Genomic DNA, 144179 nt, shown 5'->3' on the forward strand with positions numbered 1-144179 from the left:
TACTTAGGATTAGAGATTGTACTAGGAGCTGAAATTGTGTTTTTTCAAAGAATTTTCAGACTTGTCTAAGGTTTCTCATAACTGCGAAAGATTTCTGTATTGTTTTGTTAATTTGTGGTTGCATGGTGCAGCCTCTGTCAATAGTAATACCTAGAAGTTTTAGGGTGGTTTGCAAAGGGTAGTTGATAGAGTTGATTTCTAAGTTGGTTAAGGTTGAGATTTTGTTATTTTCTAGGAGGATGAATTTAGTTTTGTATGGGTTGAATTTCAGTTTGTGGTCTTCCATCCAAGTTGTAACTGTAGCTAGAGTTCTGTGTAGTGTGTCTGACATTAAGAGCATTGGTTGGTCGAAAGGAATGAGGATGGTGATGTCATCAGCATAGCTATAAGAGGATAGGCCTTGTTTGTTCAGGTAAACGCCAAGAGAGGCGGTATATAGGTTGAAGAGAGTAGGGGACAGTGGGGACCCTTGTGGAATGCCGCATGGGTTGGACCAAGGTTTGGATTTTTCTTTGTCTGATTTTACTTTGTATGTTCTAGATTTTAAGAAACCTTCAAACCATGAGTATACTTTATCTGAGATGCCTATTGAGTCCAAGATTTGCAGTAGGATGTTATGGTCTACCAGGTCAAATGCCACCGTCAGGTCCAACTGTATGAGCAGCATTTTTTTTCCAATGCTGAGGTGTTGTCTTGCTGTGTCGATAAGTGAGCCTAGTAGTGTCTCTGTGCTGAAGTTAGTTCTGAAGCCGGATTGCGTGGGATGGAGTAAGTTATGGTCCTCGAGATAGTTGGTGAGGAATTTGGCTACTAATCCTTCTGTTAGTTTGATATATAGAGGTATTGAGGCTATTAGTCTGTAGATGGATGAGAGGTCTGTTTTTCCTTTTGGGTATTTTAAGATTGGGGTGATGATGATTTCGCTGAGGTCATTCGGGAAAATGCCATCTGTGAGCATGATTTGTATCCAGTGTAGGAGTAAGGTACGGAACTTAGTGCTCGCTGATGACAGGAGATATGGCGGGCAGTGGTTGAGTTCACATGATGCTTGGCTGTACTTATTGTAGAGTTTGTTGAATTTGGTCCAATGTATCTTAGGGAATTGGGACCAAGATCTGTCTGCAGCACAAGATTCATTTTCTGTGGGAAGTATTGTGACTTTGAGTAGGTGGGTTGGGTTACTAATGAGAGTAACTCTGGTGTTTGTAATTTTATTCTTGAAGTGTTCAGCTAGGAGGGAGGCTGAAGGGGAGGAGTTATTGTTAGTGGTCAAATAGGGTATGGTGTTAGATCTTTTAATATTTGGAATAGTTTTTTGGTGTCTTGGGTTTTTTTTTTATTTTTTTTCTCTGATTGTAACATTTTCGCTGATTGTCCAGCCCTTCTTCGTTGTAAACCGCCTCAAACTACTATGGCTTTGGCTGTATATAAGAAATAAAATTATTATTATTATTATTATTATATAATTGCAGTGCTGAAATAATTTTGAGAGTGTAGTTTGGTAGTAATGAAGAGACACCACCATTTTACATCAAACAGACTGGTCACATTGTGGCAGAAGCAGAGTCCATCTTGTTGGGCAAAGAAGGTGGTAAAAGCATGATGACATGCTTATCATGACTTCTACACTTTCATCCATATTCCACTGCTTGAGCCTAGACCTCAAAAGCTCAGCATTGAACTTGGTGAGGCCAAGATCTCTTTTTTTACCACATTGGCAAGTGCAGTGTGCCTGTGTTATTGTTTGCCATGTGGCAATACCCTACCGTGCTTTAGTAAAAGGGTCCCTACATTTACTCAGCATAGAATCAATCTGGAATGTTCTGCTTAAAGGGTAAATTTCAGAATATAAATGATCTGGGCACAAAAGCAAAGTTTGAGGGGAATGCTAGCTATTTTCTATGCTTTTGTGGCATAGGCAATTAAGAAAGAATACTTATTACCCAGAGGCAAAAAAAATAAAAATAAAATGCTGTTATCAATGTGAGTTTTCTTTGCTTTTCTATACTGTTAAACATAAATTACAATGTTGGAAAACTTAGATCCAAGATGGCGGCAGATTAGTGCAACACTCCTGTACTAGGTCGGAGCATTCCGATTTTTCTGAAAAATAATGTCTCATACCAACAGAAAGGGAATGGTGCAGTCAGAACCTTGGCGACCAGCACTTCCCTACCTGCTCAGTGGTCTACATGGCGTTTTCTTGCACTTCGTCTCCACTGTTGCCCAGAGCCCAGTCTGCTGTCTCATCGGCGGGAGGAGCCACCAAAGAGCTGGACTTTGAAACATCTCTATCGCCTCCAGGTTCTGTTCCCCCGCTGCTTCCAGCCCCAGCCACGGTACTGCTGGGAGTTCCAGACAAGGAACACTCGATCTGGGAAACCCCAATCCAAGAAGCAACTGCTGCGAGTTCTAGAGAGGAGCATGAAGAGCTGGGAGGAGTAGTGCAAACTAATCCCCAGCTACAGAAACCTGTGGCAATAACTGTGGAGAGCATTTGGGACTGCTGGGCATGATGGACCTCTGGTCTGACCCAGCAGAGGCAAATTCTTATGTTCTTATGTTCTTAAGACACTGAACACTACAGTTTCAAGATCTTCTACCCAGATTGTATCGCTTGTAAGTACAGTTGAGAACCTGGGGAGAAAATTGGATGGGACAAAAATGGAATTTTCCTCTGAACTAAAAAAAGTCTCAGACAAAACAGATAAATTTGAAGAGTTAAAATCCAGTATGGTGAAGGAAAGGATTGTTCTTGATAGGAAGATTGACCAGATTGAAAATTTCAATTGTAGATTTAACATAAGCATTTAAAATTTTCCTAAATCCTTGGTGATGACTCCCATTGATTTGCTTAAAAAATACTTGATTGAAGTGTTAGGATTTTCTTCTGATAATATTCCGCCGGTAAATCGTATCTATTATCTACCTGTTAAAAAAAGCAATGGAACCTGAACCAGGGACTTTACAAGCAAATATTCTTGATCCTTTAAATATTACGAATATACTGGATTCAACTTGTACCGAAAATACTGATAGAGCAACCCTATTAGTATATTTCATATTTGAACAGGATGCTAATTCTATTTGTAGAATGTTCTTTAGAAAATCTCAATTACCATTTTATGGGGAAAAAAAGTCTGGATATTTCCGGACATTACAAGACGAACTCAAGAAAGAAGGAAGTTATTTCTTGCCATGAGACCTGAGGTGGTTTCTATTGGTGCCTCATTTTTGTTCAAATATTCTTGTAAATGTATGATAAAATACTTGGGTATTAAATATATGTTTTTCTCCCCAGATCAACTAAGGTTATTCATTGATATGAAGAAATTGATATGAAGGTTATTCATTGATATGAAGAAATGTTTAGTGTAATTTAACAGTTTATATAGAAAGTGGGATAATTGTTAAGCCATTCTTCATAGTTGTTTTCTTTTAATATTCTCTTTAATTTCACTTGGATCCTCCGACCTATGTTATGATTGAGGTCTAAGGAAGTTAGTAAATTTTTTCTTTTTTCTGCAAAATTCTATTTTTAATGATTTCTTCTGTATTACCTAAACAAGTATGTACTCGCTTATAATTTTAAAATACCAATAAATAAAAATAAATAAAAAATTACAATGGTGGATAGATTGGAGTTTGTGTGTCTATAGGCTCCTTTTACACGCGCGCTAGCCAAAAATCTACCTGCTCATAGGGAGCCCTATATTTAGGCATCTGAAAGCTGCCTATTGTAAGTGGTGTCTATTCTACAAAAGAAAGCAAAATACTAGTTTCATATTCAATCCCAGATTATGTACTTCAATTTCAAATACTCAGAAATTCTCCTCAAACATATGAACCATATTACTCTTCCCTCTAACTCTAAAGTTAAAGTTAAAAGAATATATATCAGATCCTCAGAGGTAGGAAGATCTTCACCTGAAATGCTGGTGACAATATGTAATTTAATCTCTTTTTTTTTTTTGCCTTGTTATATGTTAAAACAGAAGCACTGAATATTCAGATACTGCAATCACAGTGGTGGCCCTATACATGTGGAGGGGCATAATAATAATAAAAAAATCTAAGTCCTTTTTTGGCCTAAGGCCGTAAATGCTTAAAGTAGCAGCAGGGAAAATATCCATTCTTAAAAAAACATCCAAAATGAGGGGTTTTTTTGAGAATGGCCTACCTGTACGTTCAGTAGTTTAATCACCCAGACCACCACTACTTCTAAACAAACCTAAAAATAGCCCAAGTTCCAAACGCCCAAAACAAGACCTAAAAGCTGGATTCTGTAACCAGCGTCTGTCTAAAACAACACCGGTTATAGAATCACCCACCCCCCACAACGATTGTGGCAGGAGAGATGGCTCATCTCCCCTCCCGTGATCGAGATCTCCCCCCTTAACTTCTGGGAACAGCGGCAAGAGAGATGCCCAATCTTTCCTGCCATGGTTCACGGTAGTTTGGGGGTATGGTAATTGCGGAAGGAGAGATACCCACTCTCTTCTGCCGTGATCACGATCTACCCCCCACCCCCAAACCCCGACACAATACCGGCAGGAAGGAGCCCAACCCTTCCTGCCAAGACACGAAACCCACAACCCCATCACCCCCTTAAAATACAGGCAGGAGGGATCCCAGGCCCTCCTGCTCACTGCAACCTCCCCACCCCTTAAAATATGGGAAAAAAGGATACCAAGCCCTCCTGCCCACTGCGACCTCCCCACCCCCCTATAATATGGGCAAGAGGGAGCCCAGACCCTCCTTCCTATGATTCATGCCCCCGTTACTGCCCCCTGAACCCCAATCCCCCCAAATTCCGGATCACCCCCCCAAACCTCAGCAGGAGAGATTGGGCATCTCTCCTTCTGTGGTTCGCAGATTTTGGGGGATCGCAATCACGGCAGGGGAGATGAGCCATCTCTCCTGCCATGATCATTGTGGTGGGGTGGGCAGATTGCAGGGGCTGCTGAACTGATTGCAGCAGCCGCAATCAGCTCAGTGGCCCCTATTTAGAATTTATACCTGTTTTGACTTAGTCTAATTCAAAACGTATAAGTTCCAACTAGGCAACCTGTAAAACCTTTTGGTTATACTTGCTGTATGACTAAGTCTAGTAGGCCCACCTTCTACCCTTTCCCCTCCTCTAAAAATGCCTCTTTCCACTCTAGGCATTTAGAAGCAGGGTAAAGGCCTAAGCTGGTTTTAGATAAAGCCAGCTTTGATTATCGGCACTGGACAATCAAAAAGGCCACTTTTTGAACATTTTATTTTTTTTTATTATGGGCCCCTTAACCTAAAATGAGTAATCTATTAGGAACGTGACTGAATATTTTAATTTCCCATCCTACTCTTTTTCAGCCCTCTTGAGGATGATGAAGATACAGCTGGCTTTAAATATTGGATGGACTGTATACAAGTTGGAATGTAACTGTTGAACTTACAAATTTCTGACATAATGCAAGAATGTGTTTTTATTTTTGCTTTCCTTTAACATTTAGAGAAGTATAAGTCAATTTAATTTTTTGTGATATACTTCCTGTTATTCCTGTCAGGTCTCAATAGAATAATGTAACACTTGGGGATAAAGATACACCCCAGTATTCCAGAACCAGAAGCCAGAATAGCAAATATCTCCACTGCTACCATATACTTGCCCCTGGTGCTCAAATATGTTGGAATGAAAGATATCCAGACACTGCAGAACACCAGCATGCTGAAGGTGATATGTTTGGCCTCATTGAAACTGTCAGGTAGATTTCTTGCTAGAAAAGCTACAATGAAGCTGATACCAGCCAGAAATCCAAGGTAACAAAGAACACAGTAAAATGCAACTGCTGACCCTTCATTACATTCAATTAATATTGTTCCAATTTCTGATTGAATATTATGATGTGGGAATGGAGGAGCGGTACCCAACCAGACAAAGCATATGAAGACTTGAAGAAGGGAACAGGAAAGGACTATAGAGTATGAAACCCTGGAACCCATCCATTTCCGGAGCTTGCTTCCAGGCTTGGTGGTCTGGAAAGCCATGACCACAGTGATTGTTTTAGCCAGGACAGAGGAGAGAGAGATGGAGAAAGTTATTCCAAAGGCAGTCTGTCGGAGAAAGCAGGTTACTTTCTCAGGATGGCCTATGAATATCAATGAGCAGAGAAAACAAAGGATGAGGGAGACTAAAAGAATATAGCTTAGATTCCTGTTATTGGATCTCACAATGGGAGTGTCTCGATACTTAATGAAGATTCCCAGAATGACAGCAGTGATGAGAAAAAAGAAAAGACTAATAAATATAAAAACTATTCCTAAAGGTTCTTCATGGGATAGAAAGCTTATCATTTTTGGGATGCAGACATCTCTTTTTTCATTGGGCCATTGGTCCTCTGGGCATCTCATACAGTTGTCCATATCTGAGAAGAAAGAATATTCTATTAGTATTTCTTTTTTTATTAAACAATTTATAACATGCCTAAACCTAGGTGGGTTCCAAAATATACACATATTTTAAAGTACATAAAATACACAATTATATATATAACATTTTCACCAACATAATCAGCAAAGAAAAACCTTATACATTTTCTGTTGCATATTAAAAATCCATATCTACTATTTATATACCATAAAAACTCTTCTATCCACTTAGATAAGAAAGCTTTCATAAATACTATAAATGGGTTTTTATTAATATCTTATCTGTTGAAACCCACTAGTTATCTACAAATGTCCAAGTAATTTTTCCATTTCATTGGTTCCCCATCCATTTCTGAATACAATTCAAACTCCTCTTACTGACTTACAAATGCACCACTCTGCAACCCCTCAGATTTCTACAAATAATAAATTATTACTTATGACTGGCGTTGCCATTCAACAAATTACATATAATTGGAAAAATTGGCGTAGATTAAATTATAATTTCTGCTGGAATTCCTTATGTCATGTTTATAAAATGGAGAGATTTATTGCAATACAGCGGGGGGTTTTCAGGAAATTTCAAGATGTGTGGAAGCCATTTACAAGTATTGTACTGATTATATGACATTTTATTTTTTTTTCCCCTTAAATTTACAAGTTCAATTATGAGGGGGGAGGGGAGGGTAAATTCATTGTTACATATTGTATAAGATATTGATTATATGATAAGAGAGGTTGGGAAGGGTAGGAGATAAGAGCATATCATTTGTACCATTGATGATTATTAAGTGTTATATTTATTGTTAATTAGCTGATACCCCGGCGTTGCACGGATATTTAATTATAGCAATAACACTGTAAATGGAATCAAATAAAGATACTTTATAGTGGTGAATGAAATTATTTTTTAACAGCTTTATAAAAAGTACAATATTCAAATTATAATGTGAAATATTTGACAAAATGAATACAATACAACTAACACAAAACTTGATTATAAACAACATTTTTAGTTTCACCTCCAGGAGCAAGAACATATAAATTCTTGGGTGAACCACCCTTGATCAAGCAACATAGAGTTGTCCATGGGAAAAACAGGGGGATCTTAAATCCACTCCAGAGTATGTAATAGTCTGTCCCTGTGATTTGCTGATTGTGATAGAGAATGCAAGTCTCACTGGAATTTGCAATCTCGTAAACTGAAAAGGAAGATCTGTTGGAATAAGTGGCATCCAAAAGTTTCAGTATTGATTTAAACAACTCAATATGTGGAAACTCAGGTCGAAAAGAAACTCCATGCAGTTTGTTCCCGGTTCAGAATGGAACCTGTGTTCCTAGTTCAGGATATGTGAGTACTCATGTAATGTAATAACATTATGAACTGGGGTGCATGAAGGAAACAGTTACAAACACAGTTAGAATATACAAACTCTATATGTATGGTGTCCGTGGTAGAATAGAAACGATGTCCCTAGTGGTTATAGTGTCATAGAAAGTGTTTTATAGTTGGAATTACGGTGAGAATGGCAGCTTTTTACATCCTTTCCATTGACATGAATGGGTGAAATCTGATTTTCTGTTTGTAGCTCTGCCCACATGTGCAGGTGGGCCGTGAGACCCCCAGAACATATCACCCCAGGTAGTGAGGGATCTGCATACCAAGTTGCGTTAAAATCGGTCAAGCCGTTTTTGAATTACTGAGAGAATTGCAGCTTTTTACATTTTTTTCCATTGACATGAATGGGTGAAATCTGATGTTCTGTTTGTAGATCCGCCCATGTGTGCAGGTGGGCCGCGAGACCCCCAGAACATATCACCCCAGGTAGTGAGGGATCTGCATACCAAGTTTCGTTCAAATCGGTCAAGCCGTTTTTGAATTACTGTGAGAATGGCAGCTTTTTACATTTTTTCCATTGACATGAATGGGTGAAATCTGATTTTCTGTTTGTAGCTCCGCCCACGTGTGCAGGTAGGCCGCGAGACCCCCAGAACATATCACCCCAGGTAGTGAGGGATCTGCATTCCAAATTTCATTCAAATCGGTCAAGCCGTTTTTGAATTACTGTGAGAATGGCAGCTTTTTACATTTTTTCCATTGACATGAATGGGTGAAAAGTGATTTTCTGTTTGTAGCTCCGCCCACGTGTGCAGGTGGGCCACGAGACCCCCAGAACATATCACCCCAGGTAGTGAGGGATATGCATACCAAGTTTTGTTCAAATCGGTCAAGCCGTTTTTGAATTACTGTGAGAATGACAGCTTTTTACATTTTCTCCATTGACATGAATGGGTGAAATCTGATTTTCTGTTTGTAGCTCCGCCCACGTGTGCAGGTGGGCCGCGAGACCCCCAGAACATATCACCCCAGGTAGTGAGGGATCTGCATACCAAGTTTCATTCAAATCGGTCAAGCCGTTTTTGAATTACTGTGAGAATGGCAGCTTTTTACATTTTTTCCATTGACATGAATGGGTGAAAAGTGATTTTCTGTTTGTAGCTCCGCCCACGTGTGCAGGTGGGCCACGAGACCCCCAGAACATATCACCCCAGGTAGTGAGGGATATGCATACCAAGTTTTGTTCAAATCGGTCAAGCCGTTTTTGAATTACTGTGAGAATGACAGCTTTTTACATTTTCTCCATTGACATGAATGGGTGAAATCTGATTTTCTGTTTGTAGCTCCGCCCACGTGTGCAGGTGGGCCGCGAGACCCCCAGAACATATCATCCCAGGTAGTGAGGGATCTGCATACCAAGTTTCGTTCAAATCGGTCAAGCCGTTTTTGCGTGATCGCGGCACATACACACACACACACACATACATACATACATACATACACACATACATACCTCCGATTTTATATATATAGATTTGTTTGGATATATTGTTACACTTATTGTAAATTTGAAAATGAATAAAGAATTTTTTTAAAAAAGGAAAGTCCCTCGTAACCATACTTTTCCCCTCCACTTCCAACTCCAGACTCAGTCCTTTCTATCTTGCTGCACTCTATGCATGGAGCAAACTGCCCAGTTTTTTTTGAGGCAACTTTTAACCCCTAACTCTTACCCACTTAAAAAAATACCCATGTCCTTTCTTTTATTCTCTCTGCAAGTAAATCTCCTACACTTATATGTCCAAACTAGATTGTAAGCTCTTTGGAGCATGGAGCATCTATTATATGTCAAATGTAGAGCACTATGTATGTCTTTCAGTGCTTTATAAATTTATTCATTTATTTTAAACATTTCTAATCCGCCTATCAACTAGGTGGATTACAATTTCACGTACATAATATAAAGGACATACTTTAAAAAATGTACAAATTCCAACATCTATGCACTATTGAGAATCATGTAAAATATCAGTGTCCCAGATCAATTTGGGTCATTTTGAGAAAACTACCAATATTACATTACATGACATTATATTGGTGTCTTTTATTCCACCAATACCTTCCATTTCTAGATGGATTACCATAAGAGGAGATTCTGATCATATCCAGAAGATTACAAGATAGCTATTTAGTTGGAACGTTTAGGCTCTGGAGAGAGATTGAGGTAACTGGTTATATCATGAGCTTGTCTTAATAAATTTCCTAGAAATTTCCTAAATAACATACCCCCTTTTTTAATAAGGTGTGCTGGCCGATTTAGCTTGCATAAACTGATTTAATGCATGCCCATTATATTCTATGGACGGGTTAGCATTTATCGCATGCTAAATCAGTTTGTGTGCACTAAATCAGTTTGCACATGCTAAATTGATCAGCACACTTTAGTAAAAGAGGGGGATAGTTTTGATTTCTCTCCTGAAGGTTTTGTAGTTTGGTTCCGAGGTCAGCGAATTGGCGAGGTGGTTGTCTTCTTACTTGTAAAAGGCTTTAACAAACAGATGGATTTTTACCAATTTTTTAAGGACCCAAATTCAGAACACGACCTCAATGAGCCCTTCGTTGCATTCCAAAGCATCGTCCCAGCCACCGAGTTCACTGCTCTCCAGGTCTTTCTTTAGTGCACATCGTGAATTTGTTTGAGGGATGGTCTCATTGCTGTTTGTGAGCATAGCTCATGTTTTGGCACATATCTTCTCAGTGCCTCAACCAGGTACCTTGTTGCTTCCCTGTAGAGTACATGATGTATTATCAGTGGCGTACATAGGGGGGGGCGGGGGGGGGGGGGCGGGGGGGGCGGGCCGCCCCGGGTACCAGCCCTGAGGGGGTGTTCCCGGCCTTGCCGCTCAGTCCCCCCCCACGCCCGAAGGACCGCTCGCCCCACTGACCTTCCAGCACACCTATGAAGCAGCCCGCAGCAGGATCGCGACGTCAGCAATCCCTCAGCTGCTTGGGCGCTGCTTCCTGCGCCGCGGTCCCGTCCCTCCTCTGACGTCAGAGGAGGGGGCGGGACCGCGGCGCAGGAAGCAGCGCCCAAGCAGCTGAGGGATTGCTGACGTCGCGATCCTGCTGCGGGCTGCTTCATAGGTGTGCTGGAAGGTCAGTGGGGCGAGCGGTCCTTCGGGCATGGGGGGGGGCAGTAGCTTAAGGTAGCCGGGCGCAGGAAGCAGCTCCTAAGCAGCGCAAAGATAGCTGACGTCGCGATCCTGCTGCGGCTGCTTCATAGGTAGTGCGGGGAGGCCAGGGGGGCGAATGGTCCTTCGGGGTGGGTCGGGGCATCAGGCCTTCAGGGTGGGGCGGGCGGGCGGGCAGGCAGACTTTCAAGGGGGAGGGGGGTGACAGGCAGGCAGGCAGGCCTTCAAGGGGGGGTGCAGGTCTTCGGGGGGGGGGGTGCAGACCTTCAAGGGGGTGCAGGCCTTCAAGGGGGGGACAGGCAGGCAGGCCTTCAAGGGGGGGACAGGCCTACAAGGGGGGGGGGACAGGCCTACAAGGGGGTGCAGGCCTACAAGGGGGGGGGACAGGCCTTCAAGGGGGGACAGGCCTTCAGGGGGGGTGCATGCCTTCAGGGGGGGTGCCGACCTTCAAGGGGGTGCAGGCCTTCAAGGGGGGGACAGGCAGGCAGGCCTTCAAGTGGGGGGACAGGCCTTCGGGGGGGTGCAGGCCTTCGGGGGGGGGGTGCAGACCTTCAAGGGGGTGCAGGCCTTCAAGGGGGGGACAGGCAGGCAGGCCTTCAAGGGGGGGACAGGCCTACAAGGGGGTGGGACAGGCCTTCAAGGGGGTGCAGGCCTTTGGGGGGGTGCCAACCTTCAAGGGGGGGTGCAGGCCTTCAAGGGGGGGGACAGGCCTTCAAGGGGGGACAAGCAGGCAGGCCTTCAAGGGGGGGACAGGCCTTTAAGGGGGTGGGACAGGCCTTCAAGGGGGTGCAGGCCTTTGGGGGGGTGCCAACCTTCAAGGGGGGGACAGGCCTTCAAGGGGGGACAAGCAGGCAGGCCTTCAAGGGGGGGTCAGGCCTTCAAGGGGGGGACAGGCCTACAAGGGGGTGGGACAGGCAGACCTTTAAGGGGGGACAGGCCTACAAGGGGGTGGGACAGGCAGACCTTTAAGGGGGGATAGGCCTTCAAGGGGGGACAAGCAGGCAGGCCTTCAAGGGGGGGTCAGGCCTTCAAGGGGGGGGGACAGGCCTTCGGGGGTGCAGGCCTTCGGGGTGGGTGCAGGCCTTCGGGGTGGGTGCAGGCATTCGGGGTGGGTGCAGGCCTTCGGGATGGGTGCAGGCCTTCAGGGGGGGACAGACCTTCGGGTGGGGGGTACAATCCTTCGGGGAGGGTGCAGGCCTTCAGGGGTGGGGTTTAGGCGTTCAGAGGGGGACAGACCTTCGGGTGGGAGGTAAAGTCCTTCGGGGGGTGCAGGTCTTCAGGGGGGGGGGGTGGCCCTTCTGAGGGGGGACAGACCTTCGGGGGGGGGGGGTCCTGGTGTAAAAGTACACAGAGGGAGAGAGGGAAGGGGGGGTTCAAAGATACGTGCATATGCCAGACTTTGGGGGTTAGAAATAATGGGTCTAAAAACAGAGGAGTGGGAGAGAGATGGTGCATAATGGGATTTAGGGAGGGAAGGAACAGAAAGGGAGAGAACTTGGAAACAGGGGATGGTGTGGAGGGGGGATAGAGATACTGGATAGGAGGATAGTTGGGAACAGAAAGGGAGAGATGGTGGATCCTGGGGTGGTGGGGAGTTGAGAAAAGGTGAATCTGTGGATGGAGACAAAAAAAAAGGAAAGATGCCAGATCTCCGGGAGAGGGAAGGGAAACGGAAGGGGAGAACAGAGATGGCAGACGGATGGTTAGCACGGAGAAAGGAGACCCTGGCAAGCAAGACAACAAGAGCCTGGGACCAACAAGATTTGAATATTGATCAGAGAACAAAAGGTAGAAAAAATAATTTTATTTTCTGTTTTGTGATTACAATATGTTAGATTTGAAAAGTGTACATGAGACAGCTTGAAATGGGAACTTTTCTATTTTTGTGAATGGCAAGGCTGAGTTCAGTTAAAATATATGCTTTATAAGAAAATATAATAATGTGTTTTATAAAGTTTATAAGCATTGCTGGCATACTCGGTGAGGTGTTCCTAGTGTTGGTGGTGGTGGTAGCATGTCAGTGTGTTGAGAGGAAGAGGTAGTCTGGGAAATTCTGCTGAGCAAACTCTGGGCCCATTTCCACCCCCAGTTAGTCCACTCCACTCAACTGGTTCACACACTGAGTGGGTCTTTGGGTGTTATTTCTGGGTAGTTGTTTTAGAATCTCTTCCAGTGGTTTGTCAGTATCTCCTTCTGGTCCAAGGAAGGAAACTTTGTCAACCTTAGCATTGACCTTCAGAATATGTTTGTAACAGCGCTGCTTGTGTGGCATTAGGCTATGTAGTGATCGAAAGAAAAAAACAGACCTTTGCACATTTTTGCACTATATGGTGGGTGTATGAGGAGATTCATTTCCTGCACAGTTAAGTCCATGTGAAGTTACCTTGTGCTGTATTTGACATCTAGCAAGGTCTCTGTTTGGAAGGAAAGATCTAAGCTTAAAAATGAAGTGGCCAGAAGTTATGTTAAAAGTAGATAGCGTAGCTGGTTTTAAGAAAGGTTTGGACAAATTCCTGGAGGAAAAGTCCATTGTCTGTTATTAAGACATGGGGGAAGCGTCTGCTTGCCCTGGATTGGTGCACTCAGCAGCAACAAATACTAGTTTTGGCTGGCTCTTTCCCCGCATTTCTCCTCTCTTCCCCACGATTTAATATCCAGTTCAGGCAGTAAGTAAATGCATCGGCAGGGGGGGTCTGGTAAGTCTTGGGGGCTGGGGATGGAAGGTGAGAATCAGTTCTGTAGGCTATCAGAAATTTGCTTAATTATCTACTCACACAGAAAAGCAGTAAAGTCAATAGGTTCTCTGAGTGGGAACAACCTGTTTGATCTTGCACTCTTGTGATTGACCAATTGTTTATCACTGTTTAATTTATCACATTGATTAATTTGAGCACACCTGAGGTGTCCTATGATGGTGTGCACTGCAGGCAGAGGAGCCTTATTGTGTAAAGCACTGGAGAATTCTCTCCTCTCGCTTACCTCTCACGCTGAGGACACCCTGCTTCAGTATAATCATTTATATGATTTATCTTATAAACATTATTACGTGGTCTTTTCCTCAAGTGCTGAGACATCAGGTTGTTCCCACTTGGAGAACCTATTGACTTTTACTGCTTTTCTGTGTGGCTTTAACATTTTTGCTATTCAGTATACCTAAACTATTATTCAGTAGAAAAAATATGGTTTGTTCAATCAAATCCTGTGTGGACATTGGACTTCTATGAGTGAATGTTCTGCTTGATTGAACAAACTAAATTTTTTCTACTGAATAATAGTCTAGGTACAATGAAAGTAAATAGCAAAAATGTTTGAGTAGATAATTAAGGAAATCTTTTTCATATTGCTTGCTTATGGACTGGGAAAAAAGACTGTTCAAGCAAATGTCTCCAGAACTGCTTTAATGGAAAAATGTGATTTTTTTTTTTTAAGTACTTTGTGAAATTTATTGTTGTTGTGAAATTTATTGTTATACTTTGTTTAAACTTAAAAAGCGGTGTCATTAACAGTGAATCTAATCGAAAAATCGATTCAACAGGGTGAATCGAATCGAATGAAATATTTTTCTCTGAATCGGGCAGCACTATTGGCTACCATGAGAATGGGCTACTGGGCATGATGGACCATTGGTGTGACCCAGTTAGGCTATTCTTATGTTATGTTCTCATCTGTAGGGGCCTTTGTTTTCACTTCTTATTTTAATGTATTTTTTTCCTGGGAACTTATCAGTGTTTTTTTATAATGGGAACAAAAATGGAAGAGAATTAATGTGTGTGGAATGGGGGGGTAACTAATTTCTTCAGCTAAATAATTCAATCCACTTCAAACAGACATAGGAGAACTCACGCACCATTCACACACCCTCCAACCAAAAACGTCAAAAGAAAAAAACTGTTCGACAACCTCCTAGCCATTCGAGCTGCAACACTTGACCCCCAACTCTACAACCTATTGACCTCGACCACAAACTACAAAACCTTAAAAAAAGAAATAAAAACCCTTTTATTCAAAAAACACATAAAACCAAACTAACATAATCAGAACTGTCCCAAGCATCACCTGCAACTACTCCATATGTACTTCTGATGTCATGACAATTCCGACATAATTTATGTTATGTTATGTTTGGAATAATGGTTACATAAATGAGGTTCAATAAAAGAAAATTTTCACTGCCTGTTTCTATTCTGACCATTTATTCCATTTCATGGTTATTGCAAAAAAAAAAAAAAAAAAAAATTTTTCCATGAGGGGGGGGGGGGGTGTCAAAAAATGATGGGCCCCGGGTGCCACATACCCTAGGTACGCCACTGTGTATTATAGTCAAAATTTTGTACTCAATACGGTACTCCATGGGCAACCAATGTAATTGCTTCAGCACTGGAGATATAGGCTCATAGAACCTACCACAGAAATAGCTCTAGCCCTAGTATCTGCATATCAATCTGCATTAGGCTTGGCTAAATATTGCTTTTAAATTTAAAAATATTTTTCTCTCAGCTAAGTTATGGGAGCTTCATGTTTTTTGTAAAGCTTTAATACACATTCATAAGGTTATTTTATAATAAATCATATATATGTGAAGAACAGGTAGGCTCCTTTTTTGGATGTATTTTTTAATTTATTTTGTTTGTTTAAAAGATTAGATATACTGTTAAATCATGGTCATAGTGATTTACAATGCAATTAAATACAAATCATTGGGATTTGGCCAACTGGAATCTTAGGCCAATCCCAGTGCATCGCAGAATGTACTGGGAGATGACCCTAACTTTCCAGTTGGCCCAGGTGCCTAAGGCCGGGAAGGGACAGGGCCGCTATTCCTTTGAAAGCGGGTCTACTGACTGGCCAACTAAACAGGTTAGGGGGTATGGGTGGGGTCCTTGTTGGGGTGGGAGGATCTAGGTGGAGTTAGTGGGGGTCCAGGTAGGGATAATATTTTGGGGTTCCAGGAGTTGGGATGAACTTTCGGAGAGGGGCAAACTTTTTTGGGGGTAGGGGGGTGTTGGCAGGATGGACTGGGCATCTCTCCTGTCTCCAATCATTGGGGGGGGTTCACAGGGTATCAGCAGGAAAGATTGGGCATCCCTCCTGCTGGAGAACATTGGGCTGGGTTCGGAGGTACTGGGCAGGAGGGACTGGGCATTCCTCCTTCCACAATCTTTTGGGGGTGCTGGCAGGAGAGATAGGGCATCCCTCCTGACATGATCATTCAGGGATTAGGTATCCCTCCTGCCAGTAGTCTTTGCAGGGGATGAGGACGGGTTGCCACTAAACTTATCATGGCAGGGAGATCCCTTACAACAATAAGCTCAGCAGCAACCCGATTCTCTAACTGGCACCTGAAACATGGATGTCAGTTAGAGAATAGGGTTCTTAGGCAAGCTTAGGCACAATTCTCAATAAGACATTTGTGTGCGATTATCAAAAGTGTCCTATACAGAATTCGAGCCTGAGTGATCCGTGTTCTTATGATGTCATTATTGGGATTCCTCTTTTTATTGGTTGGAATTGAAAGAGGGGGTGTATGGGAGATTTTAAAAGGTTGACACTCGCCTCCTAATCACCATTTTGCACTTGCTGTGATTGTAGAACAGGAATTATTCCCTTGCTGCAGCAGAAGGGAAACAGGGAGAAAGATCTGCTCCTAGAGAACTGTTATTAAATTAAGCTAGTCCATCAGAAGATTCTCAACTTGTTTGTGTTCTCTCTTATTCAAATATGGCTGGTCAATTAACGACTAAAATTAAATAAACATTGGCATGTGACAACTATATTCTTGTTTTACTGAATTTCCAACTTTTGCCTATTAAGAGGGGAAGAATTGGGGATGAAAGGTTGGTAAAACTAGAGGTGAGCAAAGAGGATGTCCTCAGACAGATAGACAGACTAAAGAGCGACAAATCACCAGGCCCGGACGGCATCCACCCAAGGGTACTAAAAGAACTGAGAAACGAAATAGCAGAGACACTTCGCCAAATATGTAACCTCTCCCTAAAAACAGGGGAGATCCCAGAGGACTGGAAAATAGCAAATGTCACGCCCATCTTTAAGAAGGGATCAAGGGGTAACCCGGGAAACTACAGGCCTGTGAGCTTGACCTCGGTTCCAGGGAAGATGATGGAAGCAATGGTAAAGGACACAATATGCGAATACATAGAAAACCATGGACAACTGAAGGCGAGCCAACATGGCTTCTGCAAGGGAAGGTCATGCCTCACGAACTTGCTGTACTTCTTTGAGGGAATAAACAGCCAGATGGATAAGGGGGAATCCATAGACATCATTTACCTTGACTTCCAAAAAGCCTTCGACAAGGTACCTCATGAACGGCTACTTAAAAAGCTGTGGTACCACGGGGTGCAAGGGGATATCTACCGATGGATCAAACACTGGTTGGCTGGCAGGAAGCAGAGGGTTGGAGTAAAAGGCCAATACTCTGACTGGCAATGGGTCACGAGCGGAGTTCCACAGGGGTCAGTGCTGGGACCTCTACTGTTCAACATATTTATTAATGATCTGGAGGCAGGGACAAAATGTGAGGTTATCAAATTTGCTGATGACACCAAACTCTGCAGCAGGGTTAGAAACACGGAAGACTGTGAAGACCTGCAAAGGGACCTAACGAAACTGGAAGACTGGGCAAAAAAGTGGCAAATGAGTTTTAACGTAGAAAAATGCAAGGTCATGCATGTAGGGAAAAAGAACCCGATGTTCAGCTACAAAATGGGGGGAACACTGCTAGGGGTGAGTAACCTTGAAAGGGACCTGGGGGTGATGGTCGACACATCACTGAAACCATCGGCGCAATGTGCGACAGCCTCAAAGAAAGCAAACAGAATGCTGGGCATCATCAAAAAAGGTATTACAACCAGGACGAAGGAAGTCATCATGCCGCTGTATCGCGCAATGGTGCGCCCGCACCTGGAGTACTGTGTTCAATACTGGTCACCGTACCTCAAGAAGGACATGGCGATACTCGAGGGAGTGCAGAGGAGGGCGACTAAACTAATAAATGGTATGGAAAATTTTTCATACGCTGACAGGTTAAAAATGCTGGGGCTGTTCTCCCTGGAGAAGAGGAGACTTAGAGGGGACATGATAGAAACCTTCAAAATCCTTAAGGGCATAGAGAAAGTGAATAAGGACAGATTTTTCAAACTGTGGGGAGCCACAAGCACTAGGGGTCACTCAGAGAAACTGAAAGGGGACAGGTTTAAAACAAATGCTAGGAAGTTCTTTTTTACCCAGAGGGTGGTGGACACATGGAACGCGCTTCCAGAGAATGTGATAGGCCAGAACTCTGTACAGGGGTTCAAGGAGGGTTTGGATAGGTTCCTGGAGGATAAGGAGATAGAGGGGTACAGATATAACTAGAGGTAGTTTATAGAAATAGGCAGAAACCACTTCACAGGTCACGGACCTGATGGGCCGCCGCGGGAGCGGACCGCTGGGCGAGATGGACCTCGGTCTGACCCAGTGGAGGCAACTTCTTATGTTCTTATGTTCTTAATTGGCTGGACAAAGGTCATCTTGTGGCAGATTTAAAGTGGAGCATTACTTATCAAGTAGTGCTAGGTTTCTTTAGAACTTTGATTTTTTTTTCAGTCAACTGGGGCTGATGAACAGCATTTATAAAAAGATAAGTAAATTCAATGTTTTTCCTTTTTGATGTGATGAACTGGTATTTCCTGCTTGCATGTACAGATATTATCTGGCCTTGAAGGTGAATTATGAGTGATATAATGTGGAGTTTTATCCTGACCTGAGATTTTTTTATGGTCTCCATTTCTTACATGCCACTTACTATAGGGTGTGTCTATTATCTGAGAGTTTTTTTTTCCTCCGCTATTATTTACTCTACCAGATTAGATGTCTCTGCACCTAAGTTTAGAGGCTGGTGAGGTGCATTTTATTATTTTCTTGGCCAGGAGCATCAGCCCACTAAGCTGCTAAGAAGTTCTTGGGCAACCATTGGAGACAATATACTGGGTTGAATGGTCTACTGGTCTTTTTTCAGTATAAATTTTATCATGTTTTTATAAATTTTAAAGAGCAGGCACCACTCTGAATAACCTGCCAGCATGAGCATCTCATGTGTTACCAATCACTCACCAGTCTGATTGGAAATTTCTCCATCTGGACAGGGAATACAGTCATAGCAGCAGACGGGCTTTCCTTCAATGGGCAATTTCCTGTGTCCAGGAGAACAACTCTGACTGCATCTGGATTGTGGAGGTGTCTAAGGATTGAGGGAAAAACATCTTCAAATGATAGTGACCTTTGAGTTTAAAAATGCAACATTTCTTTTCTGACCACTTATAGACCAAGTCAAACCTTTTCTTCAGATATCACAAACTACCCCCTAGGATGTTTGTTTGCAGAAGGATTTTTCTATCTTTCTAATGTAACTATTTTTCATCAACTGGTCATTTATTTCTAGAACACCTAAATTATATAAAGTTATTTGCTATTTTTGAAACTATTTTCTAGATATATTTTGATGGTGGTTATCTGCAGTGTGTCCAAACTTGAAGGGAAGTGTTGGAGGCATAGTTTGGGTGAGGTAAGGGTGGGCTTATGATTTTGATATTTTTCTACAATAATCAAACATTTTAATAATAATAATAACAATTTATATACCACCATAGCCGTGAAGTTCTATACGGTTTACAATGATTAGAAATGTTACAGATTGAATAGAATAAACAAAGTACAGACTTAGTGATTGATAGTTCTAGAGATCGTTTGTTGAGGACTAAGATTGTATAGGTCGGTTTCCTAAGTATTTCAGGAACAGATGTGTTTTTAGGTGTTTCCTGAATTCCCTATAGGTAGTAGGCACAAGTAATTGTTCTAGGTCTTTACCCCATAGTGCTGCTTGATGTGAGAAAAGATATTGGTGATGACTTTTAAATTTACAACCTCTAACTGGTGGGGAAACAAAGTTTGGGTAAGAGCTTCGCTTGTGTCTGTTGGCTGTGAAAGAGAAAAGGTCTGTTATATATTTAGGGGCTAAGCCATAAAGTACCTTGAAGCAAAAACAACCAAACTTGAATTTCACACGTGCTTCCTTCGGCAACCAATATAGAAGTCAGTAGGAAGGTGTTACGTGATCAAACTTCTTCAGTCCACAAAGAAGTCTAACCACTGCATTTTGTACTAATTGCAATCGCCGCATATTCTTCTGGGGGAGTGCCAAGTAGGTGATGTTACAATAATCGAGTTGACTCAGTATAAGGGATTGTACCAGAATTCAAAATGATGAGACATCAAAGTAAGCTCTGATGGACCAAAGCTTCCAGAGGGTGAGAAAGACTTTTCTAATCAAAGGAGTCTACCTGGTCTTTCATGGTCAGGCTCTGGTCCAGTGTTACTCCCAATATCTTCATAGTGGGTTGAATGGGATAATTAAGGTTATTTATGCACATTGATGCTTAGTGTCATGTGGGTGTGGCGATGCTATGAAAAATTTTGTTTTCTCTGAGTTTAGTTTTAGTCTGAATTCCGTCATTTTCTAATCAAAGGAGTCTACCTGGTCTTTCATGGTCAGGCTCTGGTCCAGTGTTACTCCCAATATCTTCATAGTGGGTTGAATGGGATAATTAAGGTTATTTATGCACATTGATGCTTAGTGTCATGTGGGTGTGGCGATGCTATGAAAAATTTTGTTTTCTCTGAGTTTAGTTTTAGTCTGAATTCCGTCATCCATTGCTCCATCCGGTTTAGAACCTCTGTTGCTTTGGGGGCTACTTCTGAGACAGAGTTGGTGAATGGGATAATTATCGTGAAGTCATCAGCGTAGCTAAATAGTTTTATCCCCAGCTGGGACAGTTGTGCATCCAATGAGGACATGTAACCATTGAAGAGCAAAGGGGATAGTGATGATCCCTGTGGCACGCCAGATGGATTGCTCCATGTGTTAGAGAGATTGTGATTAAAACGGACTTGGTAGGTATGTGATATAAGGAAGACTTGAAACCAGTTCAGTACCTCTCCTCTGATTCCAATTGCGTCTAGGCATTGTAACAGTTTTCCATGGTCCACTAAGTCGAAGGCAGAGTTCATGTCAAATTTCATGATTAGGGCGTTGAGGCCCTTACTGAACAAGTAACGCAAGTTGTCCAGAATGGCCGCAATTACTGTCTCAGTGCTAAACAGAGGCCTAAAACCAGATTGAGTTTCATGCAGAAAAGAGAATTGGTTGAAATATTCCATTAGTTGGGTGTGTACCAATCCTACCATGATTTTTTTTTTTTTTAGTTCAAACATTTTTATTGAGTTTTTGAGGGTTACAGAAATGAATAACGAGAAAGTAAGCAAAATTCAGGGTGTACATCACATCAAAATACTGACATGCAGTGCTATAGAAGAGAGTAATATAATAATGAACACATACTTGTAACAGTGGAAATCACTTCCATATTCATAGCTAGAAGTCATGTCAAAGATAGGCAATATGCAAATAGCCAGTAAAACAGGTCAATAAAGCTACAGAAATACGAAAGGTTATTCATCACAGTAATTAATGAGAGGCTTCCAGATAGTAAAAAATCTAGACAATGTGTTTGATCTTTCTGCAAATACACGTTCATATTTGCATGTAAGGCACAGGGCATTCCACCACATGTGAAAGTCAGCTCTAGAGAGATCCTTCCAGCAATATAGCATAGATTGAAGCGCTAAAGATATCATTATCGTAAGTAAATGAGACACATCTTTATGTACAGGATCCGAGAGAGCTTGTGCCATTACAATAATAATAGGGAATGACAAAATATCAGTGAACCTCAATATATCACAAATAGTTGACCATAATTTGCTCCAAAATTACTGCACAAGTGGGCAAGAGAAAAGCAGGTGTTCCAATGTACCCATTGCCTGATTGCATGATCAACAAAGAGAGGACATATTAGGATCTATTTTGTTGGACAGAACAGGAGTCCACACTGCTCTATGAAGAACAAAGAAAATGGATTGCAGTAGTGAGGCAGAACGAATGGATTGGAAAAAAGTCATCCACAGACTTGTCCAGTCTATAGCATCTGAAGGGAGATTGAGGTCATTGTTCCATTTCACTTCTAATTCCAGTGGCTCAGTAAATGTAGCCTTCTGCATCATTTTGTACCACATAGAATCTTTGGTGTTCTCTATAGGCAAGGAACGTAGCAGTAAATGTAAACCAGGTTCAGCAGACCTACTGAGGACATTAGGCAATGTGTGGGTTACACAATGAGATAGTTGAAGCCATCTAAAATATTGGGAACTAGTCAAGCCCCAAGTATCCAATAAATCAAAAAAGGAGATCCAATCCTCTTTGTGTAGGAGATCCCGCACCAGCCAAATACCACTGTTTTGCCATTCACGCCATGTCACTCGAGCATCTGAAATTTTGAGCCTGTCATTATTCCAAAGAGGGATCAAGGAGGAGTCAGCCCAACCAGTCGAGAAGTCTATGGCGTCAACAGCTGATTTATAAGCTAGGAGTATTTTATCCATCCTTTCTGATTTAGAGAGTGTAATACCAGCCAGGAACTGAAATCACTGTTTCCCATATAATTCACGCTCAAGAAAGAGCCAGGCAGGGATGTCATGATTTTCACCATCATAGTATCCTGCAGACATTGTCTCAGGAGGAAGGCATGATGATATTGCAGAAAACAAGGGAAATTCACTCCTCCCGAACTACGAGGTGCCTTCAATTTGGTCAGTGCGATATGGGCTTGCTTGTTTTTCCATAAGAATTTTGTGAGCAGAGAATCAACTTGTTTGTAGAAGGAAGGAGGCAAGTGAAAGGTTAACATGGATAATATGTAATTTATCTTGGGGGTTAGCATCAACTTAATAGTTTCAAGTCTTCCCCACCACGTTAAAGATAAAGGGGACCATTTAGAGATCGAAGTCTTTATGATGTTTAGCAGATGTTCTACATTAAGATGAATAGTATCTTCAATGGTAGGTCCAAATAGAACCCCCAGATATTTCATGGAGGTAGTTACCATTTCACTCCGTGTGTAGTTATTTCTGTTTCAGCCGCAGGACAGTTAAGAGGCTTCACCTCCATTTTACACGTATTCAATTTGTACCCAGACACCTCCACATAAGAATCAATGACAGAAAGGAGGTAAGGGAATGATGCTGGTGTGATGTACATCAAAATGTCATCAGCATACGTCGACAGTTTAATTTCTTGGTTGTTGAGGCTAAAGCCAGAGATATTAGAATCAGATCTAATTTGTAGGATTAGGGGTTCCAGCGCAAGATTAAAAAGTAAAGGCAATAATGGGCAACCCTACCTAGTTCCCCTAGTAGGCCGAAAAAATGAAGATAGCGTGCCATTTATAAATGTTCTGGTAGTAGGCATAGAATAGAGAACCTTAATTTTAGTGATGAAAGCATCCGAAAAACCATACCATTGCAATGCATAGAATAGAAAGGGCCATTCTATTCGGTCGAAGGCTTTCTCAGCATCAAGCCCAACCGCTAGCAATTCCTGATCAAGTCTATGCGCCTGTGCAATGACATGGGAAAACGTTCGGGTGTTGTCACTGGAAAAGCGACCGTTTATAAAGCCACATTGATCCGGGGAGATAAGCTTGGTAATGACAGACTGCAACCGGTTGGATAATAGTTTAGCAAAATTTTTGCATCCACATTTATTAAAGATAACAGTCTGTAGTTAGCAATATAGCGTGTATCTTTACCTGGTTTTGGTAGAACAATAATAGTAGCTTCAGTGAAAGAGCCAGATACTTCCCCAGATTCAATGAGATATTCAAGAAATGGCAAGTAAAATGGAATTAGGACATCTTCGAACTCCTTGTAAAACTCCACCGTCAGCCCGTCTGGTCCCGGTGATTTTTTAAGAGCCATAGAATGTATAACCAAGGATATCTCAGCAGGTGTGATCGGTTCATCCAAGATGGCATTATCTTCCTCCTCCAAGCGAGGATGTGGGATATCATCTAGAAAAGCTGGTATCAGATGCGGAGAGCAAAGTTTAGAAGTGTATAGTTTTCTGTAGAATTCCATAAATGCTTGGGAAATGGCAGATGTCTCTGTGAGTTCTTCATCAGTATCTAATTTGATGGAAGTAATGTGAGATTTTTTCCTCACGTCTCTTATGGAAGTTGGCCAGGATATGACCACATTTATTATTCTCCGCAAAGTAGGATGCAGATTGTTGGAATATTGCATGTGAAGCTTTGTTGCTCAAAATAGAATTGTAGTGAAAGCGGGCTCTATTCAGGTGGAGTAATAAGTTTATATCAGAAGGTGTTTGTTGATGTTGAGTCTCAATCCATCTGATTTCTTCCTCTATGCGCTGTTGATCTTCTTTCAATTTCTTATGTTTATTAGCTGTATAAATGATGATGATTCCTCTAATAAATGCCTTAAATGCGTCCCAGCAACATGTCCAAGATGTTTGTTCAGGCGAATTAAATAGAAAATACTCTTGAATCTGAGATCTAAGGAAATCACAAAAGAATTTATCTTGTAATAAAGCATTGTTAAAACGCCATTGTCTTGGTATCATGGTAGGAGCCTTGCTTTTGATCCATAGAGTGATAGCTGCATGATCCGAAACAGCTATCGGCAAGATGTCCGTTTCCATATCGGAGGTACACAGGGAATCACTGCTAAGAAAAAAGTCGATACGAGAATATGATGAATGTGGAGGAGAGTAGAAAGTAAATGCCTTCTCTTCATTATGAGTGTGTCTCCAGATATCAAGTAACTTGCCATTAAGTTTCAAGTTTTCAAGTTTATTTAAATTTAATGGTTCGCTTAAAAATTCTAAGCGAATAACATTACAATAAATATAGGGGTAAAAACAGTTAAGATCATTTTTGTGAATTAAAAAACATATTCGTGACCACTTAACAAAACAGACACTACTGGGATGGGTGGGAAAAACATGAGGGATAAAAAGTTACAATATTGTTGTGTCCTCATATATAGGCGAAGAGAATTAGATGGGGTAGGATGGGACATTGAGGTTGGGGTACCTGAAGGTAGAAAGTTTTCGAAGCTTATGATATTTTTATTTGATGAAAGATGATTCCTATTTAAGGGTTAAAGGAAACTTTAAACAGGAATGTTTTTAGATTAGTTTTGAATAAAGTGAGATCTTTAATATTTCTAATGTATAAAGGAAGAGAATTCCAGATAAGTGGGGCTTTGACTGAAAAAATATCGTGTCGCCTAGTTCCTATTATTTTCAATGATGGAACCATAAGTAACTCCTGACTATTAGACCGGAGAGAGCGATTTGAGCAGTGGGGAATTAATAAGCGGTTAATAAACTGAGGTTCGTTTGTTGTAGTTGTCTTAAAGACTAATAAAGCTATTTTATATATTATTCTCTGGTTAATGGGTAGCCAATGAGATTTCATCAGATATGGAGTCACGTGATCGTATTTCTTTCCATGATGTATTAATTTTATGGCGGTGTTTTGAATTATTTGTAAACGTCTTTGTTCCTTGTTTGTTATGTTTAATAATAGGGAATTACAGTAATCTAATTTGGATATTATGAGTGAGTGGACTAAAATATTTACTGATTTTGGCTCTAAGTACTTGGACATTGAACGGATTAGACGCAAGCAGTAGAAACAGTTTTTAACTGTGTTATTAATATGTTCTTGGTAAGAAAATTTACTATCGATGATTACGCCTAAAATCTTAAGTGAAGTTGCTAATTCAATTGGTGTGTTGTTGATCGAAAAAGGGATTGATAGTTTTAGGTCTTGTTTTGAAGGAAAAAATAGAGCCCTTGTCTTGGATACATTAAGTGCAAGTTTATTTTGTACTAGCCAACTTTTAATTTGTTCTAATTTTTGATTAATTTGAATTATGTCATTTGGATTTTCCGGGTTGAATGCATGAGTCAACTGGATGTCATCTGCGTAAGCATAGGTGGTAAAACCTATGGATTGGCTTAGGTTAAGTAAGGGAGCTAAAAAAATATTAAATAAGAGAGGAGACAAAGTTGAGCCCTGGGGGATACCATAGTTTTGGGAAAAAGGTTTTGAAATTGTGTTGTTAAAGCGTACCGTAGAAGTACGGTTAGAGAGAAAGGAGGTAAACCATTGCAAGGCTAGATCGCTAACGCCTATTGAATGAAGTCTGTCGAGTAGAAGAGTATGGTCGATTGTGTCGAATGCGGCTGAAAGATCAAGTGAAAATAAAATTACCGAGTTGTGGTGATCAAGATTATATATGATATTGGTAGTGAGCCCAATTAAGGAATACTCTGTATTATGATGTTTCCTGAAGCCTGTTTGATTGGGATGTAATGTATTGGTAGAATTGGCAAAGTCTGATAGTTGAGTGAATATTACTTTCTCTGTGATTTTTGCTAAGAATGGAATATTAGCAATTGGACGGTAGTTAGTGGGGTCGTCATGACTGATTTTATGGTCTTTTAATATAGGAGATATTATTGATGCTTTCCAACTTTTTGGTACTGCCCCTGATGAAAGACTTTTTTTAATTATTGAGTGTAATAGCGGACCAAAGCAAGAAAAATATTTTTTTAAAATCAAGGGAGGAATGATCTCTGAGGGAGTGTTTTTTAAATTAATTTTTTGAATAATTGATTTTATTTCATCTAACGATGGAACTTTAAAGTTAGAACATTTTGCACAAGGGATTAGGTTATTAGTGTGTAACTCCGAGGAGTTATTGGTAGTATCAGAGATAAAGTTTTTACGGATGTTTGTAATTTTTTTGCAGAAAGCCTCTGCCAAAGTTTGAGCTGAGAGATTTGAGCATTTATTTTCGTTTTGAAGTTTTGAATTGAAGGATTTTAAAATAGAGAATAAGATAGAAGAATTTCTGGCTAATTTAATTTTATTTGAGTAGAAAGTTTTCTTGGACTCGTTGATTTTATTTTTATAGTATTGAGATTGTTCTATGAAAGCTTTTAAGTTTACGTTATTTTTGTTTTTCCGCCATTTTCTTTCTAGGGATCGTAGTTGCCTTTTAATTAGTGAAAGTTCTGGTGTATACCATGGATTTTGAGTTTTTTTGTTGGATATTGTTTTATTAATTAGGGGAATCTCTTTGTCTAAAAGGAGTTGGATTGTATCGTTCCACGAATTAAGTTGGTGTTCAAGGGTGTCACTTTCTGATAAGGGAGGCCTTGAAAGAAGGAAAGAAGAGACTGAGGAGAGTTCTAATTTAGTATAATCACGGTAAGTAATCTTCTTGGGTACTGGAATTGGATTTATTTTGTTGTTTATCGTTAACTCGAAAGATATTAAGTGATGATCTGACCAGGGGACAGGAGTATTTAAGATGTTATTGCAGAAAAGATGCTCTGATTTGGGGATAAAGATCATGTCCAAGGTATGTTCGGCCTTGTGTGTAGGTTCATGGATGAGGGGGTAGAAGTTAAGTATTTCTGTGTAGGTTAAAAGCTCTTTTGTGAGGGGGTTAGAAAGTTCGTCAAAATGAAAATTGAAGTCTCCTAATATTAGAGGAAATTCGGAGGTAGAACTGTAATCGAAGATCAGGTTTTGAAGAGAAAATAAACTATTCTGATTTATTGGAGGTGGAATGTACAATAAGAGTATATCTAATTTAGGAATAGAGTTAAGCTGGACCTGTAAGAATTCAATTTCAGTGTTTCCAGTGGAATATTCGATAGTATTTAGGCTATCCTTTAAGTAAATTATGGCTAACCCACCTCCTTTTCGGTTCTGACGATGATTGAAAATAAATGTGTAATTTGGTGGGCAGCAGTAGGATAAATAAGCTTCTTCGCCTTCAGTTAGCCAAGTTTCTATTATACAAAGTAAATGTAAACCTTCTGTGATAATCTTTTCCTTTACTAAGTGATATTTACCTTTAATAGATCTGGAATTTATAAGTCCTAACTTTAGTTTATTTGAATTGGGTATGAAAGAGTTGGAACGAAATGAGGGCAACATAATAACGTTAGAGGCGTAATTATTGTTATAGGTATTGCCTTGTTTTAGTTGAAGTGACTTAATTAGTACCTGTCGTGGTTCGAATGCTTTAAGTTTTGGAGGCCGGTGACCCCAGTGAACAGGTATATGTGAAGGCTCACTTGAGCCCTGGCTATATAGGTTCATGGTTGACTCAGAGATATGAAAGCTAATGATCGCTAGGAAGATAGGCACTATATGGAAAAGATTAATGTTAATGAATTGATTATGAGGTCGTTTATGGCTAGTGGGGGTGTCAGCGCACTCAGGCTTCGCACAAAGGCGCGCGGCGAAGGCGCGCGCCTTTGCGGCATGCGCCGCAAGAGACGTGACTTTAAATGTCATGTACCAGGGTATTAGGGGGCGGAGTCCTCGGCGCGCCGCTGCTGCGCGGCGGCGAAAGGTCAGGTGAGAGACTGCAGAAAAGAATAAAACCACAGTAAAATAACAACAATAAAACAGCAACTGAAACTCGAATAGTTGAAATTAAAATTATGGTTACCGTTTAAACAAATTAAAACATTGAGCAGCTATAAAAACAATAGTAAGCCAAAGTGCCGTGAACAATAAAACAAGGAGTGATCCTGTAAGGCCTATCAAGATTTAGATTTTTTGTATACACAATTTGATTTTCTGTCTTTGACAGGGTTTAAGACCATGTTAAAGTCACCAGCCACAATGAGTTTTGATTTGGCATCTTCCATCAGTAACTCAGTTATGGTGTGGAAGAAATCTGGGTGATCTATATTCGGGCCATACAGATTAAACAAACAATACCTCTTACCTGCATGACAGATTGTAACTTTGACCCAATGGCCATTGAGGTCAGTGGAGGAAGATAGAATTGATACAGTGCTAGTATTCCTTATTAAAGTAATTACTCCACCCTTCCGGACTATGGCAGGAGAAAAATACGATGGCAAGGCCCATGGCAGGTGAACCTTAGCTGAAGCGGCATTATCTAAATAAGACTCTTGTATCATGATGACGTCAGGCTGTTGATTATCCAGATAGTCTAAAATTTTCTTTAATTTGATTTTGTTATTAAGACCTTTTGTATTCAATGAAATAATTTTAAGAGACATGACAATGGTAAGGGATTCTCATGTATATGAGTGAATATGCAATTAGAAAAATATTATAACAAAACATCTCACAGATCAAAGAACATATCAGATCATGAACAGAGAAAATACATTCCTCAGAAACAAGTAATATACCCCATGAATTAAGAAAAGTGACAATAAGGTCACAACATATCAACTGTGTGAGTGCAGCTAAGGAAGGCAGGACAGCAGTGAAGATCCTTAAACTCCCTCCTCAATAATCATAATACAACATGCAAACAAATTAGATTGTATTACAGAATGCTGTAGATGAACAAAGCAGAAATATGACAAAAAGACAGCAGAGGCACACCACTATGACTTTAACATAGGCAGACCTAGCAGAGCATATACTGATAAACCAGATAGCTTCAGATAAGATGCAGCTGCCATATAGACAGCAGAGCAAGCAATCAAACCTGATTGGAGTTGGAGATTGCTGTTCAATAAAGGTAGCCAGCTCATCCGGATTGATGAAATCTTTGGTTATATTATTCAGTCACTCTTATACGTGCCGGGTATAGGATACCAAACCTTGCATTCAAGGATTTAAGCTACAGCCTATATGAGAGGAGCTGTTTGCGGCAATGGGCCGTAGTTTTACTTAAATCTGGGACAAATAATTTGGTGGAACCCTCGTGCTTGATCGGGGCTCTTATCTTCGCACACTGCATGATGTCTAAAACATGTTGGTATTGTACTAGCTTGAGCATGATGGGTCTAGGATGTCGATCGCCAGCAGCATGGGAAGAAGACACTCTATGTGCCCGCTCGATTTGGAATTCTCTGTGAAAAGTGATATCTAGCAGTTGTGGAATCAAAGCCTCAAGTTGTTTGATAAAGTCATGATCTCTCCCATTCTCTGGCAAACCCAGTATGCGGATGTTACATCGCCGAGATCTATCGTTGCTGTCTTCAAGTTCCCTTTCCAACAGGGTGATACGATTTGTCTGCTTCCGTAACTCAGACACCTGAGTCGTGGTCGCATCCATTTAGTTTTCCAGCATGCCAACACGTGTCTATAGCTGAGCAAAGTCCGCCGACATACTGGTTATTTTATCATTAATTTCATCGGTGCAGGCTTTCGTGTCGGTGGCTAATTCCTTCAGCTCTTGAAGCTCCGCCAAAATCTTGTAGCTATTATCGCCAGCAGAAGTGGGAAGAGGCACCTTTGATGGGAAAAGCGGTTCAGGCTTATGCCGTTTGACCACTTTTTTATCTGACATCATTGCAGGTAAGCAAGGAAATCAACTCTTTGTACCTTCAGATAAGTATATTTGCATTCCGCTGTATTTTAAATATGAATTTGATAATGCTGTTCGCCAAAGGACGAGGGAAAACGCGGGAGCTCAAAGATCAAGCTGCTATCTCATGCGGGCTCAGCAGCGCCCCAGCCTACCATGATTTTTACCATAAATGGAATAGATGCTACTGGTCTATAGTTGGTTATTGATGTTGCTGATTCTTTACAATTTTTTAGGATTGGGGTTATTATAATATGACCATTATTGGTGAGGAATTTTTCATTGTTTAGGTTATTGGTTAGATAATTCAATAGAGATAATTTAAAGTCTAGTGGAGCTGCTTTCATAATCTCTAGGGACATGAATCCAGGACACAATATGATTTAGAGTATTTGTTATATAATTTGATGTAGTTATTCCAATCTAAATTGTGGAAGGAGCTGCAGATCATGTCCGCTGGTATTTCATTTCTTTGTATATCAATTCATTAATGTTCATATGCAACAATTGTCGAGTAGTTTTTTCTTAGGTTTTTGATTTTTGAGTCAAAATGTTGTGCTAGATCATTTGCTGAGGGTAGTTTGGTATTATGCATGGGTTGAGTGTGGCGTGTGGTGTCAAATAAATTTATAACTATGTTGAACAGTTCTTTTGTATTGGCACCTTTTGAGCTAGTATTGGATGAGTTAATTTTGGATGAGTAAAAAGTTTTATGTTTTTCTTTTATCTGTTGTTTGTAGAGTTTTATGTTGGAACTCCAGTTGCTTCTGTCTGACAGTTTTCCCATTTTTTTCCAGATTCTTTCTAATTGTCTTAATGATTATTTCATTGTTAGTTCGACGTCAAGCCATTTGTTGTATTTGTTTGAGCATCTTTTGCTTTTTCGTATGGGGCAATTTTATCTAAGATGAATGTGCTAGTTTTTATCCAGTGAGCATAGAAGTCCTTCTTCTTCTTCTATCTTCACTTGTAGGTCATATTGTGATCAATATTCTTCTGGGTTGATATGGCCCCTTGTGAGGTGTTCTCTTTTTGTCCATGGGTGTGTCTTAGATTTTAGCCGAGTCCAAATTAGATTGAAATAATAAGTGAAATGGTCGGACCAGATATCATAACACCAAGTGCCGTCCGAGAGAGAGATGGGAGGGTTTATGATCTCCTTTATGGACATCGCTACCACATCTAGATGATGGCCTTTTTCTTGTGTTTGAGTGGGTGAAGGGAGATTGTAATTGAGTAAAGAAAGAAAGTTTTTAAAGTCTTTCACTTCTGGATTGTCTATTTCATCTCCTACGATTAGATTATGTGATGAACTGATTAAGGACAAATTCGCAGAAGTCCTCTCTAGCTTTTGGCCAGCTTTTCGGCGGAACATTGAATAGTATACAAGAAAGGGAATCTTCTAGTTCCTTATTGCTAATTTTACAGGCTAATATTTCTAATTTGATTGCTCATTTTGGAATCCAATAGTTCAACTACAAATCCTTCCTTGGCGATAATTGCTAAACCTCCTCCTCTTCTTCCTTCACGATTTAACATGTAAATTTTAAAATTATCTGGTAAAAGATCATTTATTATTGGGTGAGCTTCAGACAGAAGCCACGTTTCCGTTAGGAAAAGATAGGCTATTTGCTTGTTGATGATCCAGTCTTTAATTAAGAAAGCTTTGTTCCTAACAGATCTGGTGTTAAGATATGCACAGGGAACGGAAGTAGATGTGATAGGTTTGGTGGATATAGTGGTTCTGATAGGTTTAATTTCCATTATCCTTTTATTTTTTGGGGTACGTTGATGTCTTCCGTTGCTTGAGATTACCTTAATATGGTTTGGTCTGTCTTCCTGTTGGTTAATTATAAACCTAATGGGTAAATCAGGGTAATGGGATGAGTGTAGCTGTGCATAGAGTGACTTAACATCCTTAATATTATTTCATATTAAATAGATTAGTAGGATCAGTAGGAGATGCATGCTTGTAGGTTAAACTGACTCCTTCTTGTCCTAATTGCTAGTTGATGTTTCTTTTACTTCCCGTTTCTAGGAAAATTAATTAGCAGTGAATCAGATAGCCCTAGATCAGATTCAATAACAGGTAAATTAAATTAACAGTTAAATTAGTTAAATAGCAGAAAATCAGATATTTGATATTGGTGCTGATTTTAAGTCTCCCTGCTGGTTCAGGGGAGGGGGCAGATCAATTTGCTTGCCTGCAGGATCGGGCTTCTGCTTCTCTCTCCTGCCCGTTGGTATCAGTGCTGATGATTAAGTTTCCCCGTTGGTTTGGGGGAGTGGCGGATCAATTCGCTTGCCTGCAGGATTGGGCTCCTGTCTGCTGGTATCGGTACTGATTTTAAGTTTCCCCACTGGTTCAGGGGAGGTGCGGATCAATTCGCTTGCCTGCAGGATTGGGCTCCTGCTTCTCTCTCCTGCCCGCTGGTTTCGGTCCAGGGTACAATTTGGATGTTTGTGGCAGTACTTGGAGAGACCTCCCATGAAAGAGACGTGGAAGATCTGATTGACAAGTCGATGAAGCCTTCTGCCCAATATGCGGCGGTGGCGAAAATGGTGAACAGAATTCTAGAAATGATAAAGAAGGAGATCACTAACAGATCGGAGAAGATTATCATGCTGCTGTACTGGGCCATGGTACGCCCTCACCTGGAGTACTGCGTCCAGCACTGGTCACCATACATGAAGGACACAGTACTATTCGAAAGGGTCCAGAGAAGAGCAACTAAAATGGTTATGGGACTGGAGGAGTTGCTGTACAGTGAGAGATTGGAGAAACTGGGCCTTTTCTCCCTTGAAAAGAGGAGACTGAGAGGGTACATGATTGAAAGATTCAAAATACTGAAGGGAATAGACTTAGCAGATAAAGACACCCTCTACAAAGTAGGGAGAACGAGAAGGCACTCTCTAAAGTTGAGGGCACTCTCTAAAGTTGAAAGGGGATAGATTCTATACAAACGTAAGGAAGTTCTTCTTCACCCAGAGAGTGGTAGAAAACTGGAACACTCTTCTGGAGCCTGTTATAGGGGTGAACACTCTCCAGGGATTCAAGACAAAGTTGGACAAGTTCCTGCTAAACTGGAATGTACACAGGTGAGGCTAAACTCATTTAGAGCACTGGTCTTTGACCTAGGGGCTGCCGCGTGAGCAGACTGCTGGGCATGATGGACCATTGGTCTTACACAGCAGTGGCAATTCTTATGTTCTTATGACCTGTTTTAACACTGCATACATGCCACAAAGGTACCTAAATTGACCAAATGACTACTAGAAGCATAAAGGTATGATATCCCACTCCACCAGCGATCACTGACCTCCTCCCACCCAGATGCCATGCTTGCACCCTCCTTTCCTCCCACCCCATATCTCTTTAAGGGTCCTTTTACTAAGGCATTCTAGTGTGTCTTAGCATACTCTAAATGCTAACATGTGCTAATGCTTGCTAATGCATCCATTATATCCTATGGATGCATTCACATGCGTTATCATTTAATGCACACAAATTTTTAGTGTGCACTAAGATGCACCAGCAAGCCTTAGTAAAAGGACCCCTGAATCTTCACCAGTATGAACAATTTTTCAAGTCTGCTTCTCGTGCCACCCTTGTCCCTCTCTGAAATCACTTCTAGGTTGTGGATCCAGGAAGTGACATCAGAGGGAAAGCCAATGCTATCTTTTGGTGCAAACCTACCATTTTCATCACCTTTCTCTGGACCGCTTCAAGTCTTTTTAAGTTCTTTGCCAGATATGGTCTCCAAAATTTAACACAATACTCCAAGTGGGGCCTCAACATCGACCTGTACAGGGGCATCAATAACTTCTTTCTTCTACTGGTTATGCCTCTTTCTATACAGCCTAGCATCCTTCTGGCATTAGCTACTGCATTGTAACAATGTTTCTTTGCCTTTAGAACTTTAGACACTATCACCCCAAGGTCCCTCTCGCCATCTGTGCATATCAGCCTCCTACCTTCCAGCAAATAAAACTCCTTCTGATTACTAATCCTCAAATGCATTCCTCTGCATTTCTTTGCACTGAATTTTAGTTGTCAGATATTATACCATTCCTCTAACTTTTGCAGATCCTTTTTCATGTTTTACACTCCCTCCTCGGTGTCTACTCTACTACAAATCTTGGTATCATCCACAAAAAGGCAAACCTTTCCTTCTAATCCTTCAGCAATGTCACTCACAAACATATTGAACAGGATTGGCCCTAGCACCAAACCCTGAGGGACTCCATTACTCACCTTTCCTTCCACCAAGAAAATTCCATTAACCACTACCCTCTGGTATCTATCCATCAACCAGTTTCTAATCCAGTTCACCACTTTGGGTCCTAACTTTAGCCCATCAAGTTTGATCAGGAACTTCAAATCTAAGTAAATTACATCTAGCATATGTCCTTGATCCAATTCTCTGGTCACCCAATCAAAAAATTCAATCAGGTTCATTTAGCATGATTTACCTTTAGTAAATCGATTAAACCAGCTGAAAATTTCTAAAGATTTGCAATTAAACCAAAATCATCAACTAATGCAAATCATCCAGATATATGTTGCAAAGATCCTTCACAACAATTTCTCTAGTGGTACATCCTGAGCAGTCAGAAGCGGTACCCCAAATACATCAAGGGGCTAGTTTGCCACTGGTGCTTCCTCATAGGCTCATGGACCACTTTATTACTTTTTATAATTTTTATAGCTTATAGTTTATCTCTATATTTAATTAATACTTAGCACCGTGTTTAATAAATACTTTGAAAAATGAATTTTTTTTTTTAAAGTCCTGGTTCAAAAAAAGCTAACACCAGGGATAGCAAGCCGCCGACGCTGACATGCATGTTTCATGCATTAATACTGCTTCAGGGCAAGGCAAAACTGCAATAAAAAACATAAAACATAATTGTTAAACCCAGTTTTACCATGCCCTGAAGCAGTATTAATGCATGAAACATGCATGTTGGTGACAGTGACTTGCTATTCCTGGTGTTACCTTTAGTAAAGCCATGTTGCCTCAGATCCTGTAACCCATTAGATTCTAGGACTTTCACTATCCTTTCTTTCAGCAACACTTTCATTTTTTTTCCAATAGCCAAAATGAGGCTTACTAGTCTGTAGTTTCCCGCTTTTATCTATGTGGCCACTTTTGCGATTAGGGACCACATCTGCTCTTCTCCAATCCCCAGGAACCACTCCTGTTTCCAGAGATTTGTTGAGCAAGTCTTTAATAGAACCCACTGAACCTCTCTGAGCTGCCTCAGTATCCTGGGATGGATCCCGTCTGGTCTCATTGCTTTGTCCACCTTCAGTTTTTCAAGTTGTTCATAAACACTTTCCTCCATGAACGGCGCAGAATCTACTCCATTTTCATTGCAACTTTGCCATACAATCTGGGTCCTTCTCCAGGATTTTCTTCCGTAAACACAGAACAGAAGTATTTGTTAAGCATGTTTGCTTTTTCCTTATCTCTCTCCACATGTTGGTTCATAGCATCTTTTAATTTCACATTTCCATTTTTCATCTTCCTTCTTTCACTAATATATCTGGTGAGCACCCTCAAAATGTCCAAACTCAGATTTGGACATCATATCAAAAATGCCCCTCCATACCTCTTAGGAAGTAGTTATCAAACTGCATTATGGCTATAAAATACATTACATGCAAGTTGTGTTGACTAAATACAGGGAAATGCAAGTCACCATGGGTTACATCTAATGATATGAAAAAAACAAAAATTATGTAAAATAGCTTATTAGTATGTAAATAACACAACGCAGCTTGCAGTGAAAATTGCAAGCCATGTTATTGCTTGGAACATTAGGCTACAAAGCCATATCCTGATGCTCCTTGGCATCTGTGTGGTTCCAAAAGGGGTAGTCCATCCTAGGTATAGTCCATATGGAGATGATCCCAGGGCTGGTGCCTTTCCCTACTGAAAACAGCATCCCCAGCCCCAGACTTCACAACTTGCTGCTCTACTGGCATCAGTCCTTTCTCTCTGCCATGTCCTGCCTTCATGGAAGCAGGAAATGGATAGGACTGGCAGAGATAAAGGGCTAACATTGGCCAGAGAAGTGTGATGTGAAGGCTGCCACTGCTGCTGATGGAAGATAAGTTTTTAGTGGTGGAAGGATTAGAGAGAGAAGGTACCTATCCAGCAGGAGGGATGAATGGAAGAGAGGAGAAGGAAGACCAGTGAAGGGAAATAGAAATGCCAAACCATAAGGAAGGGAGGGATAAAGGAAGTGAAAGGAAGGATTAGAGATACCAGATGACGGAGGGGGAGGAAGAGATGGAAGGAGATGAGATGAGTGAGATACCATGGAATGGGAGAGGGAAGGAGACATATGCCAGGTCATGGGATGGAATAGAAATAAGTAAGGGAAGGAAAAGAAGGAGACACCAGAGGATGGGGAGGAGTGGAGACAAAGGAAAGAAAAAAATAGAGAGGGGTAAAACTACAATGAATCACATATAAAGGAGAGAAGTGGTGCAGGCTAGATGGAAGGGAGAAGAGGTAGACAGTTTATGGAAGGGCCATAAAATAGGGAAGATGCCATATAGAAGGGAAGAAAGGGAAGACCGTGGATGGAAAAAAATAATGAAAAAAAGATGAGGAAAGCAGAAACCAGAGATGACAAAAAGTAGAAAAATATAAAGTTGTATTTTATCTGTAATTCTAAATGTTTATAAATAGAAAATTTAAATAAGGTAATTTTTATTAGACTAATTTTGATACAATTTTAAACTAATTTTTGGAGATTAAAAACCCCTTCCTCAGGTCAGAACAGTATACTGTAACAGCAGTATACTCTACTGACCTGAAGAAGGTAGATTTGGCCTCTGAAAGCTAATTGGAAAATGTATTGGTCCAATAAAATTGTATTTTCTTATTTTTCAAATTTACATCTGCTATCTGTATATTTGAACAAATAAATAAAAGCATGTGAAACCTCCAGCATTGCAAGATACAGTATGCAATATTATATCACTCTCACCTGGGTAAATGCAGCCTCCCACACTATCACTTTTTCATTGATTGTGAAATCCTCCCCAGGGGGAGCAAAAGGTTTATAACTTCCAACAATTTCATGCTTCACTGTTCCATTGGGCAGATATAGGGGATTAATAATATCATAATCCATGGGTAGGTCTCCATTCTCATCAAAAGTTATCTCTTCACCCAGCACGTTCTTAAAGTGAACATTCCTTAGATAATGATGAAGCTAAAGAATAAAGGACACATTTTCAGGAATGCCAATTTTCCTATAATTTATGTATTTATTTAAGAACATTTATAATTTACCAGTCTGATGGTCACTCATGGGGTACAGGTCTTCAGAATTGTGCACAGTATTCGACATGAGGTCTCACCAGTCTTGTACAATGGCATTAATATCTGTTTTTTCCTACTGGCCATTTCTTCCCCTATGTACCCAAGCATTCATCCAGCTTAAAGTTTCACTCTCACCATTTCAATTTGTTTTGCCAATTTAGATCATCACCATAATATCACATCCACGTCCCACTCCTCTTTTGTACACAAAAGTTCTTCTCTCCCTAAACCAGTGGTCTTAATGCATGGCCTACAAGTCAATAGGAGCCAGGAAGGAGAAGGAGGGGGAGGAGATGATACCCAGGGATAAAAGAAAAGAGATAGAAGAAATGCTGTTTATGGATAGATGGGAATAGGGAAGAAAAAAATAGAGAGGGAATGGCACATGTGGATGGAAGGAAGGGCAGAGAAAGGGAAGAGATAGTATACATGGGATAGGAAGGGAGGACATAGAAAAATAGATAGATTTTAGAAGGAAACAGAAAAATGGAAAAAGTTTAACGTTAAAAGCTAATGCCAAAGATTGATAAAGGGCAGAAAGTGAAGAAAAACATAGCAAATGGATAATAAGGCCCTCAAAATGGAGTTAAGAGCAGACAGAAGGAAGTGCAACCAGAGACTGGGACATATTATTAGAAAAATATAATCAAAAGACAACGAAGGCCTGAAAATGATTTTATTTTCAGTTTAGTAATTGAAATATGTCAGTTTTGAGAATTTACATCTTCTGTCTATATTTTGCACTGTTCAGGAAGAAATGCATTTCTTTCTATTTCTCTGGTGTTATACTGCATGCAGAGTCTGGCACAGGGGTGGGCAACTCTGGCCCTCGAGGAACGGAATCCAGTCGGGTTTTCAGGATTTCCCCAATGAATATGCATGAGATCTATTTGCATGCACTACTTTCCATGCATATTCATTGGGGAAATCCTGAAAACCCGACTGGATTCGAGTTCTCAAGGACTGGAGTCTGGCATCTTAGAGCTTGATTTGTTTATATTATGACTTTTAGTTTGTAGTCCTGTATTTGTATAGGGTTTATCTGTGTTCCTCACATGAAATCAAGGTCAGGTGTTCTGGCAGGAATAGATGTTCTGAAGTATTATTTATGCCATGGCCTCAAGTTGGAAGACATTCATCACTTTTCCTTCAGCCCTTTTAGACCTAAATGGCCCTTGCTTGAAAATTAGTGAAGACCACTGCCCTAAACTGTACCATTCCCTTGGGCTTTTGCAGCCTAAATTCATGACCTTGTATTTCTTAGCATTACATCTTAGCAGCCAAATTTTAAACCATGTCTCAAGCTTCACTAGTTTTTTCCTTTGTTATCCACAACATCAGGGGTAGTGTCACCCACCAGGCCTCTAGTCAGGATAGTAGAGGGCGCTGGTGGGGACTAGATTCGGATCCCCGGCATGTTACCCTGGAATTAGGGTAACCCTTAGGAGTAAACTCTGGTCTGGGCACCTGCCTCGGGCCACCCGGTTGGCTGGCTGTATTAACCCAAAATCACCACCACACAAAACAAGTAGTGAAAAAAAAAAAAGTAGTCTTTATTTAGCCCTTTCACTGGGCTTAAAGCAAAATAGTCAGGCTGGCCATTGTAAATCACAAAGGCAATCCACACCAGTTTTCATGAAAATAAAAAAACCCAAAAACCCGCAACAACTTTACAGAGAAACATGCAATGCCAAACGGAAAGATAATACACCATAAACTGCACCACTGAGTTGTAGCTGGTTGCAATGGCTTGTTCTGCAGGTGGTCTCACAGGTTTAATCAGGTCTTGTAATGGCTTTATGCTGGTAAATACTTCAAAGAAAGGAAGGTTGTTCCTTTTCCTCCTGGTTGGAGTGGTAAGCTTGCACAAATGAGAAGAAATTCACAAATTAGCATTTATAAAAAAAACTCAAAGGAAATGCCAATCCTCTTGGTCTAACTCCCAGGGCTCTTGACCCTTCTCCCCAGGAGCACACTCCCAGTAGCCCACACCTGGCTGCAATTACTGCCAAATGGTACAGTAGGAAAAAACCTTCACAGCCAAAAGAAATGCAGGAAAAGAAAAAAACTCCCAAAACATTGATGGGGGAAAAGAAACAAAACTCCCCAAAGTCAGCTTCCTGCTTCCCCCTATAGAAGCTTCTGCTTCCCAGCCCAAGTTTAAACAAAACAGGCAAAGGGGGAAAAACCCAATCCAAACAATTCAGGGTTTTAAACTTTCAGGGTCCTACCTCCATAACTTCAGGAAGGTAACTAACCTCCTCTGGCTCACAGGTGGTATACCCAATCTGGTGGTTCCCTAGAGATTTGGGGTGAAGCCAGTCCCTCCTCAAGCATGTCCACTTCTTGGCCCAACCATGGCTCAGCTAAGCACTGCTTTGCTCCCTTGGTCCTTTCCACCAGTTCCTTCTGCTGCTTCCAGCACTGCTCCTGAGGCTGTTTCACCTGCTTCTCTTGCTCCTTCTCCGGCTCCTCTTCTAGCTGTTCCAAGCCCTGCATTTTATGCTTGGAATCACCATGCCCGCAGTACCTGGAGTGGAGGAGGGGAACTGATTGTCTAAGCTGAGGAGCCAGGCTTCCTCCATACTTCTTTTTAAGGGACTGTCTCAAAATAACAGGCTTCTCTTTAAAAACAGTAAACCTTGGCTTAGAAATAAACCTTTGTGTGTGGCTAGGTAACCAGTCCCTGACTTGCTCAGCTTCACTGTTTGGGGAGTAGGCAGCTAACTCCTGACTATGGCTACTGACCTGGTCAGCTCTTTTTGTAAGGGACTGTAAGTTCCTAATGCTGCCTTTTCTTGGGAGTAAGCCAGCACTGGTGCTGGGTTGGTCACAATTCCCCCCACTTAAGAGCTGGCTACTCTGTGAGCCTAGGGATCCCTCCGTGTTCTCTGGGATCCGGGACAATATAATGACGTCTCCAATTTCTGTTCCTCTTAGCAGGAGGACCTAAGGTAGGGACAGGATCACAAAAATCATCTGGCCATTGCAATACTGGATACTTTTCTGCTCCTTCTCTTCCTGGGCCTTCACCATAACTCCCTTCTTCCAGGGTCTTCACCCTCTGGGCTAAGGTTGCTATAGTCTCAGAGGTTTCTATCTCTACATATTTTGTGTTCCCCCTTTGTTCTTGTAACTCTTTCATCCCATGGCCTACTTATTTCAAGGCACCTTCCATTTTCCCTAACTGTGATTTATATTGTTCTAATTGGGTATTAAGGCTTTGATTTTGTTTTAGTCACTTGCCTGTTTCCCCTTCTTTTATTTTCCATTTCTCAATCAGGGTGTCCATGCTTTTTATCAATTCTACCTGCTGTATTTGGTTCTCACCTCCCTGCTTTTCTAACTGGGCAAGCTGGTCAGTCACTTGGGCTAGAGCCTTCTTAAAGGTCTCCGCCTCTTGTTGGGTTTGGCTTAGGATTTCCTGCCTCATCTCTTTGTCCAGGATATCCCTAACCTCTGTAAGGGCCTTTATTTCTTCTCTTAAGCCCCCAAGTTCCTCTTTTTAAATTGGGTTCCTCGGGCTTGGACTCTGTCCCTTGTGCTTTGTCCTTACTCAGGAACTCTCCTTCTGGGGCCTGTTCCTGTATCAATATTGCTGGCCTGCTGGTGGTTCCCCAACATTTTTTTATTCCCCTGCTGGTTCTGAGGCTGGGCACCCTCAGTGGACCCAAAACCTCTTCCTTCCTAGGAACTTTCCTAGGAACCTTCCTAGGAACTTTCCTGCCTCACTGGCTACCTGGGAATCTAAGAAGGCTTCAGACATGGATAGGGCTTGGGTAAGATCTTGACAACCCTGCCTATGCAACCTACCTTGTAGGTTTTGGGGCATAGCTTCTAAAAATTGCTCCCGCACTACCTCGGTAAACACAGCTCTAGGATCCCCTAAAAAAGGTTGTAGCCAATGCTCTGCCAACTTGGTTACGCATTGCAGCAGCGCTCTAGGTCGCTCTTTCTCCCTCATCTGAGTAGATCTGAAGACCTGTCTATAATGTTCTTTCGTGTAACCTAGGAAATCTAACAAATGTGCCTTAATGGCCGGATAGTTATTGGCCTGCTCAGGTGCAAGTGTCTGGAAGGCTGCCAGGGTCTCACCCGCGAGACACAGCAGTAGCCGGACAGCCCACTGTTCAGGTGGCCAACCAGCCGCAGTAGCTATTCGCTCAAAGGAATTTTAAAAGTCATCTGGTGAATCTTCTGGAGTGATCTTATGTAAATTCAATACATTTAAAGAGTTTTGTCCCACCGTAGGTTGGGTAGGTACCACTCCTAGCACTGGCGCTGGTACAATCCTCTGTGTTGGCGCTTGCAAAAGTTGGAACATAACTTTAGTCTGCTCTCCCATCACCATGACCAGTTCATCATGATGTCTCTGCATGGCCTCCTGGCCTGCTCGCCACAGCTCCTGGCTGGTCTCGAGAACTTTGCGCAGGTCATCACTCTGTCATTGCCGCTCACCAGCCAATACTGCTAGCATCTGAGGATCCATCGTGCTGGTCTGTGGGAAAAACAAGACTACAACAGGACCCAAGTGCGGTACCTTACAGTAGCCCTTGGCCTGTTACCACCCTCACCAGCCCCTTTGCTTGGCGTGCTTACCACAGCGCTGGTAGGTCTACACAGTTGTGCTCTTAAGGGTGCACAGCCCTCTGCATGTAGCTGCCTGGGTCTCTCCTCCTCAGGAAGCTCCGTTCTCAGGTATTGCTATGCACTAGCCGATCCACTGGACCGACCGATTGCTTCCACCGCCGTTATCCACACGACATTCTGTTACCTCCTTAATTGGAATGACTTTTATACTGCAGTCCACAGCTCCACTCTCCGCCAAGAGGAATAAGACAAAACCAATTTCAAGAGTCTTTAGTATATCCCCACAATAACATGTAGAAGCAGGTTGGAAAAAAGAGGGGGAAAAAATTCCCCACTTGCAATTTTCCTGCTCTTCTAAGGGGGGCGCCAGATCCCACTCCTGATACCAAGTGTTGCCCACCAGGCCTCTAGTCAGGACAGCAGAGGGCACTGGTGGGGACTAGATTTGGATACCTGGCATGTTCCCCTGAAACTAGGGTAACCCTTAGGAGTAAACTCTGTCCTGGGCACTTGCCTCAGGCCACCCAGTAGGCTGGTTGTATTAACCCAAAATCACCACCACACAAAACAAGTAGTGAAAAGAAAAAGTAGTCTATATTTAGCCCTTTTACTGGGCTTAAAGCAGAATAGTCAGGCTGACTATTGTAAATCACAAAGGCAATCCATACCACAGTTTTCATGAAATTAAAAAAACCCAACAACTTTACAGAGAAACATGCAATGCCAAACGGAAAGATAATACACCATAAACTGCACCACTGAGTTGTAGCTGGTTGCAATGACTTGTGCTGCAGGTGGTCTCACAGGTTTAATCAGGTCCTGTAATGGCTTTATGCTGGTAAATACTTCAAAGAAAGGAAGGTTGTTCCTTTTCCTCCTGGTTGGAATGGTAAGTGTGGTCTGGCTTGCAAAAATGAGAAGAAATTCACAAATTAGCATTTATAAAGGGACTTTGGACCATCTGTTATATTTGTTTATATTAATATTTTGGAAGTCAATTTGGGGACAAATAAATTTAGTTTTAGATTCAAATGTTCCATTGTCATATGAGGCTATAATTTGTGGAACAATTTTACATGTGAAACCCACTCTAGATAAATATGAGTCATCTATATTTGATCCTAACAGGTATAGCCATTCAATTGATTACAAGTAATTGGAAGAACCATGATAGAATAAATTATATTTTTTGGTAGGTGAATGTGTGCACTACATACAGATACGAACAAATTAATGCAGAGTGTAGGGGATTTAGTTAGGTATTCAATAAAATTTGGAGCCCCTTGACTAAATTTGTAAAAACATAATAATGTATTTTCATCACATCTTTCCTTTGGTTTATTTATCTTTACATATCCGGGGGGGGGGGGAGAGGGGGTGTTGGGGGTTGGATGGAGGGGAGTAAATATTGATAGTGTTATTTGGGTAACATTACATTAGTGACTTCTATTCCCCTTGTACCTTGCAGGTCTAAGCTGATTACAGTACAAGATAGCTGGACATTTCCAGGAAGTTATAATTTGGTGGATGCTTACAGTTCTAAGCGGATTACAGTATAAGATAGATGGGCATTTCTGGGAAGTTCAATTTAGGGGATGCTTACACAGTAGATGCAGGGGAATTACAATTTAGGGGACGCAAGGCAAATGATGGGATGTATCAATAGAAGCTTCATCAGCCGCAAACCTGAAGTCATAATGCCACTCTACAGAACCATGGTGAGACCTCATCTGGAATACTGTGTGCAATTCTGGAGACCACATTACCGGAAAGATGTGCTTTGAGCTGAATCGGTCCAGCGGATGGCCACTAGGATGGTCGTAGGACTCAAGGGTCTCTCATACGAAGAAAGACTGGGTAAACTGCAGCTCTATACCCTGGAGGAGCGCAGAGAAAGGGGTGACATGATTGAGACATTTAAGTACGTCACTGGTCGTGTCGAGGTGGAAAACGATATATTCTTTCCCAAGGGACCCTCGGTTACAAGGAGGCACCCGCTCAAACTCAGAGGGGGGAAGTTTAGTGGTGACACCAGGAAGTATTTCTTCATGGAAAGGGTGGTAGATCACTGGAACAAACTTCCGGTGCAGGTGATCAAGGCCACCAGCGTGCTCGATTTTAAGAATAAATGGGACATCCACGTGGGATCCCTACGAGGGTCAAGTTAAGGAACTAGGTCACTATCACTCAGACTCAATGGGGTGGGTCAATAGAGTGGGCAGACTTGATGGGCTGTGGCCCTTTTCTGCCGTCATCTTTCTATGTTTCTATGTTTCTAGAAGCAGGGGAATTACAATTAAGGGAACGTTAAGTAGTGGAGGCAGAGGGGGATATTGAGGAAGGGAGGAAAAAATTGAGGATTACTAGTAGGGAAGAAGAAATTTGGGGTACGATACTTGATAGGGTCATTGGGGAGATATTAGTAGAGTGGTAGGCGGTCAGCTGGTAGTTTGCGTGAAGGGGAGATAAGAAGGCTGTATAGTTTTTCTAAATAGCAAAGTTTTGATTTCTTTTCGGAATGATTTATAGTCACATGTAGTTGTCAACAGGTTGGAGATGCAGGGGTCCAGCTTTGCTGCCTGCGTCTTTAGGAGGCTGTCATACATCTTCTTGCGCTGAGTTCCCTTGAGTGGTGGGTAGGAGAATAGGATCTGGGTTCTTCTTAGTCTGGATGTGCGGTTATAATTCAGACGGTTGTTGAGGTAGGTGGGTGCATTCCGTTTATTGCTTTGAATAATAGACAATAAAATTTGAATTGGATTCGAGCTCGTATCGGTAGCCAGTGAGATTCCAGGTAGGCATTAGTGATATGGTCAAATTTTCCGAGTGAATAGATCAGCCTGAGGGCTGTGTTTTGAATGGGTCTATAATTGGCTTATCAAGTTTGCGGAGCATGGAAGGTAGAGGATATTGCAATAGTCCACTAGTCCTAGGACAAGGGATTGGACTATGATCCTGTAGTGATCTTTTTCGAAGAATTTTCTTATTTTCCGAAGGTTGTGCATGGTGAAAAATGCTTTTTGGGTGGTTTTGTTGATTTGGATTTGCATTGTGCAGCATCTATCAATCGACACTCCAAGGATTTTGAGAAAGGGCTATAAGCGGTATTTGGTGACGTTTATTTCTAATTCTGTTATGGATGGGGTTTTGTCCTTTTTAAGTAGTAGAAATTTTGTTTTGTCCGAGTTCAGTTTCAGTTGTGATCTAGCATCCATTCTTCCACTGCTACCAGTGTTGTTTTTAGGTTGCCTAACGAGGTGGGGTCTTGGGTGTCGAAAGGGAGGAGTATGGTTATATCATCTGCGTAGCTGAAAGATGTTACGTTTAGGGTATCTAATGTGATGTTTAGGGTATCTAGTATTCTTTATTTGTATTATATATTAGGTTATATTCTGCTATTATTATATGCATGAAACTGATATTATTGAATGATATTTATGTTACCTGTACAGATATTAGTGTAATGTATGTAATACTTACTGTTCTTTCATTTGTATGACATTGTTTTTGATTAAAAATCAATAAAGAATTAAAAAAAACAAACAAACCTCAAAGGAAATGCCAATCCTCTTGGTCTAACTCCCAGGGCTCTTGAGCCTTCTCCCCAGAAACACACTCCCAATAGCCCACACCTGACTGCAATTACTGCCAAACGGACCAGTAGGAAAAAAAACCTTCACAGCCAAAAGAAATGCAGGAAAAGAAAAAAAAAATTCCAAAACATTGATAGGGGAAAAGAAACAAAACTCTCCAAAGTCAGCTTCCTCCTATAAAAGCTTCTGCTTCCCAACCCCAGTTTAAACAAAACAGGCAAAGGGGGAAAGAAAACAAACAATTCAGGGGTTTAAACTTTCAGGGACCCACCTCCATAACTTCAGGAAGGTAACTGACCTCCTCTGGCTCACAGGTGGTATCCATGGCTTCCCAATCTGGTGGTTCCCTGGAGGTTTGGGGTGAAGCCAGTCCCTCCTCAAGCATGTCCACCTCTTGGCCCAACCATGGCTCAGAAAGGCCCTGCTTTGCTCCCTTGGTCCTTTCTACCAGCTCCTTCTGCTGCTTCCACCACTGCTCCTGAGGCTGTTTAACCTGCTTCTCTTGGTCTTCTCCCAGCTCCTCCTCTAGCTGTACCAAGCCCTGCATTTTATGCTTGGAATCGCCACGCCTGCTGCACTTGGAGCAGAGGAGGGGAACTGATTGTCTAAGCTGAGGAGCCTGGCTTCCTCCATACTGCTTTTTTAAGGGACTGTCTCAAAATAACAGGCTTCTCTTTAAAAACAGTAAACCTTGGCTTAGAAATAAACCTTACCTGAGGTCTCCTTTGTGTGTGGCTAGGTAACCAGTACCTGACTTGCTCAGCTTCACTGCCTGGTGAGTAGCCAGCTAACTCCTGACTATGGCTACTGACCTGGTCAGCTCTTTTTGTAAGGGACCGTAAGATCCTAATGCTGCCTTTTCTTGGGAGTAAGCCAGCACTGGTGCTGGGTTGGTCACAGTGTCTACTCTATTTCAGATTTTATCATCCACAAAGGTAAATCTTACTAGATAGCCCTTCATCAATATCATTTATAGAAGTGTTAATAAGAACAGGCCCAAGAACCAAACCTTGAGGCACACCACTGGTATCATTCCTACTCTCTGTCACCTTCCAATCAACCAGTTCCTGACCCAGTCTGTCACTCTAGGGTCCATATTTAGGGCACTAAATTTATTTATTAGACATCCATGGGTGGGCCATTAGTGTAGGCAGACTAGATGGGCCGTGGCCCTTTTCTGCCGGCATGTTCTATGTTTCTAAAACTGTCAAAGGCTTTGCTAAAATCCCACATCTAGCATTCTCCCTACTCACCGTGTCAATTCTCTGGTCCCCATGTCAAAGAAATTGATCAGATTTGTCTGACAAGACCTGCCTCTAGTGAATCCATGTTGCCTGTGCTTATGCCACCTTGCTTTTCCAACTTTAGTGCCACCTTATTAAAATCTTTAGAATATTAGGAGTGTTCTTCAAAGAAAACATGATTTTGAACTAGTGCCACATGAAATTTATTACCATCTTGCACACACTATGCATTTATCCCTCTCACCTTTGAATCTCACAATGCCATTTTTGCACTTCCTCCTACCACTAATTTCTCCAAAAATATCCCCCCCCCCATTTTACTGTGTTGACTATTTTTTCCTTCTATTTGCATCTTTACTTTCCTTACTAATTGACCAGCCTATTCTCTAGCTGGTTGGACATTGATTTTGGGGGATTGAATGACCATTTTTTTTAAAGGGTTAATTTGTAGTATGTTTACTCACATACATGTGTAAAGGCAAATGTTCTGCTAGAGCTAATTTGGGCCTAACTTTTGATCTTATCCTTGCTTTGACCTGTGGCCACAAAGCGGTGGTGTTCTGGACCACACCTCCTCTTCAAGCCCGGTATATGTCTTACTTATACCAGTCTCTTGTGGTACACACCACAAAGGTTCTTGCCTGTGATGCGCAATGCTCCTTAGTACACTCCTTTGTGCGCAAACTGAGTGCGCCAAAAAGCAGAAATCTTTGGATTGTATTTTCAGTAAGTTTCTTCTTTTAATTTGCCTCGTTATAGCGGCAATTCTATGGAAAAAAAACATTCCAGTACACTGGGGACACCGACCACCTAATTCCTACATGTATGCCTCTATATCCTCTTATCAACATAACATTATCCAAATACCTACTCTGGTGTCCTCTAAAAGCAATTTCCAAGCAAAACACCGCAAACATCTGAAAACCTGGCTTTTCTCAAAAAATGTAAGTCTCCCTCCAACTTAGGAATCAAGGAAACTCTTATATCTTGGCATACCAAGTCCTCTAAATTTTCTTCACACTTCTACCTCTAACCCTCTGTTGTAGTTCCTTCCTATTTCTCCTACTGTAAACCGCGTCGAGCTCTACGAACGTGGAGATGATGCGGTATACAAACCTAAGGATTAGATTAGATTAGATATAGACCTTATAAATGCAAGATCTATAAAATGTAAGTGCCATATTACTATTAAAGATTCCATCATTCAAAACTCATTAGACATATTGGACCTGATTCTGAAAAGTGCTCCAAATTGTAGGCAGCTGTAGGTGTTCTACAGCTGTCTAATCAGCCAATTGGGAGGCACTTTTTCTAAAAACAAATTCTCCCCAGGCAGGCTGCCTATAGTGAAGGTGCCTCCAGGAAGCCTACAGAGACCCGCAAGCCCACCTAAGGCTAGGTGGTAGCCTTAAGCGAATCTAGGCGGCCCTATGCGTCTTCCTACCAGAATGGGAGACGCTTACAATGTAGGCTAGCAAAATGCTTGCCTACCTGGTAAGTAGACGCAGCCGATGTACTTAATTGCAGCAAGGATCTCCCTGCCATGATTAGTATAGCAGCCAAGGCTATGGCCACAAGTCTCCCCTCCCCTCATCGATCACGGCAGGAGGGTGCCCAACCCCTCCTGCTGACCCCTCAATGGCCATCCTGAAAATCGCGACAGGAGGGTACCCAACCCCTCCTGCCAGCCCCCCCAATGGCCCCCAAGATCACCGGCAGGAGGGTAAAAAGAAAGTGTGTTTTATGGAGTGAAAAATACAGTACCTTTATACACTATGAAGTATATGGTAAGTGTAAAATCTTTTTTTTTCCCTTTCTTTTTTAGAATGTGCTTCTCAAACCTGACCCATTGACTCTATAGCTGGGCAGATTTTCAGGATATTCATTATATGCCTGCTCCTCAAAGTAGGCAATTTCTCTCATATACTGTATATTAACTGTGAAGATCCTGAATAAATCCAATTTTTTGTCTAAAGGGGTAAACCAAGGCTGGCTTAGAGATGCTCTTCTTTAAAGACATGCATGGCCCACACGACAAACAATGAAACATTTGTGCAAGTACACTAACCCTGGAATACTATTTAAAAATATACAGTAATTATAGTTTCCTAAAATTAGTTACATTAAATGAAAGTGCAACACCTACTATAAATTTTTAAGCAGCATAGGCAAGTTAAGACAATGCCAAAATTTTGTCAATGAACAGCATAAATAAGCTTAACTAGTACACACCGATTTGTAATTTATCCTTTTAGGAATACACATGCATGAAGTTTAAACAAATCCATTAATTTAAACAAACTTAAATGCAGGTTTGTGTTTTTTTGTTTTATTTTTTACAATATGAAGGTGGTTTATTTGTGTTAATTATTTTTATTAGCTCTATAGTGCCAGCAGAGTCACTGTTGTGCCAAAAGCCCAGGATATAGCACTACTCAGCATCGGGAGTGCAGAGCCATCCTCCTCTTCTTCAGCTGCTTCCCCGGTAAGAAAGGCACTTGCCTTGCCGGAGCCCAGGAAGAGGTTTCCTGCGTCCAAGGCAGAGGGATCCTGCCAGAATGATAAGGACTGCCAGGATTTATTTTAAATTCTTCCCTCCCTCCCTAGATGGCTCTCCTACTATTTCCGGGCCAGCAGGCGCACAGACTAGGAATGCGGAGTTCAGGGCAAGCTTTCTGTGTTCCCACCTGGCTCCACGCCATTTTCTGTATGGCTGCTGGCAGTTCTCACGAGTCCCGCAAGAGCTGATGCCAACCATTCAGAAAGTGGTGTGGGCCCAAGTGGGAGTGCTTAAAGCTTGCTCCTGACCTCTGCACTCCTGACTTGTGCACCACTGGCCAGGAAATAGTAGAAGAGCCATCTAGCGAGGGATGGTTGCATGCTGGACCACCAGGCTGTTTAAAAAGGTACGACAGTGGCAGGTGTTTGTTTCGAAAAGGTAGTGTGGCGGGTGTATGTTTTAAAAAGGTGGTGCGGTGGCAAAAGATGGTGTGGCGGAGGGGGTGTTTGTTTCAAAAAGGTAGTGCAGTGGGTATATGTTTTAAAAAGCTGGTGCGGAGGCAAAATATGGTGCGGCGGTGGGGGTGTTTGTTTTAAAAAGGTGGTGTGGCAGGGGGTGTGTGTGTGTTTTAAAAATGTGGTGCGGTGGTGGGGGGTGTTGTACAATGGTACGGGGGGGTACAAATTTTGTATCTTTGCTGCATAAGATGCACCGAGATTTCCACCTACTTTTGGGTGGAAAAAATGCGTCTTATGGAGCAAAAAATACGGTATTTTGAAAAAATTATTTAATATTTTCGGTAAATAAATTCCAAGTTTCCAAGTTTTCCAAGTTTATTAGGTATTTTTGATTTATCGTCTATTCAAAATTCAAGGCGATGTACAAATAAAATAGTTGGTAACACATTTGCAATTATTCACAAAATTATTTCAACTATCGTGAAGGAAGGGATCATCCCCCAAAACTGGAAACACTCAACTATTCACCCAAAACCGAAAGACCCAAAAGGAAATTTGAACGATTCTACCAACTTTTGACCAATAGCAAAAATACCCTTTATATCAAAAATGATGGAAAAATAGTTTTTAATCAGGTCTCTGAATTATTTGAGAAAACGGGAGCTTTACACCCATATCAAACAGGCTTTAGACAACATCATTCAACCTAACACTCTTTAATAGGTCTGACATCCTCCATTCTTTACTTTTTGGATCATCATCAATCTGTTCACCTCATATCCTTAGATTTATCATCAACCTTTGACACTATAGATCATCGTCTCCTTCTAAGCAGACACAGATCCATAGGAATAACCGATAATGTTTTTCAGTGGTTTCAGTCATCAAAGGTAATATTCAATAACTAATTTTCTACTCAAATTTCACCAACTTTTGGGATTCCTCAAGGCTCAATTTTAACACCCTTATTGTTTAACATATTTTTGGCCCCTCTGTTAACTTTTAGTCAATCAATTGGATTTACACCATTTGCATATGCTGATGTTCAACTTTTGTATCCCATAGATTCAAATTCAACTGAAGAAATCTTATCAGTCAATGAGAAATTATTGAAAATTTATAAATGGTTACAGCCAACAAACTATCTCTAAATACATCTAAAACAGAGGTTATGGGGCTCATAATAAAAAAAAATATAAAAAGTGGCCTAAATGGGTATTTGGACGATCAAAAAGCCTGATCGTCAAAGCACCCATAACCAAAGCTGGTTTTAGATGTATCTAAAACCAGCTTAGGCCTATCCCCTGCCTCTAAATGCCTAGAGTGAAAAGAGGCATTTTTAGAGGAGGGGAAAGGGCGGGAGGTGGGCCGACCAAGTCATAGGCGTACAGCAGGTATAACCAAAAGTTTAGGCAGGTTGCCTAGTCCGCACTTATATGTTTTGACTTAGACCAAGTCAAAACAGGTATAAGTGTCGAAAAGAGGCCGCGATCAGCTCAGCGGCCTGGCAACCTACACCCCCCACTGCAACCATCGCAGCAGGAAAGATGACTCATCTCCCCTACCGCGATAATGATCCCGAAGTGCCATCAACCGTGGTACTTTGGATTACTATAGCGGCAGGAGAGATAGCCAATCTCTCCTGCTGCGATCCCCCCAACAAGATCAGGCAGGAGGGAGCTCAACCCCTCCTGCCCCAACACAGCCTCACGAACGGCTGGGGCAGAAAGAAGCCCAAGCCCTCCTGCCCTGGAGACCTCCCCAACACAATTGGCACAGGAGGGAGCCCAAGCCCTCCTGCCCTGCTGAAACCCCCTACCCCCCACCCCTACCCCCACTAAGATATGGGCAGGAGGGATCCTAGGCCCTCCTGCCCTCGATGCACACCCCCACGATTGCCCTCCCTGAACCCCCAATCAGCCGAACAAATCCCCCACCCACCGACCCACAAGACCCCCCTGCCAACCCCGCGACACCATCCCCCACCCCCAACACCCCCCTTACCTTAAAACAAGTTGGCCGGACATATAAGTCCCAAACAATAAAAATAATTACAAAACACCTAGAAAACACCACAATAAAAATAATTACCAAAAAAGAAAAAATTTGATCATGTGACTCCCCTATTAAAAGAAGCACATTGGTTACCCGTAAATGATAGAATTACCGTATTTTCACGTAGATAACGTGCACCCGTGTAAAACGCGCACACGGGTATAGCGCGAGAAAACACAAATTTATGTACAGAAATTTTTATATACCGCGCACACACGTATACCGCGCATGCTGCCCGACTCTCCTTTCGCCCGCCCCGACTCTCTTCTGGAGACCCCGACTCTCTTTTTGCCTGCCCCGACTCTCCTTTCCCCCTTGAAGTCCTGTCCCTACCCTGAAAGCCTGATGCCCCCCCTGACGTCCAATTCACCCCCCGCAGGACCGCTCGCACCCCCACCCAGAAGGACCGCTTGCACATACCCGCACCCCCACCCTGAAGGACCGCTCGCACCCCCACCCGAAGGAGCGCTCGCACTCCCATCCCAAAGGACCGCTCGTACCCCCACCCGAAGTACCGCTCGCACCCCCACAGCCTCCCCCCTCCCCCATGGAGAAGCTGTCTACCTTGTTTCTGGATGCCAGCGAGCCCAGCTGTTTCCTCTGCCTGCGGTCCCGCCCCTTCTCTGAGCCCTGCTGCACTGCTTTTTCTTCCGGCGGTCCCACCCTTTCTCTGATGTCAGAGAAAGGGCGGGACCACCTGAAGAGGAAGCAGCGCAGCACAGGGCTCTGAGAAGGGGCAGGACCGCCGGCAGAGGAAGCAGCTAGGCTGGCATCCGGAAACAAGGCAGACAGCTTCTCCATGGGGGAGGGGGGAGGCTGTGGGGGTGCGAGCGGTCCTTCGGGTGGGGGTGCAAGCGGTCCTTCGGGGTGGGAGTGCGAGCGCTCCTTCCGGGTGATGAATCGGGCATCAGGGGGAGGGGAAACTATGTAAAAAAAAATTTGTACAACACGCTCACGCGTATAACGCGCAAGGGTATGCGCGGTTTGTAAAAACCACATATAACGCGCGCGTTATATGCGAGAAAATACAGTACATACAAAATAACTTTACTTACACACAAAACATTAATGAATAAAGCCCCTGCATTTTTAGAAAGACTCCTAATCCTTTACGCTCCAATAAGATCTTTAAGATCTGAGGAGAAATCTCTCTTCTCAGTCCCCTCACTAAGGGCTCTTTTTACAAAGCTGTGTTAGCGATTTTAGCACGTGCTAGATGCTAACGCCACCATTGAACTGGCATTAGTTCTAGCCACATAGTGCGGGTTTATCCCGTGCAAAAATTCTGCATGCGTTAAAAATGCTAGCGCGCCTTAGTAAAAGGAGCCCTAAGATTCATTTACTCGAGGAGAGACACGATCTTCTCTGTTACGGCACCTCAAACTTGGAACTCGCTTCCAATTAATATAAGGGAAGAAAAATCACTCAGTAAATTTAAAGGTCTTTTTAAGGATGCTTTTTAGTGTGCTACTCGAATTCTTCAAAACTCAAACATCCTATAGCGAACTAAAACTCCTTTAAAGGAAAATTAAGTGGGTAACTCTTTCCCAATCTAGTTTTAACCCCTTGTTCATTTTTGTTTTTGAATTGTATTTAAACCTACCCTCCTCTTGTGCCCTGTAATGTCTTAATTTTTTAACAGATGTGTGATTTTTGTTTTTTTGTGTGTGTTTTTATCTTACCCTGATTTTTATCACTATTTGTAAATCGCTTTGGGTCATGATATTGTGATCAAATCAAATTTTTAAATAAACTTGAAACTTTGCTCTATTCTGTAAATGGTAATTTAACTTGCATAATGGGTCTTTGCAAGATAGAGCACACTGAGATAGAGCATGGATGGATATAGGTAGGGCTTTCATTTATATACTTATCTTACAGAATACTGTAAGATATTCCTGTCCCAGCTGCATTCAGCTACCACTAGATATGGCTTCTACATGTTAGTTGTATCAATACTGGGTTTCACAAATAAGAACATAAGAAATGCCTCTGCTGGGTCAGACCCGAGGTCCATCGTGCCCAGCAGTCCGCTCACGCGGCGGCCCAACAGGTCCAGGACCTGTGCAGTAATCTTCTATCTATACCCCTCTATCCCCATTTCCAGTAGGAATTTGTCCAATCCTTTCTTGAACCCCAGTACCGTACTCTGCCTTATAACGTCCTCTGGAAGCGCATTCCAGGTGTCCACCACACGTTGGGTAAAGAAGAACTTCCTAGCATTTGTTTTGAATCTGTCCCCTTTCAACTTTTCCGAATGCCCTCTCGTTCTCTTATTTTTCGAAAGTTCAAAGAATCTGTCCCTCTCTACTCTCTCTATGCCCTTCATGATCTTGTAAGTCTCTATCATATCCCCTCTAAGTCTCCTCTTCTCCAGGGAAAAGAGCAGCCTCTCCAATCTCTCAGAATATGACAGGTTTTCCATACCTATTATCAGACGTGTTGCTCTCCTTTGAACCCTCTCGACTAATGCCATATCCTTCTTAAGATAGGGCGACCAATATTGGACGCAGTACTCCAAATGCGGGCGCACCATCGCCCGATACAACGGCAGGATAACTTCTTTCGTTCTGGCTGTAATACCCTTTTTGATTATACCAAGCATTCTATTCGCTCTCTTAGCGGCCGCTGCACACTGTGCCGACGGCTTCATTGTCATGTCCACCATTACCCCCAAGTCCCTTTCCTGGGTACTCTTATTCAATAACATCCCTCCCATTGTATAGTTGTACCTCGAGTTTCTGCTCCCCACATGTAATACTTTACATTTTTCAATGTTGAACTTCATCTGCCATTTCGCCGCCCATTCTTCTAATTTGTCCAAGTCCCTTTGCAACTTTTCGCAGTCCTCTATAGTCTATAACAGAATTTATCTGGCCTTCTACTATGTGCCTCTGGTTCCTAAATTCAGTTACAGAATTCCCCCCAAATAATTCCTTTCATATTGTGCCAGCTATCACTAATACTATTTTCTGAATATAGCATTCCTTGATGAAATGATATTACCTTCCATGGCAAATAATCTGATAATCTCTGTCGGTTTCCATCCCACATGGTGGTATTTCCAGAGTCAGAGAAAAGCATGTCTTTCAGTGCATGTGCCAAGATATACACAGCATTGTAGATGTTATAACTGTTAGCAAAGTGGGTTTTGTCACAGATGAACAAGGAGTAAAAATCTTCATCTATACTACAGGATTTTTTGATGCTTTCAGGGCACCGGTTGTCACACAGTCCATTCCACCATGCTTTAATTCTAGTATCATCAGGAAACATAATAGGATTTACTTCACGTATAAATTGTAAAAAGCTTGGAATATGTTTCTTTACTGCTGTGAATAGCAAGGTGTTATTCTTGTAACTTAATTCCACTCTGTAGGTTAAAGGATAATCAATGATAGATGTAAGAATCCAGATCTTGCCTGGCATAAATATAAATTGTAACATTTGAAAAAGCATCCATACATCCTCTGTACTACAATGACTAATGATCACATTAGTTGATGATTTATGAATAGTTTCATTTATTTTCCGAATATTCTTTTCTAGCAAAACATTGCTACGACTGAATATTTCAATGAATTCAGTGCAGGCTCCATTCTGCTCAATCCCTTCTTTCAGGAGCTGGACAAACCCAAGGCTGCTGTCATCATCAGGTGCGAAGATGCCAACCCAGGTCCAGTTGAAATGCTTCAGTAACTTCACAATCCCAGTACTGGCCTTAACAATGCTGGGCATAGTCCGGTATAGATATGGAAACTTAACATCACTCATAAAAGGTTTTTCAGAAGCATAACTGATCTATTAAAGAATATAATTAATTCAGAATTTTCTTCAAGAGATTGTGGGGGTTAACTACTAAGCTATGGTAAAATATATCATGGTATTACACCTTAGTTTATGGTGGGATTCAGTAATTTAATGTGTAATAATAATCAATGTCACAAGCCTTAATATATATTTTTTTCTGTTCCCGGAACACTGGGACACAACTGTGCAGTCCAATGCTTCTGGGTTCCAACTTAAAGGGGGTAGTGCAGATTAAAATGGGTGTCCCCTGCATAAAGAGGTCCTAGCCCTCAGACCAGACTTTCACCCCTTTGAAATCACTCCTACTCTTCTGAAAACACCCCTTCTCTTATAATAAATTACCAGCCACTTGAATTCAATCCTATTTCCCAGAACAAATCACTTCCATAATCATCTATCCAAACCCCCCCCCCATCCTCTCCACTCTCCCTAGACTGATTTGCTGTTAGTGATCTGTAACCTATAGCTAAATTCATCTGTAGTACCTTAATGATGGAGAGTGGCTAATGTTATGCCAGTTTTTTAAAAAGGGTTACAGGGGTGATCTGGAAAGTTACAGATCAGTGAGCATGATATCAGTGCTGAGCAAAATAGTGAAAACTATTATAAATAATAAAATTATGGAACACAGAGAAACATAGTTAAATGGGACAGAGTCAGTATGGGCCAAGAGAGGCCTGTCTTCTTAGAAATATGCCAACATAGAAACATGATCGGCAGATAAAGGCCAAATGGCCCATCTAGTCTACCCATCCTCAGTAACCATTATCTCTTTCTCTTTATGTGAGATCCCATATGCCTATCCTAGGCCCTCTTGAATTCAGACACATTCTATGTCTCCACTACCTCTTCCAGGAGACTATCCCAAGCATCTACCCCCCTTTCTGTAAAAAGTATTTCCTAAGCAGATCACTCTGGAGCCTATCACCTGTTAACTTCATCCTATGCCCTCTCATTGCAGAGTTTCCTTTCAAATGAAAGAGACTCAAAATTGTCTTCAACAATTAGAAGCAGGGAATAAACACATAGATAAAGATGAGCTGGTTGATGTAGTCTATCTAGATTTTCAGAATGCTTTTAACAAAGTTCCTTATAAGAGGCTCCTGAGAAAATTAAAGAGTCATGGGATAGGAGACAATTCTATTGTGGATTAGGAATTGGTCTTTGGAGAGAAATCAGAGTTTAGGGTTAAATGGCCATTTTCTCAGTGGATAAAAGTAAATAATGGAGTGTCATAGGGATCTGTACTGGGACCGGTGCTATTTAATATATTTATAAGTGATCTGGAATTTGAAATGACAAGTGAGGTGATTAAGTGGCCCTTTTATTAAGGTGCACTAAATGATAAATGACAATGTTCCACATGAAAGGCTTCTCAGGAAACTACAAAGCCATGGAATAGAGGGAGATATACAAAGGTGGATAGGCAAATGGTTGGAAAACAGAAAGCAGAGAGTGGGCATAAATGGGAAGTTCTCAGACTGGGAGAAAGTGACTAGTGGTGTGCCCCAGGGCTCAGTGCTTGGGCCGATCCTATTTAATATTTATATCAATGACCTGGAAGACGGAATATCCAGTGAGATCATTAAGTTTGCAGACGACACAAAGCTATGCCGGGCAATCAGATCGCAGGAGGATAGCGAGGAACTCCAGAGCGACTTGTATCAGTTAGAGAAATGGGCAGAGCAATGGCAGATGAAGTTCAACGTGGAGAAATGCAAAGTAATGCATTTAGGTAGTAAGAATAAGGAATACGAGTATAGAATGTCAGGCGCAACTCTGGGTAAGAGCGAACAAGAAAAGGACCTGGGTGTACTGATAGATAGGACCCTGAAGCCGTCGGCACAATGCACGGCAGCGGCAAAGAAAGCAAACAGAATGTTAGGCATGATAAAGAAAGGAATCACGAGTAGATCGGAGAAAGTCATAATACCGCTTTATAGAGCAATGGTCAGACCACACTTGGAATACTGTGTCCAACATTGGTCTCCCAACCTAAAGAAGGATATAAAACTGTTGGAGAGGGTGCAGAGACGAGCAACGAAGTTAATAAGAGGTATGGAGAACTTGGAATATGAGGAACAACTCAAGAAACTGGGACTGTTCTCCCTTGAGAAGAGGAGGCTGCGAGGGGACATGATCGAGACGTTCAAAATGCTGAAAGGCATCGATAAAATAGAGCAGGAAAATAAATTATTTACATTGTCCAACGCAACACGGACAAGAGGACATGGTTTGAAGCTAAGGGGGGACAAGTCCAGGACAAATGTCAGGAAGTTCTGTTTTACGCAGCGAGTGGTAGACGCCTGGAATGCTCTCCCAAAGGAGGTTATTAAGGAATCCACTGTGCTGGGATTCAAAGGCAAATTAGATGCACATCTCCTTATGAGAGGCATAGAGGGATATGGGTGACTAAAACTACATCAGGTGTATACCTGACTGGGCCTCCGCGTGTGCGGATCGCCGGACTCGATGGACCATGGGTCTGATCCGGAGATGGCAGTTCTTATGTTCTTATGTTATGTTTTTATATAATATAATGGATGCCTTAGCATTTAGTGCATGCTATCTTTAGTGCACACTAAATCGGCTAGCATGCCTTAATAAAAGGACCCTGAAATTTGTTAATGACATTAAACTGTTCAAAATTGTTAAAATTCATGAAGACTGAAAAATAAAACGATACAAACTAGCAGTTAACTAAAGCAAATAAATCATACCCTGATAACCTGATTGTCCAATCTAAAAATTCCATCTACAACTCATTGATCTCCACCAAAGATATCATAGAAGGTCCAGTCTCACAACATTCTGATGCTGACAGTCTGGCACATTACTTTCAAGAAAAAAATCAGAGCTGTGATGAAATCATTCACACATGATCCAGAAGATAGCATAGATCTATACTCTGCCAAAAATGAGAATAAAGGGATTCCAGCTGACAGTTGCTGGCCAAAATTCAGCACAGTTAATACACAAGAGATCTTGAACTGGCTAAAGAGAATATCCATAAAGAATTGCTACCCTGTTAACTCAACATAGTAACATATAGTAACTTAGTAGATGAAGGCAGATAAAGACCCAAATGGTCCATCCAGTCTACCCAACCTGATTCAATTTAATTTTTTTTCTTCTTCATAGCTATTTCTGGGCAAGAATCCAAAACTCTACCTGGTATTGTGCTTGGGTTCCAACTACTCTCTGTCAAAGCTCACTCCAGCCCATCTACACCCTCCCAGCCATTGAAGCCATGCCTACCCATCCTCATCCAAAAGGCCATATACAGGCACAGACCGTGCAAGTCTGCCCAGTACTGGCCTTAGTTCTTCAGTATTTACTATCCTTTCTGATTCCAGATCCTCTTTGTTCATTCCACACTTTTTTGAACTTGTTTTCCTCTCCACTTCCTCTTTTGGGAGCCAAAATGAAACTAATTTTTTAAAAGGGTTCTAGAGGTTATTTGGGAAATTATAGACCAGTAAGTCTGACATTGGTGCCAGGTAAAATGGCAGAAACTATTTTAAAGAACAAAATGACAGAACATATAAATAAGCATGGATTAATGAGAGAAAGTCAACATGGATTTAGTCAAGGGAAATCTTGCCTCACCAATCTACTGCATTTATTTGAAGGGGTGAATGAACACGAGGATAAAGGTAAGCCAGGATGATAATGTGTGTTTGTATTTTCAAAAGGCATTTGACAAGTACCTCATGAAAGACTCCTTTTGTTTCCCTTCTCTGTATCTTTTCTAATTCTGCTATATCTTTTTTTTTTTGAGATACAGCAACCAAAGCTGCACATAGTATTCAAAGTTATGGCCATACCATACATCAATAGATGGGCATTGTAACATTTTCATCTTTGTTTTCCATTCCTTTCCTGATAATTCCTAACATAAATAAATAAATGAAACTTAAGAAATATATCTAATTATTGTTGTAATCCACATACTCCTGTGGTAACGGCCCCGAAGCCGCACGGTAACGGACCCGAAGCCCATAGAGATTTAAAGGGCTTTGGGGCTGTTGCCACGTGGGAGCCACTAGCGCGGCTTTGTAGGTGAGGGGGATTGATTCCTTGTAGAAAATTGCATGATATAGGATACTGTATTGTAGTGTACTAAACTGTTCAAGAAATTGGAAGACTGGGTGTCCAAATACTACTACTAATACTACTATTGTAATTATTTCTATAGTGCTACCAGACACACACAGCATTGCACAGAGTCACAAAGAATAAGAAAACAGCCAAGACAGACAATCCTCCATAGCCCCAGATACGTTAGATAGATTGTGAGCCCACTGGGACAGATAGGGAAAATGCTTGAGTACCTGATTGTAAAACCGCTTAGATAACCTTGATAGGCGGTATATAAAATCCTAATATACTAGATACTAGATACTATGTCATGGATACAGTTAAGAGGAATGGTTAATCAGCTGGTTGGGTTGGAGGACAGAGGAGTAGAGTTAAGAATCAAAGGCTGTATCAAAAAAGGTGTTTTTTCAGTCTGCTATTAAACAAGAGAAGAGAAGGGGCTTGATGGATGAACTCGGGTAATTTATTCCAGGCATAGGGGGCAGCTAGATGAAAGGAATGAAGTCTGGAATTAGCTGTGGAGGAGAAGGGTAAAGCTAAGAGTGACTTATATGAGGAACAGAGTTCTCTGGGAGGTGTCTAAGGAGAGAGAAGAGAGGAGAGATATTGAGGGGCAACAGAATGAACACACTTGTAGGTAAGCAATAGAAGATGAAATTTACCCCTCTTATACTAAGATGCACTAACCGATTAGCACACGTTAATTGAATTATAACATGTACGCATTGGCATTTAGTGCGCGCTAAATTGATTAGTGCGTGCTAATCAGTTAGCATACCTTAGTAAAAGAGGGCCTTAATGTGGAGAAATGCAAAGTAATGCACATTGGAAATAATAACCCAAGTCATAGATACCAGAAGCTAGGGACCACCTTAGTGAATCAGCACCAAAGAAAAAGGTCTAGGTGTCATTGAAACCTTTCACCTATTGAAATTCATTGGAAACCTTTCACCCAATCTGCAAACAAGATGCTAGTAATTATTAGAAAAAGGATGACAAATAAGACTATGAATGTTATAATGCCTCTATATCACTTTATGGTGTGACCTCATCTTGAGTATTATGTTCAATTTTAGTCCACTGTATCTCAAGAAAAGATGTGAATGGGCATTTTCGATAGGATGTCTAAGTCTGACTTTAGATGTTTTGATTAAAATGTCCATTTCTTTACCCTGCAAAACATCTACCTTTTTTTTCCCAAATATGGCCCAGCTAGTTGTATAATTTTTTTGCCATTATAAAAAAGTCCAAATTAAAAAACATCCAAAACAAGACATTTGCATATAGGAAGGGGGCCAACATTTTAATGGACTGGCCACACAGCAGAACAGTTGGGCTCCCTTGGGGGCACTGCTGTGAACTTCAAATTAAGAGTGCCAGGTACATATCCTCTCATAACCCCTGTGCATTATATATTGAACCCTCCAAAACTTCCCCCAAACCTACTGTGCCCACCTGCCTACCACCCCAATAGCCCTTAAGCCTTCAGATCTCACCTATATGGCAGTACAGTGGATTTTGGTAGGCCCACATTTTCCACCACAAGTTAGGGTGATATATGGGACTGGGTCTCCTTCTCTGCAGGCCACTACACTTCCCACTAGCCGACTCCAGAGACATGCTTCCAACTCTAGTAGGACTGGCCATAGTATGTTTCATGCAGATATTTGGGGGATAGGAGGATGACAATGACCACTGGGTGAGTGTGTATGGGGCCATATTTTCATCCCTCCAGTGGTCATCTGGTCAGTTTAGGTACCTTTCTTGACACTTATTCATTTTAAGAACAGGTCTAACCCAAAACATCCAAATTGTGTCTGGACATTTTGTAAAATGTTTGATTATCACTATAAAATGTCCAAGTACTTATCAAACCCTAACCCAACCCAAATCATATCTCTAATATACACACTTAAGATGTAGATGCACTGGAGGCAAAACTACCAGAAAGACATCTAAAATGTTTGTTTCAAAAATGCCAACTTGGGCTTTTTGATTGGTAAGATGTCTAAGTGTCAGTTTATGCTGTCTTTTGAATGTCTAACTTTATTGAAAATGAGCCTCATCATGGAATTAGAAAAGGTTAAAAGAAGAGTGATCCAGATATTAAATTTCCTGGGACTGTCCAGTCATCTTTTTGTAATCCAAAACCCTAAATTGTAATTTTCCTGGAAATGTCCAGCTAGTTTCTTTTGTAATCTGCCCAGAACTGCAAGGTACGGGCGGAATAGAAGTCATTAATGTAATGTAATGTAATATTAAAGGTGATGGAACTCCTCTTGTATGAGGAAATCTGAGGTTATGTCTTCACTTCTCCCTCCATTTTTGCAAGCTTAGCACTCATGACTTTGTTTTTTTGTGGTTTTTACCTTGCTGGCCCCACCCCCTAAATGACATCATCCTGGAATGCCGAGAAAAAGGTTGACGTTTTTTCTCAGCATTTGCTTCAGCAAGCTCAGTCAAACGGCAGTGTGCAGAGAGAAAATTTCAACACTTCAGTGGGGTCTGGCAAACGGCAATGTGCAGGAAAAGTTATTCCTTTTTTTTTGTATTCATGGACTGGCTTTGCCCCTAACTCCTGCAAATACAGAGGGAAAAGTGTATTCAGCTTGAAAAAGAGACATCTGAGGGGGGATATGATTGAAGCCTACAAAATCCTGAGTGGTGTAGAATAGGGCACACTCGAAGTTATAGGGAAATACTTTTAAAACCAATACAAAGAAATATTTTTTTTTTCATTCAGAGAATAGTTAAGCTGTAGAATGCATTGCAAGAGAATGTGGTAACAGCACTTATTGTTCCTGGGTTTAAAAAAAGATTTGGACAAGTTCCTGAAGGGAAAGTGCAATGTCTGCCATTGAGACAGACATGAGGAAAGTCACTGCTTGCTCTGGGATTGGTGGTATGGGATGTTGCTACTCTTTGGGTTTCTGTCAGGTACTTGTGACCTGGATTGGCTACTGTGGAAATGGGATGCTGGGCTAAATGGACCATTAACAGTCTTGTAACTCTAAAGAGATGTGAGTATTGAGGGATATATCTCCTATAGAGTACCCTACTTCACTCAGTCATTTACAACAGCAGAAGAGATGTCAATGACATGCTTTAAGACTAAGGCTACATTATGAGTTGATGCTGAAAAGTTCTCAATCCAACTAACTTCCTAAATTCTGTGTATCATTATGCAAAGTTGCAGTTTGCAGAATCATAATGTTGTGTTTTGACATTGTTTCAGATCATTGATTGAGTCATGTCAACAAAAAGTATGGAATTTTTAAGTGCAGAACTCAAAGCCATCTTAGGTTTCCATTCCTGCTGAAGAAAGCTCCACAGGAAATGCATGAATGTATGATGCGAACATTGAGTGACAAATATCCACCATACTCCATAGTACAATAAAGTGGTATGGAAACGTTCCGCATGGAAATTTTGTGATCAAAGAACCAACATGTTCTAGGAGGCCTCAAACGGTGTCAACTCCTGCTATTGACCATATCTGTGACCTGATTTTGGCAGATTGGCTAAAACAATTGCTGAGACACTACAGATATCCAGGGACAATGTTGAGTGTATAATGCATGAACAGCTGTGTATGCAGAAGCTGTCAGCCAAGTGTTTGAAAGCTGATAAGAATAACATTGAGTTATACTTCCAAATTGATTTTTCAGCATTTTCAGTGAGCTGGTGCCAGCTTTTTGGAATGACTAGTTACTATGTTGATGAAACATGGTTACACCATTTTGATCCATAGATGAAACAACAGTCCTTGCAATGGTGGCACTCAGGCTCTCCAAGACCAAGGAAATTCAAGACCCAAATGTCAACAGGAAATTTCATGACCACTCTGGGCTCCTTTCACTAAGGTGCATTAGCTGTTTTAGCCATTAAACGCTAATACGCCCATTATACGTCTATGGATGCGTTAGCGTTTTGCGTGTGCTAATATTTAGCGTGTGCTAAAATGACTAACGCGCCTTTGTAAAAGTACCCCACAGTGTGTTTTGGAATAAGGAAGGTGTTCTAATGACTGACTATCTTCCAATAGACCAAACAGTTAATGTAGAATGCTATTGTAACTTGCTGTGCCAATTAAAGGAGGCACTGAAATAAAAAAGGAGAGGGAAGCTTCAGAAAGGAGTTTTCTTTTATTCAAGACAATGCATCTGTTCACAAAGCTGGCAAACCAATGGACGTTTCGATGAAGTTTCAGTGCTGTTGAGGTTTCAGTGCATAGACCATCCACCCTACTAACCATATCTGACTATTTTCAAATTTCATACCTTAAAAAGAGTTTGAGTGATTGTAGCAGTGGAGGAAGTATTTCAGTAACCAGACATCAGAGTATGTTTTTGAAGGGTTACAGAAACTTAAGACATGATGTGCCAAGTGTGTTGAACTTAGGGACGAATATGTGGAATAACTTGAAAGTTTCATAGCTCCGTGGCATTCCCTTCTTGGTTGGGCTGTAAACATTTCAGCACCCACTCATAGACCGTATGTTCTGGTCTTGTTCTTGAGTGTTGACATTTTGGCATGCTGTTTGTCACCATAGTAATAATGTAAAGAAATATATAGAATAAATAGAAATGATAAGCATTAAAAACGGCACCAAGAAAAACTATGTGTGAAACAATACATGAATTATCTCTATAGACATGGTTTAAAACATATGTCAGATGTAGTGGTGAAGACACTGGCTATGATTAGCATAATATAAGAACATAAGAATAGCCTTACTGGGTCAGACCAATGGTCCATCAAGCTCAGTAGCCCGTTCTCACGATGGCCAATCCAGGTCACTAATACCTATCCAAAACCCAAAGAGTAGCAACATTCTATGCTACCTATCCAGGGCAAGCAGACACTTCCCCCATGTCTTAATAAAAGTCTATGGACTTTTCCTCCAGGAATTTGTCCAAACCTTTCTTAAAAACAGCTATGCTATCTGCTTTTAGCACAACCTCTGGCAATGCGTTCCAGAGCTTAACTATTCTCTGAGTGAAAAATATTTCCTCCTATTGGTTTTAAAAGTATTTCCTTGCAATTTCATAGAGTGCCCCTTAGTCTTTGTAATTTTTGAAGGAGTGAAAAATTGATCCACTTGTATCTGTTCTATTCCACTAAGGATTTTGTAGACCTCAATCATATTCTCTTTTCCAAGCTGAAGAGCTGTAACCTTTTTAGTCTTTCCTCATACGAGAGGAGTTCCATCCCCTTTATCATCTTGGTTGCTCTTCTTTGAATCTTTTCTAGCGCCGCAATATATAAAGAGACCAGAATTGAATGCAATACTCCAGGTGTACATTACAAAAACCAAGAAGCCATACTACATATATTATAGTCAATACAAAATAAAGGGGAAATTATATTTCAAAAGTAGGGAACTCAAAAAAGAAACGTCCAAATGTAACAAAGTGTAATGACTCCCCTATATGTGCATAAATTTCAAAACTGAATATAAATCTTTTGTGAAATCACTCAAAAAGAAAAAAAAATGCTCAGAGCCCTGGAGACTATTCCTGTAGAATACTCCCCTTATGCAGCCTCTCCATCCTGTCATCACATATATTTGTTAGTGAATAACTTTTATTCTCTTAGAGCTATGAGCCTTAGATGTTATTCACGTTTGAAAAATAATAAAGCACATATCTCAATTTAAAGGCACTTTACCCTATATTACAGAGCTACCCTAACTTAAAGGGTATAAAATAAAACAGACTACACAACAAAAAAGTGTGGCATGCAATGGAATTATAAAGAGATGGTTATCCAAGTTTAAAGAAAAATTGAATGTGGATTAAGTTCTGGTAATGTCAAAATGGCAAATCTAATTAAAATTGGAGAAGTATATAAATAAAGAATTGTATGCTGAAGGCACTCTATAAACTATAAGTAGGAATATGATAGAGTAGCTCAATGCATAAGCCAAAGGGGAAAATGGAGTAGTATGTTAAAATCATGAATTTATCAATAAAATACATACCCAGGTACAAGTCTGAATCAGATAATAAAACAGGTGGGAGTCATGCCAGGCAAATCTGAATAAACATCATAAAATTAAAGAAAACCAATAGAATAGCAACAATAATTAGGACTCCTCTGAATAAATCAAAAATCTTGTGGGAAACTTGGCTAAAAGCTTGTATTCGAACTATGGAGGATGTATGCTCTCGAGATCAATTGAAGTCCTTTGCCCAGTTAGAAAAGACATTCAACTTACCGACCCCGCAATACTTCAAATGGTTGCAATTACGACAAGTAAATATATTAAAAATACGTTTGTGAAATTCAGTTATAAGCAGGGATTCATCCAGACCAAATATACATAGAAATAGCTGACATACTACAAATCAAAAAAGCTGAAAAGGAGAAAAATAAACCTCAATTGAGGGCAGTTGGGACTACGCAAGTACCCAACCCTCCACTCATCATCACGGGTTTATAAAAAACTCCAAAACATGTATAAATAATCAATTCTCACGTTTTTCATTCATACAAAATCTTCTTTTTGTTATTTTCTCAAAGTCTTTTTTATAAATTTTATAAATTAAATGTGAGTGTCAAGCAGAAGAAGGCCCGAATCCCAAACTTAACCACATTACTTGGCGAGGACTACAGCTGAATGCAATAAGTATAAGCAGTTTTTAGAGATATAAAGCTGCTTGACACTCACATTGAATTTATAAAATTTATAAAAAAGACTTTGAGAAAATAATAAAAAGAAGATTTTGTATGAATGAAAAACGTGAGAATTGATTATTTATACATGTTTTGGAGTTTTTTATAAACCCGTGATGATGAGTGGAGGGTTGGGTACTTGCGTAGTCCCAACTGCCCTCAATTGAGGTTTATTTTTCTCCTTTTCAGCTTTTTTGATTTGTAGTATGTCAGCTATTTCTATGTATATTTGGTCTGGATGAATCCCTGCTTATAACTGAATTTCACAAACGTATTTTTAATATATTTACTATTAGTTTCACGTTTGTGCCTCAAACAAATTATTAGTGGTATTGCAATTACGACAAGCCATTCAAGCTGGAATACCAGAGTAGAATACTTTAGATCAACATAGCTTGCCTTTCTTCTGTTTTCAGGTGGCCTTTTAGGGCCATGGGGCTTTCAAATGGTATAAAACACTACTTGAATAATTGCCTTAAAAATCGGGAGTGGGTCTATGAGATATTTGGAGCCAAGAAATACAATATAACATTTCTGTGGCTCAATGGCCTAAACACTGGAATCACAGGGTTTGTTGTACAGCTTCAGCCTCCTTGAGACAAACTCTCTATTTTTTTATTGTACAGAGTTTTCTGGACTACTACTACTAGTATTTGTTATTTCTATAGTGCTGAAAGGCGTACACAGCGCTGTACTTTTTTGACATACAATAGACAGTCCCTGCTCAGAATAGCTTACAATCTAAGTTAGACAGGACCCCAGTGAGATTGCAAAAATTGGATATTTCCCACTCTAATTGTTGCTGGCATTGTCACCTTGAAATAGGAACAATGGACCATCTTTTATTTCATTGTCCTTTAATTCTCTGCTTTTGGCAATCCATTTGGAGTACAACAAGGCTTATTCTCGAAACTTCAATACCATTTTCTTATGAAATTGTACTGTTTGGTACTTCATTTATTCTCAAATGTCCACTCAAGAACCATCAAGACAAACTTATTCTCATCATGACTAGTGTTGCTCTACAGATGATCACATGAAACTGGAAGCAATGGGACCACTTAAATTTCCCTTTCTGGTGGGAGACAATGTGTATGTACTATTGTTATAAAAGAACAATGGCAGAGCAAGCTGGACACTTTAGGAAATTTAAGGCCATTTGGGGGTCCAATGGATTCTTATGTCAAGCTCCTTTAATTTAATTCTGGTCTTCTCCCTTTTTGTTCCTCATACACATCCAAGAAGGAATGGGGGGGAGGGGGGTGGATGGTTGGGATGGGTTTTGTCTAGAAAAAACCTTAATTCTTCATTGTTTGTATTTACTACACAAATATTTCTTGCATTTGTATCAGCTTATTTTTTTTATTATAAAATCAAATAAAAAGTTTAAAAATGAAAAAAAATGAGGACTCCTGTTTTTCTTAAACCTTTTTAAAGCTTATTATTTCTATATATTCTATATATTTATTTGCATTATTTCTATGGTTGTATTGTTTGTATTTTATGCACAATTTATGACTATTACTTTTACTTTGTGTATAATTATGTATAGTTTTACATGTTTTTCAATGATGCTTATCATGCTATATTTTTACATGTTGTTTTATCTGTACATTCATGCCTCATTTATATCCTTCTTTTGATTACTAATTGTCCCATGAGGAAGGCATTCCACATTGCCAAAACTGGGATTCTAGTTGGGACTTTAGTCATTAAGATCTGTTTCTAAGTAATCATATTGTGACTTTATATGACTATTTTATTTGGTTTTCATGGGAAATAAATTTAACTGTTCGTTGATATAGACATCTCACTTGCCTTTCCTATCTTGTTGGTTTTCACATTTCAAGACAAGTTCTCCTCTTCCTTTGGTTTGGCCTTTATATGCCATGGATTAGTATCATGGAATGTTGCTACTATTTGGGTTTTTGCCAGGTACTTGTAACCTGGATTGGCCAATGTGGAAATAGGATACAGAGCTATATAGACCATTGGGCCCCAAAGTTTGTTGTCTTACTTTCCAAATGACACAGCTGATGCAAGTTCTGCAATGCATTGAAAATATAAAACATGAACTTTGACTTTGAGCATTCCCTGTCATGTGCCTTTATATGAACACTAAGCTCCAAAAGCATGTGATGTGATATTACATGCTATATTTGGCTGGATAAACTTTTAACATTATGCTATACATGCAAGCAAGAGTACATGCACAATTCTTATGCACACTAAAAAAGATTCCAGCTGATTGTCAGCCAGTGGTGTCAGTATTTGTTTGTTTGTTTTTAACTTTGACCATCACTGACTAATTTAACCCAGGGTATTAAATGTGAACAATTAGCAAGTTCCAGCACTTAAGTGGGTCAAGGAAGATATTCAACCAGGGGTCACATAGGACATTTAGGCAGGCCTCAGCTGAATGTCTACAAGGACCCACATAACCTATTTTTTTGTTTCTTCCCCCCATAATCCTCCTCCTAAGCCCCTGAAAAATCTCCCCTCTCTCTTCCCTCAGCCTGTACTTTTTAGAATGTTCTCCCCTGGAACATTCCCCTCATACTCGCAACCCTCTCTGTGGTCTAGGTAAGCCCCTCAGATGTACCTATGATTTCTGGTGGTCCAATGGGATATAATAGGTAGGAGCAACAGCCATTTTCTCAAGTGAGCAACAGGGAGGCTTTGCTGTTGCTCCCAAAACCCCACTGGAACACCAAAGAGCAAAGGTAGGCCTTTGGAGACTTACCTAGAGTACTGGGGAGATGGTGGTGGGGGTGACCTTCCCATGGTGGGACTTCTAGATTATGTGGGCTGGAGGAGGTTGAGAGGGAAGGAGAAGTATTGCTAGGGTGAACAGAAAAAAACCCCCAGAATGGAAGTACCAGCAATATTCATCCGCCTTCTGTTCTGGTACCTACTTTTCAAAAATTGTTTTGGTCTATGCAAACTTAGCAAATAAATTTGAAAGCAGATATGCTACTGAAAATATATCTTTCAGTTGTCATCCTTTTGTTTTGGCAGTTTATAATATGGATGCATTTCTGGATTTCAATTTGGATTCATTTTTAAGAAAAATGGTCTTTAGAAATGGATTATTAAATAGGAAATTAAAGTACAATGGATAAATCTACTTACTTGTGGGTAGTGGTATACTGAGAGCATATTGGATATTTGACTGGATTCCTCAGCTGGAAGACCTTCAGCGATAGCAGAAAGTGTGTCAGAGGTTTTGCAGCTGAAATTAATGATTGCTGTGTCCACTTCTGAAAATATGTTCATCACAGCCCTTAAAACTAAGAGTGGATGACTGTAAGGACAGTAAAGGTGAAACCCCAGCGTGAGGTTGGGTAAGAGCTCTGAGCTGTTGTTAATCTCCTCCACTGCAGAAACAAAGGCCAGGAACTCATAGTAGTTTACTGGATACAAACTGAAATGACATTCAGTATCAGATCATGTAAAATAAGCACCCAAGCCAAAGATCTAGAACACAGGTGTCAAAGTCGGTCCTCAAGGGCCAGAATCCAGTCGGGTTTTCAGGATTTCCCCAATGAATCTGCATGAGATCTATTTGCATGCACTGCTTTCAATGCATATTCATTGGGGAAATCCAGAAAACCCGACTGGATTCCGGCCCTCGAGGAGGGACTTTGACACCCCTGATCTAGAACATGAATACTAGCATTCATTGAAACATATTTCAATTTATTTACTCCAGCCAAAATCATATTTCATTCTATTGTCAGTGATCTTGAATTGTCCTCAGCAAGAACCTGCAATGTATGAGTGTCACCTTCAAAAAAGGGACAGAACAAAGTGTGCTGCAGGATGCCTCTCTCACCCCATCAGAAATCAAGTTTAGGATAGAGAATCCCAATTTTACCATTCAAGCTCTTGAACTGCTGATGTAGGAATAGAAGTGATTTAAATCCTTCAAGTAGGTGGAAATTCAGTGAAATTAATATTGTCCCTCTTTTATTAAACTGCAATAGCATTTTTTAGCGCAGAGAGCTGCACTAAGGGCTCCTTTTACTAAGGTGCGCTAGCTTTTTTAGCTCGCGCTTAGCTCACGCTAGATGCTAATACCTCCATAGAGCTTGCATGAGTATTTTTCATTTAGTGCGTGGTTAGCGCACCTTAGTAAAAGGAGCCCTAAATGTCCCCTGCTGCTTCCGATGTTCATATGAACTCTATGAGCATCGGGAGCAGAGCGGGCTATTCAGCACAGCTCCCTGTGCTAAAAAAACGCTATCGCGGTTTAATAAAAGGGGAGGATTGTCATTTAAAAATTAAAATGTCATCCAATTTATTGGGAAAGTGGATTTTTTATTCATGCATTTAGGCCTTGATTCTATAAAGTCCCTCTAAAGCTAGGTGTCTACATCGATGTGCCAAGCTAATATATGTGCTTATCTTAATTGTTTAATAGACTTAATTGGCAAAGATAATTTACCCATTAGACCCTTGAAATTGACATAAATTGCACTTAGGGCTAGATTCACAATACAAACGGATTGTGTACCGATCAGTTTGCGACCTCTTTATGAGCAAATTTCCCTCTGGTCTGATTAATTTACCTCTCCTGCAATCTGCTTCAAATCCGAGCATGCAATTACATTACATTACATTAGGGATTTCTATTCCGCCATTACCTTGCAGTTCAAGGCGGATTACAAAAGAATTATCCAAGCTGTATTACAAGAACTTACAAAAAAAAAAAAAAATTGGTCATTTTCTAAAAGAGTAAGAGGTTATTTGTTTGGGGTAGCTGGCTTTAGTGAGAGGTGGAGTTTGTGACTTGCGGTATTATGTCTTTTTTCAGAATTTTCTTGAAGAGTATGGTCTTTATTTCTTTTCTAAAATTGAGGTAAAACGTAGGCAAAGTAGGCAAGGACATGATATGATAGAGACCTTCAAGATCATGAGGGGCATAGAGAAGGTGGATAGGGACAGATTCTTCAGACTGAAGGGGACAGCAAATACGAGGGGGCATTCTGAGAAACTGAAGGGAGACAGGTTCAAAACAAATGCAAGGAAGTTTTTTTTCACCCAGAGGGTCGTGGACACTTGGAATACGCTACCGGAGGAAGTGATCAGGCAGAATACGGTACAAGGATTCAAACAGGGATTGGATGGATTCCTGAGGGATAAAGGGATCGTGGGATACTGAGGGAGGAGCTGGGTAATAACACAAGTATAGGAAGTAAATCAGGTAATGAGTATAAACTAACCTGGTCGTGCATGTGCAAGACCGGAGGGCTAGGACTTCGATGGGAAGGCAGGACTTAAATGGGAAACCAAGGTGGCAAGGGAGCTCCTTCTGATGATTCAGACAGGTCTTGACCTGTTTTGGGCCGCCGCGGGAGCGGACTGCTGGGCGAGATGGACCTGTGGTCTGACCCGGCGGAGGCACTGCTTATGTTCTTATGTTCTTATGATTCACAACACAAAATTTCATATCCTACTGGGCTGGCCGATAAACTGAAGGAGCAACTGCTGGGGAACAGTCAATAACGTCTTTCTGACTCTTCGAAGCCCTGCTCTCTATATGCCCTGCTCTCTGCTGCCCTGAATCTCTTCTGCCTTCCACCCCGATGCTCTTCTCCAGCCTGCCTGAACTTCTACCTGCCCAAAATGCTGCCTGCCAAGAAATGCCCTGATCACCTGCCAGCCCCAACTCTCCCACCCATCCCCGCAGTGCAAGCCCGTGGTTTTAACCCGCAGGTTTAAAGCGGGTTAAAACCACAGGCTCGCAGGGCTAAAAAACTGTGATCCCTTCCTGTATACTAGAAAGAAAAGATTCCACCCTCTTGTAAAGTCTTCACGTCATATAATCTTATAAAGCCCCCCACTACATTGTCCCCACCTCCCTAGATCATCACTGCTGTTTTCCTCTGAAAGATGCATGCTGCCCAAGCCGATTGAACCAGTGTAAGCAAAAAAAGGAAAAGTTAAAAAAAAAAAAGATTGCAGCTCCGACAGGCATGCGTATGTGTGGGGATCGCAGAAAAGCGATCTGTGCCAGCAGATGGGGCATTCCTTCGATTGCCCCATCTGCATATTTTTACTTTGCAGAATTTGTCGGACCTGCCTGGATTGGGCCCGATTGGGCAGTTTGGTAAATCTTGCCCTTAATTGGATGTTAGACTCCTATCTTGGTAGGTACCTACCACTTTGAGGTAGTTAAGAGCAAGTTAAAATGCTTTCTTTTCAAAGATGTCGTTGACTATTAGCTCTCAAGATTAGGATCATTCCTTTCATCTCATACATATGATCTCTCGTAACTCTTTTACTTAACCCCCCTTATTGTTTTATCCATTATTTGTCTCTTTTGCTATCAATTATTGTTCTCCCCTTTTTTTTCTGCGTTTGTCCTGTTCGTTGAGTCCTCGTTTCAGGTTTCCCCAAAAGTTGTAATATTTTTAGATATGTGCATAACATAGAACTATGATTAAGCGATTATTCAAATTTTAAATAAAACTTAAAACTTAGGGAATAGATAATGATAATGCTTTGCATGTAGGTGCCTGCGTTGAACTTATGTGTACTCATTTAGTCCAGTAAAATCCTGGCATAAATAGGATGCCCCTAAAGTTAGGATGACTATCAACACCTAAGCCCACTTAGGTGGTGCTAAGTGTGGTTCTATAAAGTGTACCTAGCTTTTATACAATTACACTTAAGCACCAATTGGTGTCTAATTTTTAGGAACCTTATATACTATATACTGTGAAATGAAAAATAAAACTACATCAAAATGTTTTTTTGTTGTATCTTTCACATAACTTGCCTGATTCTTATGAAATTTAGTGTGTCGTGTCCTGAATGAAGTTGATTTAATTTGTTGTAAATATTAACCACAAGCACCACCAGATTACCTTGAGGAAATTCATTGTTGCTATGGGATAAACACAGAAGCAGATAATAGTTTGTAAACAGTTGAAGAACGGTTTTACATTACATTACATTACATTACGGATTTCTATTCCGCCTATACCTTGCAGTTCAAGGCGGATTACAAAAGATTTGACTGGACATTTTCCAGTGAAGATACACTTATTTTTTTTTTTTTTTAACAACAGAGGAGATATAGCTGGAAAGATTCCGAGGGGATTTACAAGTTGGATAGCAAATTGACAGTGCAGAACTGTGTGATATAAACAAATAGATTACATTTGGAGTAGGTAAGATTACAATACATTTCAGGGATCTGCTTACTTGGTAGGTGATTTGGGGAGGATTTTATAGGGGAGAATTATCTGGAGGTAGGTGAAGAGGGGTTAAGATATTTGGATGAATTTTTTGAAAAGCAGGGTTTTGATTTCTCTTCGGAATGTTTTGAGGTCGCCCGTTTTCACTGCAGAAGACTGAATTCTGATAAAGAACTTGGTACTGCTAAAAGGTTACAGCAGTCAACGACTGTTGAAAGAGTTCCCACAGGAAGGTTGGAACAAAAATGGCCTTGATATGCTGCTATGCAAGAGAAGAGCAATGGACACTGTGGATTGTAAGTCAGGCAGCAGATGACCATGCACATTGACATTGTGATCTTGTACTGAGCCAGGAGGATGTGCCATAAACACATCAAATATCTTGCCCAATAGCAGAAGATGAAGGAATAAGCCAGATGACTATGGTTAGAATAAATCACGATGATCTGAAATTAAAATGTGTAATGCCTAAGAGTTAACTTTATATAACAAAGACACGTGCCTGAAAAGGTATAAGCAGCTTTTGACCAAGTACCCAAAGCACAGAGTCAGCTTCATCTGGTTTACAGATGAAAAGATATTTACATTAGCTCTACTGATTAACCCACAGAATGATCACCTGTATGTGCCTTGAACAACAATGAAGTGTCAGGTTAATGCCAAATGTGTACCTTGTATCCACCTGACCTTCAGCCAATCAGTCAAAGTGTCATAATCTCGAAACTCAGATTCACCAATCTGTTCTTCATTGATCCTGGAGTTAAGATCAACAGCTCATACTACCAGGACATCCTCTTGACGCAGAAACTGTTGCCAGTTATCCATTGAAAGTCAGTAGATTACTTAATCTTTCAACAGGCCAATTCCCCAGCACATCGGGCAAAGGACACCATAGAACTTCTACATTGGGAGACCCCAGATGTTATTGGTCCAGACTTTTGGCCTGCAAATCCACCAGACCTAAACCCAGTTGATAACTGGATCTGGGAGCTGATAGAGGAATGCATCTACCAGACAGCAATATATGACATCAAAGATCTTAAACAGCACCTCATCTCTGCTTGGGCTGAGCTGAAGCAAAGTGTCATTGACAAGTCCATAGATCAGTGGAGGCTAAGACTAAGTGTATACCTTTATGCAAAAGGAGCACACTTTGAATATTTGCTTAATTGAAACATTGCTTTTGGACTGCATTTTTCTGCAATATATGTCATAAAACCTTTTGATGTGTTTTTATTCAGTTGACAATTCATTTTCACAAGGTAGTGTTGTGGTGCTTGTGGAAAATATTTACAACATTTTTCATCAATTTTATTCAGGAGTTGATGCACTAAATTTCATAAGAATTGGACGAGTTCTGTGGAAGATACAACCAAGAAACATTTGCTCCCTCTTTTACTAAGGTGCACTAACTGATTAGTGCACACTAAATGCTAACACGCCCATAGAATATAATGGACGCATTAGTGTTCGCCGCGCACTAAATCAATTAGCATGTGCTAATCGGTTAGCACACCTTAGTAAAAGAGGAGGTTGGTGTGTTTTTTTCTTTGTTTGTTTGTTTCATGGTATAGAATCAAGCCTTTAGTGTAGCGTTCATTTATGTATTTCTTTTCCAACTCCTACCCAAGTTTTTGCATGCAGGTGCCAACCATAAGAGCTAGACAGATTTCCACATGCTAAAGGATGCTTGTATTAAAGTGCATTAAGCCCCAGTGCATGGTTAGTGCTAGAAAAATAGGCTAAGAAAAAAGCATTAGAGGGTTGTTGTTTTTTTTTTTTTTTCTGTATTTTGCCTCTTTGCTGTGTTTTGGCTCTTTGCAGCACAATCTCCGAACTCCAGTTAGCCCTGTTTTAAGCATCACACCCAGTGTCTGGTACTATATAGCAATTGGTGAGCTAATTTGGAACTTAACTTTATCTTTCTGTTCAAGCGTGTGTACACTAATTTGCTTATAATGTGATTTCTGTTTGTAAGCCTATGGCTGAAGGCCATCAGGGGCCTTGTTAGGCCAGATACTAATCTCAAGAATACAGTTCCAATTATTATATCTGATTAAAATATATATATATAACCAAACTTTCTGGACAACCTCTCACAGAGATGTCTGATAAACTATGCTGATAAGATGACACACAATATTGAAGTGATTACTTCACTTAGGAAAATTCAGTATAGAAATCACAATAATAGAATCTATAGAAATTTGAAAACCATCATGAGTGAAAGATCTGAATATCAGTCATCATCATTACCTATACTGTCTTGTTATGTGAATGCAAGATCTATTTATAACAAAACCTCTTTGATCCAAGATATGATTGTGGAATCTGATTTTGAAATTGTGCTTATTGTACAGATGTGGCTAAAGAACAACTTGCATCCTCTAACTTTAGAAGTCTGCCTAGTGGGCTACAAAACATTACAGATCAACAGGCCAAGGAAAAATGGAAAAAGAGGTGGAGCTATGATATATAAGAATTTCCTGGAAATTGAGATAGTTCCTTATGCAAAATAGAGTTCTTATTCTGTCTACTAAAAAATAACCCTATACAACAACCTACAGGCCTTATGCTTTGTTATAGATTTCCTGCATATTGATCATAAGTTGTCCCAAAGGTGTTTGAGTTTATATCAAATTCTGCATTTTCGTGCTCCTCTCTGATATTATTGGGTGATTTTAATCTGCCTTTGGAAAATAGTTTAGCTGGAGATGTGAATGATCTTAGTTTCTTGACAATTTTTCCTTGTTATACAGTAACAGACTCTATACAAGAATAGGGCTTCTCATTGGATATGGTCACAGTAAATGAGCCAAGCATATTGTCTTTTATTGAATTGTCACCTTTAGTTTGATAAGACCATTATCTATGTAGATTTACATAACATAACATAACATAACATTATATTTATAGATCGCATTACCAAAAAGTTCTACGTGGTTTACAAAAGAATATAAACATTAAACATAATCGTATATTTGAATGAGTCAGCTAGTCAGGTATTTGGAGAAAAGATAGGTTTTCAGCTGTTTTCTAAAATGTCTGTAAGAAACAGCTGTGAGCAACGATGATTGAAATTCTTTTTCATGAGTAGCTGCCTGAGATGCTAAAGAGTGATTTAGGAATTTCTTGCTTTTACAACCTTTTACAGAAGGGAAATTGAACAGAGCATGAGTTTTTCTACTGCAGTTGTGCATAGCTATGGAAAAACTATTAGCCAGATAAGTAGGGGCTGCACCATATAAAACCTTGTAACAAAAACAGCCCAACTTGAACAATACCCGAGCTTCCACAGGCAATCAATGCAATTCGCAATAAAATAATGTAACATGATCGTATTTCTTCAATCTATAAATCAATCTAACTGCTGTGTTCTGTATCAATGATAATCTCAATAATTCCTTCTTAGTAATTGATAAATAAGCAATATTGCAATAGTCAAGGAGACTCAACAGTAATGACTGGACCAATAATTTAAAGGCTGAAAATTCAAAATAGGGTCTAATTGCAGCACAGAAAGCTTTTCGGGAGCTTGGTGAGGGCGTGAAACCTTTTGTAAAGACTTTAGCTTTTTCTGAAATAGATGGCTCAAAGCCTGGTGTCATCAAGAAGGCTTCAGGTATATAGGAGGATGGGGAAATACATGGAAGAACAAGAAGCTATATTGCACAGATGGGCTACATATTACTACAGAAGGAAAAAGAAACCTTGCAGAGAAATTTAGACAATATTTTTCTAGGCATTTAAACTAGAAGGTGGGGATGGTGTATGGACAAAGGACAATTATAGAGACCACCCCCGGCAAAAGAAAAGATGTGATAGTAGTAAAGACTGCAACATAAGCAATATCAACAACTCATTTCTTAGTATTGCAATGGAAAGTGAAATGACACAAAAATCCATACGAAAAAGGAGATTATCGCTGAAAAATAGCTGGAAAGCGATGACCACAAATGCTCGCAGTCTAAGCAACAAAGTTCATGATCTGCAAGCCTTGATGTTAGAGGCAGATCTAGATATTGTCGCTATCATAGAGACATGGTTCAGTGAATCACATGGATGGGATGCAAACATACCGGGATATAATCTTTTTAGGAAGGACAGAGATGGTCATAAAGGTGGAGGAGTAGCTCTCTATGTAAAGATCAATATCCAAGCAACCGAAATGCAAGGGCCTGGGGAGAGGAAGAAGCAATATGGATTGCTCTGAAAAGAGAAGATGGAACTTCTATCTACATGGGTGTAGTCTACAGACCTTCGACTCAATCGCAGCAAATTGATAAGGATCTGATTGTGAATATCCAAAAGTTTGGAAGGAAAGAGGAGGTTCTGCTGTTGGGAGATTTCAACCTGCCGGATGCGGACTGGAATGTTCCGTCTGTGGAATCGGAAAGAAGTAGGGAGATAGTGGATGCCTTTCAGGAGGCTCTGCTCAGACAAATGGTGACGGAACCCACAAGGGAAAAAGCAATATTGGATCTGGTCCTCATAAATGGAGAGAGTATCTCTAATGTTCGAGTGGGTGCTCACCTGGGAAGTAGCGATCATCAAACAGTTTGGTTTGATATAACGGCTAAAGTGGAGAGCGGCCGCACGATACTTAAAGTCCTAGATTTCAAAAGTACGGACTTTAATATAGTGGGAAAGTGCCTGAAGAAAGAGCTGTTAGGATGGGAATACATAAGAGAAGTGGAAAGACAGTGGTCTAAGCTGAAAGGAGCGATAAAAATGGCTACGGACCTTTATGTGAAGAAAATCAATAAAAACAAGAGAAAAAGGAAGCCGATATGGTTCTCCAACCTAGTGGCTGAGAAAATAAAGGCAAAAGAGTTGGCGTTCGTGAAATATAAAAAAAACCAAGAAGAGGAGAGCAGAAAGGACTACAGAAGCCAAGAGAGAGATACATCTGGCGAAAGCACAGGCGGAAGAACAAATGGCTAAAAATGTAAAAAGGGAGACAAAATTTTTTTCTGATATATTAGTGAAAGGAGGAATATGAAAAATGGAATTGCTAGGCTAAAAGATGCTGGGAACCAATATGTGGAGAGTGATGAGGAGAAAGCAAATGTGCTAAACAAATACTTCTGTTCTGTGTTCACAGAAGAAAATCCTGGAGAAGGACCGAGATTGTCTGGCAAAGTTACAGGAGAAAATGGAATAGATTCTGCGCCGTTCACGGAGGAGGATGTTTATGAGCAACTTGAAAAACTGAAGGTGGACAAAGCGATGTGACCAGACGGGATCCATCCCAGGATACTAAGGGAGCTCAGAGAGGTTCTGGCGAGTCCTATTAAAGACTTGTTCAACAAATCTCTGGAGTCGGGAGTGATTCCTGGGGATTGGAGGAGAGCGGATGTGATCCCTATTCATAAAAGTGGTCACAGGGATGAAGCAGGAAACTACAGGCCGGTGAGCCTCACTTTAGTTGTTGGAAAAATTATAGAAGTGTTGCTGAAAGAAAGGATAGTGTACTTCCTTGAATCTAATGGGTTACAGGATCCGAGGCAACATGGCTTTACAAAAGGTAAATCGTGCCAAACGAACCTGATTGAATTTTTTGATTGGGTGACCAGAGAGCTGGATCGAGGACATATGCTAGATGTAATTTACTTGGATTTCAGCAAAGCCTTTGATACAGTTCCTCATAGGAGGCTGTTGAACAAACTTGAAGGGCTGAAGTTAGGACCCAAAGTGGTGAACTGGGTCAGAAACTGGCTGTCGGACAGACGCCAGAGGGTGGTGGTTAATGGAAGTCGCTCGAAGGAAGGAAAGGTGACTAGTGGAGTCCCTCAGGGTTCGGTGCTGGGGCCAATCCTGTTCAATATGTATGTGAGTGGCATTGCTGAAGGGTTAGAAGGAAAAGTGTGCCTTTTTGCAGATGATACCAAGATTTGTAACAGAGTAGACACCGAAGAGGGAGTGGAGAATATGAAAAAGGATCTGCAAAAGTTAGAGGAATGGTCTAATGCCTGGCAACTAAAATTCAATGCAAAGAAATGCAGAGTAATGCATTTGGGGATTAATAATAGGAAGGAACCGTATATGCTGGGAGGAGAGAAGCTGATATGCACGGACGGGGAGAGGGACCTTGGGGTGATAGTGTCCGAAGATCTAAAGGCGAAAAAACAGTGTGACAAGGCAGTGGCTGCTGCCAGAAGGATGCTGGGCTGTATAAAGAGAGGCGTAGTCAGTAGAAGGAAGAAGGTGTTGATGCCCCTGTACAGGTCATTGGTGAGGCCCCACTTGGAGTACTGTGTTCAGTTTTGGAGACCGTATCTGGTGAAAGACGTAGGAAGACTTGAGGCAGTTCAGAGGAGGGCGACAAAAATGATAGGAGGCTTGCGCCAGAAGACGTATGAGGAGAGACTGGAAGCCCTGAATATGTATACCCTAGAGGAAAGGAGAGACAGGGGAGATATGATTCAGACGTTCAAATACTTGAAGGGTATTAACGTAGAAGAAAATCTTTTCCAGAGAAAGGAAAATGGTAAAACCAGAGGACATAATTTGAAGTTGAGGGGTGGGAGATTCAGGGGCAATGTTAGGAAATTCTACTTTACGGAGAGGGTAGTGGATGCCTGGAATGCGCTCCCGAGAGAGGTGGTGGAGAGTAAAACTGTGACTGAGTTAAAAGAAGCGTGGGATGAACATAGAAGATTTAAAATTAGAAAATAATATTAAATATTGAACTAGGCCAGTTACTGGGCAGACTTGCACGGTCTGTGTCTGTGTATGGCCGTTTGGTGGAGGATGGGCAGGGGAGGGCTTCAATGGCTGGGAGGGTGTAGATGGGCTGGAGTAAGTCTTAACAGAGATTTTGGCAGTTGGAACCCAAGCACAGTACCGGGTAAAGCTTTGGAGTCTTGCCCAGAAATAGCTAAGAAGAAAAATTAAAAAAAAAAAAAATTTAAATTGAATCAGGTTGGGCAGACTGGATGGACCATTCGGGTCTTTATCTGCCATCATCTACTATGTTACTATGTACTATGTAAAAATTAAAAAAAAAAATTAAATTGAATCAGATTGGGCAGACTGGATAGACCATTTGGGTCTTTATCTGCCGTCATTTACTATGTTACTATGTTAAGTGTAGTCTCCATAAAGTAAAATAACTTTTACGTACAACAGTATCTATCTGGATTTTCATAGTACGATGTTTATCTAATACGATTCCTAAATTTTTAATCGTTGGATGGATTATATAAGATGTTGAAAGTAAATTGATGAAAAGTTCATGAAAAATTTGGTAGGAGATGCTGCAAAGAACTTTATTTTATCAGAATTAAGTTTAAGTTTGAATTGCTGCATCCAAAGATTCATCCTTTCCATTACAGGCTCAGTTTGAGTAGTAATCTGAGATAGAACTGAATTACAAGGTAAAACTATTGTGAATGCATCAGCATAACTTAACAGTCTTATATCCAGATTGCTTAGGCACAAACCTAGTAATGAAAGGTAGACATTAAATAATGTAGGTGATAGTGTAGAGGCATACCACATGGATTTTTTCAACTAGAGGAGAGTTGAGTCTGAAATTTGACTTGGTAGGATCTAGATTCCATAAATCCCTTAAACCATGAGTAGACATTGCTATGTACACCTAAAGCATCCAAGCAAGTTAGTAGATTGGTATGGTCTACAGGGGTGTCCAATGTCGGTCCTCGAGGGCAGCAGTCCAGTCGGGTTTTCAGGATTTCCCCAATGAATATGCATGAGATCTATGTGCATGCACTGCTTTCAATGCATATTCATTAGGGAAATCCTGAAAACCCGACTGGACTGCGGCCCTCGAGGACTGACATTGGACACCCCTGGTCTACCAGGTCAAAGGTGCTACTCAGATCAAATTGGAGCACCAGTGCACTACTGCCTTTACTTATTAAGTTATTTAAGTGATCCAGCAGTGTAGCTATCACTGTTTCAGTGTTGTATAGAAATCTAAATCCAGATTGTATATTATGAAGTAATAAATATTGTTCTAAATATTTTGTCATTTGTATATGAGCCAAGCCTTCCATAAGTTTTACAAAGAAGGGAATTGATTCAATCGGTATATAATTAGATGGCAATGAGGTAGATTCTTTGGTATTTTTAACTATCAGAGTGATGATTATATTGCCATCTTCTGAAGGAAATTTTCCTATATCCAGAGTCAGTTATCCACTCAAATAATTTCAATTTAAAGTATATAGGAGCAACCACCATTAAATCTAGGGGACAAGGTTCTAACCAGCAGTAAGACTGCGCATATTTTTGGAAAAGTTTAATGAAATCATGCCAATCCAGTTTATTAAAGGTGGACCAACACTGATCTACAGGAACTCCATCCTCATTTAAGTTAAAATTTAAATACAAATCTAAATATGAAGAACAAGATGGATTAAAAGATTTCAAGGATAGTACCTTAGAGCTAAAAAAGTTAGCTAAATTGTCCGAAGACGGAAGGGGTAACCAAGAGGATTGCTTCTTTTTGGTAACATCAAATGCAGAATTAACTAATTGAAATAATTTTTTAACATTAGTGCTTGTAATCCCTACTTTGGCTGTATAATATGCTTTTCATTTATTCCTTATCATTAATTTATAGATTCCAATTTCCTGTCTCCATTTTACTTTATCTTAAATTGATTTTGATTTCAACCATTTTCTCTCAAGACGTCTTACTGATTGTTTCATCTCTAGCAATTCAGAGTCATAGCATGTGTTAAATTCCCGAGCGCGCTAGCCACTACCGTCCAAGTTTAGTGGTTAGGGATACTAAATCAAGATGATGACCTCCCTTATGGGTTTGTGATGGTTGCATAATAGAGAAATCCAAAGAAGATAAAAAGGTAGTGAGATCGACCACATCTTGATTGGATTCTTCTTCTAAATGGAGATTGATGTCACCTAACAGCAGACAATGAGAGGCTATACGCAAATTATTAAAAACAAATTCATAAAAGTACTGTTTGGCCTGAGAACAGGATTCAGGGGGCAGATAAAACAAAATACAGTTTAAAAAACCTAAAAGGTCTGATCAGTTGAAAGTGTAAGATATTATTTCTAAGTTATTTTTTATCAGTGAATCTTGTACTATGAAATTAAAACTTTTGTGGAGTATAATAGCGGTTCCCCCCTCTTCTTTCATAACGGCAAAGAGTGATGATTTTATAATGAGAGGGAAGTAATTCATTAATAACTAAACTAACTAAACTAAACCTTGGGTTTATATACCGCACCATCTCCACGAATGCGGAGCTCGGCACGGTTTACAGGAAGAAAGATGAGAGAGGAACTACAGTGGAGAGATTAAAGAGTTAGGTGTAAAGGGGGAAGGTGAGAGGCCTAAGAGGGGGGAAGTGTTACAGTTTTGAGAATAGCCAGGTTTTTAGGTGTTTGCGGAAGAGTTGGAGGGAGCTTGAGGTTCAGAGAGGGGAGGTGAGGTTATTCCAGATCTCAGTGATTCTAAAGGGGAGGGATGACCCAAGTTTGATAGGGTCTTCATCAGATATAAGCCAGGTTTCAGAAAGAAATATACAAGTTATGTTTTGACCAATTATCCAGTCCTTAATGAGTTGTGCTTTACCTCTGATAGATCGAGCATTTACGTATGCACACTTAATTTGGGATAACATGTTAGGTTGAAGAGGATCTGAGTTATTAATAATAATAGGTCTAAGTGACCGTTCTCTCTTAAAATATTTGCGATCTGTGAGAATTAGTGTGGATCTTGATTGGATATGATGGTAAATCAACAAATTAGAAGTTTTTAAAATTAACTGTGGGACATAATTGGCATCATCTGTCATTTTAGATTGTAGAGATAGAGTATGAACTGTTGCTCCTATTTTGATTCAAAATGTTCCTCTTCAATTAGTTAGAAATACTAAAATTCTAGGAGTAATTTTTGATAATAAACTTAATTATCATGATCACATTAGTAGTATTGTTAAAACTACCTTCTATAGGTTGCGTAAAATTCGATCTATTTCTAAATTTCTCTGTACCAAAGCACTCAATATTCTTATTCACTCTCTGGTGATGTCTAAAATCGATTATTGCAATTCACTATTTACAGGAATTGCTTTAAAAGAAATCAAACGATTACAAATAATTCAAAATGCTTCAATTAAATTAATAACAAAATCTAAAAAATTCGATCATGTGACACCACTCCTTAAAAAGGCTCATTGGCTTCCAGTCATTCATAGAATTACTCATAAATTATGTACAATTATTTTTAAAACATTAGAAAATAAGACCCCAGCATTTTTATTTAGGTTACTTATCCCCTATTCAGTTAAAAGAATCTTACGATCGAGTGAACGGAACCTTTTATCAATTCCTTCGCTAAAAGTTATTAGTACAAGAAGACAATTTATCTTCTCATGTACAGCACCCCAGATTTGGAATGCGCTTCCCATGTTTTTACGGGAGGAGAAAGTGTTTGGGAAATTTAAAAGCGAGTTAAAAACCTTTCTGTTCAAAGATGCATTTGCAAATTAATTAAATTTTATTTTATAGTGTTATTTTAGGGAATTATTTTGCCTTTTTTTTTTTTTTTTTTTTTCAACTTCCTTTTGTATTTTCCCTGTATGTTCTTTCTTTACTATAAAAAATGTATTTCATCCCCTCTTACCTTTTGTTTATATTATAATTAATTCAGTGTATGTAATGTCTTTGTTTCCTAATGAATGTATATTTTACTGTACATCGCTTAGAAATCCGATTAAGCGATTAAACAAGACAACTAATAAACTTGAAACTTGAAACTTGAAACTTGGATCATATCATAAAAACCCAAGTCCAAAAGGAAAGTCAATCAAATCTTGAGTGAAGATCGATCCTCAACAGTTTTAGGAAAATAAGGGATCGTCACTTCAGACACTTAATTCCAATCCTGATCTAAATCACCTAGAATGGCTGAAATCTATAGAGGCTACACCAGACTCTATAGCTCCAATAACTGCCTCTTTTACAAAGCCGCACGGCAACAGCCCTGAAGCCCTTTAAATCTCTATGAGCTTCGGGGTCGTTAGCGCAGCACAGCCGCTAGCCCAGCTTCATAAAAGAAGCCGTAAGTCAGGGGGGTCCAATGTCGGTCCTCGAGGGCCGCAATCCAGTCGGGTTTTCAGGATTTCCCCAATGAATATGCATGAGATCTATTAGCATACAATGAAAGCAGTGCATGCAAATAGACCTCATGTATATTCATTGGGGAAATCCTGAAAATCCGACTGGACTGCGGCCCTCGAGGACCGACATTGGACACCCCTGCCGTAAGTGAAAGAAAAATGTCTAGAAATGAGGAACCTAAAAAGAATGTTGACAATTGGAATGGACTTGGAGGCAGTCAGGTGATCAATGGCTGAGAGAAAAATGGAGGAAATTATTCTCGCAGTACAACTGTCAAATCAAACTACATACACACAAACATTTTTTTCAGATTTAATTGGGGTAGACAAGCCAGATTTAAGGAATATGTTTAACATTCTGATAGATTCTCCTATACCTAATATTCTAGCCCTGTATTTCTCAAATAAAATCAAGACTATAGTCCAGATATTTGGAAACTCTACAGACTTAGGGCTCCTTTTACAAAGGTGAATTAGGGTCCTAACGCGCAGAATAGCACGCGCTAAAACACCTTGCGTGCAAGCTGCTACCGCCTCTCAAAGCAGTTAACCCGCGCCACTTGCGCTTCTATATGGGAGACATTAGTCCATCTTGAATCTCTGCACCTATCGCATGTTTTTCCACCTATTCCTGTGTGTTCTCTGAGGCAGGATCGAAACGTGCACGTCGGAACCCACAAGCTAAAAGTTAAGTTTGCTTAGTTCTTTGACTAAAAAACAACCTAGTCATTATAGTGCTCAAACGTCAACATTTTTTACAAAATATAAAGCATACATGGAATGATATAATGTTACTGTTTACCCTTCATGCGATGATTGGGCTGTGAGGTGGTTTTTCTGGGGCTCGCCCCAGTTTTCCCCTCCTTGATTCTGAGCAAGTTTTGGTGAACTGAGTTACATCATTCAATCAACTTTACTCTTTGAACAGGTCTATAGAGTGATTTTTTCCTTTCTTGATAGATGCACCTTTTCACTCTTGTTACATTGTGTGTAACTTGTCCCCCTAATTTTCATATCTGACTACCGCCTCCTTTTAAGCAGGTGGTAGTTTTTCAGCTAAAAATGCTAGTGCACCTTTGTAAAAGGAGCCCTTCACCTTCAACACACATATCACCTCTCTAGTGAAACAAATTCTTCTTTAAGATGAGGCAACTGAGGACAGTAAGTCTGGTCCTAATCCAAGACAGGATCTAATTCATATGAGCATCGGAGCAGTTACCGCCCCTGACGGTGCTACAACCCACGCTATGCATTAGTTAAGGAGGGGGTAAATCGGTTAGCGTCCCTTAATAAAAGGACCCCTTTGTTAAAAGCTTTATCTGATTCTAACTTGCATTGTAAGTTTATTTCCGTACTATGACAATAATGTAACCTGCCTCCATCTCTGCTTTAGAGGATTTGGAGGGATGAATCATGTATAACATAACACGACTGAAACCCTGTTGCATAAATTTATAGTTAATTCAAATTTAGGTGTCAGTTTTCCCTTCAAAGATTAGTAGAAACTAAAATTTTGTTTAGTTTAGATTTTTTAACATTACCTGCAGCACACACATAAAAAATCCAGATATTAATTGCTACGCCGGCCAGTGCTAAATATTCTGCAGCACTTTCTAGATAACAGGTATTTTTCTATGGATAAATGTTTTTGGAATATTGACACATTGACTTCCTTTCTTACCTTTCACTATTCCATAGCCACCGATGTTTTAGGAACATAATTTGGAATTTGAATTAATAGAATCCTAAATTTTGGTAATCCAACCTGGTCAATTTCAACAGTCCAACTAATGTCATTAACTCCCCCAATTAGTAGCCACCCAATACAAAATTCACAAGCATAACCTTGACGTGGATAAACTGACCCATGGTACTTACTCTGTATGTTGAGGCAACCTAGGGGGATCTGTGAAGGAAAATGGCACAGTAGGATACATATTGATCATAGTTACTATTCCCCCAATTATGATGTCCCCATTCCTGTGATAGCCAGGTGATGTCATCAGATCCTGCCCTAAAGAGCAAGAACACTTGGCAAGCATCCATAGGACATTGAAAGTCACTAAAAAAATCAGAAGAGAATGAGTTTGCAGCTTCAAAACAACGAAATAGTTTGTCCCATGAAATACCTGCTGAGACTGAACATAATTCATTGGTCTGGTAGAAGCTGATGCATGGTTCTTGCTGATTCCACACAAATTCATCTTTAAATTATTGACATCCCCCTAAAATTTAGTCATTTTCATACCAGAAAAAAGTACCTAAGCAAAAATAAAGAAATCAAATTAATGGGAGGAGTGTCATTTAAGCCTGTTGCTGATTTCAGTTTAATTTTCCCACTAAGGATACAGGAGCTTTATACTGTCCTTCTACTCAGAGTTTAATCTCAAGGGACATCTGCTGTAGTTATGTGTATTTAACATTAAATATAATTTGCTGCTGTTTTTAAAGCTAATCTTATATTAACAGGTGACAAATAGTAATCTGTCGTAAATGTGTTGAGTTCAATATAATAATCAGTTACTGTAAAGGACACTTAGGCATACACTCAGAATATGTGTAGTCCGACCAAGAGCAAAAGCTCCTATAGCCGAACCCACCGTCCCATCACTGTGTATGGCTATTAAGTATTGAAAATAAGGTGTTCTTCTGAAATATCTGACTAAATTTTTCAGTGGCAGGAAGGATAAAGAAATCCTACTTAACTTAGGATACACATATTCTGAGTGTATGCCTAAGTGTCCTTTACAGTAACTGAATATTTTTCTAAAAATAAGTTTGTGACCTTTCTTCTGAGAAGTCTTCTTTTTGTGTTACATATTTTGCTTTGACTTCTCAGCCCTGAAAATTTTGTTTGTACAATCATCCTCACCTCTCCTATTTTTGACTTCGAGTTCAGTATAATAACACAAATTGAGGATATTGCATGTGTGGGCATGGATTTTGTAACAGGGCACCTAAGCTCAGGTTGGGAAAAAAGACCTATATTATGCCTATGTATAAACACAATAGGCATCAATGTGCCTTTCCCCAAACAGTCCCACACCTGCACCTACACAAATACCCTCTGAAATCCCACAAATGCAGAAATGCTCACAAAATTTACACCAGCTCCCCAAAAAACCCATGTAAATAAGTGCATACAATACACAGAAATTTCATTCTTCTGTAAACACCTATGTAAAGATCCCAAATAAAGGGCACATTCCTTCCATGCACATACTTTTCCATGTCAATGAGGTCACATCAAATTATTAATATTATTAAAGTCCTTTAAATGTGGGAAATCTAATATAATAAAATGGTAAGCCGCGCATGCGCACTTCCTATGCGTGCGTCCGTTTTCCGTGAGCTGTAGCTAGGAAGTGCGGCTTACGGTCTGGCCTTCCCTGCTCTCCACCTGCGGAGCGGCGGCTGCCGGGCGCTAGCACCCCCTGCCCTCTCCGTCGCCTGGCTCCCTTGCTGGGGTTTTTCGCGGTGGCGGCTCCTCTTGCGTCCGGCTCTGTGTACTTACCCGCCAAACAATTTCTGCCATTGCCGAAATTTGGCCCACCATTCCTTCCCTTACTCCATCAGGTACAGTTCAGCTCCGCCTATGTTAAAAGGAGCTGCTTTGAAATTGGAGTCCTGCCGCCACCATAACACGTTCCCTCTGCCGCGGTCCCATATGTCAGAGAAGGGGTGGGACCAAGGCAGAGGGGCAGTAGCAGGCCTCCGATTTCGACGCGGCTCCTTTTAACATTGGTGGAGCTGCACTGCACCTGATGGAGGGAGGGAAGGAAAAGTGGTCGTGCGCTGTTGAGCCCCTCTTTGCCCTCAGACCCTCTCCTAACTCACTATCTGCACATTGTGGATGCTCGCTCCTGTCTCAGACCACTGGGGGGAGGTGCCTGTCTTCAGCTGCCGGGATGGAGGGAGGGAAGAAGAAAGAAGTGGCCCTGGCAAGCGAGTTATCAAAAGCCAACCATAGCCTGGGAACCCTACATGATATGAATAATGACCAGACAACAAAAGGTAAGAAAAATAATTTTATTTTCTGTTTTGTGATTACAATATGTCCGATTTGAAATGTGTCTTGAGGGGGAGGGGCTGCTGCTGTGAAGGGCTTTGGTGGGGGAGCCAGCCAGACCACGAGTGTTGAGCAGTTGTAAGCGCGGATTGGTCAAGGAGCCGCCCGCAAACAGCTTTGCTCTGGGGGGAAGACAGAAGGAGCCATGGAGAGACAGGGAGAGGGTTAGGGGGGAGGGGTGTGCTGGGAGCGTGACAGAAGGGGCCATGGAGAGATAGGGAAAGGGGGCTGTTTGGGGGGAGGGGTGCTGGGGACAGACAGCTTTGCTCTGGGGGGAAGACAGAAGAGGGCCATGGAGAGACATTTGGGGGGGAGGTGGGTGCTGGGGGCAGACAGCTTTGCTCGGGTGGGAGGGGGGAGACAGAAGGATACAGACAGCGGCCAAGGAGAGAGAGATAAAGAAACACAGACAGACAGACAGACACATCTATTCTAGCACCCGTTAATGTAACGGGTTTAAAGACTAGTGTTCTATAATATAATAGGGATGTGCACTCATTTACAATGATGAAAAAAAACCAAACAAAAAAAAAACCCAGAACAGATTCCCACAATAAGAATATCCACCAAGACTAGTTGGGATGGGAACCCCACTAAAATAAGTTTATTACAGCATATGGATCGAATCTGACAGGTCCATAATTTAGTTCAAGAGGAGCCTGCCTCAGGGGTCACAATAATATCATATAATATGAATCATCTGATACAAGAAATGTATGACAGTCTTGCCACTCTAAAGAGACATGAGTATTGAGAGATACTTCTTAAGAGTATTCTACTTCTTTTGGTCATTTACAACAATGGAAGAAACATCAAACAAGCATGGTTTTGTTTGTCAGTGACAGGTTTGCACATGACAGCCCCTCTACCTGTGATCAGGTTTTCATCCAGTGGCGTACCAAGGGGGAGGGGGTGGAGGGTCAGCCCTGGGTGCAAACCCTGAGGGGGTGCTCCCGGCCTCAAAGTAATTGGCGTCCGTTCCTCCCCCTCCGACGTCCGGATCTGGCGTCCAGATCCCCCCGCACTATTTACATAGAGAAGCAGCCTTAAGGAAGATCGCGATGCCGGCGATCTTTGTGCTGCTTCAGCTGTTTCCTCAGCCGCGGTCCCGACCCTCCTCTGATGTCAGAGGAGGGGCGGGACCGCAGCAGGAAACAGACGAAGTGGCGCAAAGATCACCAACATCGCGATCTTCCTTAAGGCTGCTTCTCTAGGTAAATGGTGCAGGGAGGCTGGGGGGGATGAGCGGTCCTTCGGGGTTGGGGGGCGATTGGTCCTTTGGGGGGGGCAGCAGACCTTCAGGGGGGGAGACAAGCCTTCAGAGGGGACAGGCAGGCAGGCCTTCAACGGGGGGGACAGGCCTTCGGGGGGTGCAAGCCTTCAAAGGGGGGGACAGGCCTTCAGGGGTGGGATGCAGACTTTTAGGGGGGGGACAGGCCTTCAGGGTGTGGTGGACTGGCAGGCCTTCAGGGGGGAGACAGGCCTTCAGGGGGGACAGGCAGGCAGGCCTTCAACGGGGGGACATGCCTTCGGGGGTGCAAGCCTTCAAAGGGGGGGACAGGCCTTCAGGGGTGGGATGCAAACTTTTAAGGGGGGACAGGCCTTCAGGATGGGGTGGGCAGGCAGGCCTTCAGGGGGGAGACAGGCCTTCAAGGGGGGACAGGCAGGCAGGCAGGCCTTCAAGGGGGGGACAGGCCTTCGGGGGGTGCAAGCCTTCAAAGGGGGGGACAGGCCTTCTGGGGTGGGATGCAGTCTTTTAAGGGGGGACAGGCCTTCAGGGTGGGGTGGGCAAACAGGCCTTCAGGGGGGGAGACAGGCCTTCGGGGGTGCAAGCCTTCAAAGGGGGGGACAGGCCTTCAGGGGTGGGATGCAGACTTTTAAGTGGGGACAGGCCTTCAGGGTTTGGCGGGCAGGCAGGCCTTCAGGGGGGAGACAGGCCTTCGGGGGGGACAGGCAGGCAGGCCTTCAGGGAAGGGGGGCCCTGGTGTAGAAGTACAAGGAGGGAAGGGGGGGGTTCAAAGAGACGTGCATATGCCAGACTTTGGGGGGAATAAATAATGGGTCTGAAAATAGAGGAGAGGGAGAGAGAAGATGTACCATGGGTTTTAGGGAGGGAAGGAACAGAAAGGGAGAGAAGTTGGACACAAGGGATGGTGTGGAGGGGAGAGATAGAGATACTGGATAGGAGGGTAGTTGGGAAAAGAAAGGGAGAGATGGTGGACTCTGGGGAGGTGGGGAAGGAGGGAGAGATGCTGGATGAAAGGGTAGTTAAGAAAAGGTGGATCTGTGGAGGGAGACGATAAAAGGAAAGATGCCAGACCTCCTGGGGAGGAAAGTGAAATGGAAGGGGAGGACAGAGATGGCAGATGGATGGTTAGCATGCTAAAGAAGCAAGAAGGAGACCCTGGCAAGCAAGTTATCAGAAGACAACCAGAGCCTTGGACCAACAAGATTTGAAAAATAACCAGACAACAAAAGGTAGAAAAACTAATTTTATTTTCTGTTTTGTGATTACAATATGTCAGATTTGAAATGTGTATCCTGCCAGAGCTGGTGTTAGACCACAAACGTGAGCCAATGTGGTTAGGAGAAGCCAAAGGGGATGAAAAAGCTATAAAATAAACCCACCAGGATGTTTGAAAAAAACACCCAATTGGGCAGGAAAATCGAATCAAAAAACTAAATCAATAGGCTGAATCGAATCGAAATTTTTTTTCCTGAATCGGGCAGCACTAGTTTGTGCTACTGTCTTAGACTTTAGGACCTGGGAATGGGGAGAGATGGCATCCTCAGTACTTTATAATGCAAGTGAAATGAGGATTTGGTCAGACTTTTGAAGGGTCTGCAGAAGAAAAATATTGTATAGGCCGGAGACATGAGACAGCAGGAAATGGGAACTTTTCTTCCTTCTGTTTTTGTGAATGGCAAGGCTGAGAATGTCAGAGCATTCAGTTAAAATATGTGCTTTATAAGAAAATATAATAATATGTTTTATAAAGTTTATAAGCATTGCTGGCCTACCCGGTGAAGTGTTCCTGGTGGTGGTGGTGGCAGTATGTCAATGTGTTGAGAGGAAGAGGTAGTCTGGGAAATTCTGCTGAGCAAACTCCGGGCCCATTTCCACCCCCCAGTTAGTCTACTCCACTCAACTGGTTCACACACTGAGTGGGTCTTTGATGTTCCTGGGTAGTTGTTTTGGGATCTCTTCCAGTGGTTTGTCAGTATCTCCTTCTGGTCCAAGGAAGGAAACTTTGTTAACCTTAGCATTGACCTTCAGAATATGCTTGTGTGGCATTAGGCTATGTAATGATCAAAAGAAAAAAAACAGACCTTTGCACATTTTTGCACTATATGGTGGGTGTATGAGGAGATTCACATTTCCTGCACAGCTAGGTCCGTGTGAAGTTACCTTGTGCTGTATTTGACATCTAGCTCTGTTTGGAAGGAAAGATCTAAGCTTAAAAATGAAGTGGCCAGAAGTTATGGTAAAATCAGATAATGTAGCTGGTTTTAAGAAAGATTTGGACAAATTCCTGGAGGAAAAATCCATAGTCTGTTATTAAGACATGGGAGAAGCATCTGCTTGCCCTGGATCGGTAGCATGGAATGTTGCTACTCTTTGGGTTTTGACCAGGTATTAGTGACCTGGATTGGCTACCATGAGAATTGGCTACTGGGCATGATGGACCATTGGTTTTACCCAGTTAGGCTATTCTTATGTTATGTTCTCATCTGTAGGGTCCTTTGTTTTCACTTCTTATTTTAATGTATTTTTTTTCTGGGAACTTATCAGTGTTTTTTATAATGGGAACAAAAATGGAAGATAATTAATGTGTGTGAAATGGGGGGTAACTAATTTCTTCAGCTAAATAATTCAATCCACCTCAACCAGACATAGGAGAACTCACGCACCATTCACACACCCTCCAACCAAAAATGTGAAAAGAAAAAAACTGTTCGACAACCTCCTAGCCATTTGAGGTGCAACACTCGTCTCCCAAATCTACAACCTATTGACCTCGACCACAGACTACAAAACCTTCAAAAAAGAAATAAAAACCCTTCTATTCAAAAAACACAATCAGAACTTTCCCAAGCATCACCTGCAACTACTCCATATGAACTTCTGATGTCATGACAATTCAGACATAATTTATGTTATGTTATGTTTGGAATAATGGTTACATGTGAGGTTCAATTAAAGAAAATTTTCACTGCCTGTTTCTATTCTGACCATTTATTCCGTTTCATGGTCATTACAAAAAATATTTTTTTACATGGGGGGGGGAGTCAAAAAATGATGGGCCCCGGGTGCCACATACTCTAGGTACGCCACTGAGTTCATCTGCCTCAATGGGCCCTTTTAATCTACCAGGAAAAGAGACCATGGGGAGGTTTAGAATTCTGGGGAAGGCATTTGGGAGACATGGGGAGGGTATTTGTAAGAGGACGGCCACCCAACCCAAAAACCTTCTCCATTTAAGCCCAAACAAGGATAGAACATGAAGGAACCCAGCTACCCTAATCAGGATTATTAGGAAGAAGAAACCTAGGAACATCTATAGGGATAGTAGTTGCTTAATATCTGTACTTTGAAGAAGACAAGTGGGAATAGAAAGCAGCAACAGTGGCGAAGAGGGCAAACAGAATGCTAGGAATGATTAAGAAGGGGATCACGAGCAGATCGGAGAAGGTTATCATGCCTCTGTACAAGGCCATGGTACGCCCTTACCTGGAATACTGCATCCAGCACTGGTCGCTATATATGAAGAAGTACATAGTACTACTCGAAAGGATCCAGAGAAAAGCAACTAATATGGTCAAGGGGCTGGAGGAGTTGCCGTACAGTGAAAGATTAGGGAAACTAGGCCTCTTCTTCCTCAAAAAGAGGAGACTGAGAGGGGACATGATTGAAACATTCAAGATACTGAAGGGAATAGACTTAGTAGATAAAGACAGGTTGTTCACCCTTTCCAAGGTAGGAAGAACGAGAGGACAATCTCTAAAGTTAAAAGGGGATAGATTCTGTATAAACATAAGGAAGTTCTTCTTCACCCAGAGAGTGGTGGAAAACTGGAACACTCTTCCAGGGATTCAAGACAAGGTTAGACAAGTTTCTGGGAACTGGAACATACGCAGGTAGGGTTGATCTCGGTTAGGGCTCTGGTCTTTGACCTGAGGGCTGCCGCGGGAGTGAATTGCTGGGCACAATGGACCACTGGTCTGACCCAGCAGTGGCAATTCTTATATTCTTATGTACTGCACCTACTTCAAGACTAAGGATTAAAGGAGAAGCAGAACATAATCATTTTGGTGGTCCAGGTCATGTCATACCCTAGTAAGTGAAACTGACATTTTAGCCATCAGACTGTGGCTTTTTTAATGCAGAAATGTCAATTCTGGACATGGTATGATCAATACCACTGGAACAATCATGGCGCTAGTTGTAGAAGCCCTAGAGACCTACTTGGGCATATTTGTGCATTTCCAGTGAGATGGCTGGGACCATCTGTCATCTATGCTGGCTCCTAGAACAGCTACTGGGGCTGAAGAAATATGAACTGCTTGGAGCAGCACATTTACAAAAGAAAATCATACTTTCCATGTGCAATAATATTGTGAGCACACAGGGATAGATAGGGACAAATAATTAAGAGTACCTGAATGTAAACACTGCCATCAAGGTATTGCTAAGGGCAGTATTTAACCATATGCATCAAAATAAACATGCCCTCCCAATAAAATATCACCCTGTATGACAATATACAATGCTTTCATCAATTAATTCCCAAAGTGCTCAGAAACAAGATGGTAGAAAGACCATAAATGGGGACACGCCCAAAAATGTGGGCCTCTTGGTCAATCACCGCACTTATTTGGTACTAATAATGATTTACTATTTTTATATTTTCTGATTTATATTCAATCAAACTGTGTCAATCCTTTTAATATCAATGTGAATTAGAACCAGATGAAGAAATTGTACAAACAGTTCTCATTTAGGGTTCTGGGTTCTGACATGTTTTGCTGGAACGACTGCTTCAGAGAACCCGCATGGCTGTTTGGATTAACCAAAAGATCCTTTCTTCACCTTCTGTTCTTCTGCCATGAAGACTATGCATGCTGTGTTCATAAGGTTTAAGTAGTTCTTTTCTAAAATTGCTACTTTATTTTACATTCAGATACTCAAGCATTTTCCCCTATCTATCCTGGTGGACTCACTCTATCTAATATCCCTGGGGCATTGGAGGATTAACCCAGGGTCACAAGGAACAGCACGGAATTTGAACTCACAACCATGATTAGGCTGTAGCTCTAATCATGCACCACACACTGTACTTTAATGCAATGACCTATTTACATGTAAATCTTTTTTGTCTGGAAACAAAAGAGGCCCAGTCCCTACAAAGGAACAATTGGAAGTAGTGATGAACAAATAAATAAAGAATCCAGCTTAGTTGTAAGAATTTATTGTTGCATCCATATCTCTTGCCAATTACATAGGCATTCATGCATATAGGTTCTGGCACCATGCTTTTAAACCAAAAATAATATCAAGATAATTTCCCATCTTACCCTTGTTCAGCATGCTAGCTCTGCGGCTGTACTCACTTGAGGAAAGAAGAGATCGGGGAGATATGATTGAAACATATAAGTACATCACGGGACGCATCGAGTCAGAAGATGATATCTTCTGGCTCATGGGACCCTCGACCACCAGAGGGCATCCGCTGAAGATCAGGAGAGGGAAGTTTCATGGCGACTCCAGGAAGTACTTCTTCACCGAAAGAGTAGTGGATCATTGGAACAGACTCCCACTCCAGGTGATAAAGGCCAGCAGCGTGACAGATTTTAAGAGAAAATGGGATACTCACGTGGGATCTTTAAGGGAGTAAATTCAGGGGAGGGGATACTTGGAATGGGTAGACTTGGTGGGCTATAGCTCTTTTCTGCTGCTTTTTTCTATGTTTCTATGTATGATTATGAATATAACTGTGACACTTTTAGCTTTTCTTTATTATTCAAGGAAGTTTAAGTCCATTTATTTTTTTGTGATATATTTCCTATTGTTCCTGTCAGGCATCAATAGAATTATGTATCCCGTAGGTTCAAAGATACACCCCAGTATTCCAGAACTAGAGGCCAGAATAGCAAATATCTCCACTGCTACCATATACTTGACCCTGGTGCTCAGGTATGTTGGGATGAAAGACACCCAGACACTGCAGAACACCAGCATGCTTGGCCTCATTGAAACTACCAGGTAGATTTCTTGTTAGGAAAGCCACAATGAAGCTGATAGCCAGAAATCCCAGGTAACCCAGAACACAATAAAATGAAATTGCTGACCCTTCATTACATTCAATTAATATTGTTCCAATTTCTGATTGAATATTATGATGTGGGAATGAAGGAGCGGTACCCAACTAGAACATACATATGAAGACTTGAAGAAGAGAACAGGAAAGGACTATAGAGTATGAATCCCTGGAACCCATCCATTTCCGGAACTTGCTTCCAGGCTTAGTGGACTGGAAAGCCATGACTAAAGTGATTATTTTAGCCAGGACAGAGGAGAGAGAGATGGAGAAAGTTATCCCAAAGGAAATATGTCGGAGAAAGCAGGTCACTTCTTCAGGATAGCCTATGAATATCAATAAGCAGAGAAAGCAAAGGATAAGGGAAGCTAACAGAATGTATCTTAGATTCCTGTTGTTGGATCTCACAATGGGAATGTCTTGTTACTTAATGAAGATTCCCAGGAACTTAGGCCAAAAGGGGACTTAGATTTTGTTTTAATTATGCCCCTCTAAGTGGTTTACATTGAATAGTAATCAAGTACTCTAAATATTTCCACTATCATTCTGGCAGGATCACAATCTAACTATGACATCTTACACAATGGAGAGTTAAGTGATTTGACCAAGGTCACAAGGAGTGGCCGGGGAACCAAACTTGCAACCTTACAACCACTAGAGCACTCCTAAGCTCATTAATTTATGATATACAATAATTTTTGATATTCCCACATAACCTCCATCCAGACTTAGTCTATTTGTATACCTACCTGTAAAATACATAGAGTTCAAAATATTTAAAAAATAATGCTTAAGAACACTCATCTTCTGCTTCTTAAAAGGGCCCATTACTAAAAGAATATTTTCCCCCTTCTCTATGAAGCACCTCTGAATACAGAACTTGTATCAAAGCCACCCCAAACACAGTCCTTTTCCAAATACCCCTCCAAAAGAACTATGCCCTCCTATGGACTCCCTTCGCCCTCTGAACTTATCTATTCAAATTGTTGGTATCTAGTTAATGCAGGGTTGGTGTGTCATTGTTGAAAGTAGAATGTTTTTGAAAAGATGGATAATAATGCAGGGAATGAATGTACAGTATGCTTTGCAGCATGTACAGTGATAGCAGCCATTTTAGAAATAAGTACATTCAGAAAAGGAACAGCCTCACTCAAGGTTTTTCATCATGTAAGGGCTCACACTTAAACAGGTAAGTGGTGATTTTATTTATTCAACTTAGATGTGCACATGCCAGAATTTATATTTCTAAATGATGAATTTTACAAAACTGGATATTGAATGGAAGCAAACTGCGGAGCCATACTAGAAGTTTCAAATTTTTAGATTTTAAAGATGGTTTCAAACTCCAGAGAGTTTGCCCCTTTAAACACTCCTGTTCACCCCAGGTATAAATATGTAATTAGTTAACACATGCACATGCCTAGGAGCTGCTGTAAAGGGTGGTAGAAAACTGGAACGCTCTTCCGGAGTCTGTCATAGGGGAACACATCCTTCAGGGATTCAAGACTAAGTTAGAAAAATTCCTGCTGAACAAGGACGTACGGTGGTAGGGCTAGTGTCAGTTAGGGTGCTTGTCTTTGACCAGAGGGCCGCCATGTGAGCGGAATTCTGGGCATGATGGACCACTGGTCTGACCCAGCAGCGGCAATACTTATGTTCTTATGTAGGAGTATATTGGAATTGGAATTGTATGCATATTTCTTAAGGCCTACCATATCATTCCCAGAATGCATCTCTCTGATGACTGTGCATGCTGTGTTCCTACAGGTTTAATTAGTGTCCTTTCTAAAATTGTTACATTGATGCATTTACATGTATAACTTTTATCTAGAAACAAAAGAGAAACAAAAGGAAGCAATGAGGATCATGAGATGAACAAAGAAGTCAAGAGTTCAGCATAGTTGTAAGAATTTACCCCCTTTTACAAAAGCGTGGAAGAGATTTTTAGCACTGGTCAGGATGCTGAATGCTCTGTGCTGCTTCAATGATCAAAGAATTCCTATTAGCTTCATAGCAGCACAATAGTGCTGTCCGATTCAGAAAAAAAAAATTTAGATTCAATTCGATTCGATTCAGCCTATTGAATTGGTTATTTGATTCGATTCAATTCAATTTTCTAGCCTAATTGGGTGTTTTTTTCAAACATCCTGGTGGGTTTATTTTATAGCCTCTTCATCCTCTTTGCCTTCTCCTAACCACAATGGTGCTGAGGTGTAAACAAAATAAACAAACAAAACAGACTTTTCCTCTCTCTGTTAAATCCTAGCTCACGTTTGCAGTCTAACACCAGCTCTGGCAGGATATACGTTTCAAATCTGACATATTGTAATCATAAAATGGAAAATAAAATTCGATTTTCTACCTTTTGTTGTCTGGTCATTATTCAAATCTTGTCGGTCCCAGGCTCTGGTTGTCTTCTGATAACTTGCTTGCCAGGGTCTTTTTTCTTTCTCCATGCTGAATATCCATCTGCCATCTCTGTCCTCCTCTTCCATTTCTCTTCCATTCCCTGGAGGTCTGGTATCTTTCTTTTTTTTTTGTCCCACCTTTTCTTAACTAGCCTTTAATCCAGCATCCCTCCCACCACCCTAGGGTCCACCATCTCTTCCTTTCTTTTACCAACTACCCTCCTATCCAGAATCTCTATCCCCTCCCTTTCTGTTCCTTCTCTCCTTAAATCCCATTGTCCATCATCTTTCTCCTTCTCCTCTATTTTTAGACCCATTATTTCTTTCCCCCCAAAGTCCAGTATATGCACGTCTCTTTGAACCCCCCTTCCCTCCCTCCCTTCATGTACTTTTACAACAGGACCCCCCTCCCCTGAAGGTCTGTCACCCCTGAAGGCCTGCACCCCACCCCTGAAGGCCTGTCCCCCATCCCTGAAGGCCTGCCCCTCCCCTTTAAGGCTTATCACCCCTGAAGGCCTGCCTATCCCCCTTAAAGGCCTATGCCAATATCCATAGCCTGTCCCCCCTTGAAGGTCTGTCCCCCCTTGAGGGCTTGTTCCTCTCTTGAAGGCCTGTCCCCCCCCTTAAAGGCCTGTCCCCCCCCTAAAGGCCTGCCCCCCCTTAAAGGCCTGTCCCTCCCCCCTTAAAGGCCTGTCCCTCCCCCCTTAAAGGCCTGTCCCCCATTTAAAGGCCTGTCCCCCATTTAAAGGCCTGTCCCCCCTTAAAGGCCTGTAAAACCATACATGGCCTGTCCCCCCTTTAAAAGACTGAACCCCCCCTTAAAGGCCTGTCCCCCCTTGAAAGTCTGTACCCCCCTTGAAGGCCTGCACCACGCAAGGCCTGTCTCCCTGAAGGCCTGTCCCACCCCCACCTCAAAGGAGTGCGTACCCTCCCCCCTCGGGAAGGCCTCCGTGTTCCCTCTGGCCTCCCCACACCATTTACCTTATAGATGCAACCTGCAAAGAAGATTGCTGTTATAGCGGCTTTGTAAAGTGCTTTTTAGCTGTTTCCTCCGCCGCGATCCTGCCTCTGACATCAGAGGAGGGGCAGGACCGCAGCAGAGGAAACAGCTCAAAGCAATTTCAAAGCCGCTATAACCGCGATCTTCTTTGCAGGTTGCATCTATAAGGTAAATGGAGCGGGGAGGCCAGGGGGGAAGCGGGAGGCCAGGGTGGGAAGCTGGACGCCAAGGTGGGAAACCAGATGCAAGGAGGGGAAGCCGACATCAGCACTTCCCGACTAACCCTCCTCCTCGCACTCTAAAGCAGGTGCGGCAGCAGCTGCCGCTCCTGCTTTAGGGGGAGGGTCTGAATCGGAAAGCCAATTTTTTTTGTTGTAATTCGATTCGAATCAATTCACCCAAAGTGAATCAGTGAACCGATTTGAATCGTGAATCGGGCAGAACTACAGCACAGAGCATTTAGCAAGCTGACCAGTGCTATAAACATCTTCCACACTTATGTAAAAGGGTGTAGTATTGCATTTGCCTCTCTTGCCAATCAAACCATGTACAATAAAATTAGCCATTTATGCATGGAAGTTATGGCACCATAAATTTAAAGCAAAAGTAAAATCAAGATAATTCCCTATCTTACCCTTGTTTAGCTTCTTGAATCCAATGAACATACAGCTAACCTCAAACATTGGGATGATTGTGTGAGTTTCAATGCAATTGTGGTACTTACAATGTTCTTTAATTATTTTAGCTTTCCTTTAACATTCAAGGAAGTTTAAGTACAATTATTTTTTTGTAATATACTTCCTGTTGTTTCTGTGAGGCTTCAACAGAATAATATAGCACTTGGGGACAAAAATACACCCCAGTATTCCAGAGCTAGAGGCCAGGATAGCAAATATCTCCACTGCTACCATATACTTGCCCCTAGTACTCAGATATGTTGGGATGAAAGACACCCAGACACTGCAGAACACCAGCATGCTGAAGGTGATATGCTTAGCCTCATTGAAGCTACCAGGTAGATTTCTTGCTAGAAAAGCTACAACGAAGCTGATACCAGCTAGAAATCCTAGGTAACCCAGAACACAGTAAAATGCAATTGCAGACCCTTCATTACATTCAATTTGAATTGTTCCATCTTCTGCTTGCATGTTAAGATGTGGGAATGGAGGAGCGGTAACCAACCAGACAAGGCACAGGAGGACTTGAAAAAGAGAGAAGGAAAAAACTACAGAGTATGAGACCCTGGAACCCATCCATTTCCGGAGCTTGCTTCCAGGTTTGGTGCTCTGGAAAGCCATGACCACAGTGATTGTTTTTGCCAGGACAGAGGAAAGAGAGATGGAAAAAGTTATTCCAAAGGCTGTCTGTCGGAGAATGCAGGCTACTTCCTCAGGGTGGCCTATGAATATCAATGAGCAGAGGAAGCAGAGCATGAGGGAGACCAGAAGAATGTAGCTTAGGTTTGTGTTGTTGGATCTTACAATAGGAGTGTCTCGGTACTTAATGAAGATTCCCAGAATGACAGTAGTGATAAGAAAAAAGAAAAGACTGAGAAGAATCAAAACTATTCCTAAAGGTTCTTCATGGGATAGAAAGCTTATAATTTTTGGGATGCAGACATCTCTTTTTTCATTGGGCCATTTGTCCTCTGGGCATCTCATACAGTTGTCCATATCTGAGAAGAAAGAATATTCTCTTAGTATTTATTTATTTAAAAAAATGTATAGCCTGCCTAAACCTAGGTGGGTTCCAGAATACAGTATACACATTTTAAAGTACATAAAACAAACAATTACATAAATAACATCTTCACCAACATAATCAGCAAAGAAAAACATTATACATATTCTGTTATATGAACTACTATATACCATAAAAACTCTTCTATTCACTTAGAAAAAAAGCTGTCATAAATACTATAAAAGTGTGTTTAGGAATATCTTATGCTTTAGGAACCCACTACTTATCTACAAATATCCAAGTAATTTTTCACCTTCAAGTCTCTTCATTGTGTCACACCTGCCCAGCTCCTGTTCACGGCAGCGAGCTGGAACACTGTGACTGTTCCTGTCCATACGTGTACCCTTAAATCAGGGTACCCTTCAGGCCTTCTTAGGCGTCTGCCTAAGGTATAATATCAGATTCCCTGACATTACCGAAAGAAAAACAGGCAAGGGAAAAGAAACTCACACACCTCAAAATCCAGTATAGTTGAATAATCAAACAAAGGTTTTATTATGTTCACTGGTTACATTGAACAAAAGGAAAAATGCTTCAGCTTAGCAGACCTCAAAACAAGCACTCAAAACTATGAGGCAAAACACAAGCTGTTCAAACAGAGCAAAACTTTCAAAGAAATCCAGTGTCCAGGTTTTTGGGTGTGTCTCATCTTAACCTACAGTTCCACAGCCTCTGGACTTTGTTAGCACATCTATAAAACAGTTCTGTTCACCAGAGTAGTTTGGGATTTAGAAACTTTCACTGAGCTGCTTCAGCTCCAGCAGCTGTGTCATTTCACAGGCATGAAACATTCAGAACAGAAACAAACTTTAAACCGTAATTGTGCAACAAGAAACCTGGCCAGCATGTCACCTGGTTTTCACAGCCTAACGTGGCTTATCACATACTGTAGTTCATGTAAAACGTGTTCTTTTCTTTAGCACAGAATTCAAAAGGTCCATGCCGACTCTCAGCATAGCTCCCTGTTGTGCCTTTCAGGTAATTAATTATGCACAGCTGTGAGGAAGAACGCTCTCGGCTCAGCTTGGCTGCTAGCAGAGAGAACAAAAAAAATGCCACAACATTTGCTAGCTTTGCACCTAAAGCTTTCAAGCAGCAATTAACAGTTCATTATCAGCAGGGAAAGAAATACAACTCCCCTTCAAACTTTCACTGGCATAACTGGTAGCTTCACTACTGTGGACACAGGCAATTCACATCCCCTTACTGCTTATCAATGTCCATGGACACCTCCTCCGGTCCTACCAGACTCTCCTGGATTTCCATGGGTTCTCCTGGGGTTCCTTCCTCACTCCATGGGTCAGCAGTAAGCTCTTCTGTGTCCAACATTTGCCAGTCTTGGTTCAGCTCCTCAGCATTCCGTTGAGGAGGAGAGGGTTCTCCACCGAGCACACCCTGAAGCCTCCTCGGCTCCTCCTCCCACTGACTCTCTCTCAGCTGCTCTCTTTTAACCCCCTCTAATTCGCCCCTCCCTGCTGCAGAGTGAGAAGGGAGAGAAAACTCTCTGCAGCTGTGCCTGTCCCAGTCACAGCTTTCTATGCTGAGACTGGCCTTCTGAGAGCTGTAGTTTCTTAGCTACTGGGATAGTCCAAGTGAAATCAGCTTTTCATATTCTGCAGGGCCAACCTGACCAGCTCTCCTGCCTCGGGGACTACTTACCTTCTTCACCACTGTGTCAAAGCTAGGGATAGCGCTAGATTTGTCACAATTGGTTCCCCATTCATTTCTGAATACAATTCAAACTCCTCTTACTGAGTTACAAATGAACTCACTCCGTAGCCTCTGAATATCTCTCCTCACTTATCTCCCCTATTCTCCTCCCTGTGAACTCCATTCATCTGGAAAGTCCCTCCTAACCATATTCTTTTCCACTGCCAACTCTAGACTTCTTACCTTCTATCTTGCTGAACTGTATGCATGGAACAAACTGTATGAATCATTAGGTCAGGCTCCGTCTCTTGCAGTATTCAAATCCAAGGCAAAAGCCCAGTTTTTTAAGGCTGCTTTTAACTCATCTCACTCACTGTAAAAATACCTACGTCCTTCCTATTATTCTCTCTGCTTAGAAATCTCCTACCCTTATATGTCCTGTTTGTTTATCCAAACTAGATTCTAAGCTCTTTGGAGCAAGGACCATCTATTATACATGTCAAATGTACTGCACTGTGTATGCTTTTCAGTGCTTTAAAAATATTAAAGAATAATAGTAGTAATAGGACCTGCCACAGAAATACAAATATAGCTGTAGCCCTAGTAACTGCATATCACTCTGCATTAACCTCCTCTTTTATGAAATTGCAATAGCAGTTTCGAGGGCTGGGCGCCATGCTGAATATCCCGCGTTGCTCCTGATGATCATAGAAACTCACTGAGCTTCGGGAGCAACGTGGGCCATTCAGCGTAACTCCCTGCGCTAGAAACTGCTATCGCAGTTTCATAAATGGAGGCCTAAGTTTGTAGACTGGCAAAATATTGCTCTTTTAATTTTAAAATATATTTTCCTCTCACCTAAGCTATGGGATGAACTTCATTTTTTGTAAAGCTTTATTACACATTAACAAGGTGATTTTATAATAAATCACATATATGTGAAGAACAAGCAGGCTCCTTTTTGGGCTGTATTTTGTAAATTTTTTGTTTTTTAAAAAGATTAAATATACTGTTATATCTGATTGATTGTCATAGTGGTTTATAATGCAATAAAATATAAATCATAAACTCAAAAGAAAGATTAAAGGAACTCCTTAATTAATAGAAAGAGGCATAGAAAGGTGGGATGCAAGGAGAGTGGCTCAGTGTTAAAAAGTCCATCAGATGTTTGGGAATGCTAGAGTGCTGTGTTCCTCATGGGAGGCTCATGAGAAAATTAAAGAATCATGAGATAGCTGGCAAAGTTCAGTTGTGGATTAGGAATTGGTTATCAGATAGAAAATAGAGGGTAGGGATAAATGGTCAATTTTCTCAGTGGAGAAGGGTAAACAGTAGAGTGCCACAGGGATCTGTACTGGGACTGGTTCTATTTAACTTATTTGTTAATGATCTGGAAATTGGAATGAGTGAAGTGATTAAATTTGCAGATGACACTAAACTGTACAAAATTGTTAAAATGCATGTAGTTTGTGAAAAATTACAGGCAGTCCTTAGGAAATTGGAAGACTAGGCATCTAAATGGTAGATGTACATTGGGAAGAATAACCCAAATCACAGTTACCAGATGCTAGGGTCCATCTTGGGGGTTAGCACCGAAGAAAAAGATCTAGGTGTCATTGTAGACAATACGACAAAACCTTCTGCCTAAAAAGCAAACAAGATGCTAGGAATTATTAACAAAGGGATGATTAACAAGACTATGAATGTTATAATTCCTCTGTATCACTCCATGATGTATCCTCACCTGGAGTATTGTATTCCATTCTGGTCTCCTTATCTCAAGAAAGATATAGCAGCACTAGAAAAGGTTCAAAGAAGAAGCAATATGATAAAGGGGGTGGAATTCCTCTCGTATCAGGAAAGACTAAAAAGGTTAGGGCTCTTCAACTTAGAAAAGATATGGCTGTGGGGAGATATGATTGAAGTCTACAAAATCCTGAGTGGAGTAGAATTTTTCAATACAAGAAAATATTTTTTCACTCATACAACTGGTATTTCCTGTTTGCATGTGCAGATATTATCTGGCCTTGAAGGTGAATTATGAATGATAAAAAGAGTTTTTTCCTCACCTGAGATTTTTTTTATGGTCCTCATTTGTTACATGCTGCTTACTATATGGGGTGCCTGTTATCAGAGAGGTTTTTTTTTTCTCCACTATTCATTATTTACTCTACCAGATTAGATGTCTCAGCACCTAAGTTCAGAGGTTGTTGTGGTGTATTTTATTATTTTCTTGGCCAGGAGCATCAGACCACTAAGCTGCTAAGATGCTCTTGGGCAACAGTTGGAGACAGCATACTGGGTTGAATGGTGGTCTACTAATCTTTTTCCGGTATAAATTTTATCATATTTTTATAAGTTTTAATAAAGCAGGTACCACATTGAATAACCTGCCAGCATGAGCATCTCATGTGTTACCAATCACTCACCAGTCTGATTGGAGATTTCTCCATCTGAACACGGAATACAGTCATAGCAGCAGACGGGCTTTCCTTCAATGGGCAATTTCCTGTAGCCAGGAGAACAGCTCTGGGAGCATCTGGATTGTGGAGGTATCTGAGGATTGAGTAAACATTGATAATGGGCTTTGATTTTTAAATTGCAATATTCCTTTTTCGTTCAATTCACACCTTCAGATATCACAAATTCCCCTTTAGAGGTTTGTTTTCAGAAGGATCGGTCTAATGTAACTATTTTTTTACCAACTGATCATTTATTTCCAGAACACCTAAATTATACAAAAGTATATTTTGCTATTAAAAGTAGGCATTTCTATGAGGGTATTTAGGACAGGAATATAGAAACCTTGAAAAATGAAGTCAGTTAAAGGCTATTGAACCAATCTATTCTGCCCATTATGTCTTCCTTTCCCTTAGAGATGGTATGCACTTGTTTCAAGCTTTCTTGAATTAAGATACAGTTTCCATTTCCACAACCTCTACTGGGAGGCCTTTCCATTAATTCAACACACTGTGAAGAAGTATTTCCTCAAGTTACTCCTGAGTCTTTTCCTTGTCACCTTGAGCAGTAAAAAAGAAACTTAGGGGCAAGAACTACTGTTAAAGACATGTCATTTTACTGTCAATCCTAGGTTTTAGTAACTAGGCCTCACTGAATAAAATGGGACCTGTTGTAAAATAGTGTGAGTTAGTGGTAAAGTAATATGAATTATCAGTAGCACATGCTAGTAACTGTAGAGCTCATTTTGTGGAAAGAAAAATATCCAAAATGTGGCATTAAGGGACACATGGACATTTTTCTCACCAAATTCTTCCAATTTTATATTTGTGAAACCATTTTTTAGACATATTTTAATGGTGGTCTACTGCAGTGTGTCCAAATTTGAAGGGGAGTGTTAGAGGCATAGTTTGAGTGGGGCTAGGATAGGCTTATGATTTAGATATTTTTCTACAATAATCAAACATTCTAGAAAATGTCCAGTGTGCAATTTGGATGTTTGTGCCTAGACCTATTTTAACAATTAATACATGCAAAAAAGGTACCAAACTAACTAGATGACCACTGGAGGGATGAAAGTATGATCCTACACTCCACAAGTGATCACTGACCTCCTCCCACCCAGTGACATAGTAAGGGGGTGGATACTCCCAGCTGCCATGTTGGTGTGGGTGCCAGCATCTCTACCCCATGCCATGCTTGCACCCTCCCTTCTCCCACTTCATACCTCATTAAATCTTAACCAGTGTGAGCAATTTTGCAGGCCTGCTGCTCGCACCAGCCTGGTCCCCCTCTGAAATCACTTCTGGGTTGCAGGTCCAGGAAGTAACATCAGAGTAAAGACAATGCTGGCATGAACAGCATTGTCTGTAGAAGCTGCTCATGCTGGTGATGATTTAATGATGTACAGGGGAGGAGGGGGTGGCATGAGGGAAAAGAGAGGAGGGTGCAGGGGGTACCTCCTTCCCTCCCTATACCACTGCTACCACCCCCAATGATGTGTACATAGTTGCATGTATGATAACTTCAAATGTTTTGGCCAGGCCTAGTAGAGCAGCAAGCAAGTTCCTGGAGTATCCTAGTGGATGGTATACTGACTATAGAGATAGGGAACCAAGCCTATATCCTACTCTAACTACCATACTTATGGTGGATAATGTGAGCCTTTCAAAATCTACCCAAATCCTACTGTATCTAAATATTGATGACATCTGCAAGGATAAGAGCTATTAATGTGGTATGTAGTTGAGTCCAGTAGGTTTTAGGTGGGTTATAGAATATAAGGGGGTTATGATGAGATGTGGGCCTTATTATATGAATTTCAAAGAAGTGACCCCCTAGGGTGCCTCACTGATATGCTGATATGTCTGTGTGGCCAGTCTACTGAAAATGTTGGCCCCCTCCTATGTCCCAATGGCTTGTTTAATATGGTTCTTTGGAATTTTTGCAAAATATTGGTGTAAAGACACGATGAGCACTTGAGCACAAATATCATATTCCCATCAAGCCGTGTCAAAAAAGCTAAGTAATTTATTCAATTTTTCTGGGCATACTTAAGGAATGTATATAAAACCAGTTAAAAGGGACTGAAAGAGTGATATGATGGTACCAATCTTATCTCCCAAGTGGCTTTGAATGCAGGAAATAAGGACACTGAACACTTTTTCACATACCATAGCACTCGTTTAGAGTGGAGGTACACATATTTATTTATTTAATGTATATATTTTATTTTACGAGTATTGCAGTAAGTAAAAAAGCCATGATGAATTGAATTAAATCTTTTTATTGCAACTAATTTTAATATATTTTGGAAAATGTATTAGTCCCATAAAATTGTATTTATTTTTCAAATTTACATTTGCTATCTTTATATTTATATTTTCCAGAATATTAGGGAACATGAGTCATTGTTTCTGTGGTGTTGCACTGTATGCAGAGTTTGGCTTCTTGGTGGTTCAGTTTAACTTTTGTCTACATATTTCAAATTTTAGTTTGTGATATCTTATTCCATGCTGGGTGGGGGTATATCTGTGTTCTATGTGTATAAAAAAGATGGTTTCCTTTAGCATTGACTGTACAGGATCGATCTGTACTAATTTATTTGGTTTTATATCCCATCCTCCCTAAAGATCTCAGAATGGGTTAAAATTATCTGGCTTCTTTAGTTTTACAATGGATATATTGATATTCTATTGCTCACTGCAGTGTTTAAAATGCTGCCTTTTACTAGGTGTACTTGTGTTGTGTGACTTGTGGATTGTTACTAAAAAAATGAATATAAAGGAGGGAAGTGTTAACAAATTATATAAAACTATATAGAAATCTTTCGTAGTCATGAGAAACCTAAGACAAAAAAAATATTTGAGATTACACAATTCCAGCTCATAGTACAATCCTTAAACCTAGGCCTACAAGGACTATTGCAACATCATTTATCTCCCCTGCCCTGCAACAATAACAATACAACTACAAGCAATTCAAAACTCAGCACTGAGACTCATCTACTCACTGAGGAAACAAGACCACATCACAGAGGCCTACCTCAAATCACATTGGCTTCCAGTTCCAGCAAGAATACTATTCAAGTTCTATTGTCTACTATTCAGAGCTATAAACGGAGTCAGCCCAATCTACCTGAACAACCGCCTCATCCAAACCACCTCAACCAGATACAGGAAAACTCACGCCCCATTCACATACCCTCCTATCAAAGAAGTTAAAAGGAAAAAAACTATATGATGGCCTCCTGGCCACTCAAGCAGCAAAACCCCGACAACCAAATCTCCAATCTATTGATAATGATACCAGACTACAAAACATTCAGAAAAAAAATAAAGATTGTAATGTTTAAGAAATTCATGAAAAAGACCTAACACCACATATATACTGCTTAAGAAATCCCTGGAAAAAGACCTAACACTATAAGTCCTCTTCCTTCCCGCCACTAACTCCCCAATGCCTGAAACAACCTACTCTACTCTTCACTCTTCTTGAAAATAACCAGACATCTTCTGTAATCCACCTTCTATAACTCTTTTTGTAATCCGCCTTGAACTGCGAAGTAATGGCGGAATAGATATTCCTAATGTAATGTAATGCCACTGCTAGGTATTGCTTAAACGGGCTGGCAACACAGAAAATAAGATATCTTCAACCCCCACCAAATGAAAACCCCCCTCCCAAAGCCACCATACACCCTCTCCTGGTGATATAGAAACATAGAAAAATAAAGGTAGATAAAGACTATGGGCTCCTTTTATGAAGGTACGTTAGGGCTTTAATGTGCGGAATAGCGCATGCTAGCCGCTACTGCCTCCTCTTGAGCAGGCGGTAGTTTTTCGGCTAGTGCACGCTATAGCATGCACTAATCCGGTGCGTGCGCTAAAAATGCTAGCGCACCTTAATAAAAGGAACCCTATATAGCCTATGCAATCTGACCATCTATGCCACTATTCTCCTTATCATCCTCTTAGACATCCTATGCATTTGACCCAAGCTCTCTTTGTTTTATATAATGAATCCCCAGCACCTTCACTGAGAAGCTGTTCTACTAATTCACTCAAGAGGTACTCCTAAGTCTATTTCTTTTCATCTTCATGCTATACACCTTCAGTCCAAAGCTTCTTTTCAATTGAAAGAGACTCACCTCCTGTGCATTTTTGGCCCCCTATTTAAGTTTCCCACAATGCAAGGCCTACTTTCTCAAGGCCTCTCCCAAGTAGAAGATCCTCCACTTTGAAACTTCTTCCTTTAAGTTACTTCCCCCTTGAAAAATGCCCCAACATGTAAATTTCCTCCACTGAAAATTCCTCCCCTTAATGTTTTCTTGAGATCAAGTGGAATGGTGACCGTGATCCCTAGCTGTCAGCTTTCCATATAAAAGAAACCTCAGAATAGTAATCCTGAATTTGACTGGTTAGCTATTTAGGTACCCAGACATGGCTCAGCATTGAATATCCAGGTCTAATTTGAATGGCAAAAGTAAGCATTTAAAAAGTAATGTTTAACCCCACCAGTAAGCTTGTATAGTTTTCCTTTGAGAATCCAATAGAATTCCCCATTTTAATGTAGCTAAAGCTTTACATGCGGTGAGTCCTATGAATTTTAACCTTTCATACTAGAGCATTTTCCAAGAGCAAACTGATATTTCTCCATGTTCATCTCTTTGAAATTTTCAACATATCAATAGAAAAGTCTCCTGGAAGAGGTGGTGGAGGCAGAGGGTATGTCTGAATACAAGAAAGCCTGGGATAGGCATGTGGGATCTCTTAGAAAGAGGAAGAGATAATGGTTACTATGGATGGACAGACTCCATGGGCCATTTGGCCTTTATCTTCCCAACTAGTCAACAGGGCTAAGCAGTAAAGTGTATCTAAATATCAGCAATTAGGTGGCCCTAGGCACTTTAGGTGTGCAGGATCCCCTCTTATCCAATCACAATGCTTTGAATATCAGCCAGTTAGAACTTAGCTAAATCTTCAACAGCCAATCATGATGCAGAACTTGAATTCTTTGTTGCATGTGAAACCTCCTGAATTACAAGATACCTTACATAATATTGTATCACTCTCACCTGGGTAAATGCAGCCTCCCACACTATCACTTTTTCATTAATTGTGAAATCCTCCGCAGGGGGAGCATAAGGTTTATAAATTCCGACAATTTTTTGTTTCACTGTCCCATTGGGCAAAAAGATCAAATTAATAAAATTATAGTCCATGGGTAGGTCTCCATTTTCATCAAAAGTAATATCTTCACCCAATATGCTCTTAAAGTGTACATTCTTCAGATAACGATGAAGCTAAAGAATGAAGGGCACATTTTCAGGAATGCCTGGAACTTCCAATTTTCCTATTAATTATGTATTTTTTAAAGAACATTTATAATTTCCACTCTGAGGTTCAATCACAGGGTACAGGTCTCCAGAATTGTGTACAATATTTGAAATGAGGTCTCACCAGTCTTATATAGAGGCATGAATACATTATTTTCTTTACTATCCATGCGCACAACAGTTCTTCTCTCCTTAAATAAGTGGTCTTGAACTCAAGGCCTACAAGCCAATGGCAGCCAGTGGAGACCTTCTGGATGGCCTGCACACTTATCTAGAGCCCCCCACCCAAAGCAAGATCCAGTGCTTGCTCATCGTTCTCATTCCTAGAAGCACTGCTCTTACTCTTTAGGCTTCAAGCAGCGTTAGTGAAGTAAACATGCTGCTTTCAGCATCTCAGAAGATTTCTCTCTGCTAATACTGCCTATGTAGGGACATGAAACAGAAGCAGAAAGAAAGCATCTGGGTCACTGAAGGCAGAGTATTTACTTCACTCATGCTGTTGTCAGCCTGAAGAGTAAGAGTGGTGCTGCTGGGAATAAACATAGTAACACAGTAAATGACGGCCCAAACATACACGCTCTATAATTTAATGATTTAATTTAAATTGTTCTTTTTCTTAGATATTTCTGGGCCAGAAACCCAGAGCTCTGCCAGGTATTGTGCATCTATTGGAGTCTCCATCAAAGCTCACTCCAGCTCATCTAAACAATCCCAGCCCATCCTCAACTGAATGGCCATACACTTGACACAGACCGTGCAAGTCTGCCCAATACTCGTCTTAAATTCTTCAATATATACCATTATTTTCTGAATGGAGATCCTCTGTGTTCATCCCATGCTTTTATAAACTCTGTCACCATTATCTTCTCCTCCACCTCCCTCAGGAGCACATTTTAGGCATCAACCTCCATATCCGTAAAGAATAATTTCCTTACATTACTCTTGAGTCTACCACCGCTCAACCTCATATTATGCCCTCTGGTTTTGCCATTTTCCTTTCTCTGGAAAAGATTTTGTTCTACATTAATACCTTTCAAAATTTGAATGTCTGAATCATATCTCCCCTCTCCCTTTCCTCTAGGGTATACTGAACATATTCAGGGCTTCCAGTCTCTCATCATACGTGTTTTGGCACAAACCTCCTACCATTTTTATCACCCTCCTCTGGACTGCTTCAAGTCTTCTTATATCCTCTGACAGTTACGGTCTCCAAAATTGAGCACAATACTCCAAGTGGGGCCTCACCAACAACTCGTACAGGTGCATCAATGCCATCTTTCTTCTACTGGCTATGCCTCTTTCTTTAGAGCTCAGCTTCTTTCTGGCAACAGCCACCACCTTGCCACACTGTCTCTTTGCCTTTAGATCTTCAGACACTATTACCCCAAGGTCCCTCTCCCCATCCATGCATATTAGCCTCTCATCTCCCAGCACATATGGATCCTTCCAATTTCTAATCCCCAAATACATTACTCTGCATTTCTTTGCATTGAATTTTAGTTGCCATATATTAAACCATTCCTCTATCTTTTGCAGATCATTTTTCATATTTTCCACTCCATCCTCAATGTCTACTTTGTTACAAATCTTGGTATCATTTGCAAAGAGGCAAACCTTTCCTTCTAACCCATCAGCAATGTCGCTCACAAACATTCTGACAAGGATCAGCCCCAGCACTGATCCCTGAGGGACTCCACTGCTCACCTTTTCTTCCTCCGAGCAAATTCCATTAACCTCGGGCGTCTGTCCATCAACCATTTTCTAATCCAGTTCACCACTTTGGGTCCTAACTTCAGCCCATCAAGTTTGTTCAAGAGCCTCCTATGAGGATCCGTTTGAATGAGAAGAACAGTGAGCAAGCACTGGATCCATTATGTGGGGAGGTTAATAGAGAGATATTGGACCATGGGGATGGATAGGAAAGGGATAGAAAGATGTAAGACCTCCAGGGGAAGAAAGGGAAGGGGAAAATATGACTATGGGAGGGGGAGAGAAGGAGAGAGAGATGTCAGCCAAGGGGATGAAGGAGAAGGAAGGTAGAGAGATACAAGGATGGTAATATAGAGATGGTAGACTGCATAGATGGAGAAGTAAAGGGAAAGAAAGATGCCAGACTTCCAGTGGAAGAAAGGTAAGAGAAGGGGCCAATAGATATGCCAGACTATGGAAGGAGGAGGGAAGGAAAGAAGGTAATGAAGGTAAAGTAGGGAAAAGAGATACCAGATCACAGCAATTAGGGAAGGGAAAGAGAGAGATGTCCAACCACTGTATAGGAGAGAAGAGAAGGAGAGTGATGCCAGACCAGGGAAGATAAAGGGAAATATCCCAGAATAAGGTGGGGGAGAGGGAAAGGGAGGGAAGCACAGAGAGATGCCAGACCACAAATGGGATAGGAGGGAAGTAAAGGAAGGGAGAATGATCCCAGACTATGGGAAGAAGAGGAGAAAGATCCCAGACTGTTGGAGAGGGAAAGGCAGGGAGGATATGGTAAAAAGGGATGTATGGGTAGGGTAGAAAGAGAGAAAATATGGTACACAGGGGAAGGATGGGTGGGGAAGGGGAAAAGGAAGGGGAGAGAGGGGGGATGAGATGGCACCCAGGGATGGAAGGTATGGAAGAGGAAAAGAGATAGAATAAATGTTATATATGGATAGATGGGAATAGGGAAGAAGAAAGAGGGAGGAGATGGTATATGTGGATGGAGGGGAAGAACAGAGAGAGGGAGGAGATAGTTTATATTGGAAGGGAGGACATGGAAAAGTAGATAGATTTGAGAAGGAAGCAGAAAAATTGAAGAAAGTTGAATGTTAAAAGCTAATATCAAAGATGGATATGGGCAGAAAGTGAAGAAAAGAAAAACAGCAAATGGATTAAAAGTGCAACCAGAGCTTGGGAAAAGATTATTAGAAAAATAAAATCACAGATAACAAAGGCAGGAAAATAATTTTATTTTCAATTTAGAGATTAAAATATGTCAGCTTTGAGAATTTGTATCTGCTGTCTATATTTTCTCCTATTCAGGAAGAAAGTCAAAGGTTTTGCTAAAATCCCACATCTAGTATTCTCCTTAGTTACCACGTCAAATCTCTGGTCACCATGTCAAAGAAATTGATCAGATTTGTCTGACAAGACCTGCCTCTAGCGAACCCATGTTGCCTGTGCTTATGCCACCTTGCTTTTCTAACTGCCACCTTATTAACATCTTTAGAATATTTAAAAGCAAACTAGATGCACATCTCCTTACGAGAGGCATAGAGGGATATGGGTGACTAAAATTACACCAGATGTATACCTGTCTGGGCCTCCACGTGTGCGGATAGCCAGACTTGATGGGCCGAAGGTCTGATCCGGAGATGGCAGTTCTTATGTTCTTATGCTAGGAGTGTTCTTCAAAGAAAACATGATTTTAAACTAGTGCCACATGAAATATAATACCATTTTGCACACACTATACATTTATCCCCCTCACCTTTGAAAGCGTCGTCACTTTTGCACTTCCTCCTATTACTAACCTATCTAAAAATCATCTCCACCCCCCACCCCCCATTTTACTTTCTTGACTTTCTGTTCCTTCTATTTGCATCCTTACTTTCCTGATTCCTTGGCTAGCCTAGTCTCTAAAGTTGTAAGCTCTTTGGACATTGATTTGGGGGGAATTGCAGGCTCATTTTTTTAAGGGTTACTTTGTAGTATGTGTGCTCACATACATGTGTAAAGCCCAATGTTCTGCCTTAGCTCTATTCTGCAAAAGGTAACTTAACTTGCATAATGGGTATTTGCAAGATAGAACACACAGAGATAGAGCATGAATTGATATAGGTAGGGCTTTCATTTACATACTTATCTTATAGACCCAGCTGCATTTTGCGTTTAGGTATCATAGAACTTATCTGGCTTCCTACTATGTGGCCTCAGGTTCTTAAATGGAGATACCCAGTTACAGAATTTCCCCCAAACGATTCCCTTTCATATTATGCCAACATCACTAATACAGTTTTCTGAATAAAGCATTCCTTTATGAAATGATGTTACCTTCCATGGCAAATAATCTGATAATCTCTGTCGGTCTCCATCCCACATGGTTGTATTTCCAGAGCCAGAGAAAAGCATGTCTTTCAAAGCATGTGCCAGGGCATACACAGCATTGTAAATGTTATAACTCTTGGCAAAGTAGGTATTCTCACAGTGGGACATATAGTAAAAATCTTCATCTCTACTACAGGATTTTTTTATGCTTTTGGGACACCGGTCATCACACAGTCCTTTCCACCATTCTTCAATTGAAGTATTGTTAGGAAACATAATAGGATTTACATCATGTATAAATTGTAAAAAGCTTGGAATGTTTTTCTTTACTGCTGTGAAGAGCAAGGTGTTATTCTTGTAAGGAAATCTCACTGGGTAGGTTAAAGGATAATCAATGCTAGATGTGACAATCCAGACCTTTCCCGGCATAAACATAGATGGTAACATTCCAAAAAAAACCCATGCATCCACTGAATGAAAATGGCCAATGACCACATTAGTTGAAGATTTATGAATAGTTTCATTTATTTTCTTTATTTTCTTTCGTAGCGAAGCATTACTTTGACTGAATATTTCTATGAATTTAATGCAGGCTCCATTCTGCTCAATCCCTTCTTTCAGAAGCTGGACAAACCCCAGGCTGCTGTCATCATCAGGTGTGAAGATACCAACCCAGGTCCAGTTGAAATGCTTCAGTAACTTCACAATCCCAATACTGGCCTTAAGAATGCTGGGCATAGTCCGGTATAGATATGCAAAGTTAGCATCACTCATAAAAGGATTTTGAGAATCATAACTGATCTATTGAGAAATATAATTAATTCAGAATTATCTTCAAGAGATTGTGGGGGTTAACTACTAAGCTATGGTAAAATATATCATGGTACTACATCATACTCCCTCTTTTACAAAGGTGTGCTAAATAATTTAGTGCATGTGCTAAATGCTAATGTGTCCATAGACTAAATGCATGCGTTAGCGCGCACTAATATTTAGCTTGCACTAAAATGCATAGCTCACCTTTGTAAAAGGAGCCCTTAGTCTATGGTAGGATTCAGTAATGCAACTTGTAATCATGATCAATATCTCAAGCCTTGATATTTTTTTCTGCACCAGGAGTACTGGGACATTAATGTGCAATCCAATGATTCTGGGTTCCTACTTAAAGGGGGCAATGCAGATTAAAATGGATGTCCCCTGCATAAAGAGTTCCCAGCCCCATAACAGACTTTCACCCCTTTGAAATCACTCCTATTTCCCCAGAACAAATCACTTCCATAGTCGCCTATCCAGACCCCCCATCACCTCTGAAGGTGTGAATCATTTGTTCACTCTTTCCAAAAATACTAGGACTAGGGGGCGTGTGATGAATCTACTAAATAGTAGATTTATGTTGAATCTTTTTTTTTATTAGCAAAGTAGAAACAATTTCAACAAAGCATGCAAAGGAAATAAGTATATATTGGATTCCAGTAACAGTGATCCCTCTATAACCCTACCACCACCACCAGTACTATAGGCCAATCATTCAGAAAAACAAATTATAAAGTAGAATAAATTCAATTCAATGTACCCTATCAACCTCAAATAATAATAATAATAATTTTATTTTTATATACCGCCTGACCAGGAATAGTTCTAGGTGGTTCACAATAAGTAAAACTGAACATACAGTAAAAAATACAATTTAAAAATGGAAATACATCAACTAATAAAACATAAGAAATGCATAAAAATTTTAAAAGACAAAAGAATGCATTAGGATACAACTTTACCAAATAATTGGGTCTTCAATAATTTTCTAAAATCAAGATAGGAGGAAGCTCCTAGCATAATTTTTCCATACCAAACATTTAATTTAGCAGCCAGAAGAGATAGTTCTCTCAAGAAAACTTTTATAACAACATAATTTAACAGAAGGGAAAGCAAGCAAACAAACTCTACGTGTAAACTTATTTGAATGGTTCAAAGAAAAATGGGAAACAAGGTAGCCAGATGACAAGCCAAAGATTGATTTATAACTAATACAAGAAACCAATGAAGTTTCTGATAATATGGAGTAATATGCCCCCATTTTCTTAAGACCAAAAATCAGTTGAACTGCAGTGTTTTGAACCACTCTCAATTTTTTAAAGATTTTCTTATAGGCACCTAGATAGATAATATTACCAACTGCTTGGATTCAGAAAACTTCCCAAAGAAAATAAACCAAAAAACTAGGAGAGTTAGACTCATACTCCCCTAAAGACTGTGTCTAAACCCAATATGATTTCTGATCAGAAAGAAGAAAAATGCACTCCCCAAAGAAGAGGAAGAAGAATAGAAAGAAAAAAAAGCACACACACAACCCATGCTGACTCCGTCTCTTTAAATCATGCTTGTCTATGTGTGCCACAATTTTATTTTTTATAATCGTTTCCACCATTTTGCCTGGCACTGAAGTCAGGCTTACCGGTTTATCATACTCCACAGTAAAGAAATAGGGTGCAAACTATCCACGTAGAAATTTAGAGACCAAAGATGCAGCAGGTTCTAGAAGGCTTCAAATGGTATCAGCTCCTGAAATTGTTGACCTTATCTGGGACCTGATTTTGGAAGATTGGTGAATATTGACAAAAATCAATTGCTGGGATACTACAGATATCCAGGGAAAGTATTGTATGTATAATTCATGAACACCTGGGAATGCAGAAGCTGTCAGCCAGGTTTGAATGATGATGAAAAATGATATCAAGTGGACACTTCCAAATTGATTTTGCAGCATTTTCAGGGAGCTGATGCCAGCTTTTCGAATGACTAATTACTGCTGCTTAAGCATGGATACACCACTGTGATCCTAAGACAAAACAACAGTCCTTGCAATGGTGGTACTCAAGTTCTCCAAGGCCAAGGATATTCAAGATACAAATGTCATGGGCTTTGTGTTTTGAGTACACCCAAGTAGGAGATCCTAACTTATTAAGATAGAAGTATAGGGAGCAGCTTACTGGACCGGAGAGGAGTTGTGGGGTGTCCCGTGCTGACCCCGGAGTGAACGGCGACGGCTTTTCCTTTCTCCTGGCTGGCTGGCGGTGCATGCAGGCACTAGCAGAGACGGACCCCTGACGTCACCGGGTCCGTCTCCGATATTATTTAAAGCACCCGCTGCTGTGACTGTGCTGGGAGCAGCTTACTGGACCGGAGAGGAGTTGTGGGGTGTCCCGTGCTGACCCCGGAGTGAACGGCGACGGCTTTTCCTTTCTCCTGGCTGGCTGGCGGTGCATGCAGGCACTAGCAGAGACGGACCCCTGACGTCACCGGGTCCGTCTCCGATATTATTTAAAGCACCCGCTGCTGTGGTTGCGGCCGCAGCCGCGCGGCCGCAGGGCGTGGCCGAAGGGGCGTGCCCTAAGGGGCACGCAAGGCCCCTTGGGAGCCCCTTCGGAGCCACGTGGAGACCGGGAGCCGGTAGTGGGAAATTTATATGGATTATTTAGATCCGGATCAGATCCTGCTCCCTATTATTGGATCCAAGAAGTATATATTCCTTAACTACTGCAGTGAGGACGGCGTTGAAGTTTTTCTCTTTTCTTCTTAATAATGCCAAAAAGACGAGGAAGGAACGCCGGAGGAGCCTCCCGGCGATCCTTAACTCCAGTGGTTACTATTGATGATTTTCTCCGACGCCTACAACGGGAACAAGAAGGGTCGGGTGCTAGCTCATTGGGGATACCCCCGGAGAGTAGTACGGTGGGCTCCCCTGAGCATGAAGTCACTCTTAGCCCCGACGTTAGGACGCCACCCCTCCAACCCACGCCGCAAGCTACTAGCTCACCACGGGACCAGAACCCACCTGAGGAGGTGGTTAGTTCTTTGTCCACAGAGGCTAGTATGGAGGGCTTGCTGAATATGACAACGGGACTTGCGACCGGGACAACAACAGAGGTTGGAGGAATACAAGACCACACTGAGGTAAAGCTAATTTCTGAACATTTAGATACTACACCATTACAACTTTTTTCACCTACAAAACCTCCTACAGTCACACTCGAAGCATTATGGGACTTGGTAGTGAATTTGGGGAATTCCTTAAATCCTCAAATAAAAAGTTTGGATAAAGAATTAAAAGAACAAAAGGAAGAAATAAAAGTTTTAAAGCAGGATATGTTACAATTTAAAACTGAGACACAAAATACAAATAAGGAGTTAAGTTTACTGAAACAAAATCAAGATATGTTGGTTAAAGATAATATATTACTCAGGAAGAAGTTGGAGGTGCAGGAGAATAATGGTCGTATAAATAATTTGAGATTTATAAATTTTCCAAGAATCCTGTCAACTTCTCCTAGAGAAATGGTGAAAAGATATTTTATGGAAATTTTGGAAATTCCTGAAAACTCCTTACCTCCTCTTACAAGAGTGTATTACCTACCTGCTAAGCCCATATCCAAAGAAGAAGGGAAAATTGAGGAACCCCGGGAGAGGTCAATGGACATTTCGGCAATACTGGAACAATCAGATAGGGAACTGGCTGTTCCAGCTACTCTCTTGTTGTCTGTCGCTTTGGCTCCAGACAAAGATTGGATATTAAAACTTTTCTTCAAAAACAGATCCAAAGACTTCCTGGGGCAGCATATTCAGATTTTTCCTGATGTCTCTAGAGAGACTCAGAAGAAAAGAAGGAAAGAATTTTTAATTCTTAAGCCTGGAGTGACCCAAATAGGGGGTATTTTCTTTTTGAGATATCCATGTAAATGTGTAGTTAGATATTTATCATTTAAGTATATATTTACAGAGCCATCTCAGTTGATTAGCTTTATCTCAGTGAAACGTCTAGAAAAAGGAATAATAACAACATAACGTCTATTTAAGGTTAATTCCCTGCACTTTAGTCAGAAAAGGATTTTTTTTCTTATTTAACTAATTTGAATTATATTTGTTCTACTCTTAATTATGGATCTAATAATATTGAGGACTAGTGTGAGATCAGCTAGATTAGAAGTTCCTTGTAGTAATATTAATTAATTTTGGAATGTTAATTTAATATGTTGTGTGATCTCACTTTACTGTACAAGATGTATATGCTTGGAAATTTTGTAAAAAATTCTATAAATAAATAATATAAAAAAAAAAATAAAAAAAAAAAAAAAAAAAAAAAAGATAGAAGTATAAAGAAAAGAGAGAAGACAATCTGTGGTGCTCAGTATCTTTATTGTGGTCAAGACTCAACATGTACATGTTTTGGCTGTAAAGCCTGCCTCAGGAGTCTTAGCCTCAATGCAGAGTGTTATGCTGTAGTTTTTTTCCCTTATGAATTTAATACTCGGATCAAATAATAATAATAATAAATAAATAACTTTATTCTTGTATACCGCCATACCCAGTGAGTTCTAGGTGGTTCACATTAGTTAAACATGGATTACATGCGGTTAAGAATTAGTTGAACAGATTTACATTAATTAAATATAATTACATGCGGTTCACATTAATTAAACATAGTTATATGCAGTTAAGTAATAATTGAACAGAATTGCATAGAGTTAGGTGTTAAAATGAGCAGGGATGCAGGCAGCGAAGAAGATGAAATTGGGGAGTAGGATAAGGTGGGTCGGGGGTGGGTGGGGGTGGGGCGAGATTAAAGAAAAGGGTGGGGAGGGTGGGGATTCTTTAAGTGTCGTGGCGTTGGAAGAGGTGTGTTTTGAGTAGTTTTCTAAAGCTGAGGTAGGTTGGAGCCTCGAGGATTAATTGGGTTATCCATGGGTTTAGCGTGGTGGCCTGGAAGGCGAGGGTTTTGTCGAAGAATTTATTGGAGTGACAGAGTTTTAGGGAGGGGAAAGCAAATAACTGGATTCTGCGGGAGTTCTTGTTTCTGTGATTCAGGATGAAGTGTGGGTTGATGAAGTTTGGGGCTAGGCCGAATACTGTTTTGTAGCAAAAACAGGCGAATTTAAATAGGACTCTGGATTCCAATGGTAGCCAATGAAGTTTGTGATAGAAAGGGGTGACATGGTCCCATTTTTTCAAGCCGAATATAAGGCTGACAGTGGTGTTTTGGATCAAATAGTGAATAGGAAATACAAGATGATGTTATCATTCTCCAAAAGGGTCCTCTGTTTCAGAGAAGTACAACTAACCGCTCATCCACAAATCTGGAAATTCCTATCTTACCAAAGTCTTCTAATTACAAATTAGCCAGCACCCCTTCATCTTCCTCTACAAACCACAGAGTAAACAATACAAGCTTAAAAATAGGTCTTATCAATTCAAAATCCATTAAAAGTAAATATCATCTGTTAAAAGATGCTAACCTCTGTCAAGGCTTATACATACTTTGCATCACAGAAACCTGGCTTTCCGACGGTGAGGAAGCATATCTTTCCTATTGCTGCCCACCAAATTATTACTATAGCTGGAATCACTGTTATAATCATAAAGGCGGTGGCCTAGCTATCATTTTTCAAAACAACTTAATTAACACTTGTGATCTCTCTACCGGAAACATCACCATCAAATACCTTCACGTCAGAATAAACTCGAATCCTAAAATAGATCTCTTATTAATTTACACTCCCCCCCATAGGACAAAACAACTTAACTTTACTGCAAATATTCGATCATTGTTCCACTACAACATGCCCTTTGATTTTAGGGGATTTTAACATTCATTTCGAAGATTCATCAAATTCAATTACAAAGGAAATGTTAACTTTTTCAAAACATTAAATCTACAAACATTAATTGACGACTCAACTCATTTGGCTAATCACACATTAGACATGATTCTCATTTCTAATCATCAACCTTTTAATTACTCTGCCCCATTAATTTCTCCTGTGCCCTGATCTGATTTCATAGCGATCAACCTTAATTTCCAACAATCCAAACCAATGCAATCAATTCCAGAACTTAAAAAGGTCTCATTTAGAGATTTTTCCAAATTAGAACCATCTGATATCCTGTCTATTTTTAATCCTATAAGTCCAATTTTCAGTTCCTTTTCACTAGACGAACAATTAATAACTTGGAATTCTTCTTTAAAATCCCTAATAGATAACAAAGCATCAATAATATCAAAAACACTTTCACTTCGCAAAATCTCAAATCCCTGGTATACGGATGAACTTTCCCTTCTAAAAAAACAACTAAGATCACTAGAAAGAAAATGGCGACACAATAAATCTCACACAAACCTACAACATTATAAAGAACATGCCATCTTCTACAAAAAAAAAAAATTAACCAAGCCAAAAGCAACCACTATAATAATAAAATTTCAAAGGCAAAAAACTCAGCTATCTTATATTCCATCGTTAAATCCATTGCCCCTTTGACACAAAAAAATTGCACTAAACAAAAATGTAATCTCACAGCCCAACAACTGGCCAATTATTTCTCCAACAAAATTAGTTCTATCCGAAATACTTTTCAACCGAGTACAATAGATAATTTTGCAAATAATAGCAAATCAGAATTCATATCTACAGCCAAATGCACTAATTTCAAAATTCCCACCATCAACGAAATAAAATCCCTTTTTCAGAAAATCAATTTAAAAGGTTCACGATCGGAAATCATTCCTCCATTTTATCTCAAAAAGTTCTTCTGCTTTGGTCCGTTCATTCATTCCATCGTTCAAAAAAGCTTACTTACTGCTTCTGTCCCCTGTTCATGGAAAACGGCCACTATAACCCCAATAGTGAAAGATCATAAAATTTGTCCAGATGAAATCTCCAATTATCGTCCCATCGCCAACATACCTTTCCTCGCCAAATAAACTGAAAGACTGGTTTTTGAGCAGCTCTCAGATTTCATTGAATCCACAAATGCCCTCCACCCAAACCAGACCGGTTTTCGGAAATTTCATAACACTGAGTATTCAATGATAGGGTTGATAAATAACATTCATTACTACCTGGACCACCATAAATCAGTAGTTCTATTCTCACTGGATCTATCTGCGGCCTTTGACACAATCGATCATGATTTATTACTCAAACGATTGGAATCCTTGGGTGTCGAGGACCAAGTTTTAAATTGGTTTGTTTCATTTTTTTCTAACCGCTCTTCTATAGTTAGATTCAATGACAAAATGTCAAAATCCTATTCTCTAACCTATGGTATCCCCCAAGGTTCTATCTTGTCCCCTCTTCTCTTTAACTTCTTCCTTTCCCCACTTTTAAGTATAGCTCAATCAATAGGTTTTACGCCTTTTGCATATGCGGACGACATCCAGCTCCTTCATCCTCTAGACCCAGAAAATAAAGAAGACATTAGAGCTTTCAACAAGAAACTTGATATTATAAAAAAATTGGCTTAATTCCAATAAATTAGCACTAAACATTAAAAAAACAAAATTGATGCTTTTCACGTGGAAAAAGGACACAACTCTTAGTACTCCTTTTTCCCTTAATACCATTACCTTAGAACTGGTGCTTTCTTTAAAAATCTTAGGTGTCATCATCGACGATAAACTCACATATCATGACCATATTAGCAATGTAGTTAAATCATGTTTTTTTTAATTACGTCTGATACGCTCGATATCTAAATTCCTTGAGCCTAAATCCATAAATATTTTAATTCATTCTCTGGTAATATCCAAAATTGACTATTGTAATTCTCTTCTACTTAACATTTCACAAAATTAAAAAAGAAGGCTCCAATTAATACAAAATACGGCCGTCAAACTGATCTACAATGCTAAAAAATATAAGCATGTTACGCCCTTATTGATTAATTCCCATTGGCTCCCAATCAGCCATCACATCACTTTTAAAATATTCTTAGTTTTTAAATCTCTGAGATTTAATGAGCCTCAATTTATCACCAGGATGCTAATACCATATAACTCCTCTCGGCTTCTCCGTTCTACTTCCCATAACCTTCTTTCCATTCCTTCCCTGAAAATCATAGGCACCAGAAGACATGACGTTCTCAGTTATGGCCCCTCAACTGTGGAATTTTTTACCACAGTATATCAGAGAAGAAAAAGACTTATCATCGTTTAAAAAAATTTTAAAAACTCACCTTTTTAAAGACGCATTCAATCTTTTACCTTCCATCCAATAATATGACGTCTCAAGTTTTAAATCAAATTCACTCTTCCTTTTGTTCTTCCCATCACTGTTTTTCTTCTTCTCTATCACAGAATTGTAATTTTTCCCCCCTTTTCCACACTACTCATGTAAGTTTTATCCAATAACTTTGAAGTTATTTTGTTCGTCAGCACTCCTTGTTTAACTGTTTTGCTTTATTAAATTGTACATCGCTTAGTAAATTAAATAAGCGATCAATTAAATACCAATAAAAACTTGAAACTTGTAAATGTATGCAGTCATCCCACTGCCTGGACAGAGAGATACCATTGCCTCTTTTGAAAGAGTCAAAGTTTTTTTGTCAGCTTGATAATCAGTGTACAGAAAGCACAAAGGCAGAGTCAGAAGGGGAAGAGAGTTAGGAGAGAGAATTTCTCTAAGCAGCAGGCTACCTCTATGCATATAGATCTGGGGGATCAGCATCCCAGAACCCCGAATATGCTGGTAAAAGGGGAATATCTAGTGGTACTATTTACTCTCCTTTTAACCTAATCGTATCCTTCTGGCCTGTCTCCTGTACATATAACCAGCCACAGGGTACTATAGGAAGGCAGGGGCTACACTAGTCAGTTTACCATAGCAAACCTGTTTACTTTAAGAACCTAAGGACAGTACCAGGGAGACCTCTAAAGTCTATGGCCCAGAAATAACAAAGAAAAAAAAAAGACATTTTAATTTAATCATGAAATTGTAATGCATATGACCATATGGTAGACTGGATGGACCATTCAGGTCTTTAGCTGGTGTCATTTACTATGTTACTTTGTTGCTAGTGAGGTATTTGGGAGGGGACAGGGAATTTTACGGGGGGGGGGAGGGTTGCTGTTTTCTATGATATATTGTCATTGTAGGGTTGATTGTATTTATTTCTGTGTAATGGTACTTTTTGCAATAATAAAACATAATAATAATAATAATTAAATAAGGTTTGGACAACTTCCTGGAGGAAAGGTCCATAGTTTGCTTTTGAGACAGACATGGGGAAAGCCACTTCTGTTTATTCAGATTTTCCTTTTTGGCATTACTTCCACCTGTTATAGAGCTCCTTTTACTAAGGCGTGCTAGCATTTTTAGCGCATGCAGGAAATTACTGTGCGCTACACCGCATGCTACACTTCTAGAACTAACGCCAGCTCAATGCTGGCATTAAGATCTAATGTGCAGGGCAATATAGCGTATGCTTGTCCACGCGTTAAAGCCCTAGCGCACTTTAGCAAAAGGAGCCCATAATTTTTATTTATTCTATATATTTTTTTGCATTATTACTATGGTTGTATTGTTTGTGTTTAATTATACATAGTTTTATGTGGTTTTCAATGATGCTTATCATGCTAGAATTTTGCATGTTGTTCTATGTTTACATTCATACCTCATTTATATATATATATATATATATATATATATATATATATATATATATATATATTTAGTTACGTGATTGTCCCTGGAATAAAGCATTCTACATTGCCAAAACTGGAATCCTAGTTGGGACTTTAGTCATTAAGATCTGTTTCCAAGTAAACATATTGGGACGCTATATATATATATGAATTTGGTTTTCATGAGAAATAAATGTAACTATTGGTTGACATAGACATCTCACTTGCCTTTTCTTTGTTGTTGGTTTTCACATATCAAGGCAAGTTCTTTTCTTCCTCTGGTTTGGTCTTTATATGCCCTGGATTGGTATCATGGAATGTTGCTACTATTTGCGTTTTTGCCAGGTACTTGTGAGTCACAAGTACCTGGCAAAAACGCAAATAGTAGCAACATTCCACTGTTCCCTCTAAGCTGAGCAGGAGTCCTCCACCCACAGTCTCACCAATAGAGGGTGCTGTTTTACTGTCACATTTTTCAATTGTGAGGGACAGGCAAGTTCTGCAGGACTCCAGGGAACATACCTGTCCTTAGCGACTGAAAATATTCCACCCCCTAGTGGTAGCAATGCAGCTGGAGGACACCTGCTCAGCTTAGAGGGTGATTGGCCACAGTGGAAACAGGATACTGAGCTAGATGGGCTAAAATATTCTGCAGTCCTTTTTGAAACTTACATGGGTCCAGGATGATATTCAGCCAGAGCTCAGATAAAACAGTTAGGCACGCCCCAGCTGAATGTCTACCATGACACACATAAAACTTTTTTTTCTCTTTCTCCCCCCACGATCCTACTTCTGAGCCCATGAAAAATCCCTCTTCCCTTTTCCCTCAGCCTGCAATTTCCTCAGCCTCCCTCCTTGGAACATTTATCCAACAATCTCAATTCTTTCTATGGTCTAGGTAGGCCCCTCAGATCTACCTTTGATTCCTGCTGGTCCAATGGAATATTAGGTGTGGGAGCAACAGCTATTTTCTCAAATGAGTCCAAGGGAGCTTTGCTGCTGCTCCCAAACCCCACTGGACCACCAAAGAGCAAACAGGCCTGAGGAGATCTACCCAGAGTCCTGGGGAGATGGTAGTGGGGGTGACCTTCCAAGGGAGGGGCTTCTTGCTCATGTTGACTAAAGAATGGTAAAAGGGAAGGATGGGTATTGCTAGGATGAACAGAAAAAAAACAAACCATAATGGAAGTGCCAGCAATATTCATCCTTCTTCTGTTCTGGTATCTGCTTTTCAAAAATTGTTTTGCTCTATGCAAACTTAGCATATAAATTTGAGTTTCCAAGCAGATGTGCTACTGAAAATGAATATTTCAATTGTCATCCTTTTGTTTTGGCAGTTTATAACATGGATGTGTTTGTGGATAGCAATTTGGATTCATTTTTAAGAAAATGATGGTCTGTAGAAATGGATTATTAAATAAGAAATTAAAGTAAAATGTAAAGTCTCCTTACTTGTGGGTAGTGGTATATTGAGAGCATATTGGATATTTGTCTTGATTCTTCAGCCGGAAGACCTTCAGCAATAGCAGAAAGAGTGCCAGAAGTTTTGCAGTTGAAATTAACGACTGGTGTGTTCATTTGTGAAAATATATTCATGGCAGCCCTAAATACTAAGAGTGGATGATTGTAAGGACAGTAAAGGTGAAACCCCAGGGTGAGGTTGGGTAAGAGCCCTGAGCTGTTGTTAATATCCTCCACTGCAGAAACAAAGGCCAAGAAGTCGTAGTAGTTTACTGGTTCCAAACTGCAATGACATTCAGTATCGGATCATGTAAAACAAGCACCCAAACCAAAGATCTACAAACTTCAATACTAAAATGAATTGAACCATATTTATTTTACTTTACTCCAGCTAAAATCCTATTTAATTCTATTGTTAGTGATCTTGAATGGTCCTCGCAAAATTCTGCACTGTAGGGGTGCCATCTTCACAAAAGGGACAGAACAAAATGTGCAGTAGGATGCCTCTCTCACCCCATCAGAAATCAAGGATATGGTAGAGAATTCAAATTTTACCATTTCATCTCTTGAACTGCTGATGCAGTGAAGGAAGTGATTCAACTCCTTTAAGTGGGTAGAAACAAGAGCATCTACATCACATTTTGGGAGTGTATTAGGACTTCCATTCTTGCTAATACAAGATAAATTAATTCAGTAAAATCAATATTGTCATTTACAAGCTAAAATATCCAATAAGTTGGGGAAATGCACTGTCATTCATACATTTAGGCCCTGATTCAATAAAGTCTACCTAAACTTAGATACCAACATAGGCTGATATAGATGCATAACTTAATTGTTTAATAGACTTAATTAGCATTGATAATTTACAATTAGCACTTTGTAATTGACATAAATTGTACTTAATTGAATGTTAGGCCCATAACTTGGAAGGCACCTATCGCTTTGACATAGACGCCTAGTCCAAGGCATCTACCACAAATTAGGTATAGATAGGGGACAAGTCACGAGAGTGCATTGCATGTAGGTGCCTGTTTTGGTCTTATGTACACTAAGCCAAGAAAATCCTGGCATAAATAAAGTGCCCCATATGTTAGGATGACTATCGACACTTAAGCCCACTTAACTGGCGCTAAGCGTGGTTCTATAAAGTTTACCTAACTTTTATAGAATCACTCTTAAGCACAGTAAATGAGCCAAACATATTGTCTTTCAGTGAATTGTCACCTTTAGTTTGATAAGTCCATTAACTATGTAGATTTACTTTAAGTGTGGATCATATCATAAAAACCGAAGTCTAAAAGGAAAGTCAATCAAATCTTGAGGGAAGATCGATCAACAGTTTTGAGAAAATAAGGGATAGTCTCTTCAGCCACTTAATTCCAATCCTGACCTAAATCACCTAGAATGGCTGAAATCTATAGAGACCACACAGACTCTATAGCTCCATTAAGTGAAAGAAAAATGCCTATAAATGATAAAAAGCCACAGTTCTCCACAGAACTGAGGAACCTAAAAAAGAATGTTGGACTTGGAGGAAGTCAGGTGATCAATGGGTCAGAGAAAAATGGTGGAAATTATTCTCGCAGCACAACTGTCAAATCAAACAACATAAATACAAATATTTTTTCAGATATAATTGGGATAGACAAGTAATATGTTTAACATTCTGACAAACTAACTGTTTGTGTGCGAATCCCTCAAATATAGATTCCCCTATACCTAATATACTAGTCCTGTATTTCTCAAATAAAAACAAGACTATAGTCCAGATATTTGGAAACTCTACAGACTTAACCTTCAACACACATATCACCTCTCTAGTTAAACAAATTCTTCTTTAAGATGAGGCAACCAAGGACAATAAGTCTAGTCCTAACCCAAGGCAGGATCTAATTCCTGTAAACAGTTACCGCCACTACCGATGCTACAACCCACACTATGCGTTAGTAAAGGAAGGGGTAAATTGGGTTAGTGTACCTTAATAAAAGGACCCCTTTGTTAAAAGCTTTATCGATTCTAACTTGCATTGTAAGTTTATTTCCGTACTATGACAATAATGTAACCTGCCTCCATCTCTGCTTTAGAGGATTTGGAGGGATAAAATCATGTATAACATAACATGACTGAAACCCTGTTGCATATATTTATAGTTAATTCAAATTTAGGTGTCAGTTTTCCCTTCAAAGTTTAGGAGAAGCTAAAATTGAGTTTAGTTTAGATTTTTTAATTATTAGCTGCAGCACACAGAAACAAAAAATTTAGATATTAATTACCACTATTCAGATTCTGGCCAGTGCTGAGTATTTAGCAGTGCTTATTTAGAAAACAGGTGCTTTTCTATGGTTAAATGTTTTTTTGGAATTTTGGCACGTTGATTTCCTTTTCTGCCCTTTCAGTATTCCTCAGCCACCAAAGTATTAGGAACATAATTTGGAATTTGAATTGACAACAGAATCCTAAAGCTGGGTAATCCAACCTAGTGAATTTCAACAGTCCAACTAACGCCATTAACTCGTCCAATTAGTAGCCACCCAATATAAAATTCACAAGCACAACCCTGATGTGGATGTTACTTACTTTGTACGTTGAGGCAACCTAGGGGGATATGTGAAGGAAAATGGCACAGTAGGATATATATTGATCATAGCTACTATTCCCCCAAGTATGATGTCCCCATTCCTGTGATAACCAGGTGATGCCATCAGATCCTGCCCTAAAGAGCAAGAACACTCGCCAAGTGTCCATAGGACATTGAAAGTCACTAAAAAAATCAGAAGAGAATGAGTTTGCAGCTTCAAAACTGCAAAATGGTTTGTCCCATGAAATACCTGAGACTGAACATAATTCTTTGGTCTGGTAGAAGATGTTTCATGGTTCTTGCTTATTCCACACAAATTCATGTTTAAATTATTGACATCCCCCTAAAATCCAGTCATTTTCATGCTAGAAAAAAGAATAAAAGCAAAGAAACAAAAATCAAATTAATGGGAGAAGTTGTCATTTAAGCCTGTTGCTGATTTGAGTTTAACTCTCCCACTAAGGATACAGGTGCTTTATAGTGTCCTTCTACTCAGAGCTTAATCTCAAGGGACATCTGCTGTAGTTCTGTGTATTTAACATTAAATATAATTTGCTGCTGTTTTTAAAGCTAATCTGATATTAATAGGTGACAAATAGCAATCTGTCGTAAATGTGTTGAGTTCAGTATAATAACACAAATTGAGGATATTGCATGTGTGGGCATGGATTTTGTAACAGGGCACCTTAGCTCAGGTTGGAAAAAAAAGACCTATATTATGCCTATGTATAAACACAATAGGCATCAATGTGCCTTTCCCAAACAGTCCCATACCTGCACCTACACAAATACCCTCTGAAATCCCAAAAATGCAGAAATGCTCACAAAATTTACACCAGCTCCCCCAAAAAACATGTAAATAAGTGCATACAATGCAAAGAAATTTCATTCTTCTGTAAACACCTATGTAAAGATCCCAAATAAAGGGCACATTCCTTCTATACACATACTTTTCCATGCCAATGTGGTCACATCATATTATTAATATTAAAATCCTTTAAAAGTGGGAAATGTTCTATAATATAATAGGGACGGACACTTGTCAGCCTAGAGGCCTCTGGGAGATTATATCAATCTGACTCTGGCATGGGAAGGCAGATAGACCCTTAGTGCAGGGAAACTGTTTTAAGTAGCCCTGATTGATATATTTTAAGTTTCAAGTAGCCCTGATTGAATCATGGCTAGCTAAAAGGTGTTAATGTCTGATTAAGAGGGTGCTTAGGACAATGGTGCACAGATCAAGCCAGAGACTTAATCCCATCACCATGCTTGCAGGTTTCTCACCCTCCTTTGTCAATTAAATTGACCATTGTCTCAAACAGTTTGCAAGTTCTAAACAGAAAGATACTGGGAGATACAATATTTTCTCTATTCAGAATAAGATTCCAAGGTATAAAAGCCTGCTCTCTGCTCTATCAAGTGATCTCTCTCTTTTTCTATGGAGCTATCAGGAGAGGGGTCTTGGCCCTCTCTCTCTCTTTCTATCTAGCTATCTCTTGGCTCTTGGCTTGGCACTCTGGCTCCCCCTCTCTCTGTCTATCCTTCCCTTTATCTATGGAACATGAAGCTTCCTAGAACTGCAAGCTTCTATGTCCCTCTTTGCCTCTGACCTCTGTAAGGCAGTGAGACTGCTTGCTCTCTGCTTAATTGTAATGCTTATAAATATTACTTTTCTGTAAGACTATTTCTATAATATATTCTTTATATAATCACCCCTGGCTGTGCTTCTTATTTGATTCTATCCCTAATGAAACTTCTGTGAAGGAACTGAACCTGGGACCTGGCATCTGTCAGTGCGCATTTCACTTAACCCCTACCACCTAACATTGTGGGGGTGCGACCATCCTTACATTTTATTAAAGTGACATTTTGGGGGCTTTGTCTCGGTCCTTCCTGATGATTTCATTTGGGTAAGTAGAAAAGCAGGGTTCAAAGTGAAAACAGTCACTCAATTAAGATACGCCACATCTGTACTAACTTTTACTTTTTTTACCTTGTGCTTTTAATTCTATATCTTGTCAGTCTCTGCCCTGGTGAAAGGCCCAGTGCACACTGGACTGGAACTGGCAGCTGACACCTCTGCTCTTCTATATTTTATCCTGCTAAACTTCTGCCTGTAAATTTCAGGTAGTAACCAGTGTGGGCAAGTGTGGGCATAAGTGTATTATTTATGCCAATGACTCTTGCCTAACACGCTTTAACTCGCTTTTCTACCTATTAACTAAAGTCTGCCTCCTTCATAAGTGGGAGCATTTCAATCTCAAAGGCTACACACAGACAGGGACATTTAGAAGCCCATTCTCTCTCATGAAATATATGAGCAAGGCCCATGAACCAAGGCAGACTTCTGCAGCCTCAAATATGAACCCTTTTGATTTTCAAGAACTCACAGATATTGTACACAAATATTTTGACAAGAAAGGGGGTCCATATGAGGGTAATTTTCCAGAAAACACATGGCACGATATTCAGAAACAAATGGTTTCTCATGCTCAGGAGTTTAGAAAGAAAACAGATAAACGCAAATTCCTTTTCATTCAGGGCTTATGTAGAGGACTTACTAGCCTAAGACAAGATAATACTGACTTGAACACTCAGTGCCATCAGCTGTCCAAAGACTTAGATGAGGCACAAATTAATATATCCATGCTAAGAACCCAAATTGTTCAGGCCACAAATACCTTTTTAACTGTAAATGAACAATTAGAAGAGGCCAAGGCAGAATTAAAGTATTTAAAGTCAAAATGTGCCTTACAGATTCTGCCGTCTGCACCTGTGCCACCATCACCATATAATCCATGTAGTCAGTTTATAGAGAAACAGAAAACCATTTTTGTAGCAGGTCAGAGAAAGGGTAAACTAGCTACAGATGTAGAACAGGAAGAAGACCCGACAAACGAAAGTGAGGAAAATTCATTACCAGGCCAGAGCAATACCAATAGTACCCCTATAAGTGACACAGCTCCAGTAACAGTAGTACTGCAGGGACATATGAAAGATAGTGACATTGAAAGAATAGTGGAGAAAGTGGGCCCTATGCCTTTTAACATAAATGAATGGTGCAAATGGGCTACTGACATACTGATTCACTGGGGTCTAGGGAAATACAAAAGGAACAATGCAGATTTTGATAAGCTTATGCACCTAGCCCTGGGTCCATATTATTATAAATTTGGATCTCTTGTTCATCCATACCAATTTGTAAAGATGGGCATCGAACAACTATTTCACTGCACCTCTTTGCAAGTACTTAGAACTCTTTCACCCCTGCCAAATGATACACTAGAGAAGTTTGCATATAGAGTGTGGGTAATCAACGCGGTACTTAATGAACATGAACATTGGCCCATTTCCTCAGATTATGGCCAGAGAGAACATAAAGAATTCCTATTAGAATTATTATCTCCCGAGATTACTAAACACCTTCTGTTGTTCTCGGAGGACCCTAAAACTACGCCTTTTGACACTTTACTGCTCAGGATTGGGTCTGTGTGGAAGACCCAGCCAGCTCAAATTATTTCAGTCTCAGAAGCTAGAAGGTGGCGTGCTGAGGGAGCACCCCAATACAAGAACACACCACACACAGGAAATAGAGGGCATGGCAGAGGTAGTTACAGAAATTCCTCCACTTACATTCCTTTCCATGAGCTCAGAGCACAGACAGAAGCATTAGAGAAAGAGAAAAGGAAATGGGAACAGGATCGTCACACAATGCAGATAGAATTGGACAGAGTAAAAAGTGATTTGACAGCCAGGAAAAACAGTGCTAGTCCATAAGGATGTCCTGACTCTCTGTATCCGAATGCCAAGGTGACTCAGGCCTTCACAGCCCAGCCAGACTCCTTTCACTTACCTGTGGACTCACTTTTGGAGACACAGGATAAGGGAAAGAAGTCAGACTCAGAATTCAGCTTGAGGTATGTTGCACCTTTGATTTTGGACACTTCCGACAGCCCCAATGTTAATACTACCATAGAGGGTCAGGATAAATTAACTTTGATGGATACAGGGGCCAGAATCAGTTTTACAGGTAGAGCGCCTCCTACTGGAGATCAGAAAAATATGGAAATTTGTGAGATTCAGGGTCTAAATGACAAAGTTTCAAAGTGTGTGTCTATCCCACAAAAAGAACAAATGAAAGATATTGTAGAAACTACTGCCAGCACGAGTGAGAATACAGGCAAAGAAATAGTTGAGGCGGCTGGTCTTGCATTAAGTACAGGAATTCTAAATGCTTCTAAACCTTTGGTTCATGAGGTTATTCCTGTGCAGTTAGCCACACAGTGTAGCATGCTAATGCAGAAGCATGATCGTCATGTAACTCACTCAGAGGCTGCAGATCTTTCAATTTGGGCACAAGATTGTGGGAAAAGGTACACAGAAATTTTGTTTGAGGGCAAAGATCCTGCACCACAAACACAGCAACCAGTACTTCCTCCAGCAACAGAACTGGTGCCTAAGATGGAGGAGAGAGGTCTGAGTGGACCTATCTCTTTAGCATGTGGCTCTCCAACTGGGTCATTTGCTAATTCAGAGGGCTCTGTTAGGCTCACTATACACTCTCAGGCCCTAACTAAGACTTCAAAGCCCATAGTACCAGTGGCAGCCTCTCACTCTGAAATGACTGTGACATTTAACCCTAAATGTGCATTTTTCTCTGTCCTAGACATGACTAATGATTTTCGGAATTTGCCCCTTGCCTCTGAATGCCAGGACACAACAGTGCAGACAAAAGAAGACAAACCTAGCCTGCACCTGACTTCTGCACCGCAGTGCCCACTCCTCTGAGTGCAGTGGGACCCAGGTGGCAGACATGTGGTCCAGGTCGGCCTGAATGGAACATGGACAAAGTTTGCTCTAAGTGACCTTGAGGTTGCTGCTAATTTAAAATGTTTTTTTCTTTTTCCTAGCAGCAGTTCGGATATAGCCATCCCAGACCAATTTTGGCACAAAGATATTTCTAGTGTTTTCCAAGGTTCCTCTTTATCACTGCAGAGATAAAGATGTTCCAAAGAAGATATTAGCTTTATGCCTTTTCTGAATATGAGATGGTTATGATATGCATTATTTGTACTACTCAGGTGTTCATCTTTGCTGTGTTTTTCTATAACAATGTGTTTATTTGCAGAGTTAAATTCAGCCCTGAACACTTGACAGATGGAAGAATAATGCCGATGCCTCAAAATTTGTGTTTTATGTTGTCTGTGCTATGTGGTCTGTCTTTTGTCTATTTGTTTTAGTTTAGGGGGTACCTCAGGATACATAACATTGGCCATTTCTAGAGCTCTTTTCCCCAATTTTTTTTTAACTAGCTCAATTGCGCAATGTTCTTTTTTCCCTATAATTTGCATATGCTAAATGTAGCTTAGTTAGGGGTTATATTTTTAAGAAAAGGTTTTATTCTATATCTATACCATGTTTATTCTATGCTCCTCATTAGATTCAGTACACATTTCTGACATAATTTTTTTTATATATACATTCAGTACAGAATTATGGTTTCTCTGAATTGCCATAAGTTATATGCAGCACACAAAAACATATCTTTTTGGAATGTCTGATTAAGAACCTTAAGTACCTGATTATTGTCTGTCTTTTGCCATAACTAATATTGTTACATATTGCCAATTCAGTACAGGCAACTAGTCTCTCTCTCTCTCTCTCTATGCATTCAGTACAGGCAACCTGGTTTCTCTCTCTCTACATTCAATACAGGCAACATGTTTTCTCTTCCATTTTCTATCTCTTATTTGGATCACACTGGAGTACAGCTGCTGAATGATATCGGGACTCTTTTCAAATCCCTCCCTGTATGCACAGACATCATTTCATCTCAAGGGCGAACACCACCAGTTTCCAGTGACTTGACTGATCCTGTGCAAACATCAGATCCTGTGCAAACATCCTTTCATTTCAAGTGTGAACCTCATCAGTTTAAAGAGACTGCCGGTTCCTGCTGGACTAATTCATCTTCATGCACCCTGACTGCAAAGACTTTTCCACACATGCTGTACACAATGTTTCCTGTTCATCGGATATAGCCACCTTCCTAAGAACGCTTTGCTGTACAATTCCTCCTATTTAACCTATTCTATGGACATTCCAGACTTTATTTCTTATGCTGTACATCCACTACCTCTTGGAATGGGGAATGAGACATTCCACAAGCTGCTGAACTTTACTGAACTCCATACTTACATTGAACAACTTAAGAAAACTTCCAAAGAAGTGATTCATACTATCACTTTTTAAAATGGACAGATTGCACAAAATTTAATACAAGACGCTCATGTATCAGTTTGGGAACTTTTCTTTGGGTATTCGCCCACTGCAAACCACGTATTTAATGTTTTAATTCACCCTATCATTATCTTAATTATTGTACAAATTTTGTTATGTATTATTATGATTTTTCTTTGCTGTAAAGTGAAACACATGTACATTTCTTTACAACGCTTATCATACAAGCTTCCCTCTAACTTTTAAGGCAGTTATACATGTATTTCCAGTATCTTTTCTGACACTTGCTAATTTGGTTCTAATTTGGTTTTAATTTGGCATGGCCTATTGCATTACCATTACCAGGGTCAGATATAATATTATCCCATATCTCATACTTAGATACTCTCTCTTATGACATCTTGGTACCTTTATACCTGAACCTCCTGAAAAAGCTTCATCCATTATGCACCGTTCATTCGCTAAACGACGGGTAAGATATAAGCATACTGGGATCCCCGCCCAGATTATGGCCTATACGACCTAAGACAGAGGTTTGAACTCGTAATGGGAACTGTTTACAACCTATCTTCATAGCTTGGAGATTCTGCAAGACAGGGGACGTACTGTTGGAGGTAAGCGAGGGTACCACAAGCTTGCCCTCATTTCAAAGAATAAAAATAAAAATAAAAAAATTATGGGAGATGTCAGCCTAGAGGCCTCTGGGAGATTATATCAATCTGACTCTGGCATGGGAAGGCAGATAGACCCTTAGTGCAGGGAAACTATTTTAAGTAGCCCTGATTGATATATTTTAAGTTTCAAGTAGCCCTGATTGAATCATGGCTAGCTAAAAGGTGTTAATGTCTGATTAAGAGGGTGCTTAGGACAATGGTGCACAGATCAAGCCAGAGACTTAATCCCATTACCATGCTTGCAGGTTTCTCACCCTCCTTTGTCAATTAAATTGACCATTGTCTCAAACAGTTTGCAAGTTCTAAACAGAAAGATACTGGGAGATACAATATTTTCTCTATTCAGAATAAGATTCCAAGGTATAAAAGCCTGCTCTCTGCTCTATCAAGTTATCTCTCTCTTTTTCTATGGAGCTATCAGGAGAGGGGTCTTGGCCCTCTCTCTCTCTTTCTATCTAGCTATCTCTTGGCTCTTGGCTTGGCACTCTGACTCCCCCTCTCTCTGTCTATCTATGGAACACGAAGCTTCCTAGAACTGCAAGCTTCTATGTCCCTCTTTGCCTCTGACCTCTGTAAGGCAGTGAGACTGCTTGCTCTCTGCTTAAGTGTAATGCTCTCTGCTTAATTGTAATGCTTATAAATATTACTTTTCTGTAAGACTATTTCTATAATATATTCTTTATATAATCACCCCTGGCTGTGCTTCTTATTTGATTCTATCCCTAATGAAACTTCTGTGAAGGAACTGAACCTGGGACCTGGCGTCTGTCAGTGCGCATTTCACTTAACCCCTACCACCTAATATTGTGGGGGCCACTTTCAAACTGACAACACTCATTTACAACGATGAACAAAAAAAAAACAAAAAGAGAACAGATTCACACAATAAGAATATCCACCACTAAAATAAGTTTATTACAGCATCTGACAGGTCCATAATTTAGTTCAAGAGGAGCCTGCCTCAGGGGTCACAATAATATCATATGATATAAATTCTCTGATACAAGAAATGTATGATAGTCTTTTTTTAAAAAAATATTCTTTATTCATTTTCAAGATTACATTAAGTGTTAAAATATATTCATTCACATAAACAATAAATACATCACTTACAAACAATCATTGACACATTTCATAAATTCTTATCCCCTCCCCTATCCCAACCCTTTTTCCCATATATTCCATTATCATATAAAACATGTAATAATAAAATCCCCCCTCCCTGCACCTTAAATTGATAAATATAAGGGAAACATTTTTAAATTAATCTTTACAATTCTTCATTAATGGTTTCCACACATCCTGAAACTTCTTAAAATAACCCCGCTGTAATGCAATAAACCTTTCCATTTTAAAGAGTTCCACCAGAAGTTGTAATTTAATCTCCTCCAATCCTTCCAATTAAATGTGATTTGCTGAATGGCAATACCAGTCAGTATAAGTAGTAATTTATTGTTATTCACAGAAATCTGACTTTTTGCTCTCATTTCCATACCAAATATCACAGTATTATAGGATAATGCCACTGGGTTATCTAATAAATTATTAATTTGGTCTCAAATTGATTTCCAAAAATTCATAATAAATGGGCAATGAAACAATAAATGATCTAAAGTTCCTGCTTCTAAATGACAATGCCAACATCTATTAGACAAAGAACTACTATCCCTATAGATGTTCCTAGGTTTCTTCTTCCTAATAATCCTGATTAGGGTAGCCGGGTCCCTCCATGTTCTATTCTTGTTTGGGCTTAGATGGAGAGGGTTTTTGGGTTGTGTGGCGTAACCCAGGTAACCCAGAACACAATAAAACGAAATTGCTGAGCCTTCATTACATTCAATTAATATTGTTCCAATTTCTGATTGAATATTATGATGTGGGAATGGAGGAGCAGTATCCGACCAGACATATGAAGACTTGAAGAAGAGAACAGGAAAGGACTATAAAGTATGAAACTCTGGAACCCATCCATTTCCAGAGCTTGCTTTCAGGCTTAGTAGACTAGAAAACCATGACCACAGTGGTTGTTTTAGCCAGGACAGAGGAGAGATGGAGAAAGTTATCCCAAAGGAAATCTGTTGGCGAAAGCAGGTCACCTCCTCAGGATGGCCTATGAATATCAATGAGCAGGGACAGCGAAGGTATGAGGGAAGCTATCAGAATGTAGCTTAGATTCCTATTGTTGGATCTCAATGGGAGACAATGGGAGTGTCTCAATACTTAATGAGGATTCCCAGAATGACAGCAGTGATGAGAAAAAAGAAAAGACTGAGAAGCATCAAAACTAGAGGAGGCAGATGATGGAAGTGGGGAGAACTTGTGTTGTCAGCGTCAGCACATGTGGGAAAACAGCAGCAGCAGCAGTAGTGAGAAGGTGAGGGGCTAGAGGCTATCTTCCTCTCATTCATCTCCTTGCCACCCCATCCCTTGGTGTTTCCCATGATTTCACAATTTCCAACATATCCCCTCCCTCAATTCTTATAGCCCAGCATCTCCTCTACAACTCTCATGGCCTGACATCTCCCTGTCTCTTTTCTTTCACTATCTTCCTATCCCATCTCTCTTCCCTCCTGTCCCTCCCCCATAATCATTCATCTCACCACCTCTCTCTTCCCTCCCCTCAGGGTCCAAGATTATTCCGTTCTCTTTCCTACTGTTCTCTCCCCCTGTCACCCTATCATTCAGCCCACCTCCCGACCTTGTCCAACATTTACCCTTCTCTCTCTCCCTCACCCTCAGGATCCAAGATTGCTTCTGCTCTCTTTCCTGCTGTTCTCTCTCCCTGTTACCCTATGATCTAACCCCCCTTCCAACCTTGTCTAACATTTCCCCTTCTCTCTCTCCCTCCCTCTCATCCCCTGCTCCAACATATTTCTTGCTCTTCACAACTTCCTTTCCATCTAGCATCTTCCGCTCTCCAGGCCTGCCAACTTTGACTCATTTACTGCTCTTTCTCTCTCCTACCATGGGGCTCTAGCATTGTGCATGCCGCTGATGGCTTCCTTCCTCCTTCATCCCTCTCATGACGTAACTTCCCATTTCATTGATGGATGAGGAGGTACACTGGCAGTGTCACACGCACTGTTAGAGTCCCATGGCATGTGTTAAATTTGTTTGCAGGCTTTGACAGCAGCAGGAGAAAGAGAGAGCAGTCTCTGGCCCTATTTCTGTCAATGGGGGCCCAGTGTTGCTGATTGAGGGGGGCCCTAGTGTTGCTGATTGATTCTGGGTGGAGGCCCATCACGTTTGAATTTTTTTTTTTGAGTGGTCTCCTTCAGCGGGCCCTCTTGCCGAAGGAGTACCCAACCCCAACAAATATGAATACCAGCAGAAGGGATCCCAAACCTTCCTGTCAAAAGCACACCCCATTAACCCCCTCAAACCCCTAAATGCTCCACTGAACCCCAAATGTCCCCCCCCACTACTCCAGATATCCCTTACCACAGACACCTTCCAACTAACCTTAAAGTTGACTGGACAGACGGGTTCCTTGCCCATCCATCCAGTAGGCCCACCATCCTCAGAATGGTGGGCCTGGCCCTTCCCGGTGCAATGTGGGATGTACCGGAGAGGGGCCTAGGGCCTGATTGGCCCATGTGCCTAAGGCCCATCCATAGGAGGGAAACAAAACTTGCAACCTTATAACCACTAGAGCACTCCTACACTCATTAATTTATGATATTCAATAACTTTTGATATTCCCACCCAACCTTCATCCAGACATTCTATTTGTATATCTATCTGTAAAATACGTGGAGGGGCAAAATTAAAAAAAGCGTCTAAGTCCCCTTTTGGCCTAAGTCCCTAAACGTTCAACCCAGAAGCAGGGAAAATGTCCATAACCAAAACAAACGTCCATGTTTTGATTATGGCCTTCCTCTGCCTAAATGCCCAATCTCCACTACGTCTAAAAGTACCCCCACATCACGTCTACACTTTTTAGCCATAATGAAACAAAAAAACGCCTAAGCCACAAATGTCCAACAGAAGGGCTTTTAGGCGAAGGAGGAGCCAGTCCTTCACCTAAAAGCTGGATTCTATAACCGGTGTCTGTCAAAAACAACACCGGTTACAGAATGCCACAACTGCCATGTCAAACCATCAACCTCCACACCCCCCCCCCCCCGACACGATCAGGACAAGAGGGAGCCCAAGCCCGCGGGTCGCGGCAGTTCAGGTACAGGAGTGATGGCATCGCAGTAGGGGAGATGAGGCATATCTCCTGCCGCGATGGTTAGGTTGCCAGGCCGCTGAACTGATGGCGCCAGCGGCCATCAGCTCAGCTGCCCCTTTTTCGGCACTTAGACCTGGATTTATTTTGTCTAAGTGAAAAAGGTCTAAGTGCCGACTAGGCAACCTTTAACTGTTTTAGTTATAGGTGTTGTACACCTAGGTGTAGGTCGGCCCACCTCCCGCCCACTGCCCGCCCTTTCCCCTCCTCTAAACACACCTCTTTTCTATGGATTTAGAGGCAGGGGAAAGGCCTAAGTTGGTTTTAGATACATCTAAAAACCAGCTTTGGTTATGGGTACTTGGACGATCAGGCATTTTGATCGTCCAAGTAGCCACTTAGGAAACTTTATAGATGTTTTTTTTTTAATTATTATTGCCCCCATAGAGTGCAAAATATTTACAAAATAATGCTTAAGAAAACTCATCTTCTGCTTCTTAAAAGGGCCCGTTATTAAAAGATTCTTTTCCCCTTCTCCATGAAGCACCCGTGAATAAAATCCTTGTATCAATGCCACGCCAAACACAGTCCCTTCTCAAATATCCTAACAAATATATCCCTCCAAAAGGACCATGCCCTCCTGTGGACTCCCTTCCCCTCTGAACTTACCTATTCAAATTGTTGGTATCTAGTTAATGCAGGGTTGGTGTGTCATTGCTGAAAGCAGAATGTTTTTAAAAAGATGGATAATAATGCAGGGAATGAATGTACAGTATGCTTTGCAGTATGTTCAGTGGGAGCAGCCATTTTAGAAAGAAGTACATTTAGAAAAGGAACAGCCACACTCAAGGCTTTTCATCATGTAAGGGCTCACACTTAAACAGATAAGTGATGATTTTATTTTTTCAACTTAGATGTGCACATGCCAGAACTTACATTTCTAAATGATAAATTTTACAAAACTGGATATTGAAGGGCAGCAAGCTGAGGAGCCATACTAGAAGTTTCTAATTTTTAGATTTTAAAGATGTTTTTAAACTCCAGAGAGTTTGCCCCTTTAATCACTCCTGTTCACCCCAGGTATACATATGTAATTACCTAACACATGCACATGCCTAGGAGCTGCTGTAAAGGCTGACACATTTGATTTCTAATGTAGGAATATATTTTCATTGGAATTGTATACATATTTCTTAAGGCCTACCATTTCATTCCCAGAATGCTTCTCTCTGTTGACTGTGCATGCTGTGTTCCTACAGGTTTAATTAGTATCCTTTCTAATATTGTTACTTAGATGCTTGAGGTATTTACATATATAACTTTTGTCTGGAAACAAAAGAGAACCAGTCCCCACAAAGGATCAAAAGGAAGCAATGAGGACCACGAGATGAACAAAGAAGTGAAGAGTCCACCATAGTTGTAAGAATTTACCTCTCTTTTACAAAAGCGTGGAAGAGGTTTTTAGCACTGGTCAACATGCTGAATGCTCCATGCTGCTCCAATGGTCAAAGAGTTCCTATTATCGTCATAGCACAGAGCATTTAGCATACTGACCAGTGCTATAAACATCTTCCACACTTTTATAAAAGGGGCGTAGTGTTGCATTTGCCTCTCTTGCAATGAAACCATGTACAATAAAATTAGCCATTTATGCATGTAAATTATGGCACCATAAATTTAAAGCAAAAGTAAAATCAAGATAATTCCCTATCTTACCCTTGTTTAGCTCCTTGAGTCCAATGAACATACAGCTAACCTCAAACATTGGGCTAACTGTGTATGAGTTTCAATGCAATTGTGGTACCTACAACGTTCTTTAATTATTTTAGCTTTCCTTTAACATTCAAGGAAGTTTAAGTACAATTATTTTTTTGTGATATACTTCCTGTTGTTTCTGTGAGGCTTCAACAGAATAATATAGCACTTGGGGACAAAAATACACCCCAGTATTCCAGAACTAGAGGCCAAGATAGCAAATATCTCTACTGCTACCATATATTTTCCCCTGGTGCTCAGGTATGTTGGGATGAAAGACACCCAGACACTGCAGAACACCAGCATGCTGAAGGTGATATGCTTGGCCTCATTGAAGCTACCAGGTAGATTTCTTGCTAGAAAAGCTACAATGAAGCTGATACCAGCTAGAAATCCCAGGTAACCCAGAACACAGTAAAATGCAATTGCAGACCCTTCATTACATTCAATTTGAATTGTTCCATCTTCTGCTTGCATGTTAAGATGTGGGAATGGAGGAGCGGTAACCAACCAGACAAGGCACAGGAGGACTTGAAGAAAAGAGAAGAAAAGAACTACAGAGTATGAGACCCTGGAACCCATCCATTTCCGGAGCTTGCTTCCAGGTTTGGTGCTCTGGAAAGCCATGACCACAGTGATTGTTTTTGCCAGGACAGAGGAAAGAGAGATGGAAAAAGTTATTCCAAAGGCTGTCTGTCGGAGAACGCAGGCTACTTCCTCAGGGTGGCCTATGAATATCAATGAGCAGAAGAAGCAGAGCATGAGGGAGACCAGAAGAATGTAGCTTAGGTTTGTGTTGTTGGATCTTACAATAGGAGTGTCTCTGTACTTAATGAAGATTCCCAGAATGACAGTAGTGATAAGAAAAAAGAAAAGACTGAGAAGAATCAAAACTATTCCTAAAGGTTCTTCATGGGATAGAAAGCTTATAATTTTTGGGATGCAGACATCTCTTTTTTCATTGGGCCATTTGTCCTCTGGGCATCTCATACAGTTGTCCATATCTGAGAAGAAAGGATATTCGCTTAGTATTTATTTATTTAAAAAAATGTATAGCCTGCCTAAACCTAGGTGTGTTCCAGAATACAGTATACACATTTTAAAGTACATAAAACAAACAATTACATAAATAACATCTTCACCAACATAATCAGCAAAGAAAAACATTATACATATTCTGTTATATGAACTACTATATACCATAAAAACTCTTCTATTCACTTAGAAAAAAAGTTGTCATAAATACTATAAAAGTGTTTTTAGGAATATCTTATGCTTTAGGAACCCACTACTTATCTACAAATATCCAAGTAAATTTTCACCTTCAAGTCTCTTCATTGTGTCACACCTGCCCAGCTCCTGTTCACGGCAGCGAGCTGGAACACTGTGACTGTTCCTGTCCATACGTGTACCCTTTAACTAGGGTACCCTTCAGGCCTTCTTAGGCGTCTGCCTAAGGTATAATATCAGTTTCCCTGACATTACCGAAAGAAAAACAGGCAAGGGAAAAGAAACTCACACACCTCAAAATCCAGTATAGTTGAATAATCAAACAAAGGTTTTATTATGTTCACTGGTTACATTGAACAAAAGGAAAAATGCTTCAGCTTAGCAGACCTCAAAACAAGCACTCAAAACTATGAGGCAAAACACAAGCTGTTCAAACAGAGCAAAACTTTCAAAGAAATCCAGTGTCCAGGTTTTTGGGTGTGTCTCATCTTAACCTACAGTTCCACAGCCTCTGGACTTTGTTAGCACATCTATAAAACAGTCCTGTTCACCAGAGTAGTTTGGGATTTAGAAACTTTCACTGGGCTGCTTCAGCTCCAGCAGCTGTGTCATTTCACAGGCATGAAACATTCAGAACAGAAACAAACTTTAAACCATAATTGTGCAA

At 40.6% G+C, this 144179-nt stretch overlaps 3 protein-coding genes across 3 annotated transcripts in view; all 3 read right to left on the reverse strand.

Annotated features, from left to right (window-relative positions):
• Positions 1–5511: 5511 nt before the first annotated feature.
• On the reverse strand, positions 5512–69891 carry LOC117346249 (vomeronasal type-2 receptor 26-like). Its single transcript, XM_033915650.1, has 8 exons — positions 69748–69891; positions 55033–55827; positions 46068–46346; positions 39870–40535; positions 37243–37476; positions 21295–21302; positions 19054–19163; positions 5512–6407 (listed from the first exon to the last, which is right to left on the reverse strand). The coding sequence occupies exons 1-8, from the start codon at positions 69889–69891 to the stop codon at positions 5512–5514; spliced, it is 3132 nt and encodes a 1043-aa protein (XP_033771541.1).
• Positions 69892–100515: 30624 nt separating this feature from the next.
• On the reverse strand, positions 100516–115685 carry LOC117346250 (vomeronasal type-2 receptor 26-like). The gene is made up of 4 exons (XM_033915651.1): positions 114954–115685; positions 110661–110888; positions 105556–105682; positions 100516–101411 (listed from the first exon to the last, which is right to left on the reverse strand). The coding sequence occupies exons 1-4, from the start codon at positions 115683–115685 to the stop codon at positions 100516–100518; spliced, it is 1983 nt and encodes a 660-aa protein (XP_033771542.1).
• Positions 115686–142390: 26705 nt separating this feature from the next.
• LOC117346251 (vomeronasal type-2 receptor 26-like) overlaps positions 142391–144179 on the reverse strand; it is a 17574-nt gene continuing 15785 nt past the window's right edge. The window contains exon 4 of the mRNA XM_033915652.1: positions 142391–143286. Coding sequence (XP_033771543.1) covers positions 142391–143286 — 896 coding nt within the window. The remainder of the gene's footprint in view (positions 143287–144179) is intronic.

Source organism: Geotrypetes seraphini, chromosome 12 (genome assembly GCF_902459505.1).
Source record: "Geotrypetes seraphini chromosome 12, aGeoSer1.1, whole genome shotgun sequence".
In the NCBI taxonomy this organism is placed as follows: Eukaryota; Metazoa; Chordata; class Amphibia; order Gymnophiona; family Dermophiidae; genus Geotrypetes; species Geotrypetes seraphini.

Coding starts and splice junctions, on each gene's coding strand:
- LOC117346249 (XM_033915650.1), bottom strand. CDS start 69,891: ATGAACATATTTTCAGAAGTGGACACAGCAATCATTAATTTCAGCTGC. Junction 46,347..55,032: donor CAGATTATTTGCCATGGAAG/GTAATATCATTT, acceptor CTCTGCTCCAAG/TGCAGCAGGCGTGGCGATTC. Junction 40,536..46,067: donor CCACCTGTGAGCCAGAGGAG/GTCAGTTACCTT, acceptor TCCCTACCTTAG/GTCCTCCTGCTAAGAGGAAC.
- LOC117346250 (XM_033915651.1), bottom strand. CDS start 115,685: ATGCCCAGCATTCTTAAGGCCAGTATTGGGATTGTGAAGTTACTGAAG. Junction 105,683..110,660: donor GGGAGGCTGCATTTACCCAG/GTGAGAGTGATA, acceptor CTCAATCCTCAG/ATACCTCCACAATCCAGATG. Junction 101,412..105,555: donor AGAAATCTCCAATCAGACTG/GTGAGTGATTGG, acceptor CTTTCTTCTCAG/ATATGGACAACTGTATGAGA.